Below are 144,179 nucleotides of genomic sequence, written 5' to 3' on the forward strand. Positions count from 1 at the left end.
AAGGACTGCTGGAGACACACAAGAGACAGCTGTGAGGTGCACATAATTCTTGTCCTAACTGGCGTGAGGTACCCTGGGATATTCGGAGCAATGACAATGCTGTGGTTTTGTCTGCATGTGTTAAAACTGGACCTAACCAACTGCTTAGTATATAAGTCAGCATCTCCAAGTAAAATGTGATCCTGGGACTGATTTTTAAATTTCTACGTAGAAAACCTTACATAATAATTAATCATATCTTTTATTTGTTGTATGACAATGTAGAAACTATAAACAAGACATTGCTTTTTCAGTAATATACATTGATTTTTGCCAAATTTATACATGAAAGAATTAAACTTTGGCAAGAGCTTATGCTAATTATGTATCTTTGAAAGACAACTCCTCCTACTGTAGAAGAAAGGATGTGTGTATTAATAGGAGAACCACTCCTATTTGATGTCATTGTGTGGCAAAGGTTAGTAACTAGTTTCTGCTGATTCATCATTGTGAGTGCAAAATTTAAGGCATAAAAGATTAAAACTAAGGAATCATTAAAAGCAAAAGTAAGCAGAAAAATATTGATATAAAAAGCATCAGGAACCCATTAATAGGGTGACCTTGTACTATAAGTTTGGGATTTCCAGTGTTTTTATAAGTGCCAGGAGGAAAGTGGTACATTCTCTAATATAAACAGGATCTTAGTCCATGGCCTCCTGAAAGCATCTTAGGTCTATGCCCAGAATCCTCAAAGCAGGTTTTAAAGGACAGGTGAAAGAGTGGGAAGGAACAAGGGGAAAAATTCCCTCTCAGACAATCACAGTTCACACTCACCATCATCAATAGAAAATATAGTCCTAGAATTGTTGCTGTGAAAAAAATACTGTGAACTCCAATAGCAAGGATCAGGGAACCAGTTGAATAAGACACCATCAAAATGGTAAGCATCGTTATGAAGAAAGCCTTCACCCCTGGTTTCAATCCTTTGAAAGAAAAGAAAGGGTCAGTCTACCTGCCTAGGTTCCCATGTATTTGACACTTTTGTGTGTGTATGTGTGTGTGTGTGTGTGTGTGTGTGTGTGTTTGTGTGTATATACACCCGTGCACAAATGACAGCATAATACTCCGAAAAATAATAGTATCAAGATGAAAAGTTGTCATCCAAGACCAAAATACCCAGGGACATTAATTGCATCGTTCACCACTGTATAACATTACCATACAGATTTATTACACTTTCTACCAAACCATTTTCCCATATAACACTGATGTTGCCCTATGTGTAATTTTGACCAATTCAGAATTGGTGAGGTGGACAGAGGCAACATATCTAGCCAAATTATACTGCCTTCTCCTATTAAAGAAAACACATCAACAGCACATCCATGTACCCAGACATCTCTACATTACTCACTGTCTGCTATAATGCATTTGTCAGAAAAAAAATCTGGGATCACAATTCTATATTTTTTATCTAACAATGGTTTTAATATATGGGAAGGAAAGAGAAAGAATCCATACGCTGAATACCCCTAGACACATCATACTACTCTGATTCAGATTGGAACCAAATGAAGTTTCTTCGACCACCTTATGAACTCTAATGAGTTAATGCTCACCTTACAATGTCTTACAATGTTGCAATTGCTGCAGAAACACCAATCAGGACTGTGGGGGAGGGGTTAGATTACATAATTAATTATTTATGAAACAACTTTTATTTCTAAACTGGAAGGTTTACACTTTCTCAGTGGTTCTTACTCTGCAGTGTATTGTCAAAAATAGATATTTCTGTGATGTGTGTATGTGTGCATGTGAGTGCATGAGAGAGAGAAAGAAATACATTTACATTCTTACAGCATGAGCCTTGGAAGAAGCCTGAGCATAATGCACGAATTAATGTGTCTATGGTCATTAAACAAGTATTCCTGTTAAATCCCTGTACTCAAAAGAAATCATCTTTCTTTAAATAGGGAAAAGGAGAGGGAGAATAAATATGTGTGTGTGTGTGTGTGTGTGTGTGTGCGCACGCATATGTGTATGTGTGTATATGGATTTTTTAGCTCTCTCTTTGTATCTCTAATACCTATTTATAGTTTTTCCATTTATATTTTATCTTTATGTAGAGGTATATGTACAGAGACACAGAGAAAAATTGAAAAGCAATAAATATCCCATTATCTCCAGCATAGTCTCAAATATGAAGGGATTCTTTCCATGTTTTTGTATGAATCACAGCATTTTACTGACATAAATTGTATTTATAGCTTTGAAAGTTCAGTTGAGTCCAGTACAGTGCCATACACCTGTTATCCCAGGAATTGGGTTGACCGAGAAAGGAGGAATCCAAGCTTAAGGCAAGCCTGAGCAAATTAGCAAAACCCTATCTCAAAATAGAAGTGTTAAAAAGGGCTGGAGATGTAACTCAATGGTAGACCACTTGTATAGCATGTGAGTGGCTCCAGGTTCAATCCTCAGTACTGCACACACACACAAGTAACAAATAAAAATAAAAGAATTTGTGTAGAACAGTATTGTCAACTGAACTACCATTTTAGAAAGTGAGGAATGAATACTTTCTCTACTGGCTTATGACTTGATCTTTCATTTTGGAAACCATAAATATGTTTACAAAGAGAAATTAGTTTCCTTTCATTTGTAAGACTATGGACACATCCTCTTTATCTTGTTACTTACCTAACATGAAGTATACTGTACAAGTTAATAGAATAATTGTTAACAAACTCCTGGGTAGAAAATCAGATAACAGTTTTCCAAAGAAGTAAGAAGACACTCTGTAGTATCCACTGATGTACTCTTGTCTGCAGAACAAAAACACATACCATACATCCCAGATTAGCCCAGGAAGGCACAGCCCAGAAGAGTCTCTGCTCTGCAGACTCCTGCTGCCACCAGGTCTGACACTGCAGATGTCCAAGGGTTGTAGGTGACCCCCACCTCCATGTCATTCTCCACTTCAGGTGCAGCCTCCCTGGAGCATCAGCCCCCCAAGGCTCTTGCTGGGATCCTCTCATGACAGCACTCCTCCTGTGCTGCCCACTCTGGCCCACATCACCCCTCCAGGGACAGAGTCTGCATCTCCTCACTTTCCTCAGAGGCTATATTTGTCCTCAGACCTGGGTTCTGCTTGAAGAGCAAAACATCAGGGGCTAATCTCAGTGATAACAAAGGCTTTTCTTCTCCCCACTTATGATTGTGACAAAGGTGGCTTTATTATTCTCCAAGGTCCTAGAAGCAGGTGCAGTTTCCTAAACTCCTTTTACTTTATTTATTTTTATTTTTATTTTTTTTAGTTGTAGTTGGACACATTACCTTTATTTTATTTATTCATTTTTATGTGGTGCTGAGGATGGAACCCAGGGCCTTGAATGTGCTAGGAGAGCGCTCTAGCGCTGAGCTACAATCCCAGCCCTCTCCTTTTACTTTTGCTACTCTCATGATTAAAAAGAAGAAAAAAGACTTCTTCCTTCAATGATCATGTCTTTCAACAATACCCCCTTTCAGATACTAAATCCTCATCTTTCCTCTTCTTCACATGGATTTCCTGTATTTTCAAACTCTTCCACCACTGTCTTCATTCCTTCCCTCTCTGATGATTGCTATCCTTGGTGCATATGTAAGCACAGGCAAATCTCCTTTATATTTGAAAATCTCAAGAGAAAAACTGAACCTTTTCTTTTTTTCCTTTGATTTATTCCATTCTTAAATCCACTGAAGGCTGCACACCTTCAATTCTTTGTCAGCTTTATTTACTACTGCTAATTTGCTGATTAACCCACCACTACAATTCTACCTAGCTCCTCAAAATGTTCTTGCTAGAGTCATCTTGATTTGTTATATTCTAGAAACAAAAAGATAATTTCAGCCCCTCTATTACTTGCTTTCTCTGAAGCACTGGAATTTGCTGACTACACCTCACCCCAAAACTCACTCTTCCTTTGGCAGGAGGCCCCATACACTTGACTTTCTACCCTGTTCATTTTTTTTTTTCAGTTAATACTGGTTATCTCTGCACATACTTTGAAAGCTCATACTGTACATAATAGGTATATAGGATTTGTATTCGTCCTTTAAACAAATCAACATATGAAAGAAAAGAAAAATACTGATATTCTCCCAATCAGATCCTTGATCCAATTATGGATATCACCAATTTAGTCAACAGACATCAAGCTCCTTCCTAAAATAGAGATCTACTCACATAAAGAGCTTCTTCTCAAGTGCAAAGGTCTTCTTTGTTGACAGGTTGGGTAAACACTGAAAGCCAATTAGCAGACAGAGTGTCCAGGTCCTGCCAGGACAGAACAAAAACAAAAGAACCATAGTTTTTTTCCATAAAAAAGAAAGAAAGGGAGAAGAAAAAATTACTATTCTGGTTAAAAGAGAGAGGAAGAATGACCCCATGAGGTCTCTCCTTGTGTAGGGTATAGAAATTCTGTGTGGGAAGACAAAAAAAAAAACATTCTGTGGTTGGATATTGGCTATAGTTGCACAATGATCAGGTGCTTGATGCACTAAACAGTAAATGTACATTCAAAAAGGGTTAAAAGGGTAAAATTTATGACGTATACAGTTCAACAATAAATAGATACAAATATATATGAAAAATAAAATTAGTTTTTTCACTCATTTTTCAATGCATGAACACATCCTACCCACAATGAATATAATGTTTACTCAATACTTATACTCAAAAAAATATGAAATGGATTTTTCCATGCTTGAAAAAAAACAGCATTGATTCAAATTTACTTACCTAATCTGGATTTCGGTGCAATCATTTTTTAGGTGAAGGAGAATAGAACTCATAACCAGTCCACCTATGATTGTGGTAATGATCTTTTTAAAAAAGTAAAATGAAAAAGATAAAGAAAATAGTTTTAATTAGAAGTGAAAAATGTACACCATTTATAATAAAATATACAGCTTCATAATCAGATTTCACCACTGAGATAAACAATTTACATGGCTTGGCCAAAGTCTCTGAGAGAATCAGAATACAGTGCACACTATTACACTACTTTCTAAATTAAATTGAACACTAACCTGTTTTTGTTGAATTGAGAGAATAACAGAGCAGATTGTTGGAATGGCCAAAGACTCCTCTCAGTGTCTACCAAGTATTCCCAGTTCAGGGCCCAGTTCAGGAGCGGGACTTATGAATGTCCTACAACATAGTAGCAAAGCAATGCAGGCACCTGGCAAAGTTGATCTGGGAACAAATTAAAGTCCACGAAGCTAAGAGGGATGACTTCAACTGAGCTCTCAACTCTTCTGCCAGGAAACATGCACATTTTCCACCTGCCCATTTTCCATAATCAGGATTGCAACCAGGATCTCACATATGCAAGGCAAATATGCTCATACTGAGCCACATCCCCAGCACTTTTTGTTTTGCATAGGGTCTTGCTACATTGCCCAGGTTTGTCTCTAACTTGTGATCCTCCTACCTCAGCCTCCTGAGTAGCTGGGAATACAGGTATGTATCAACATATTAGGCAACTATTTTATACTTTAAGAAGTTTCAAGTGAAAATTCTTACATTAGAAATAAGAAAAAGAAAAGAAAATACTCATAATTCTTAAGTAGACTGTATCAGAACCCAATTGCTCCCACATAAGAATCTCACAGTAAAATGAAAAGAATCTTTCAGATTACCCTCTCTATAGAGGTCCTGTAATTAGGCAGCAAGTTTTTGAATGAACGCCAGGAAATCCATCTGAGTTGGTGACAGAAGGAGGTGATGTAGGTGGTTTCCATGAAGGCTGGTCTCCTCTCCTTAAGACCACCTGAGTGTTCTTCTAATTCAGCTTTTGTGTCTTTGTACAGGGAGGAGTTAGCATAAAACTCAGCTAATGTTTTTGTAACTGTTTTTTTTCTCTCTTAGGAAGTTCTTCATTGTGGCTGACTTTAGAAGAAAAATAGATAAAGAAGGGAAATATTATTAGCAGACAAGAACTGACTTAACCCAATTTTCTGTGACTCATTTATGAGATAACAATTTTATTCTAAAGCTATCACGAGTGTTGTCATTGATGTAAACATTAGTAAACACAGCTAATTGGCCAGATTCTGCCATAATCATATGGATAGAAAAAACTCACTCAAACTTTCCCTAACAATTTGGATCTCAGTTCTTGAAATAGACTTCTTACCACAAAGAGTTATATTTCTTCGTATAAAAACTTGTCCTTATTTTCTACTAGGAGAAAATACATAAAGTACCAAATTTTTATTATAAAAGTACAATAAATAATAAGCAAATTTATTTTTAGTGAATTTTCCTCTTACAATAACAGCATCATATAATTGCTCATTCATAAATTGAATATAAAACACAGCACTCATTGACAATAAAGTCTATCTATTGGCTGGCATCAGAACATGGCATAAACATGAATTCACAAAGCTAAGTTTTAATGAGCCACCACATTGCTAAGCTTTGGTCAAACCAATTAGGGAAATATCTGTGAATCTAAAAGATTCACATACCTTCATGGTCTTCTTCCTCTCTGTTTAATATCACAGAGGAAATTCCATAAATGACATCCAGGAAGAAGTCAGCAGGGTCATTGTGGGGCTCACAGGAATAACCTGTAAAAGGAGATACCCCAAGAACTCAGTGTGATGGTCTTGGAATGTAAACAGGTCTCCTTTCCAGAGGGTGATGGAGGTGAGGCTAGGGAAGACAGAATCTTAAAGTTTTCTCCCTCCTCTTCTTGCTCTCTTCTCACCTCACAAACTTGTACTTTCTTTCATCCTATTCATTCATGCAGACTTTCAACAATATTCTATCTGCCAGCAATACATGTGTGAGTATCATAAATCATGAAACTCGAACAGCTATCAATATGCTCTGGTGCTTCCCAGTACTAAGCTTAGTACTTCCCAGTAAACTTAGTACTTCCCAGTACTAAACTTTAGTACTTCCAAGTACTAAAACTAGGTCCAGAAAAAAAGTATTAAAGGCCTGGGTACAGTATGTTTTTGAGTTCACGTAGGGACTGCTGAAACTTCCCTGTGCATGCAGCAATGACTGCTTCTCTGCCTACTGAATTTGGAGGTGCAAATGATCATCTCACATGCTGCCATATTCCAAATATGGAGCAGCATTCTTGAGAACATGACCAGCAGGTTATACCTGAACTGCCAACTCAGCTTCTTTTGGCACAATCATCTGAAGAGAGCCTGAAGTCTGACTCTCAAATTCATCTCCACTGGACTCTCCAGACTCATACATGCTTGGTTAGATTTATTCTATTTAATTTTTCAAATAGTTTGTTAGTTGTTGATGGACTTTTATTTATTTATTTACTTATTTACTTATGATGCTGAGAATTGAACTCCATGCCTAACACACTCTACCACTGAGCCACAACCTAAGCCCAGGTTATATTTAAATGACAGAGATTAAAATAAACAAATAAAAAATTAGCTAGTGAGTATTCACTACTGCATTTGGAGTCATGGAGAAACACGTATGATCATCTCCAAATGTCTTTAAATAGATTTTTGGAGCCATTTTTAAAAAACACATAATTCAATATGAAATAGAACCAGGCAGCTCAGAAACATTGGATCATTAAAAATGAATTTAGAACCACACATTCTATTGACTATTATTCACACCCATTCAAGTCATAAATCTTAAATATAATGTTTCTAGAAGGTGATATAGCATTTTCATGAGCCCTCATCAAGGCAGAGCAAGATCACTACCAAGTCAACATAGAAAAACCACAATTGGTTCTATGATCAAGAAGAAAGTAATACTGGTACTTTCCAAAAATATTGAAATGACAGAATAACTAGATGACAGTACAACCAGTTAAATAATGAACTTTCAGGAAAAGACCATTGTTAGGGTTTGAATCTGAAGTATTTCCTTCCCCAGATTCATATGTTTAGTACTTGGGCCCCAATGTAGCAATGTTGGGAGGTGGGACTTTTAGAAAATGATTGGCTCATGAGGACTATAATCTCCTTAGTGAATTAATACATGTGATTAATTAAAAATATGAATAAATTACTGGAAGATGGGACCTAGATGGAGGAAGTTGGTGAGTGGGGCCATCTCCTTAAAGGTTTTATGTTTCCCTTGCCCCCCCTCTCATTCTACTTCCTGGATGTCTTGAGCTAAGCAGCTTTCCTGTGCCATGTCCTTCTGCCATGAGGTTCTGCCTTATCACAGTCCCAAAGAAATGGAGCCACCTGAAGGTGAACTGAAACCTCTGGAATCATTAGTCAAAATAAATCTTTCCTCATCAAAGTTGATTTTCTCATGTATTTATCATAGTGATGAAAAGTCGACTATCAGAAAATATGTACCAAGAAGAGGAGTCATTGCTGTGACTGTGCCTACCCATGTGGTTAAGAAGCCTTTGGAAGTGATTTGCAGGAGAAATCTGAAAAGGTTTGGTGATGACAGCTACAGAAGCCTTAAGATATTTTAAACAGAGCTTATTGAACAATTCTGGTGGGAGGTCAAAAGACCAGAATGCCCATAGGAATGCAGACAGTAAAGATTACATTCATGAGTTTCAGATGGAAGTGAGGATTCTTTGGGGAACCGGACTGGAGGCCATTAGTAATACATCCTGGCAAAGAACATGTGTACACTTTTCCATGTCCTTAGGCTTTGTATGAAGTTGAATTTAAATGTGATGGACTAATTAATCTGGTGGAGGAAATTTCAGTGCAGCAAAGCATTTTGATCTGTTTGACTATCTTTATAATAAAAATCAGGACTAAATATCAGAGCAGAAAGATTTTGAAAATTTTGCAGTTTGGCCAGAATTTAGCATGACTAAAAGCAAAACAAGTACTTCTCATAGTGACAATAGGAGAGATGCCTTGAGGCATTCAGGAATTGACCAACCTGCATAACAGGCTCAAGTGTGTACAAATGAAAACATGTTGAAAGACTTTAAGAAGAGTCCTTAGCACAGGGGTGCCTAAGAAGGTCTTTCCCTAGGATTCCTTTCACCCTGTGGTATAGGTTGGATGTGAGGTGTCCCCCAAAGGCTCACATGTGAGATAATGCAAGAAGGTTCAGAGGAGAAATGTTGGGTTGTGAGAGTGTTAACTCAATCAGTGATTAATCCCCTGAAAGGAATTAACTGAGAGGTAAGTGAAGTGGTAGGGAGCTGCTGGAAGAGGTGGGAATTGGAGGCGTGGCTTTTCTATCTGGCACGTGAAGACCTCTATCTGCTTACTGATCATCTTGTGAACTGGTTCCCTCTGCCACACTCTTCTGATGTTCTGCCTCATCTTGAGCCCGGAGGAAAGGAGTCTGCTGTCTATCCATTGAGACCTATGAAACTGTGAGCCCAAAATAAACTTTTCCTCCTCTACAATTGTGCTGATTAGGTCTTTTGGTTGCAGTGGTGAAAAAGCTAACTAAAACACCCTGCTTAGCTGCGCATGCATTCAGAACTACTGCAACCATGGTTCAAGAGGTCCAGAATAGAGCTGTGCCTGGCTGTACAGTTTGCTATTATCCACATGAGGCTGGTTTTGCAGGAATGCAGGATGCTAGAGTTAGGGGAGTCTCTCAGACTTCAACAGAGAGTTCAAATGAAGGCCTGAGAACCAGATAGTGTGTTTCAGAGTTGGAATCCCTGAAGGTGAACCCTGAGAAGGCAAAGTGTGAAACTTTGAGAGTGAAGCAAATGATGCAGTGGAATTCCAGGGAATTAAGAGATCCCTAGAATGTAGAATTTCTCCCAAGGAAAGCTGCAGACTAGGAACAGAACCAGAAGAAGGAGCCATAGGGGTTACAACCAGTAAGGACAGAGGTGGAGGGGCTTCCCCAGCCCTAAGAGCCCAGATCTTGCTACCATTGTCTCAGAAGCTAAACGTGGACCTACAGAATTTAATATTTTCACTGCTTTGGTCCAATCCCTTCATTCTATGTCCTTATTTCTCCCTTTTAGAATGGAAGGTTTACTCTGGCATTATACGTTGGAAGCATAGAACTTATATATATATATATATATATATATATATATATATATATATATATATATATATATATATACATATATGTGTGTGTGTGTGTGTGTGTGTGTGTGTGTGTACAGCTAAGGTTTTGTCTTGAATCTCAGAGGAGACATTGAAATTAGACTTTTGAGACCTGGTAGAACTGTTAAGACTATGGGGATTCTTGGGACTGAATGCATTTTGCACTATGAGACAGGCATGAGTTTCTTGGGACCAGGGTAGAAATTTATGGTTGGCATATGAAGTGTCCCACAAAGATTCCTGTGTACAAGGCTTGGTCCTCAGTGGAAAAATGTCCAGAGGCGGGCTTTTAAGAAACAATTGGATATAAAAGTTCTAACTTCATGTGGATTAATCCATCTGATGTATTAATAATTCCAATTACTCCTATTGGGAGGTGGGACCTAGTTGGAGGAAATAGGTCACTGGTAGCATGCCATGGGAGGATCTGAAATTTCATTCCCTTCCCCTCCCCTCCCTATCTCTCCCCTCCTCTCTGGTCATCATTGTCCCTCCTCTTCCTCCTCCTCCTCCTCCTCCTCCTCTTCCTCCTCCTCCTCCTCCTCTTCCTCCTCCTCTCTTCTCTCTCCCTCTCCCTCTCCTTTTCTCTCTCCCTCTCCCTCTCCCTTTCTCTCTCTCCCTCTTTCTCACTCCCTTTCTGCTTCCTAGCAGCCATGAACTGAGCAACTTTCCTCTACCATATTCTTCCTCATGAGATTCTTCCTTGTCTCAGCTCAGGTCCAAAACAATGGAGCCAGCTGACCATGGACAGAAATCTCTGAAACTGTGAGCCAAAATAAATTATCTTTTTATAAGTTGTTTTTCTCAGGTGTCTTGTCACAACAATGGAAATCTGACTACCAATCAATGATCACTAAGAATCATAACAGACAGGTCCAGTAAAAATACTCAGATGCACACACACATGCATACTCAGATAGGAGAGGAAAAAGAAAGAGACCTAAAAATCAAGCAAGCACTGCCAAAATGAAGAAAAATTCTGGCACCAAAGTAACCAAAGATGTTTTAGGGAGGTGGAATCCCAGGTACCTCTATATTATCAAGCAGCACTCCTGTGGACTCCTCTGCTCTCTCCCAACATAGGATGAATGAAGGATCAAGTACATGCAAACAGTCTACTATACCTGCTGATGAGAAGTACTCCAAAGCCTGTGCAGGACCATTGTACATTAATTTTCCTGAAGCCGAGATGGTGAGGCTGTCAAACAGCTTGAAGATGAAATAGTGAGGTCTATGAATAGAGAAGATAACCGTTCGTCCCTGCTGAGAAATCCTAAGTTAAAAGGGAAAACAATGAATCATTAAGTATATGAATCCTGAATTTCTTGGTAAAATATTTTATTTTTGCTATTAGACCATTTGTTCCCAGTTCCACTTGATTTTCTCTTATGGAGTTCTCATCTCATTTTATATTATCTACATGATTACTGGGGAAATGAAATTCAATATTTTTATTAAAAACACTAGGACATGGGCTGGGGATGTGGCTCAAGCGGTAGCTCACCTGGCATGTGCGGGGTGCTGGGTTCGAACCTCAGCACCACATAAAAATAAAGATGTTGTGTCCACCGAAAACTAAAAAATAAATATTAAAAATTCTCTCTCTCTCTCTCTCTCTCTCTCAAAAAAAAAAAAAAAAAAAAAAACTGGACTTCTTAAAGGATTGTGAATCAACAGTCTGGAATCTACTATAAAGATTCCTAGATAGTCTTCCAAGATTTTGAATTAAGATCTCAGGGTGGGTACAGGGATTAATTTTTATTTTTTTATTTTTTTGTACCTGGGATTGAATCCAGGGGTGCTTAACCAGTTAGTCCACTTTTATTTTGTATTTAGAGACACAGTCTTATTAAGTTGTTTTGGGCCTTGTTAAGTTGCTGAGGCTGGTTTTGAATTGTTATCCTCCTGCTTCAGCCACCTGAGCTGCTGGGATTATAGGCATGGGCCACTGCACCTGGCAGGAGTCCATATTTTTAAGAAGCAGCCCAGGTAATCTGTAAGTACACTTGAGTTTGAGAACTAGTTATAGAGTAAATATTATTAAAGGTGTCATATGATAAATTCTCCTTGATCATTTATATCGTTTAGGTTTAATTTTCATTCTTCTAAACTGATAAAACAATTAACATTACTATGTGTTTGCTAAATGCTTTAGAAATAGCCAGGTTTTCATGTTCACAATATTGTTATAAGGCAGTTCTGATATAATTATTTTCTTCTTTTTACATTTCAGGCTTAACGTTCAAGCAGATGATCAAAGGGTCATCGAATGCTAGGGAAAAAACTTTGAATTTGATTTCTGGTTTAATTCTACAGTATAAGCAGTGCTAAACTTCCTTTACAAAGGAGTTATAGCTTATGGGTAGAAGACACAATGACAAAATCACTGTTAAAAAACTATATTTAAAATACTTTAGGGACCAGGCATAAAGGTACATGCTTTTAATCCTAGGTATTCAGGAGGGTAAGGAAGGAGGATTGCAAATTTGAGGCAAACCTGGGAAATTGAGTGAGACCCTGTCTTAAAAAAAAGAAAACAAAAATTAAAAGAACTGGAGATATATTTCAGTGGTAGAGCACCCCAAAGTTCAAACTTTAGTACTGAAAAAAATTATGAGAAGACAGCTTGAATATGCATACTTGAGAAGCACCTAGTATATGCTAAGTGTGTGTGGAAAGATGCTTTGCCTCAAAGATAATCAGGCCAGTAGGCCAATAATTTCAGTACAATGGGAAACAGAATTAGATGAGGGTTCCATTTAAGCAAAATAGGAGACTTACAACCCATTATGAAGATAATACTAGTAGAACATCAAAAGTCTCAACAGGAGTCATCTAAGAATAGAAGACAGCTCATTCTTGAAGAACAAAATAAACAAAGCATGGAATTTAAAAAAAACGCTTATTTTGGAAACTAAAAGAAGCTCTTTTTTATAAAGCAGGACTTATGTGTGTGTGTATGTGTGTATTTGTTTGTTAGTGAGATATTAGATGTTGGATGAAGAAAATAACTAAAGAGATCACAAAAAAAAAGGGGGAGGATTAAGTCTTCACTCAAAAAACACAACTGTAGCCAGCAGGTAATAGGGAGCTGGACTAGAAGCAGGAAGCATAATTGCATGACAGCCCTGCTTCCCAAAATGTTGTCTGAGGACCAGTGGCAACGTTATCAGAATCCCCTGTTTGATTATCCTGTGGAGAATCTTAGGCTCTATATCAGACTAAAGAAATAGAATATGCATTATAACTAGATCATTGATGATAAGAATACACATAAGTCATTTAGAATGACCAGTTAGAGCTCCCTGCAGTAGGCAGCATGCTTGTGTGCTATGTAGTGCAAAGCATAAAGAAAGCAGTTGTATATTTTGTATCAATCCATCATTTGCTAATAAACATCATTAACACATTTCTAAATAATAAAAATATCCTGGGTATACTCTGAAATGGTACCAGAATGCTAGACCCATAACTTGGCATCTTCACTTTTATGTGCACTTTACAATTCAAAATGAAGATGCTTAATTATCCATCTTTGCATCTTTCTGTTTCTTCTCTGCTAGCACAGAACCTTGCTTATGGGGGCATGGGCACCAGAGGAAGTGACCTAGTGATAGAGAGGGTGAGCCATGAAGGTGGTGTGTCTGGTAGCTTAATATATGAAGCAGAGGGGTTCCAGAGGTGGTAGACCAAATCAGTGGGAGACTGATTGCATTAAACAATTAAATTACTTAACTGAGAAAATAAGCAAATATATTGAGATAATGGGCCATATCTCTCACTGTTTAAAGTGACTTGCAAAGATTGAAAGGACAAAATTTAAAATAACACTGAAGGGGGCTAGGGCTGTAGCTCTGTGGCAGAGCACTTGCCCAGCATGAGTGAGGCACTGGGTGTGACCCTTAGAACCACATAAAAATAAACAAATAAAATAAAGGATAGCTGTCCATCTACAACTAAAAAATATTTTAAAACACACTGAATTGTTAGATTGGAATTAGGAATGTTATTATGAATTCATGGGATTTTAATGATAACATTAAATGCTAAAAGAAATATCAACATTTACAGATGTATGTTTATTTGTGACTATCAGAAATTCACATGTAGGTGTTGGTAATGTTGCTCAGTGGTAGATTGGGTACATACAATGTGCAAATCACACAGAGACTCATAAATGCACATGTAAGTATATTTATAATTATTATCTGAACAAATAAAATATAGAATCAAATTTCTACTTTATATGTGTGTATACACACACACTTAAACATGTATATTTCCTAGATTTGTCTACTAAAGGCAATGCTACTAGAAGCTAAGCCACTCCAATAGTAGTAAGTGCACTAAACAACCAGATCTTGGTTTCTAACCAAGGGCACCTTCTACAAATGGCTGATATAGTACAACATGAGCATGGAACATCATAATGACCACAAAGAAAAGAAATGCTGGACAAATTATTAGGGAGAAGTCAAAGGAACACAAAAGCCACATTGAATGAACTCTAAGAGGCCCAATCAGGATCAACTTGATCACTAAAACAGGGAGTAATAGAGATTCCGACTAAGTGAATCATATGGGAAATGAATAGGGAAGAAGAAAAACCTCTTTCTTAGATACGCTGTCAACAATTACATGTTAGGCAGCTACCACAAGAGCAGGAGATTTGGGTTCATCTAAAATTGGTGGGGGACATTTGATGAGGAACAGAATTTGGCATTAAATAGTTTATTTTATTTCCAAATAATATACTAATCAATTCCAGTGTGGGGAAAACAGTAATTTATCAGAAGAGAAGTCCAGCAGACACCAATGTGATCAGATGATGGAGGTGTACACCAGCTGTGGTGGGTGAAGCTCAGGTGTGTTATACTGGGAACTCAGCATGGTTTCATGCCTGAGTCAGCCTAAGCAACTGTAATAGACCATCAGAAGGTCATTCATGAAATGTCCTAATTCAACCACATGAGAGCCAGAGAAAGACTGAGCATCTTTTCCAGATTAGAGGATAAAAAAATGAAACATCCAGAAAATACGTGTTTCTTCAGAATCCTGAGAGAGGAAGAAAGCAAAGTGAGCTCATGACATCTGATTGGAGTAGAAGGACTCAATAATTGTGAAGCTGTCATTGTTAAGTTCCTCACTGGGAGGTTGATATGGTACAGTGTCTTTATATCTTGGAGTTTAAACTAAGGAGTATTCAGTAGTGATAGAGGATGATGTAAAGTAAAAAATCTATGTAATGGTGAGCAGAGACAGGGAGGGCAAGAAAATGCAGTAAAATGTAACAATTGGAGAGTCTAGGAGAGGAGAGTGGATTTTATTTGTAATATTCTTGGAGCCATCTTATAATTTTGAAATTATTTTTTATACTTTCAAATAAGTTTAAAAGTTAACTTTTGAAATGTTGTTTCCTATAAACTTTCCTGTCACAGTCTTGCATTTTTTTTTCTTTTTGTTATTGGGAATTGAACTCAAGGGCACTTAACCACTGAGCCACATCCCTAGTCCTTTTTTGTATTATATTTAGAGACAGGTCTCACTGAGTTACTTAGAGCCTCACTAAATTGCTGAGGTTGGCTTTGAACTCATGACCCTCCTGCCGCAGCATCCAAGATGCTGGGATTACAGACATATGCCACCATGCCCACAGTTCTCACTTCTTTTTTTAAGAGAGAAAGAGAGAGAGAGAGAGAGAGAGAGAGAGAGAGAATTTTAATATTTATTTTTTAGTTTTCGGTGGACACAACATCTTTGTTTTTATGTGGTGCTGAAGATTGAACCCGGGCCGCACGCATGCCAGGTGAGCACACTACTGCTTGAACCACATCCCCAGCCCCAGTTCTCACTTCTTAATAAAAGCTATTGTCATTTCTTTTGCTTCATTCTTCCTCTTAATCAGGACCCAAATCTCAGGCATCATTCTCTCAATTCTCAAAGCCCAGGTCCACTTCCCAAACTGATTGTTTTTTCCAGCCTCAAACAGATTCAGAACCTGTGCTCCTCACCACTGCAGCATGGGCACCTTAGTCCAGACCCCATCCTGCCTCAACAGTTCCTTCTTAGAGTCCTTCACTCATCCTATCCGAACTTCACAGCCTTCCCTATAGCCATTGCCCTGCTCTAATATGCTCAAAATGCTTCCATTAGTCTTTTGTGTTAAGTGCAAGGTAATCAAACTAGATTTAAATGGGTCTGTTTTCCAAAATCAGATTCTCAGTAACCAATCATAAGAGCTCTATATTACCTGAGTCGCATTACAAGGAAGGCCCTCTGTTTAACCCCTTAAGGAAAGTAACTTTCTAATAACCTATCTGCTATATATTCTCTTCTTTCTTCTGCCCTTTTCTTCCTATAAAGCCAACCCCCTTTGCTCAGTTCATTGAGCATTCATTGTTCCCAATTCTAGAATGGCAAATGAAAGCTTGTTGTATCTTTAATAAGACAAAAAATGACCCCATGTCCCCAGCAAAAAGAATAGAAAGCCATATATTTAACACTGGCCTAGGAGACCTAGGCCAGCCCAACGTCATCTCACATCATTTCTAACTGTGAATGGCTGAATTCTGGCTTTTCCAAAATTCACATATTAAAGTCCTAACCCCCTGTATCTCAGAATGTGGCTACTTTTAGAGATAAGAGTCTTCAAATTGGTCATTACGATTGCATGAGAACCTTGAAGGTCCTCATCTCATTGGTGTCCAGTTAAGAGGAGATTAGAAACAGGAACAGAGGGAGAAGATGGTCATCTACAAGCCAATAAGAGAGGCCTTGGAGGAAACAACCTTGTGGAACATCTTAATATCAACTTTCATCCTCCAGAGCTAGAAGAAAATTAATTTCTGTTGTTTGCCTCCAGTCTGTGGTATTTTGTTTTTACACCAAAATCACCCAGTTTCCTCTCCCCTTATCTACTAGGTTCTGTCTCTGTGGTCTCTCTGATATTCCACACACACCAGGAATGCTCTTGCTCAGGGCCACTGGCTGCTCCTTCCACCCAGAACTCTTTTCTGCAGATACATCACATCTCACTCCAGCTCACCTGTCACATGCTTGTGGTCTTCCCTGACCCTCCTGCTATTTAAAACAGCTTCCCAACCCCATTACCACTTTCCTTCCCTACACTCTTATTTCATCAATCTTGATAACATTTCTTTGTTTGTTTATAATTTCCCTCTAACAAAGAAGTAAGAAAGACTGCGATGTATTCTGATTTCCCTGAACCAAGAATATCTGGTAAACAGAAGTAATCATATATTGAATAAATGAAAGAACTTTACCTTTTCAGGAGCAAAAGAATGGCAGTTGTAGTGCTCAAATCTAAACCAGTTGTTGGTTTATCCAAGAACAAGATGGGAGGATCTGTGATAAGCTCCATTGCTATCCTGGTCCTTTTTCTTTCTCCCCTAGATAAAACCCAAAGCAAAGATTATTACATTATCAATAAGAATGGCACAGTCAGTATGATTGTTGAACAGTCCTGACAGAAATACTTTATCTCATTGTCCTAATTATTGTGAGCAACAAATAAATGAACATGGGGGAGAATAAAGAAGTTTATCTTAAAAGTGAATAAACTGAGGGTCAGAGCAGAGCTGCTAAGTAAGTGCCGAGACTGGCTGTGAAGCCCATGCTTTGAACAGTCCTGTATGTTTTTAAGTATATTTAGGTTTAAGATAGTCTATTAGAACATGAAAAGTCATTGCCCTGACATAGTGAAATTGTAGCCTAAAATGGGAGAGAAAGATAGGAGAGGAAAAGGGGAAAACTTTATGGTGATTTATTAGACTTCTAACAACTTCCCACACTGTTTTCACCAAAAGTCCCCAAGTGGACTTACCAAAAATAGGAACATTTAGAGCCAGGAAATGTTCACTATCTCCCATACCACACTGACACCTTTTCAGTTTCTACAAGGTTTTCCAGACTGACATTGTCCATGCCCTAACTGAATGCAGAATTTCTGCTTTACCTTTTCAGACTTAAAATAAGACAGGTTACTCAACAGGGCAATGGGCTCACACATTTGAATGAGTCAATGTCATTCTATGTGTGAGTAGAGAAGGAAGGTTTTAGGTAGGCAGAAAGTTAGAAGCAATTATGAAATTCAGAGTTCCCAAAGAGTCTTTTAACAGGATTCAAACAAGGGTGCTATTGACAATTGAACTATAAAAGACATATGGACACAATTTGGAAAATGAGTCCAAATTAACATGAACTCCATATAGATGATGATGTAAATACATTACTCATTGTGTTAGTTGATAATGGCATTAAAACAAGGAAGGTAATGTTCTGGTTTGTTTGAGATGCATAACAAGTACTCAGAGGTAAAATATTATATATATATATTATATAATATATTTCTATAAAATACTTCAGTAAGAAATATCTATAGTAACTAAGGAAGAAGATATTAACAACTGAGAAATCTAAGGGAATATAATTAGGAATTTACTCTTCTATTAATGATTCAACAATCACATTATAGTAACGAGACTATCTTTTCTGTTTTTTTAATTAACTTTTTAAAATTTTTATATGACAGCAGAATGCATTACAATTCTTCTTAAACATATAGAGCACAATTTTTCATATATCTGGTTGTATACAAAGTATATTCACACCAATTTGTGTCTTTATACATGTACTTTGGATAATAATGTTTATCACATTCCACCATCATTTCTAACCCCATTCCCCCTTCCTTCCCCTCCCACCCCTCTGCCCTATCTGAATTTTGTCTATCCCTCCCATGCTTCCCCTCCCTACCCCATTATGAATCAGCCTCCTTATATCATATAAAACATTTGGCTTTTGTTTTGAGGGGATTGGATAACTTCACTTAGCATTATCTTTGCCAAAAGTAAAAAAAAAAAAAAAAATTGAACTATGGAATTCAATTAGAATTTTTGAATATAGGCAGTCAGTGACTACCTCTGCATATTTTTCCAGCAAACATAAGCAAGAAATTTAAGGCTACGAGTGCTTAATGTTAAAGAATAGAGTAGAATCCCACAGAAGAAACTCAAAAGTCAAGTCAATAAACAGATGACAAGCAAAGACAACTCAATCACTAAGTACACAAAAAATAAATGGTAAATAGGGTCGTCCCAGGGTTATTCTTCCATAACAAATATATTTCACATGCAAGAATATCCACAATAATACAGGAAGCATCAGCCAGTAGAACCCCAACTTTCATTGCTTCTAAGTCGGGGAGTTCTTAAGGAGGTGAACCATTTACAGTCTAAGTAGCGCATTATCACACACAGCTTCAAATATCTGCTCAGCAATCCCTGCCTATAGACTGTTCAACTATTCAATAGTGTTAAGTTGTTGCATTCCACTCAAGTTTTCTCTCTGATGCCTAAGTAGGCATTAACTGTCACACTTCACTCTTTGTCACACTGTTCACAACTGTACCTCTCAAACCTAAAGAAGCCTGAAATACAGATCTGGAAATAGGACTGGCAAAGGAAAGGAAAGAAAGGAGAGAGTGAGGTAGGGATAAGAGAAAAACTGACAAAGAAAGGCTCCAAAAATTCTTGGTGACTATATGAATTAAAAGTAAATTATATTTTGACAAAATACAACTTTGAAAGAAAAATTAAACATACAAAGCAATAATCCTTGGATTCTTGTCATTTACTGATTCCAGAAATTCACCTCAAAAAAGTCATGGAACAAAGGTCCCAGGAGGAAGAGAAAGAAAACAGCAGTTAATAGCAGGAAGAGAAACAGGAAGAAGAAGGGTTAGTTCAAACACATCAAATGAGCCATGACTTAACAATGAGGGTGGAAAGGGTCCTGTGAGGAACACTCCCCACACCAGACCACACTCCATTCCTAGGATACAACCATTATTAAGAGTATTTTTCCACTTAATTCCCACCTTCATAGTATGTAAGTAGTCATTGTTCTCATCATTACAGAAAGCAGCCACTTTTGACCCCACACATTTTTGGGAACACACATTTAGGTCATAGCATCTACACAGGAGGTCATCTTTCATGGTTATGATACTATCAGGTTTTTTCACACTACCTTGGAATCTGCTACTTTATCCAGGTCTAAATCTTCAATGACTTTGTTGATCCTTTTATTTTTTTCATGATTTGTCATAGCCATTGGAAGCCAAAGAGCCACTGAGAACTGTAAGTTTTCTCTCACTGTCAGGGTGCCCATCACAATATCATCCTAAATGCAATTTTTTTTTAATTTTTGAAATCAGGAATCAACATTTTCCCTTTACCAAAAAATGTTTTATTTTTACTTTCCATTAGGAAATTGCCAAATATATTCAAAAATAGACAGAATAATATAATAAACTCCACATCTTCAAAATTGAATTTCAGTAATTATAAATGCATGATCAGTGTTGTCTCATCTATAATTTGAAGAAAATTCCAGACATCATAGTACATAGTTCTATATGTATATAAAACGTAACCACAATATGATTATCATACCTAAAATTTGTTAGTGATAATATTTAATATCATTAGATTTCCATTCAGTTTTCCCTATTTCATACTTGTTTCTTTACTCTGTAATGATTTTATATGCTTAATCATAAATCTGCTCCAGGCTGGACTGACTTCTCTCTGGGACTTTTTTTCACTAATTTTCTAAGTTGAGTGTAATTTTCCCTGTACATGTGTCTTCTTCTGTCTCATTTTAATTTCCTCAGTCATATTTCAGTATATGTAACTTAATCCATGATCTATAAAAATAACATAACCAAGGTAAAGTTCAAGATAATAGTAAACTTTCAACTATACCAATTGCAGTGACCCACATAAAGATAGCTGCAGAGTCCAAGGAAGTCATTTTCATCCTCAAGCTGCAAGCCAGGTTTGAGCCCAGGTAATCATGCCCACTACAGCCAGGTTGCTTTGTACAAGGATTTGCAAACACATCTTCTAGGGAAAGGAAAAAAAATGCTAGAAGGGTAAAAAGGACAACTGTGGACACTTGTAAATTATACACAAGCCAGAATTGATAACATTGTCCAACAGGGTCATTTTCCAAGTCCTCATTGTTTTTTCATTTAACTGTTGAGATGGAAGATTATGAAAGCTGGTGGAATGAATATTGGTTATGTGAGCATGACACATAAACAACTAGAAGCATAATAAGCTGTAAGTAAAGAGTATGCTCATACAGATGAAACAAAAAAGGCAAATCTACGAATTCTTACCTGAACCACATAATCCAAATTACATTTGAAATTATCAGATTGAGGTGCTCCATTGATCAAAACATCTCCAGATAATCCAGATGCATCTCTCCTTGCAGCTAAGATATTTAGCAACCTATAAAAGGACATATACAATACAGATTTCTCTCCTCCATTATAGGCCATATCTCTCATATTCTACTAAACTTAGAAAATTTACTACTCCAGAAATCTGAGGTTTAACTAAAATTATTTATATGTGCATGTGTATGTTTAAATTATCATCATCTTTTTGTTGTTGTTGTTGTTACAAGAAAACCCAAAGGTATATAAGCAAAGCCATGTTGGCTGATCCAGCACAGTCTTCCCAAATGAGTTTCTAGCTGTCTGAATTTGGTGGATCCAGCTCAGGCAATGTACTTCTTTACCAAAATAAAGAATTCTAGTCTTCAATTATTCTTTCAGCTCCATCCTCCCACTTTTATCATTATTCCCTTTCTCCCCTCTCCATTAACTTCTAATATGGCCAACATCACCATATCAATTGTTTAGTTATGCCCTAGTAAACTTTAAAAAGTCATCTTTAAAAATCACACAACAACTACACAGAAGTGGTTGAGACATATTTTCTGTTATACTCACAAAGATTTCCCTTGACTTTGGTGTGCCAGAATAGCATTGAGACCAGGTTTCATGATTCCACTGTAAACACAAAAGCGTGATGATTTATCGTTCTACTTTAGATGCAGTACTATTTATTTAGACTCTGCAATGATACACTCAAGGAAGACTGAAAAAATTGCAGACAGAAAACAAGCACCAAATCAAAGAAAAAAGACTTATTGGTTAACAGAAGTCTAGTCTATGAAGGATGTTATTATTAGTCAATATTTAGAAGAAAGATGGATCAGGTCCCTCTAAATTCCTTTCAATTATTCTTTAAACCATGATCCTTTTTGGACAACTATTCCATTTATAATAACCTCAAAAATAAAATAAAGTACTGGGAATTAAATTAACCAAGGAGGGGAAAGACCTCTACAATGATAACTACACGATGTTGAATAAAGAAACCCAAGAACTTAGAAAATAGAAAGACATCCCATATTCTTGGATAGGCAGAATTAATATTGTCCAAATGGCTATACTACCAAATGCAATAGACATGTTCAATGTGTGTAGGTACCTGCATACATACACTCCCTAGGTCTGTCCATTTAGAAGGCACAGGAGCAATGACACCTGAATAGCAATGAGTGTTCAAATCACCCAGATCATGTTTTCTCAATACCATTCTCCAAAAATAAACACTGGAGGATTCCAGGACTGGGAAGGCAAGTATACAATAAATTTGAAACTTCTTGCTATGCCAAAGAATTAAGAGTGGTGGGATGAGTTAAAAAAAATAACCTATCTTGAAAAATTTCCTACTGACTAAATCAGCAGCAATAGGAGTATGAAGATAAATAATACTAATGAAGCATTACAATTGGGTGTTATTATATAGAATACAAATCCATACTAGACACTGTGGTGCACTATTGTAATCCAAAGACTCCTTATGCAGATGCAGGAGGATTGCAAGTTCGAAGCCAGCCTGGAAAATTTAGCAAGATACTGTCTCAAATCAAAATATAAAAGGACTGGGGAAGTAGCTTAGTGGTATAGTAACTCTTAGTTTAGTCCCCAGTAAAGGAAATTTTAAAAAAAATACAATCCATGAGTCTATACAGTAACCAAAAGGAGAAATGATGAATAAAGATTTTTCCTATAATTGAAATGCAAATTATGAGACAATGAAAATATGAACTCAACCTTTATCAACAATCAGTGGTTGCTGATCCACACAGGAGTCACCACAGTGGAATGAAACTCAAGTTTAATAAACAACAAGATTCTGGAGTAACATCAGAGTATCACCATTCATATTAATCAAGTACAAAGAGGAAAATGGTGATCTGATGGTGAAGTTTGACGGACAGCAAAATAACCAGGTGATCAGTTTTAACATCACCTGCAGTGGGATGGGACTAGAAAGTACCAGGATGGACAAGACTGCAGAGACACAATGTGGTGGTTAGTCACTTATGTGAGGAACACAGTGAAGAGTGATCCTCAGGACCTCTCCTGCCTTCACTCTGAGGATACATCATTTCTTGGTTGCTTCCAGAAAACAATTGAGTAATCATACAGGACAGGAATCATCTTTCTAGAAAGTAGTATTAAAAGTACTAGGGATAAAGGTGTATCATGTGGATAGTGTGCTCTCAAGTGATTCACAAAAAACAGTAGTAACAATGGACACAAATGAGACACAGTGATGGGAGCTAACAGTGCAGTGTGGACAGTTAAGAAATCTGGTGAAAGGGTTATGCACATGCAGGTTTACATCTCAAATTATTTCAAAATAGATAACTAAACCAATCTCTCAAACAGGGTGAAGAATTTTCCTCACAATTATATTGTATTTGAAAATTAATTGCATTTGAATATTGAATTTTCACTTAATATCATAATATCTAGTTATTTCAGCCCTTTGGATCTCCTCACACCCAAATTCTCAAAGATTCATATAGAATAAAAGACTAATGAACCACAACTACTATGAACACAATGAACTACAACTACTATAGTCACTAACAAGAAGTCAGGAGCAATCACCTTAATTATTAGATTTGTAGAACTTCTCTAGGGATGATAGATTATTGTAGTGTTTTTCTTCCTAGGTATGAAGCTCATCCCATGGAAAATCAATGTTTAAGAGATGGTTTTATTCAGGGTTCAAGAAATGAAGAAGGGGAATATTTACTCATAAATCAGTTTCTCGACTTTAGAGGTTACAAATATAGGATACAAATAATGAGGAAGGAGGACAGGTTACTAAAAATGAGGAATATCCATATATTTTCTGAGAATAGGAAAGATCTTCAACAAACTCAAATCCCACCTCTTTTCACTCTTTTTATGAAGCCCCCAGGGAAAGTCATTGTTAGAGATCAAGGCCATCTATGGAGCCAAAATTCCTCTCGATGTCTTTGGTCACTTGTTCTTTGTGATCATCCTGGAAAGATTTCAGAGGAGTTGCTCAGAGTAGCTCAGGCATGAGTTTATTAGAAGAGACAGGAAAAAAAGGAGACAATGGATCTTCTCAAAGAAGAGAGGGAAGGTGCAGCCCTCCTGACCTCTAGTTTTATTGGGGATCCAGGGAAGTTTCTAGAGTCACACCAGGTCCACCTCTTGACTTCTCACTGATAGAAGGATTGCATTAGACTATCAAGTTACCACTGCAAATGGTCTTTTGCCATGAGGGGACATTTTAATAATATAACAATACGTTAAAAATCCAAAGCAACTCTGAGTCACTTTGGCCCATTTTTGACCAGTTTTAATTAGAACTGTTCTTACAAATTTTATTGATAGTGTGCTTTGCTTTTAATTTTTCTGCCTCTTTTTTTAAAGAAGTATCATTTAAGATCACATTTTCTTGTTTAAATTTATTTGTTCTTTTTATATAAATATAACAAAGAATGTACTTTGGCATATCATACATACAGGGACTATAACTTATTCTAATTAGTATCCTATTCTTGAGGTTGAACATGATGTGGAGTTACCGTGATTGTGTATTCAAATAAAAGGCTAAGAAAGTATGTCTCATTAATTCTATTGTCCTTGATATTTCCCTCCCTACTCCCTTCCCTTCATTTTCCATTGTCTAATCAATGGATTTCTATTCTTCCCTTCCCTGTTCTCCCTTGTTTTGGATTAACATCCACATATTAGAGAGAATGTTTGGCCTTGGGTTTGGGGAGACTGGCTTATTTAACTTAGTATGATATTCTCCAGTTCCATCCATTTACCTGCAAATGCCAAAATTTCATTCTTCTTTATTGCTGTGTAATATTCCATTATTCTGTCTCATTGAGTCCTGGAATCTACCATGTATAAATGTCACAAAATCCCTCCTTCAGAGAACTTGTGTTCTTTTTAGTAACAGGAAGGAGTCTTTGGCCCTGCATTTCTCCAGCAGATAAAATGTTGTTTACTGATGAATCTTAGGCCAGACAGAGCTTCAGGTAAATTGCTTTTAAAAAGAAAGCACATGGGGGTTAGCACAGTTTATAGAATTGCCCCCTGAACCCCATGTTTCCACCACTCACATCTGTTGTCCATCTTCATCACCCTTTCTCTTTTCCTTTCCCAAGGTTGGCCTCATCAATCTGGCACTGTAACAACATGACCAACAGCCTAGAGGGGTGATTGGTGATTAAAAATTTGTAGAATCAGGAGATCCAAGGGGAAAACAAGAGGAATAGGCTAAGATCAAGCTGAGTGCTTGAGATAGAATTTACCAGAAGCTTTACATCACTGGATCTAAAACCTAGTCCGTCTAAAACAGAGAGCTCCTGAATTTCACATGAGAAAAAAACTCACACAGGCTGAAGATAGATGTCAAGATAATTAAAACTGACATAGTCTCTGGTTAAACACAGCCTAGTTATACTTATATCACTTACCTATCTTTTCTATAAATGTTAACCTCTTTTGGCACCAGCAGAAAAGCAATATAGCTACTTCTCCACAGTTTGATCAAAGTGCATAAAATGCATTTTTTCTTTTTACATCACTTGCCTTTTATAAAAGAGTAAGCAGCCTAATCTGGTCTGCAAGGATTATGTGTGTCTCATTATGTATGTACGACTAGAATTGCTAGTATCAATAACATCACTGCTCTTATGACTAAAATAAATATGGATTTAAATTTTAACTGAGTTCATTTATCACTGTGTATTCAGTCAGCAGATACTGAAATTAAAACTAAAATAGAGGTAGTATCCCAAATGTTTTGGATATTAAGGGGTATATTGAGCATGCAAAAAGCATGGGAGACAAAAACTATTGCCTAAAACCTTTATTTTTGGAATGAGGATGGAGACTCACAGACTTGCCCCAATATGACAGAGAAGGAGTAGATATCATAATTCATTTGAGAATATTTTAAACATCTCAAGAACAGGATGTTTTTTATATCTTCCCTTCACATACAGGCAATTATTAGTCAGGATGAAGTTTAATCAAGCTACTAAGTTAATAAAATGTTCTGGGCTTCTTACCAGTGACAAATAAACAGCTCATGTGTACACTGATTGTTTTGTAAACACTTACAAGTCATCATTTGAGATAAGCTGGGAACTTTTAAAAATTCCAAAGTGCTAGCAAATTGATCTCTTTACCCTTAAAAGGCTGAATCCAAATTGCCAACTACAATCAGGTCCTATATAGTGGATAAAATTTAAGGTAATACCAGCCAGACAGAGCTTCAGGTAAATTGCCTTCAAAAAGAAAGCACGTGGGGGTCAACACAGTTTATAGAATTGCCCCCTGACCCCCATGTTTCTACCACTCACATATGTTATCCGTGATCATCACTCTTTCTCTTTTCCTTTCCCAAGGATGGCCTCACCAATCTGGCACTGTGACAAGATGACCAACAGCAGAGAGGGGTGATATACTTAGTAGTCACAAATCTATTACACACAAATGTCACAGGGCAAGTCTGAAAGAAGAGGTTTTGGTGGCAAAAGCCGATGCAATGTGAACAGCAAATCGAATAAAGGTAATACTGGATTACAACCCATATAACAAAATAAACACCCATGAGTCAATACTAATATAAATTTGAATAAAAGAAGGAAAGGGGAAATTTTTCCTTACAGGAAAATATAAAATTGTAGAAGAAATGAACCATTTTTAAAAAACCCATCCTGAGATTGACATAATATCATTTACAACATGTTCCAAAAGTAGATGCCAAAATTCATCAGTGGAAGTTTGAGAACAAACAGGATATTTACATAACACAAGTTTTTCTCCCAAGATATGTCTTCATTACAAGGGGAATATGATGACTCCTGGCAAACATCACCTCCACCAAGGCTGACATCATTAGCAATGAGAGGCACCAACATCACACACCCCTGATATGATGCCTGGGAAGGCCATTCACTGCTGTGGTGTTTCTCAGAAGGCAGGACCTCGAGGTGATCATGAGAAAACATCAAACAAATAAAATGTGGTGAATTCTACCCATACACTAATTGGCATCTTCAACAGTATCAAGATCTTAGGGGAAAAAAAGCTGAAAAATTATTATAGGGAGGAGAAAACTAGATCTATAGCAGTGAACTATAATGTGAAAAACTGGATTGGATCCTGAAGGCAAAAAGGATAGTATAAAGACAATAAATCTTGGAATAAAGTATGTAACTAATGTATTACAAATAATTTAATTAGTAATATGAGTCTAATTAATAATACTATAGTAGTCTGCAATGGATATTTATTAGTTTTGATGATTGTACTCTAATTATGCAAGATGTTATGGAGATTTTCCACTTTTTTAAACTTTTCATTAAGTCAAAAATTATTTCAAAATTAAATAAACTCGGCCACATAGTGAGGCTCTGAGTAACTTAATGAGACTCTGTTTTTAAAAAAGGAAATAAAATGGTTGACCCAGCTATCCCTCTCCTTGGTCTCTACCCCCAAAGTCTTTAAAAACATCATGCTATAGGGACACAGTTACATCAATGTTTATAGCAGCACAATTCACAATAGCTAAATATGGAACCAACTTAGATGCCCTTCAACAGATGAATGGATGAAAAAATATGTGGCTTATATACACAATGGAATATTACTCAGCAATAAAAGAGAATAAAATCATGGCATTTGCAGGTAAATGGATAGAGTTAGAGAAGTAATGCTAAGTGAAGTTAGTCAATTCCAAAAAAAACAAATGCTGAATATTTTCTTTGGTATAAGAGGATGATTTACAGTGGGATAGGGAGAAAAAGCATTGGAGGAATAGACGAACTCTAGATAGGGTAGAGGGGTTGGAGGGGAAGGGATGGGGCATGGAGTTATTAATGATGGTGGAATGTGATAATTATTATTATCCAAAGTACAGGTATGCAGACACGAATTGGTGTGAATATACTGGGCATACAACCAGAGATGTGAAAAATTGTGCTCTATATGTGTAATAAGAATTGTAATGCATTCTGCTGTCATACATAAATTTTTTTAAAGTAAATAAAATGGGCTGGGTATGTGGCTCAGTGATTAGCTTTCCTGAGTTCAATCTCTGGTACCACCTCCTTAATAAAATAAAATTAAATATAAAACAAGCAACATTTTTTAATATTTGTATTAGAAGTGTAGTATTGGACTTAATCTACCATCATTGTTCCTGAAGTTTTCCTTATCAAAATCTATACAGCCCAATCAAAGCTTATTCTATGAAACATTGTTTTGTGAAGAATGGCATAGAAAAAATTTCCCTTCCTGGTTAATATGGCATATTTATAACTAACTTATATTCAAATGACATGAACAACAAGATTCCTCTAGAAATCAGGCTTGTGAAGATGTCTCTGGCACACTGAGAAAAGACACAGAGCAGGAAGCTTATAGTTTCCTACTCCTTGTTGGCCTTCAACATGAGCTGCTCTATGAACAACTAGGAGAGATATAAACTCACTACCAGGTTAGGTGAAGGGAAGAAGAGAAGGAAGGAAGAAAATAAAAGAGGGTTATAGGAACAAGGTGAGACACGGAGGAATAAAGACATAGAGATGGACAGACAAACATGGTGCACATTAACAAAGTTCAGTAGTATTTTGTTACCAATGAACTCTCACCTTCCTTATCTATTAATACTGCACCATAATACCTACCTGGAAAAGCTTTGCCCAAGCTCTATGTGTGTGTGGGAGAGAGGGGGTACACACACACATGCACACACGCAATGTAGGGACACAACCAGGGCAACGTATATACTGAGCATGTGTTCTACCACTGAGCTCTGCCTTTATCTCCTCACTTGTCCCAGTTTTGAGTGACCCTAGGAATTCTCAAATTCCTCCTATACATATGTGATGACTAAAACTCCTACCTGGAAGCTAAGAGTGAACATGAGAATGATTATAAATGACAAATGCACACAGTAGCATTCGGTTGCTCATTAATGGCCACTTCCTTCTATTATGCAAAAGACTTAAAGAATTTTTTTGAAAAAATTTCACATTTTTATTGGTACATTATAGTAATACATAATGGTGGGGTTTTGTTTTGTATCCATACATGAAAACAATATAACAATATTATTTGGCCAATATAATATCTAAAGATCTTAAGCCATCTCAAACTCATGGAAAGGGTGAGGTAAAGTATGTTTTCTTCTTCCTTCTCAGTATTCTGCCATCCCTTCTCCCCACCCTAAAGTACAAGCAAGGTGGGCATGATTGAGGTAGTGCTATTGGAAAAGGGAAGCAGAAGGAATTGACCTCTAGCTGAAGATAAGATAAGTTTGGGTACCTCTCAGACTGTCTTCCTATATTTCCTCATTTTTTTTTTCTACTGGGAATTGAAACCAAGGACTCACAAATGCTAGGCTCTCCCACCATTTGTTTTTATTTTGAGACAGAGTCTTACTAAATTGCTCAGGCTGTCCTTGAATTTGAAATCAGGCTGCTTCTATCTTGAATAGCTAGGATTACCAGTATGCACACCAGGCCTGAGTAGTCCTTTCTCTTTCTTTGTAAGTCACTCACTTCCAATGGACCTAGAGGGAGATTCACAGCCTTATAAACTTTCTAGACACTTCTGGCATTAACTTTTGAAGACATCTTGTGTGTGTCACATGGGAACATAAAGTAGACTGAGTAACTATAATGGGAACATCCTTGGTGCTATCCTATAATGAATAAAACACTGAATGATCTAAGTGAGCTTCTTAAGTCAGTTTATTGTAGTTGCAATTTTTCTTGTCCTAAGTGTTGTTACCAGAATCCTAAATCTGACAACTGACTGACTTTGTGTCCCAACCAATCAGGTCTGGGTGCTTGCCTCAAAAACCAAACAGAAAAAGTAATGGTGAAAAGCAGGTATTAGACAGGAATTCAGGGACACCAAGATTATGGAGGCAGGGTATAAGAAAAATGCCACTGGAGGACAATACAGGGATATGAGGCATCTTGTCCCTATTTATAAGTACAATTATCATGCCATCTCCCACCATGGATGTCTTATGGCCATGAAAACTTATGTCACAGGATTGGTCTTCTAAAACAACCAATGGGAGTAAGGTGGACAGTACTCTAATTAGGTTTTCTAAAGTAATATTGAACACTATTCTAATCAGGGCTTATAAAATAACCAATAGAAGCAAATGGGGTAAGGAAAACAATGCCCCACAGCTCAGTATGTAAGACACTAATTTTTACTCACTTGGGTCTTGAGCTTCCCTCTTTTGCTGTGCCCACTCCACTCTACCTTACAGAGTGCCATTTCCACCTTCACCTCAATAAATCTGTGCTTTGCCTGCTACTCCTGTGTGTGTTGCTCAGTTCTTTGTTCAGGACATGAAGAACTTGGACCCCAACTGGACTACACTGTTTAAAGTTATACCTCAATCAGTATAGCTATACCAGGAAACAAAGAGACCGCATTTCAGCATTGTCTTTGGGTGTATTAACTATGAGCCTTCAGATCACATCTATACAAAGGGGGACCAGGAGTCCTGAGAAAGCTGTGGTCTGGGGGATCATTATGTCAGAATTTATCAGGGGGAGGTCTTTTGTCAGATTAGAAAATTAGGGGATGCTTATTTATACTTTTAGAAATTTAGAACCTGAATATTTGCCTTATTTTTTCTGTATTATTTCTGTTTTTTAGTACTGATATAAATGTGCATTGTAATAGGCTGGTTAATTTTTAAAGTTAGTTATTAAAACTCAATATTCACAATTCACAGAAAAATTGCAAACAGGAGCTGAATAACTCTTCAGCAAATCATCCAAACTTGTGGACAAACTTTGTGTCTTGGGAATAAGTAAAAGACAGAATACATTTGTCAATACTTTTCAAATAATGTTAACAAATTTCTCTTCCATCCATAGTAATGCCCATGCTCAGTAAGGTTTTGTCCATCCAATATCAACCCTATGTTTGGACACAGGTAAGGTTTTACCTGAACCAAGACACACCTAACACATGACAAGACCCAGAGTCAGTTGCACCACCACATCATTTTCTGAAAAGGCATCCCACAAACCTTTAATTGTCAGTTTGTATTTCATGCTTACTTTCAACTGAAACTGGCAGGGGTTACAAATGTAACAAGGACCCAGACTTAACTGGAACCTACAAATACCCCAAGGGTAACTAAACATAGGATTTTTAAAAAATGGATTCTCTCCCTCCTTTTTTCATCTTTCTCCTTTGTTCTGAGTCAACTTGGATTCTAGGACCAACATGTCTGATGGATAAACATCTTGTAGAGAATAAGAACTGCCACCCAGGCAACAGCAACTTTACTGTCTCCAACAAGACTCCACTCAATCAGTCCTGACCTAATGATCATTCAGGCCACATTTGGATCAAGACAGATGAACTATGCTTTTTTCTGATCTACTTGTCTATAGATCCTAGAAGTTCTTGTCAGTACCCTGAAGACAATGCTAGAGACACTGGTCCCCTTTGTCTTTATCATACAGCTGCACTGATTAACGTTCCTTTCCTGCTTTTAATCATTAATTTTTCCATTTGATTTTGGGGGCAAGTAATCAGACTTCATTTGTTGAGACTCCCAGAGTTGAAGCTCTGCTCTAGGACTCTAGCAATACAAACTCACTCATCTCATTCTAGCTGTGTGCTATTGTCTCACAAAAAGGGCACATAATATCCATCTTCCTTTCCTGCCACACAAATTTGCTCACTTGACTTAATAGTGGTTCAGTTAACCTGTAAGGGTAAAATTTCTAAGCTGATTAAGGGTAAAATTTCTAAGCTGATTCTAAACTGCAAAGCCTGAGTTAAAGTGTAAAAGACCGGGCATTGTAAAGTTTCCAAGCTGCAGGGCCTGAGTTAAAAAGTGAAAGACTAGGTATTGTTAAACTTCCTCTGTTACCCCCAGAACCTGTAATCCCTGTAGCTGTTAGGACAATATTGGAACTGCCCAGTAAATATTTCCACCATTTCCACTGGTTGTCTAATAACCTGGGACTCTGTGTAGTTTGTCATGTAGTTATGTAGGCCCTAAAACCAATCAGTTTGAATATGTACCCCGCTTAGAAGTGACCAATCACCCCTGCCCAGCCTGTTCCTGCCAATAAATGTACTAATCATGTCTCAGAGTTGTTGTTCAATTTTCCCACGCCTCATGATGATTTGTTCTGATGTATGCAAAGCCCCCCGCCCTCCCCCAAAAGTGTACTTAAGCTCTGCTTGACCTCTGCTCTGGGCTCTGGGCTGCTCTATCTTCCTGAGTGAGCCTTGAGCCTCAGCATACTGAATCAATAAATCCCCTTTTGCCAATTGTATGAAGCCAGTCTCTTGTGTGGTCTCTTCCTCCGACACTTCGCTGGACCCTTACAAACCAAGAGCTTAGGTCTCAGGATGGGTGTGCTCAGAAACAGATCATCAACAGTCTTTAAATAAACTTTCAAAGGAGTAAGCTGGACCTTCCAAACAGACCCAAAGAAGTAGTTTCTTGTCAGCAATGATGTCAAGCATCTGTGTTGTGCAATTCCTCAAGGGCTTTCCCCAAATATCATTGGCTCCCTTCCAGGCCCATGAAAAAACACACCCCCTTAAGACTGAAAGAGTAGGAGCTATGAGAGGGGAAATGAGACAGTCAGACCCAACCCCAGCCCTCCACCCCAGCTAGAGGAAAGGCTCTCCCAGGACCTTAACTTACAGCCTGTCTGCCATTAAATGTATGATGTGTGTTCTTCCCTGCTGCTCACCCTCTCAAGCAATCTTATGGAACTCAAAACCCAAATACATCATTAAAGCCTGGATGCCTTCTCCTAATATCTCTGAGGATAAACTAGATAAAGAATGAAACTGTTAGGGAATCTCTGCAAAGGGTAAAGGCAAATTCCCAGGGCCTTTAACTTGTTACTGTACATGATTTGTACTTTCCCCATCTTTGTGTTCTCTTAACAACTGCCAGGACTCCTCCTATCACAAGGCAAGGATTTCTTACAAGATAGCACCAATACAAGGAGCAAACATGCTCCTGGGCTCCAAACTGACAGTCTACTAGTCCAGGCAGAAGTGTTTGCATACAAAAACAGCACTCATGCTTTGAAAATGTACACCCAACAGATGAAAATTCCTGCACTCTAGCCCATGCCTACAACAGGTACATGTGAAAAAGAACCAGTCCCTGTCTTTTTTCAAGCAACCAGCCAACCTAACAGGGTCAGAGCTGGGCCTCCTTTCTGGCCACAAAAGAAGTCCAGTACAGCTTCCCATGTATCACTAGATTGACTTTCGTTTTGCCAACAAAGACAGAAATTCCTGTCTTACAATCCCTTAGTGGTGTCCTGCGGGGCTGCCCTTCCGTCCTGAGTTCTGGGGACATGTGCAGTCTGTGGACCCAGGAACACAGCCAACAGCTGCCGCAGAGACCCTTCCAGATCAAGGACCAGATGACTCCACCAGGGCCCTGACCTGGGGGCCAGACACTCACCGCAAGAAGCTGCCTGGGAAGTTGAGAAGCTTCGCCATTCAGGACTGCAGGGGGCTAGGAAGCAGCGTGGAGGCTGCAAGGAGGCCGCTGGACAGGCATGGATGCGGCTTTGCCACATGGGGCATGGGTCCCAGGCCAGGGCACGGGTCGCCTCTCTCTGTTTTGCCAAGGGACAGAAAGAGGAAGGCACAGAACCCCCTGCCAGTCAGCAATAAACATCCAGGAACCTGACAGCCAGATTCAAGAAGAGTGCCCAACCCAAAACTTTTTTTTTCTTTTTTTCTTTTTCTTTTCTCTCCACCTCCCCTTTTCCCTCCCCCTCCTCCTACTGCCTCCCCCTCCTTCTCTCTCCTTCCCCTCCTCCTCTCTCCTCCTCCTCCTCCTCCTCCTTCTCCTCCCTTTTACAAACAGAAAATGGGTATATGATTAAAATAGAGATGGACACAGAGTGTGTCTATGTTGTAATGGAGGATAAGACCCAAGGATGCCAGGATAGGGCCACCTTGTTTCATATAATTTGCTTTATATAGCAGATAGTGAACAACTAAGAAATAACTCATTTGAGCTTGGTGTGGTGGTGCAGGCCAGTAATCCCAGCTACTGAGGAGGCTTTCAAATTTGCCTTTCAAATATGAGGTGAGCCAGGACAAGTTAGGAGACCCTATCTGATAATATGAAATAAAATGAAATGGGCTGTAACTCAGTAATAGAATGGTTTCCTAGTATGTGCCAGGACCTGGGTTCAATCCTTCGCAGTGCTAAATAAACAAAAATAATTCATTTGGTTATCAGATTAACAGATAGCTACATCCAGTGAATACATTGAGAAAAACAAATACTGATGTTGGTAATTAACTTGGAGAGTCAGATAATACAGCAGCAGATATAACAATAGTCTCTGCTTCATAGGCTGAAATGTTAAATGTGCTGTGGATTGAACCCAGGGACTTACTAATACACTAACTCTATTACTGAGATACAGCCACATCCTGTGAGGATTCAAATAACTTTCTTCATTTTTTTGTTGATTCTGCAGTCTTTCCTCCGTCCCTCACATAGGTCCTCACCAAAGTCACTGAGGATCTCTTCATTCCCAAATTCTCTGGGCTTTTTTCAGCTTCTCTGGCATTTGATCCCATGCCATTTGATAGTCAAGAAATTTTCCTTTTTGGATTCTCTCTCACTCTTCCTGGGTTTCTCCTTGCCATATTCACTTTCTTAATTTTCTTTCTTAAATTTGTTTAGACAATGTATTTTCCATGACTAGGTCCTTAGCTTTCTCTTAGATGATCTTTCCAATAGGAAAGCTTCAACTAGTACTGGTATGTGATGACTCCCAAGTTTTCACCTCTTTCATGAGCTGGACACCTTGTGCCAGATTCTACCTGACATCCTGATGGGATGTCTCACAGGCATCTTATCCCTAATAGTCCTAAACCTGTCTCATCATCCCCCCCATCCAAACATGACTCAGTCACAATCTCTACCTGAATGAATGTTACCATCACCTGCCTGAACACCTTATCTCAAACCTGAGTGGCATCTGAGAAGTCTTCCCTTATCCTTCTTAAAATATCCTTCTACTTCCTTATCACTTCTCACTTCTGAGAGGTCTTCTGTTATATGGTATTCTTATTAGTAGTTAAGCCCTCATCTTCTCTTTCCTGAGTTACTCTTTTTTTTTTCACTAATTTGATTGTTTAGGAACAATTAGTTGTGAATGTATTCAGGCTTGGCCCTTAAGTGTAGTGGGTGATATGAAAGAAATGGAGGGGCATAATGCCTTCTTCCTTTGACTTCCCTTTCTTCACATTTTCTCAGCAATTGTAATACACACACTTGATTCTGTAACAACATTTCCTGGCCAAGCAAGGAAAAGAAACATATTCTATTTCTCAGTAAATTCAGACAAAAAAATGGTAATAAACTAGGGTATCCCTTCAAAGGGAGACTTTGGGGGAGACTGAAGCCGGTCTATACGATCTTTAAGTTGAGATGTCACTGATGTTTATGCTCAATATAGGTCATGATCATTTTACCATGTCATACTGAAAATGTCACCACTGTATGGACAGGTTGGCATATATAACCAGGAATCTGATTTTACTGGCAGTAGTAGTAGATCAGATTAGTTCAGCAATAAATATGTGAAACCTTTTGAAGGAAAAAAAAGAGAAAGAATATGACTGGGGAAGAGGGTTCCCCTATAGGGAAAAGGCTTTGAAACCTGAAGCAAGAATGGGAACCATTCAGAGGAGGATAGAACTGCAGGAATGAATGTTCTAAGGCAGAAATACCTTCAGAATATTCCAGAAGTTGAGTGAAGCCAGTTATTGGACAGTGCGAGCAGATGAAAATGGAAAGGTGATGGGGGCTAGATCCTGTAAGTCCTGTGAACTTTGATAAGGGGCTTTATGATGGGAAGCTGGGGTTTAAGTATGGTGTGATACAATTTATTAAAATGTTAAGACTCTGAAAACCATGGGAACCACAGTTTGGATGGGAGCCATTCCCCTTTGTAGTTCAGCATCCTCATGTGTGTCTCCAGCACTACTGCTTCTGACAGCTGATTAATGCAGGTTGTTCTTCCAGCTGACATGCTGTAGTCACCTCACCTTGAAGAGGAAACCTAGATAACAGACTAGAATTTCACTATATGGTCTTTGTTTACTTCTTCAGAACTGCTAACCCCAATAAATGCTTGGTACTTCAACCTCATCAATTTTGATCCTCAAAAAGGTCTCCAGGCATACTACTACATTCCTGTTTGTTTGTTTAGTTCCTATTGATAAAGAAAAAAATATTCAGCAATACGTTTTAAGACCCCATAAGGTACACTTTACTCAGGACCATGGTGATATGTATGGGGACAGTGCAACAGGATCTTACAGTGGACAGAGAGACTGGGCTGGACTCTGAATGCAGCATGAGCATTCAGAGAATGGGAAATTATAGTCAAGAATTAAGGTGGAATCAGTGGATGGAAAGTTACTAAGAGGAAACATCAGGGGTATTAGCCAGGGGGATTCTGGCTAATCCTACCTGACAGGATTCTTGTTGAAGATAGACCAGAGTGATCAAACATCACCTGAGTGATGTCACTCAGGTAAGGAATCTGAACAAACAGTCATCTTAATAAAGTGACTTAGCCAAGTTCTTTGTTAAAGCTGGACTTTACAAGGAAGTGCACAGATGGGCCTAAGAGCAGCTTCAGGAGGCTGACTACAGTAAAGAATCTTTGTCACCTGTCATTCTTAAAGATCAGTTCAGGACCAGATCCAGGGAGAAGCTTTATTGCTGTGTAAATGAAGCAGCCCCTTCTGAGGTTTGCTGATGTTCTGGGCATGTTATGCATCCTCAGGCGGGATTGTCATACTGGTCCATGCACCCATCACCTTCACAGGGAGGGAGGAAAGGACTCCATCATGCACATGGCAGTGTTGGCACATGGAGCTTCTCACTTATGGTTGGCAACATTGCCCCTTTCCCTCTTGTTCACCAGTATTTATCTTTCACTGGTGCACAGAGCTTTCCTTGAGGTTAATGACAAGTAAATCAATTCCAGGCTAATAATTATTTGGTTTATATATGTCACTTCTATTTTTTGTAATCTCTTCAAATATATGTTCTTTTTTACTTTCTTTCTATTTTTTTTTCTGGTACTGAAGATTGGACATGCTAGGCAAATGCTCTATCAATTGAGTAACATTCCCAGCCCCATCTCCCCTTTTTTTGATACAGGTCTCATAAAGTTTCTCAGGCTGACTCAAACTTGCAATACCCTGCCTCAGTCTCCTGAATAGCTGGCTTACAGGTGTGAACCATTATGCCCAATCCATATGCCCTTATTTCATCTCTATGATAGCATTGTAAGAATACAGTGTGATATAGAACTAGCAAAGTATTTAGGTTCCCTATGAAAGTGGCAGCTTCATGTTGTGGCATTTGGCCTGGAATCTGGGACCAAAGAAGACCTCTTGGTTCTACTCTCTTTATATCTGATATGGTTATATTTTTTATGGCACTTTGATATCGTCTTTGAAAATAAATAAATTTGTTAAGTAGCTTAACTATTTTATGTTATGCTTGTTTATCCTTCTGTTAATTAGTTTTCAGAATTAATGGCTTATGAAATGTTGCCTGTGTTTAGATTGTTCATGATTTGTTTCTTGTTTACTCTTAGGGGGAGAGATTTCTTACATTGTTTTAGAGCTTGGAGCAATATATGTTTATTTTATAAGAATTCTGGAGCTAGAAGTCCAAAATCAAAGTGTGGGAGGGCTGTGCTAACTCTGAAAATGTGGGGATCTTTCCTTGCTTCTTCTAATCTCTGGTGGTTGCAGAAGCTCTTGCCCTCCTTGGTGTAGCTATATTATTCTAATCCTCTGTCCTCACGTGGTGTCCTTACTCTGTCTCTCTGTCTATAAGGACACATAAATGACAAGTCCTTTATAAGGACACCTGCCCCATTAATTTTTCATTTTACATATTTGCTGATGGGACAACATAGAGGGAGAAGGAAAGGAAAAGGGGAAACACTGGTGTAAATATAGGCCAAATTACATTATTATATTGCATGTATTTATGAATATATGATGACAAATCGTTATGTAAGGCTGTAATGTACCAACAAAAATTTATGGGAACAATTTGAACAAAAATAATATTTTAGTACAACTATATTTCTGTTGTGAACTTTGCTAAAACGTGGAAGAGAAAAGGCCTCAAAACCATAGAATGTATGCAGCTACTTTGCTAGAATTTCTATGAAGAGTTAAGATAAATGTTAGGTATTATATTTTTCTTATCATTTTCTCATAATTAATGTCTATGAGAATAGCTGTGTAGCTTCATTTTCATATTATTTTAGCTCTCTAAATTAACTGAGAAAACCAACAGAGTTCAATTATAAGATAAAATGGTGTCTATAAACAAAAACATTGGAAGAAACCTTAAAAATGTCACTTTTTCAAAATCTTGTTTAATATAAAAAGTACTCCATTTATTTTCTTTCCCATGTGTCTCAATTAATTTGCAACTGAATTTAATTTTATACTAATAAAATAGAACCGATTTACTTTTTAATATGTAATAAAAGTTTTAATTCAGCAAATATTAATTGTAAGCAAGATTTTAAAGAAGTTTCATAAGCCATTATAAAACTAAAGTTGTGGTTTTACACTGTTTAAAAAATATAATTCTCTTCTGAGAAGTGTCTGTTCAGTTCTTTGGCCCATTTATTGGTTGGGTTATTTGTTTTTTTTATGATAAGGTTTTTGAATGTTTTATGTATCCTAGAGATTAGTGCTTTATTTGATGTGCTTGTGGTAAAGATTTGCTCCCATTCTGTAACCTCACAGATTGTTTATTTTGCTGAGAAGAAGCTTATTAATTTGAATCCATTCCTTTATTGATTCCTGGTTTTAATTCTTGTTGTATTAGAAAGTTGGGGACTAATCCAACATGATGGAGATTTGGGCCTGCTTTTTCTTCCATTAGATGCAAGGTCTCTGGCTTAATTCCTAAATCCTTTATCCACTTTGAGGTGAAAAGACACTTCTCAGAAGATATACAATCAATCAACAAACATAGGAGAAAATGTCCAACATCTTTAGCAATAAGAGAAATGCAAATCAAACTACTCTAAGATTTCATCTCACTCCAGTCAGAATGGCAGCTATCAAGAATACAAACAATAAGTGTTGGTGAGGATGTGGGGGAAAAGGCGCACTCATGCATTGCTCGTGGGACTGCAAATTGGTACAGCCAATCTGGAAAGCAGTGTGGAGATTCCTTGGAAAACTTGGAATGGACCCACCACTTGACCCAGCTATCCCACTCCTCGGTTTATACCCAAAGGGATTAAAAACAGCATACTACAGGGACACAGCCATGTCAATGTTTATAGCAGCTCAATTCACAATAGCTAAATGCCCTTCAGTAGATGAATGGATAGGGAAACTTTGATATATACACACATAATGGAACATTATTCAGCATCAAAAGAGAATGAAATCATGGTATTTGCAGGTAAATGGATGAAGTTAGAGAATATAATGCTAAGTGAAACAAGCCAATTCCAAAAAAACAAAGGCCAAATGTTTTCTTTGATATGAGGATACTGACTGATAAGGGAGATGAGGAGGATGGAGCGTGGGAGCAATGGAGGAACTTTAGATAGGGCAAAGGGGAGGGAGGGAAAAGGAGTGGGTATGGGGGTAGGAATGATGGTGGAATGAGTTAAATATCATTACTCTAAGTACATGTATGAAGGCAAGAATGGTAGTGAAAATACTTTGTGTACAATCAGTGACTTGAAAAATTGTGCTCTATATGTGTAATATGAAATGAATTGCATTCTGTGATTATGTACAACAGATAAGAATAAATAAATAATTTAATAAAAAGATAAGCAAAACAATATAGTTCTCAAATACTGCTGATCTTTTATTCAAAACTAGACTTTATTATCCATTTGAAGTTTAATTTAATTAAAAGGAGTCTATAGTTTGAAAGTTCATGCATTATCAGTAAATATCAGCCAAATTTTGAGTTACCAGGTATTTTTCCAATAGGAGAGTGTGTCCCCCAATTTACATGGGGAAATTTATTTCTCAATAAAAGATAAAACCATTATTTTTCAATAATGTTCAGTAATGTGACATTTAGAAAGTGAACATGACAAATAGGATACAGTGTTTTTTTCTTAAATTATTTATTTTGAGGTTGGGATTGTGGCTCAGTGGTAGAGTGCTCATCTAGCTTCTGCAAGGCCCTGGGTTCGATCCTCAGTACCACATAAAAATAAATACATAACATATAGGTATTGTGTTCAACTACAACTAAAAAAATCAAAAATTTTTAAAAATTTATTTATTTACTTATTTATTTGTCCTAATTGTACAGTTTGTATTATCAACTCACTTCATATTATATCATGAATCTACCATGGCATCCTGATTTTTGTTCATGGCTATAGAACATTAATATATATTAAATAAATATGATGTCTAGATATAAAATAATGATAAGCTTTAAACTTATGATTCATATGAAATTACTGAAAAATATCAATGTCATCCCTGGCATTGGATATTTAAATGGTTCCAGATTTCATTATTATATATAATGCTATCAATAATAAACATCAATATTTCTTTTATATTTTTGGCTATTCAAATTGAAGAGGCAAATAACAGGGACTGATATTACCAGATAATAAAAACTGACTTAGAATTTCTTTACACAATTCTTTATAAATATGTGTGGAAATTTACTAATTAGGTCAGTAAGTGTCAACTCATGGTTTAGATGCCACTTGCCAAACAATTTTCCAAAATGTTTATACCCATTCATAAAGGAAAAAAAAATCACATGGTTCCTATCTGCCCACCTGCAAATATAGCAGACGTTTAGAAAATTATTTATTTGTGTTTTAATTTAAATAAAATATTATACATGAATAGGAATAAATTTCAGAACCTCTGCCTCACAAAATACAGAATTCCCTAAAACCTCTTCCAGAATTTAAAAAGAAAGGGACATATTTAAAATTTTAAGGCAGGGATTTCTTTTTAGTGAATAAAAATTTTCCAGAGAATAAAACACAATCAATAGTTTTTTTAAAAAATCACAGTCCACCACCGATATCTAAAAGGGGGAAAGAAACTTCTCTAAATAAAAAGAATATTTTTCATCAGTGAATATGCCAAAATGGCATCAAATTTACAATTCCTTAAGGTTTTGGATTTTTACATGCAAATAATTTATATTTTTGTCTTTTATGAACTGTTGATTCTACTGACTCTAGAAAATATTTAATACTTTTGGGGAAAAGGTAGACCTAAGGTGTGATTAAAACACTAACTTTTATCACAAAAATCTCTGTGAAGACAAGGGAAATTTTCATTGAAATCGTGCTATTAGCCACTTGAGCCATAGTTCACCCAGAGGATGGAAAAATTGACTGTATAGCTCCTTTCACTATGAAACTGCCAAAGAGAGCAATCACTGGATATCTGTTCACCCAAGAAAATGGAAGGATCATGGCAAGAGCTGTCTTGAAAATAAAGCTCCCTGGCAGAGCGTCACTGAGTTCAATCTCCAGTATCACCAAAAATAAAAGAATATAAAACTACAAAGACAATTATAAAACAAAAGGGAGATGAAGACAGTAGTATATATTCTTATTAAATTCATATTTTAAAAGTAGAAATGGATTAAAAATGTGGCATATATAAACAATGGAATATTATTCAGCAATAAAAGAGAATAAAATCATAGCATTTGCAGGTAAATGAATGGAGTAGGAGAGGATAATGATAAGTGAAGTCAGCCAATCCCCAAAAACTAATGCTGAATGTTTTCTCTGATATAAGGTGGCTGACTCATAGTGGGGTAGGAAAGGAAAGCATGGGGGTAATAGATGAACTCTAGATAGGGCAGAGGTGTGGGAGGGGAAGAGAGGGGGTAGGAGATTAGCAAGGATGGCGGAATGTGATGGACATCATTGTCCAAAGTACATGTATGAAGACATGAATTGGTGTGAACATACTTTATATAGAGAGATATGAAAAATTGTGCTCTATATGTGTAATAAGAATTGTAATGCATTCCACTGTCATCTATTTAAAAAATAAAGTTAATTTTTAAAAAGTGTAGGTATTGTACTTTTGACTGTTTTGCTTGTTCTGGTTCGCCTAGTGTGAGAGTAAGGTATACGTGTACGTAATGTGGAAGCATGTACACAATGAGGAAGGCACAGGTAGAACAGTATAAAACAGAGGAAAAATTTATTCACCTTGACATTCACATAATAACCAGGAAACTACATTATAAGTTTTGAGATGAAGGCTTAGTCAAATCATAAGAAGAAAAAATTTTTTCTTTAAATTTAAATATAAAAATACAAATCTTTGTCTTCAGACACATGTTGCAACAACATGACAGGCAGCATAGATGGGCTAAATGATATAACAGGATGACCAGTAACTAGGGATCTCTGCTCACTATGTCCCAAATTGCTTGATTCCTATAAGTATTTTGCTTTTAGGAAGGGTAGCTGGATGGACTATGACCTCCTGAACTGCAGCCTGGAACAGTGAAACAATGATGGTAGAAAAGTGGTGAAATCTGAACAGTGTGCAGTTGAATCAACAGCAATGTCTTGATGTTAATTCTTAGTCTGACACTGTGACTTGTTTTATAGGAACATATAAAATATTAACACTAAATGAATCTGGGCATGGGCACATGAGAACTTCCTACACTATCTTTTCAACTTTACTATAAATCTAAATTATTTGAAAATTAAAAGTTTACTGATTGTGGGAAGGAGATTTAACTATGTAGCTGTGCACACAAGAGCACAAACCTGAGCTGTAGTGATGTTCTGATGACAGCAACAGAGATGATTGCACACGTGTCATTTCAAAAACAACCCATGAAGAAAAGAGGAAGTAGTGGTTGGGAGAGGGGCACCTGGGCCTCCCAGTGCTGGTCATGTTTTACTTCTTAGCCTGAACTGGAGGTTGCACACATGTCTTTATTTTTTTGGTAATTCACTGAACTGCACTTTTGGTTAATTACCCTTCAGTAAAAGAAAGGATTTAAAATACTTCAGTGTTACTGGTAAATACTTTCCCATTCCTGGTAAAGGTGAGAATGATCACAGTATATGGAAATAAAAAAGGTGTACAAGTAGGGGGATCCTGTGTGGACCGAGATCCAACAGTCATTAGACTATAAATCTAAAGCTTTTAGAGCTAATGGACCTTGTACATGGCCAAATCCAGTCCTGGCAAGTTCTTCAAGGAGGCAGGTTTGCAGGTGCTGCTGTGGTGGGATGGACAGGGCCAGACACAGATATGCCACTGAGACATCTGGGGAGTAAAGTGACTTCAGAGGCGGAATGTGCCCAAAATGCACAAGAACTATATTCACAGATCCCTGGCCCTCTACTAAATCTCAAAGCCCACAGCCAACACTACCGAAACTTTATAATTCCAATAGAGAACTACAGTAAGTTCCACAATCTTAATAGACTTATCATAAACATGCTTTTCTATCATCATTATTTTTTTCTTTTTTTATTTATTTCTTACAAACATGACAACAGTGGCGTGCATTACATTCATAATTATCCATTCACAGCACAATTTTTTGTAACTCTATATATAAAGTATGCTCACACCAAATTATGCCATTATACATGAGCTCTCTTTTTTGCATACAATTCTTATTATTCTTATTATAAAGGTGTATTAAGAATTATATAATTTTTTTACCCTGGATATATCTCTGTTTTTTCAGCCTATAATAGATTTCATTCTACCATTATAGCATTAATATATTAACATATGTTATTTATTAAGTAATAGCAAATCTATTAAAACTGAAGGGCTACTAATCAACATATTAATTTTGAAAATGAGAAAACTGATTCCAGAGATATTAGTAACTAGACAAGAATATCCAGAATTCAATTTTTTTTTCTGAACAATAAATTCAACTGGATTTCTTCCCCACAATTACTGTCTAATGACAATATACAATAGTTTTTGGCTTAGATTCTTTCCTGTGTAATTCCATTAGTTGTGTTTTTTTCTGAAAATATTTTCTATTGAAAATAATTTGACAGTATGTTTGGCAATCATGCACAAGAAAACAAAAATCTTCATTGGATACTTAAAATAAATTAAGGTCCTTCTTATTAATGTAAGAGTAACTCATAGTATATTAAAGGGGAGCTTAATGACTTCTTTTGAGAAATAATAATTTTAGGTAGACAATTATGAGAAAGCAAAAGCCACATGATTCTTCCATAAACTCCAAGGTGAGAGATTCATGCCCTGGTTTGTCAAGGGTTCTTCACCAGTACATCTGAAATTCAACACAAAAATATATGACTATATTGTAAGAATCATTCAAATTTTACTCAATGTAGTTGCTATTCCTAAAGAAGTCTATAGGCCACCTAAATCATCAGTAGTTGCCATTTCATGTATAATAGGTGACAGTTATTGAATATTTAACATTTGGCTAGATATACTAAGCATCTTGTACCTGACAGCTTAGTTAATTCCTAAAACAATCTAAAGAAATATAAATATTATACACATTTCAAAAAAGAAGTGATGCAGGCTTAACTTACTTGGCCAAGTTTACACAGTCATACTGTGAACCAATTTCCTAGGCTCCTCAGATTCACTTGTTTTCAAATCTATGATGCTGCTCTCCTCAAAGGAAATACTGATGGAGTAACTTCATTTACACCTGGTGAGGAAATCTCAGTTTACTTGATGTCACCTGTAGCTCCTGTCCATATGATCAAAGCTCCTTATAGTTCTGCTTACACACAAGACAGTCAATCCAAAAAAAGGCTAAGAATTCTAAAACCAGGATCAGAGGGGAGAAAGGGCTTCTGAACAAAATCATGTTCTATCAGCTCTTGCACCAAGCCTGTAATGAGCTTTGCAGATAGTCAGTTATGGGAAGATACCAGAAGGCCCAGGATCAGGCTCGAACCTTAGGTAGCAGCTGGAGCACAGCAGGATAGAGTGAGTATCCCTGTTACAGGTCATAAAAGCACCTGAGTAGGGCTCATAAGTATCCAATAATCCACAGGTTCAAAGACTGTAAACCCTTGCAAATCCATTAAAACAGTCTATTGCAAATTCAAATGTTCTGAAAAAGAACTCATTTTTTCACATTAGACAATATTTTACTGTTAAGAAAACAAGAATCACACAGCATGATCACATACATTAGTGTACAACACTCACTTTACAAGTGAGAAAACATAGGCTCAGAAAAGCTTATTGACTGTGAGAGGATAATTACCAGCTCTAAGCCCAGGGATCTTTCCACATCATACTATGATAGTAAGCAAATCTAATGTGACACTGAATGCAAACTTAACATCACATAGTTGGAACAGCTACTGCTTTCTGTTGTATTGAGGTCTGGACACTAGTTTCATCCCCAAAATTCATTGTGCTGAATAGCCTAAAACACAAGGGGGAGCAGGACAAGATAAATACTTCCAAGGGATTATCACAAGGGGGCGAGGTAAATAGTGTCAAGGGATTATCACAATTATGTCCTCAGGTTTAATCTTTATTATTATTATTTCTAAAAATATTCTCTTTCCCTTTAATGTCTTTGCTACACCAAAGTAATTAAAATTATTTTTCCTGGAATTCAAGTGGCCTAGGGTTGTGATGTTGCTTTCCATTGGTTGAGAAAGGAGAACTCTAGATAGATTAGACTGTGGTTACTTTCTGCTCTCCAATTTTATAACTCAAACATTATAATTAAAATGATACAATGGAGCACAATAATATTGCTGATTTACAGTAACAATATTTTCTTGTTGTTTTTTCAAATCTAGTTGTAATTATGGGAGCTGGAAACAGTCATACTGTATTGACACAGGTTACTCTGGTGTAGAGTAGTTCACTAAAGCCAATATGGTTCTTTGTTTCACTTCTAACTTTCCTTTTGATATCAACTATAAATATAATTATATGGTTGTTTCTCTTCTAATTTTCATATTGGTATCAACTATAAATATAATTATATGGTCTTTGCTTCTCTTCTAATTTTCCTTTTGATATTAACTCTAAATTCTAATCCCCCATCCTCTCATTTATTTCCTTACTTAATTAAATCACAACATGCTTATCATCATTAGTTAGTCTTTCCATGTTACTATAATATTTCTCAACCACTTTCCTCTTCCTCAAACAATAGGTGACTGGGGAAAACCCCCCATGACTCCAGGAACATGTGCTAACTGACATTAACAGTAGAGTTTCATTCATTGCTCTTGAAAGGAGAGTCCCAAATGGGGGACATTCACAGATCATGGCTGGGGAAATGAGCCAGTCAGGTTTTATTTTGATTTTGTCACAGATTGGGAACCCACTTACTGTAACAAATGAAGACAGCCTACCATATACCCATCATGAAGGATACTGATGTACTCAAGCCATAAGAGCCAAGGCAGAATAGGAATGGAATTCAGTAACATAATACATAAACCCTACAAAAAGCAAAAATACATGAATCAAAATCCAAAAAGTGATTTTAAGATGATTTCTAGATAATGCCCTTTTCAAGAACCCTACAACTTTCTAAACATTTCTGCTAGGAACAATTCTCTTCAAATTCCTTCCAGTTACTCTAAACAATAATCTTCATTCTTTGAATATGTATACCTCTGAATATCTGATGTTGTTTGTGGTATGGAAGGAAGGACCACATACCTATATCTATATTATATTTTTTAATTATTTAGAAGATTCCAAATGATTAAGACCATGTCCTCAACATTCTCTATTACTGCACACAATGGAAGTTTAAGAAGTAGTAATCTGTTAGTATGCAAGGGGCATTGGTTGCAGAACCCCAGGCCATAGATACAAAATCTGAAGTTACTCAAGTCCCTTTTTTAAATGGTATAGTATTTACACAAATGTAACTCATGTACTTCCTTTTTACTTTAAAATCATATCCTGTATATTTCAAATCATTTCTCTACTTCTTAACAATACTTACTACAATGTAAATGCTATATAAATAGTTTATATTGTATACTTTATGGCATAATGACTAAAAAAAGACATTAAGAATAAGTAAGAGTTCAAAATGCAGGCTTTAGATGACCTAAAGTCTAGAACTGATAAACAGAATAATATGATGAATTATAGGAGAAAATGTGGTTAATCCTCCCAATTCAAGCTACTAGAAATAAGTATCACAATGGAGATGCCAGGAAGGACTTCTCAGAACACAAGGGACAGCTAAATGGTACAGTCTTAAGTGATACCAAGTGCACTAGGATAACAAAACAATGACAATGTTATGTGTCTGCACACATTTAGTCTTGACCTAACCAAGTCAAGCCTAAAACATAACCATCTCTGAGTAAAATGTGGTTTCATGACTGTGGTTTTAAGAAAGAAACCCTTACATAAAAATCAGCCTAAGCATCCAATAAATCAAAGAAATCATCTGTATTTATTAAAAGATATTTTATTTATTAGATGAAATATAAACAAGGACATCACTTTCCCAATGCAATACATTGTAGTTGAGAAAGTCAGAAATGCAAGAATTAAACTATGACAAGAGCTTATGCTAATTATGTATCACTGAAAGACATTTATTATACCAGAGATGGCATGTGCATTGATTGCCTAAGCATTCCTGTTTAGTCCACGTCATGGGACAAAAATGAGGGAACTCGTTCTGCTCATCTGTTGATTCACCATGTATGTACAAACATTAGGGCCTTGTGAGATTAGAATTAAGTAACCATTATAAAGAAAAGATAAGCAGAAATATTTGATATAAGAGATTCTTAGGAACACAGAAAGGAAGTGACCTAGTACTACGGACTTTGGAATTTTACAGTATACTTAAAAAAACTGCTTTTCAAAATACACGGAAGACCCAGATGAGACGCTCCCTCTCCATGCCATACACTATAACACTTCTCAAGGAAACTCATGTTTACCTTGGAGAGCAATGAATCCAATTGTTAAATAGCTGGCAGTTCTATATAACACCAGCATGAAAAGTAGGCAGAAAAACTACTGTTCTTGTTACATGGGTTTTAAGGTTCAAAATTTTATTCAATATTATCAAGAAGTGTCTTTTAAAAATTCATTAGTAAAGAAATCTATACTAACTACATTAGAATAGTGGCAAAATAAGGTTGGATAAAGTTGAGAAGGTAAGCTGGAATATTCTCTAGACTGTATCAATCTATGTCCTCATGGAGTATCCAAATCCCATGTTTAGAATCCTCAAAGTATGTTTTAAATGACAGGAAAAGGTGCAGGAAGAACAAGGGGAAATTTCCCTCTCAGAGAAGCACAGTTCTTATTCACCAGTATTAACAGATAATAGGGCTCCATAATTTCTGCTATGGACAAATGTTCATGTGCTCCTATATCTAGTATCAGGAAACTAGTTGAATAGCATACCATCAAAACAGTAAGCATCGTGATGGAGAAAGCTCTTGACTCCAGGTTATATCCATAAAAAGAAAAGAATGGTTCAGCCCTGCTGCTAGGTAAATATGGAATCAGGATCATTTACCATGCAAATATTAATAATTCAGAGAAATTAATACCTGAATGAAAAAAGTTATCCATATCCAACTATCATAGGCCAGCAATTTCAATGTTCACCTGTATATAACTGCATAGAGTTATCATACAGATTTTTTTGGTACACTTAAATACCAAATCACTTTTCCATATAGCACCTGTGTTTCCCTATGTGGAATTATGATTAACTTCAGAACTGCTTAGATGGAGAGATACAGGCAACATAATTGGCCAAATATACTGCTTTTTCCTGTACTCAGACACATTGCTCATGGTTTGTTGTCACTGCATTAGTGAAGAAACAGGGATTAGGTTCCACAACCTCAGTGGATTAATACCTGGGGGAAGGAAAGGTATCTCCATAACCTAAGTCTCCCAGACAAACCACTATATGGCTCTGTGATAGAGAATGGAATAAGATAAGCATCACAAACTACTTTAAAAACTGTAATGAGCTAACACTATGGGTCATACAGTCTAATGATTTTGGAACAGCTGCATGAACAAGAGTCGGGGGTATATATTCCATGACCAATTCTTTATAATATACCTCTTATTTACAAAATGGAAACTTTACACTTTATAAGTGGTTCTTGTCCTATAGTGTGTTTTCATAAATAGATTTTTCTGGTGCATGTAAAAGAGAGAGAAACATAAAAATTCAGAAACAATGACCCTGTGGAGAAGGCTGAGAATAATGTAGCAATTATCTATGAAATCAATAAACCCCAAAGTCACCATCTTCCTCTCATTAATAAGGAGAGAGGGAAAGGATACAAGTGTACACTGATTCCTTATCTTTCTATATATCTCTATAGATGTTATTGATAATTCATACCAATCTAATTTTATCTGTATAGAGAAATATCTGTTGAGAGATAACAGAAAAAAATGTCAATAGATAGGAAATAAATATCACAGCTCCTCCAGCATAGTCTCAAAGTGTTTTATAAATTCTTTCCATGTTTGAATATGATACATGGCATCTCATTAAAACATAGTTTTATAATATTGAAAGTTCTGTTTATCAGGGCACAGGGCACATGTGTGCAGCCCCAGTTATTGGTGGGATAAGGCAAGATGATTTAAAACCAGCCTGAGAAGCTTAGAAAGACCCTTCTGAAGATAAAATCTAAAAAATAAAACTGCTGGGGTTATAGCACAAGGGTAGAGCTTTTTTATTTTCCTTCTATCATCCATTATACCCAGCACAGCATCAAAAACGAAAACAAAAATCTTCACTTGGAAAAGTCTTGCCAATAAAGCTCAGATGAATGGCTATTTTAAAGAGTGCATAATGGATACACACTTTCCTAGATGAGAGAAAGCTCAAATGCTGGGTATGAAGAAAAACTAAGTATGATAGAATTATTTGAAGGTAGAAAAAATTCTTGAATTTTTATGGTCAACCTTTGTTTTATGTTTTTCTTATTCAATGAACAGAAAAGCAAAAATCAAAGGAGAATAAAAATGGTTTGAAATGTTGTCACTATTTTCAATGATGGTAGGTTATCAAACACAAATCAAATATATAATGAGAGAACTCTTCACAAACCAGAGACTGTTTGAAACCAACAGACAAGAGAAAATTTGGAAACACTTCAGCCAGAAAAATGATTACCTTTTCATGAATACCTAAACCAGAAATGTAAGTAACCAAGAAAACCAATCCTTGCTGTCTTTTAAAGTAAAAAAAAAAATAAAAAATAAAAAATAAAAAATTTAAAAAATTAAAGAACTTCAATACTTACTGCATTTTATAAGGCTAACAAAGCATAAAACAATGGCCTTCTCCTTTGCTGAGATGCACACCACTGAGTCATAGGCTCAATGTAAAGTCTTGAGTAGAGGAAACAGTATATTGAGTCTGGAGTCTACTAGATGCAAAAGATAAGCAAGTGGGATTAGGAGCATAGCTCAGTGGCAGAATAATGGCCCAGTGTGCATAAAGCCCTGGATTTGATCTGTAATACACATTGGAAAAAAAAGAATGAGAGAAAGAGAGAGGAGGAGGGTGAGTTAAACAATAAGGACACAGTACATATACATTCCCCATTCCCACAGTATACTTGTATATCTATTCAACATGCATGTGGTCAAATCACATTATTTCTACACAACTTCTTGTCAGCAATTCATGAATCAGTTTTACTGATGGAATAATTTTTGTCCTAGTTTAGTCAAAAAGAATGAAAGTAGGTGTCAATACATCAGCACAAAGACTGAAACACAAATGCTCACAGAAACTTACTGGTAATAGGCAAAGTCTGTGAATCCTGTGATAGGTCATTAAAGTGGTCTTTTAAAAAGTTCATATACATACTTGATATTTGATAGTAATTTTTTCTCAACTGTTTTCTGCCCAATTAGAAAGCCACTCTTCACTTTTTCCTGATATCAGAGGTTATGGAAACTTAACACAGCCCCTTCATGAAATGTCTTCAGGTCACTGGAGATCATCTCAGGGAGGTCAGTGGTATTTCTTTGTAAAAATGGGATAAAGTCCTGGTCATTATTGGAAAATATCTTGACATATTCTACCTTTATGTATTGGGGGAAACAGTAGTAAGTTGATAGTCCTTATAAATGTGATTGTAAACACTTAAAAATGCATTTAAATCAAGTCTGTTTAAAACTGTGCTGCAGTAGATTCTTTTCTAATGATCAGCTCACATCACTGTGATGAGAACACTTAGATCTTATAATTAGAGGAGAGACAACTTTGAATTCTTGTGCTCAAATTAGATGCCAAATAATTTCCTAATAATTAAAGAGTATACAAAATACTTGAATCTCATAAAGGAGGAAAAAGGCAGGGGAGCCTTAGACTTGCCTGGTGTAGTACTTGAAGTATAGTATGACACAACTTAAGTTTAGGGGTGGACTACAGGATCATCACAATCATGTGCCACCTTTTTTACTTTTCTCTTTTTTTTAGAGAGTATAACATTGTTGTTACAAATACAAGCTTAGTCAAGCAGTCAAGCACATAAAAATTTCTCTAAACTTATAATTTTAGACTTTATATTTCTGGTTGTTATGCACTTTTAGTCAGTTGAGAAAGTAAACTCCAACATAATTTTTCACAATGGCAAATCACTTCCTTAATGGCCATTTAAATTCAGCAAAATTTTAAATTACCTATGAAAATTATTAAGTAAATCAAGCCAATAGTTAAGAAGCTCCATCCTTTAAAGCAAAAACTGAATATTACATTCACAAAGTAGATTTAAAACATTTCACTAAATAATTTGCAAAAGGCCAATTAAAATATTTAATTGGAGTAAGACATTAATATGAACTGATCTTGTGCAAGAGGTTTGAAATGTTACCTGCAACAAACCTAGCTTTGTTTTTGAAAAGCCAATGTCATCCATGAAGAAATTTCTCTCTGCCCTTTTTTTCAAAAATAACAAAATGCTAAAAAATAAATGAGTAGGAAAGTGAGGTAGTACACTCAGTCCTCAAGACTATGGGGTCAGCAAACATCAGGAAACACAGACTGAGAAAAGCAAAATTATAAAGCTAACTATCAGTGATGCACAGGCATACATATTAATATTGTACTTTCCTCTAACACAGTGCTAAGGCTTATAGAGGATAAAGGCATGTGGAAACTAGTTACTAGAATAAACCATGATAACCTTTACTTTACTAGCACGTTAAAATTATATCACAGAACAGAAACCTAATATGATAATGAGACAGGTATCCCATGAAGACTACTTCTTCTATGATGAAAAGAGGCCAAGTGGACTCTACATGTGATGACATCAATGAGTGTCTGGGTGCCATGAACAGGAGGTGAGCACAAAGGAGCTTAGAATGACCCTTACCCTTGAGCAATGGAGATATGCCACCAGCTCCTGCTTGCAGCGCAGGAGGAGTGGACCCAACCTCTGCTCCACAGGGAAATTACAGCTCTGGGAGTGGGTGTCACCCAATGAGATTGGACTACACCTCCATGAAACCCCATCCCTTGCCTTATTTAGATGGAACTTTATGGAGGGCCTTCCCCTTAATAAATAGGGCTTCAGGGGTGCTCTCTTTTTTGTCTGCCTCTCTTGCTTCTTTTGTGGGAGCTGGGGCCAAGGAGCCATCACTGAACCCCAAGAAAAAGGTATTTTCTCTGTCTCTGTGTGATTATTTTGTGCCAACACAATTCACTAGAGTGACTCTGACTGATTTGGTCAAAGAATGGAGAAGGGAAATATTTACTCACAAATCAGTTTCTCAACTCCCAGGGAGTTGAGAGGTTACAAATGTAGGTTACAAATAAAGAGGAAGGAAGACAGTTTATTAAAAAGGAGTAATATCCATGTCTTTATTTTTATGGGAATAGGTAGAGATCTTCAACAAACTCAAGTGCTCCCCATTTTTTACTCCTTTTATGAAAACCTCAGGGAAAGGCATTGTTAGAGATCAAGGCCATCTGTGGAGTCAAAGCCACCTTAGATGCCCTTGGTCACTGTTTTTTTTTTTTTTTTTTTTTTTTTTTGTGTGTGTGTGTGTGTGTGATCATTCTCTCGGAAGATTTCAGATGAGGTTCTCAGAATAGCTCAGGCATGAGTTTAATAGAAGCAACAGGAAAAAGGAAGACTCTCAAAGGAGACAATGGATTCTCTCAAAGAAGAGAGAGAGGGTGCAGCCCTCCTGACCTCTAAGTTTATTTGGGATCCCAGGGAAGTTTTCAGAGAGTCATACAAGGTCCACCTCTTGACTTTTCACTGATAGAAGGATTGCATTAGACTTTCAAGTCACCACTGCACAGGGTCTTTCCCCATGAGGAGAGATTTCAATATTATAATGACACATTAAAAATTCAAAGCAACTCTGGATCACCTTGGCCCATGCTGATCACTTCTAAATAGAACTTGTTCTATAGATTTTATTGGTAGTATACTTTGCTTTTAATTACTCTGTCTCATTGGTTTTTGGAATCTGGCCTAAATGGAGGTCACAAAAGTCCTCCTTCAGAGAACTTGTGTTCTTCTTACCAACAGGAAGGAGTCTTTGGCCCTACATTTCTCCTGCAGATAACAGGTTGTTTGCTGAGGAATCTTATTAGATTTAAGCCAGATGGAGTTTCAGGTAAATTGCTTTTAAAAACAAAGCATGTGTGGGTCAGCACAGTTTATAGAATTGCCCCCTAAACCCTATGTTTCCACCAATTACATCTATTATCTATCACCATCGCCCTTTCTCTTCTCCTTTTCCAAGACTGGCCTCAACAAGCTGGCACAATGACCAGATGACCAACAGCAGAGAGGAGTTGTTACACAATTTTAGAATCTGGAGATCCAAGGGGAAAACAAAAGGAACAGGCTAAGGTCAATCTGAGTGCTTGAGTTAGAATTTGCCAGTAGCTTTACAGCATAGGACCTAAAACCCAGTCCTTCTGAAACAGAGAACTCCTGAATTTCACATGAGAACAAAAACTTTCACAGGCTGAAGATAGATGTCAAGGAAACTAAGACTGACAGATTCTCTGGCTAATTACAGCCTAGGTATATGGACATATGTATATTGCTTACCTCTCTTTTCTATAAATTGTATCCCTTTTGTGGTACCAGCAGAAAAGCAAGCAATCTAGCTCCTTCTCCCCAGTTTTGTGAGTTTTTCAACTCCAGGGGAGGTGAGAAGTACAAATATAGTATACAAATATTGAGGAAGTGAAGTAGGATAATAAGGCAATATCACAACAGACACTACAGAAATACAGAAGATAATTAGAAATTATTTTGAAACCTATATTCCAATAAAATAGAAGATAGTGAAAATATCAATAAATTTCTTAAGTCACATGATTTGCCCAGATTCAGTCAGGAAGATACACACAATTTAAACAGACCAATAACAAAGGAGGAAATAGAAGAAGCCATCAAAAGACTAGGACCGGATGGGTATACAGCGGAGTTTTACAAAACCTTTAAAGAAGAATTAATACCAATACGTTTCAAGTTATTTCAGGAAGTAGAAAAAAAGGGAGCTCTTCCAAATTCATTCTATGAGGCCAACATCACCCTGATCCCGAAACCAGACAAAGACACTTCAAAGAAAGAAAACTATAGACCAATATCTCTAATGAACCTAGATGCAAAAATCCTCAATAAAATTTTGTCAAATCGGATACAAAAGCATATCAAAAAAATTGTGCACCATGATCAAGTAGGATTCATTCCTGGGATGCAAGAATGGTTCAATATATGGAAATCAATAAATGTTATTCACCACATCAATAGACTTAAAGATAAGAACCACATGATCATCTAGATAGATGCAGAAAAAGCATTTAACAAAGTACAGCATCCCTTTATGTTCAAAACACTAGAAAAACTAGGGATAACAGGATCTTACCTCAACATTGTAAAAGCTATCTATGCTAAGCCTCAGGCTAGCATCATTCTAAATGGAGAAAAACTGAAGGTATTCCCTCTAAAATCTGGAACAAGACAGGGATGCCCTCTCTCACCACTTCTATTCAATTTATTTCTTAAAATACTGGCCAGAGCAATTAGACAGACAAAAAAATTAAAGGCATAAAAATAGGAAAAGAAGAACTTAAATTATCACTATTTGCGGATGATATGACTCTATACCTAACAGATCTAAAAGGGTCTACAAAGAAACTACTAGAGCTAAAAAATGAATTCAGCAAAGTAGCAGGATATAAAATCAACACACATAAATTAAAGGCATTCCTGTATATCAGTGACAAATCTTCTGAAATGGAAATGAGGACAACCAGCCCATTCACAATATCCTCAAAAAAAAATAATAATTGGGAATCAACCTAACAAAAGAGGTGAAAGATTTATACAATGAAAACTACAGAACCCTAAAGAGAGAAATACAAGAAGATCTTAGAAGATGGCAAAATATACCCTGTTCATGGATAGGCAGAACTAACATCATCAAAATGGCGATATTACCAAAAGTTCTCTATAGGTTTAATGCAATGCCAATCAAGATCCCAATGGCATTTCTTGTAGAAATAGATAAAGCAATCATGAAATTCATATGGAAAAATAAAAGACCCAGAATAGCAAAAGCAATTCTAAGCAGGAAGTGTGAATCAGGCGGTATAGTGATACCAGACTTCAAACTATACTTCAGAGCAATAGTAACAAAAACAGCATGGTACTGGTACCAAAACAGGCAGGTGGACCAATGGTACAGAATAGAGGACATAGAGACCAATCCACAATATTACAACTATCTTATATTTGATAAAGGGGATAAAAGCATGCAATGGAGGAATGATAGCATCTTCAACAAATGGTGCTGGGAAAACTGGAAATCCATATACAACAAAATGAAACTGAATCCCCTTCTCTCGCCATGCACAAAAGTTAACTCAAAATGGATCAAAGAGCTTGATATCAAATCAGAGACCCTGCGTCTGATAGAAGAAAAAGTTGGCTCCGATTTACATATTGTGAGGCTGGGCTCCAAATTCCTTAATAGGACACCCATAGCATAAGAGTTAATAACAAGAATCAACAAATGGGACTTACTTAAACTAAAAAGTTTTTTTTCTCAGCAAGAGAAACAATAAGAGAGGTAAATAGGGAGCCTACATCCTGGGAACAAATTTTTACTCCTCACACCTCAGAGAGAGCCCTAATATCCAGAGTATATTAAGAACTCAAAAAATTAGACAATAAGATAACAAATAACCCAATCAACAAATGAGCCAAGGACCTCAACAGACACTTCTCAGAGGAGGACATACAATCAATCAACAAGTACATGAAAAAATGCTCACCATCTCTAGCAGTCAGAGAAATGCAAATCAAAATCACCCTAAGATACCATCTCACTCCAATAAGATTGGCAGCCTTTATGAAGTCAAACAACAAGTGCTGGCAAGGATGTGGGGAAAAGGGTAAACTTGTTCATTGCTGGTGGGACTGCAAATTGGTGTGGCCAATGTGGAAATCAGTATGGAGATTCCTTGGAAAGCTGGGAATGGAACCACCATTTGACCCAGCTATTCCCCTTCTTGAACTATTCCCTAAAGACCTTAAAAGAACATACTATAGGGATACTGCTACATCGGTGTTCCCAGCAGCACAATTCACAATAGCTAGACTGTGGAACCAACCCCGATGCCCCTCAATAGATGAATGGATAAAAAAAATGTGGCATTTATACACAATGGAGTACTATGCAGCACTAAAAAATGACAAAATCATGGCATTTGCAGGGAAATGGATGGCACTAGAGCAGATTATGCTAACTGAAGCTAGCCAATCCCTAAAAAATAATTGCCAAATGTCATTTTTGATATAAGAAGAGCAACTAAGAACAGAGCAGGGAGGAAGAGCATGAGAAGAAGATTAACATTAAACAGGGATGAGAGGTGGGAGGGAAAGGGAGAGAGAAGGGAAATTGCATGGAAATGGAAGGAGACCCTCATCGTTATACAAAATTACATATGAGATGAGGTGAAGGGAAAGCGGGGAAAAAACAAGGGATAGAAATGAATTACAGTAGATGGGGTAGAGAGAGAAAATGGGAAGGGAGGGGTGGGAGGGGGATAGGAGAGGATAGGAAAGACAACAGAATACAACAGACAATAGTATGGCAGTATGTAAAAATGTGGATGTGTAACCGATGTGATTTTGCAATCTGTATACGGGGAAAAATGGGAGTTCATAACCCACTTGAGGCAAATGTATGAAATATGATATGTCAAGAGCTATGTAATGTTTTGAACAACTAATAAAAAAAGAAATAGGATAATAAAAAGGAGGACTATCCATGTCTCTCTCTCTCTCTCTCTCTCTCTCTCTCTCTCTCTCTCTCTCTCTCTGTCTTTCTTTTTATGGGAATAGGCAGTGATCTTCAACAAACTCAAGCAACCCTCATTTTTTATTACTTTCATAAAAATCCCAGGGAAGTCATTTTTAGAGACTACAATCAGGAGATCCAAGGGGAAAACAAGAGATTCAGGCTAGGGTACATAAAATTCATTTTTTCATCATCACCTTTTATGTGGGTAAGCAGCCTAATCTGTTCAGTAGGGATCCAGATAAAACCCCAGTATTGACTGATTGGTAACATTTCTGCACATGTCTCCACATTAAGGTCAACATTCCTGTTTCCTTCCAGTTTATAATTCAATCCTCATCATAACAACCACTTATTGTGAACAGAAACTCAGGAGAGAACACCAGCACTATTTCTCAAAATTCTGAGGAGACCTGTGGTAACAAATGTATTTTAGCTGAGGGCAGTGATGCACAACTATGAGCCCAGGTGCTTAGGAATGTGAGGCAGGAAGCCAGCCTCAGGGATTTAACAAGACCAATACTCAACATAAAATTTGGCCAAAAAAAGTTTCAGTTGACAAAATAGCTAACATTATTTATTTCTCAAAATATATGAAACCAGTCTCTTCAATTTAGCAAGATCCAGACTCAAAATTGAAAATAATAATTTGGAAAAAAAGAGTGTAGGTAGAACTCAGTGGTAGAGTTGTTTCCTAACATGAATGACATCCTGGATTGAATCCCTAGCACCAGAAAATATTGAAATAATGAAGGAATTCCCATTATAACCCAGTAAACAAAACTACAAAAGTGTGCATGCACATGTTTTCTGTGTCTGTGTGTATCTATGTGTACATGTGCATAAACTCCGGAAAACCACAGATTGGTCTAAATTATTATATAAGACCCTATGAGCAGTGGCATTGTCTCCAATCAAATGATGTCTCAGTATGCATGCTGGTCTATAGAATTGCTAGCATCACTAACATCAATGTATTATGCCTAAAATAAACATGAATTTAACCTTAAAAGACTGAATGTAAATTGCTAATTACAATCAGGTCGTCTCTAGGATATGAAATTTGAGGTAATACCAGTCTTTGTAGAAATATACTGATTATGTTACAAATCTATTACACACAAATGTCACATGACACAGTCTGAAAAAAAGAGATTTTAGTGGAACAATGTGAACAGTGAATCAGATGAGATTAATAATTGATTGTATTCCATATAATAAAATAACCTTCCATGAATCAATACTAATATAACAGTTGAATAAATGAAGAAAAAGGGGAACATTTTTCTTCCTGGAAAATTTAAAAGTGCATAAGAAATTAACCATTTTTTAAACACCCATCCTTAGATTGACATAACACCAATTACAACATGTTCCAAAAGTGGATGCCAAAATTCATCAATACAAATTTAAGAACAAACAGGATATTTGCATAACCCAAGTTTGTCTCCCAAGATATGTCTTAATTACAAAGGGAAAATGATAACTCTACATTGACATCCTGGCAAATATCACCTCCACCAAGGCTGATATCATTAGGAATGAGATGCACCAACATCACACACCCCTGATGCACTGAAAAGGCCCTTTACTGCTGTGGTATTTTTGTCAGAAGGCAGGACCTCAATGTAATCAGGAGAAAACATCAAACAAATAAAATGAGATGCATTCTACAAATAAACTGCTTGGTATCTTCAATGGTGTCAAGATCATGAGAAAAAAAGGTCAATAAAAATATTACAGGAAGGAGGAAACTAGATATACAGCAGTGAATTGCAATGTGAGAACCTAGATTGGACCTGAACAGAAAAAATGTAGTGAAAAACTATAAATCTTGGAATAAAGTAGATAACTAATAGTATTTCAAATAATTTAATTAGTAATATTAATCTAATTAATAATAGTATAGTAGTCTCTAATGTGTTTTATTAGTTTTGATGGTTGTACTCTAGTTATGCAAGATATTATGTAGACTCTTAACTTTTTTTTTAACTTTTCATTAAGTCAACAATTGTTTTGAAACTAAATAAACTTAGTATCTTAGCAAAGCTCTGAGCAACTTAGTGGGACCCTGTTTCAAAATAAAAAAATAAAAGGGCTGGGGATGTGACTCAGTGGTTAAGCACCCTTGGGTTCAGTCTCTGACACTACTCTCCAAATACAATTAAATTAAATATTAAACTAGCAACATTTTTTAAATGTTTATAATAGAAATGTAGTGTTGGACTTAACCAACCATCATTGTTCCTGATGTTTTCCTTATCAAAATCCATACATCCCAGTCATAACTTGTTCTATAAAGCATTGTTTTGTGAAGGGTGGCATACCAGAAACCTCTGTTCCTAGCCAGTCTGTCATATTTATGATTAACTGATATTTGAATGACATGAGCCATAAGATCCTTCTAGAAATCAGGTTTGTGGAGATGTCTCTGGCACACTGAGGGAGGAGTTGGAGCAGGAAGCTTATACTTTTGTAAACTATTCAGAAGTGTTTGTACCTCTTCCTTTTTAGTTGGAAAGAGTGGAAGAATTGCTTTTTGCGAGGCACTTGAATTATCTCTTTGTATGAATCATCTATTGCTGTGAGGCATACATGATTCCTAGAGATAGTTATTGAGGAGACTACACTTCCACAAGTGGCATTCTGTGAGGCAAATGAAGCACATATTCTTAAGGGAAGGCAGATTTATATCTATGTATAAAATCAAGACACAACAACTGATTTGTAAGCTCAGGGAAATTACTTAGTAGCAAAACTAAAACTATTCAGGACCAACTGCAATTGGTCCACAGTCCCAAGGTGATGGCTTATCTCTGGGTATTAATTGACACTGCACATGTCAGATGCATTTTATTCCTAGCTTTGATTTGAGGATGGAAATGGGTAAGTGCTTTGGCATGAGTAAAATATTACCATTAGGCCTAGGTATGACTGACATGATATCACTATATTTTCAACTAAAGTTTAGTTTCTGAAGTACACTTATGTTTTTGTTGTTTTTGTTTGGTGTTTGGTCTTTTTGTGATGCTGGGGATTGAACCCAGGGTACTGTGCAAGGAAGGCAAGCACTCTACCACCTGAGTTATATCACCAGCCCCATACTTATGTTTTACTTGAGTAACTGTCATAGGGAGTATATTAGACAGATACCACACATAATCGTTTCACTGCTGCTAAACTTTCACAGCACAGAACATATCTGTGACTGCATATTGAGGGAGGTTCCCACACACACTAAGCAAATCTCCAATGGACCAAGATAGATATCCAGTAACTTAAGTGAAAGCATTAGATATCACAAGTTAAGGGCTCTGTCTCACAAGGCTGGCCCCCAGTTCAGATAAAACTCCCAATAGTAGGTTGACATCTGTATTTCTGATTGACTAGATGTACATCATGGTTCCTATGATCTCCTGCTCAGGTTGGACAAATTTGCTAGAATGGCTCACAAAGCTGGTATGATGAAGGATACTAAAAAGGATACCAGTGGATAGCCAGAAGGCAAAATGCTCAGGGTGAAGTTAGGAAGGGTCCACAGTAAGAAAGTTTCTGTCCCTGAAGAATTGGGAGATGCCCCTTCCCTGCACATAGATGGAAACACTAAGCAAGAAGCTCATCAAATCTTACTGTTCAAGAGGTTTTAATGAGCTTAACCTCCAGCCCTCAGGTTCCCTTCCCAGAGGTGCATAGATGTGGCTAAAAGTTCCAATCCTATAACACTTTCTTCAGACTAGCTCAACATAAAGCTATCAAGGATTACCACCCTCAACCACCTCACTAGCATAAATTCAGGTGTAAATAACTGGCCTCTTTGATGTTGGGGGTATAGCTAAATGATAGGCCTTGTATGCAGAGACACTGGGACTGGCCTCATTAGAAATTATAAAAGACACTCCTATGAATCAGGAGACTCCCAGGGCTTCAGGAACTCTGGGAAAGGGATAAGAATGAAGACCATGCACATTTTTTTTAAATCCCTTATTTTATGAAACAGAATAAAAGGAACATAAAGATTACAAGTTCAAGTCAGGTTGGCATAACCAAGAGTTGGTTTCCTTAGACATTCCTAACACAATAAGCATGCAGGAAAATAATGGACAAGTCTTACTTCCTAGATTTTTACAATTGTATGACTCTTCATCTATTAAGCACAATTGGATATTATAAAAAAGTTATTAGTTATTAAAAACAAGAGACAATTCTACAAATATATTATCTTCAGGATAAAAAAGGCATCAACCCAGTTAATTTCTACAAGTGTTATCAATTAATCTGCACTGTCTATAATGGCAGCCTGTGAGCCACAAATGGCTATTAAGCACTGGAAATATAGAGTCTTAAATTGAGATATGCTGTGCATATGACATACACACCAGATTTTGAAGAATTACTATGAAAAAAAGTAATATAAATTATCTGAATAATTTTTTACTGAAAAGTGAACTTATATTATCTTTAAAATACTATTTTATATATTTTAGTGTGCAGATAGACACTCACTTTACAGTTTCCCAACAATATTGCTGTATTGTCTCCTTTGACCTTTACAGCCATGAGGTTAGCTGAACAAGAGAGGCGATGAGCTAGTTATTGACATGCCAGCACCAGATCCTAGGGCCTTAGACTCTTACCAGATCATGACTCCACAGGCTGAACACTTAACAACAACTGGAACAGAGAAGCATTATCCTAGTGAAGGGTCAGGTAAGAAAAATAAATATTCTCAGCCCACTTCACACCATACTACTTTCCTGAGATTTTTAATTAGCCCGTAACTTACTTCTGGGCTCCTTAAATAAAATATGGATGATTCCTGACAAACTCATAGGGTCCCTGGTCCCAGAAGGAAGTTGTCATTCAAGATGAAGTGATTTATCAGAGGTAGAATATCAAGGAGTGGTACAGTTTACAGCCAATTAGATAGGTCAGGATCACCCTGCTCCCTATTCAACTCATACACAATTTCCTCTTCCCTGCTGGCCTTAATTATGAGCTGTTCTGTGAACAAGTAGGAGAGATATAAACTCACTATGAGGTTGGGAGAGGGAAGAAGAGAAGGAAGGAAGAATATAAAGGAAGGTGATAGGAAGACAGGGAGGAATAAAAGAAGGAAAGAGAGATGGACAAACATGGTGAACATCAATAAAACAGCAGACTATTGTGACCTGTGAACTCTCACCTTCCTTATGTATAAATACTGGACCAAAACACCTACTTGGAAAACAGTACCCAAGGAGTGTGTGTGTGTGTGTGTGTGTGTGTGTGTGTGTGTGTGTGAGTATATGCATACACACATGTGTGTGTGGGAATGCAGATGCACATATGTACACATGCAAGCTAGGAACAGAACCAGAGCCTTGTATACACAGAGCATGTACTCTACCACTGAGCTACACCCTGAACCCCTACTTTGTCCCAGCTTCCAGTGACTCTTGGAATTCTCAAATTCCTCCAATACATACATGATGACTAAAATTCTTACCTGGAAGCTTAAAGTGAGCATGAGAATGGTTATAAGATCCACTTGTGCATAGTAAACATTCAATTGCACATTAATGGCCACTTCCTTCTATTATTCTAAGGATATAAAGAATTGTTTTGAAATGTTTTCCATGTTTTTATTGGTGTATTATTATAGTAAATAATGATGGCATTTGTTGTTATATATCCATACATGCACACATTATTTGGCCAGTATAGGATCTAAAGATCATAAGCCATCTAAAACTAATGGAAAAGGTGAAATAAAGTATAATGTTTTCTTTTTCCTTCTCAGTATTCTGCTGTCCCTTGTTACTTTTCTATCCCTTCTCTCCACCATAAAGTACAATCAAGGTGGGCCTGATTGAGGCAGTGCTGATGGTCATGGGAAGCTGAAGGAATTGACCTCTAGATGAAGGTGTGATAAGGTTGGGTACCTCTCAAACTGTCTTTCTTGTATTTCCTCTTTTTTCCCCCCTGAGGATTGAACTCACACATGCTAGGCTCTCCAGCCATTTGTTTCAATTTTGAGACAGGGTCTTAGTAAGTTGCCCAGGCTGGCCTTGAACTTCAGATCCCACTGTGTCAATCTCTTGACTAGTGAGGATTATCAGCATGCACCACCAGGCCTGGATAGTTCTTTCTCTTTCTTTGTAAGTCATTCATTTCCAATGGATTCAGAGGGAGATTCAAAGGCTTATTAACTTTCTAGACACTTCTGGAATTAACTTTTGAGGACATCTTGTATGTGAGTGTGTCACCTGGAATATAGAGGAGATTGAGTAATGGCAATGGGAGCATCCTAAGTGCTATCCTATAATGCATAACACAGTGAATGATCTATGTGAGCTTCTTAAGATGGTTTTTGCAGTTGTAAATGTTCTTGTCCTAAGTGTTGTTACCAGAATTCTAGACCTGATAACTGATTCTGAATCCCAATCAATCAGGTCTGGGCACTTGCCTCAAAAACCAAACATAAAAAGTAATAGTGAAAAGCAGGTATTATGTAGGAATTCAGGGACACCAGATGGTAGAGGCAGGGTACAAGAAAAATACCACTGGAAGACAAGAGAGGAGATGAAACATCCTTTCCCTATTTATGATAAGTCCCATCATGTTGACAACTCCCACCACTGAAGTCTTATGGCCCATGGTAAATTCTGTCACAGGTCTGATGATCTATAATGAAAAAGGGTAAGGAGAACAGTATTCTAATTAGATTTTCTAAAGTAACCAATGGGGGAAATTGAACACTATTCTAATCAGGTATTATAAAGTAACCAATGGAAGCAAATGGGGTAAGGTTGTCAATCATGTATATTTAGAGAAAAGAATGTCTTACAGCTCAGTATATAAAACACTAATTTCCAGCCACTAGGCTCTTGAGCCTCTCTCTTTTGCTTGGCCCACTCTGTTCTACCTTAAGTAGTGCTACTTCCACCTTCACTTTTAACTATTCTGTGCTTTGCCTGCTACTCTGGTGTGCCTTACTCAGTTCTTTGTTTAGGACGTGAAGAACCTTGACCTCAATTGGACTATACTGGTTAAAGTTATGCCTTAATCAGTGTAGCTATAACAGGAAACAAAGGGGACCAGTGTTTCCAGCATTGTCTTTGGGTGAACTAACTATGAGGTTTCAGATCATGCAGACAAGGAGGAATAGTAGTCCTGGGAAAGCTGTGGTCTAGGTGATCACATGTCAGGATTTATCAGATGGAGCCTTTTCTCAGATTAGAAAGCTGGGGGTGCATATATTTATAATTAACTGAGAAATTTAGAACCTGAATTTCTGATCGTATATTTTTCTCTATGGTTTGAATTTTTTTTAGTATTATTTTCAATATGCATTGTAACAAGCTGGTTAATTTTTAGTGTTATTAAAACTCAGCTAATCACAGGAAAATGACAAATAATAAGCAAATCAATAAGCAATTCTCCCAAACTTTTGGACAAACTTTACATCCTTGGAATAAGAAAAAAAAAAAATATATATATATATATATATATATACCCTGAAGACAATGCTGGGAATGCTGGTCCCCTTTGTCTTTCTCATGTAGCTGTACTGATTAAACAAAGTTCCTTTCTTACTTTTAGCCATTAACTTTTTCATTTGATTTTTGGGGCAAGTGACCAGACTTCATTTGTTGGGACCCCCAGAAATGGATCTCTCGACTAGGACTCTAGCAACAAAAACTCAGCCTTCTCATTCTAGCTATATGTTTTTCCTAAGAAAATGGGTATATAATACCCACCTTCCTTTCCTGCCACACAAATTTGCTCGCTCAGTAGTGGTTCAGGCAACCAACGGCTTAGGTCTCAGGATGGGAGTGCTCAGAAAGAGAGCATCAACAGTCTTTATTTTTTTTTATTGGTTGTTCACAACATTACAAAGCTCTTAACATCTCATATTTCATACATTAGAATCAAGTGGGTTATGAACTCCCATTTTTACCCCAAATACAGATTGCAGAATCACATCAGTTACACATCCACATTTACATTTTTACATACTGCCATATTAGTGGCTGTTGTATTCTGCTACCTTTCCTATCCTCTACTATCCCCCCTCCCCCCCATCTTCTCTCTCTACCCCATCTACTGTAATTCATTTCCCTCCATGTTTTTTATCCCATTCCCCTCACAACCTCTTATATGTAATTTTGTATAACAATGAGGGTCTCCCTCCATTTCCATGCAATTTCCCTTTTTTTTCTCCCTTTCCCTCTCACCTCATGTCTCTGTTTAATGTTAATCTTTTCTTCCTGCTCTTCCTCCCTGTTCTGTTCTTAGTTGCTCTCATTATATCAAAGAAGACATTTGGTATTTGTTTTTTAGGGATTGGTTAGCTTCACTGAGGATAATCTGCTCTAGTGCCATCCATTTCCCTGCAAATTCCGTGATTTTGTCATTTTTTAGTGCTTCGTAATACTCCATGGTGTATAAATGCCACATTTTTTTTTATCCATTCATCTATTGAAGGGCATCTGGGTTGATTCCACAGTCTAGCAATTGTGAATTGTTCTGCTATGAACATCGATGTGGCAGTATCCCTGTAGTGTGCTCTTTTAAGGTCTTCAGGGAATAGTCCGAGAAGGGCAATAGCTGGGTCAAATGGTGGTTCCATTCCCAGCTTTCCCAGGAATCTCCAAACTGCTTTCCAAATTGGCTGCACCCATTTGCAGTCCCACCAGCAGTGTACAAGAGTACCCTTTTCCCCACATCCTCGCCAGCACTTGTTGTTGTTTGACTTCATCATGGCTGCCTGTTCATGGATAGGCAGATCTAACATTATCAAAATGGTGATATTACCAAAAGTTCTCCATAGGTTTAACGCAATGCCAATCAAAATCCCAATGGCATTCCTTGTAGAAATAGATAAAGCAATCATGAAATTCATATGGAAAAATAAAAGACCCAGAATAGCAAAAACAATTCTAAGCAGGAAGTGTGAATCAGGTGGTATAGCGATACCAGATTTCAAACTATATTACAGAGCAATAGTAATAAAAACAGCATGGTACTGGTACCAAAACAGGTGGGTGGACCAATGGTATAGAATAGAGGACACAGAGACTAATCCACAAAGCTACAACTATCTTATATTTGATAAAGGAGCTAAGAACATGCAATGGAGGAATGATAGCATCTTCAACAAATGGTGTTGGGAAAACTGGAAATCCATATGCAACAAAATGAAACTGAATCCCCTCCTTTCGCCATGCACAAAAGTCAACTCAAAGTGGATCAAGGAGCTAGATATCAAATCAGAAACTCTGCGTCTGATAGAAGAAAAAGTTGGCTCCGATCTACATATTGTGGGGTTGGGCTCCAAATTCCTTAATAGGACACCCATAGCACAAGAGTTAATAACAAGAATCAACAAATGGGACTTACTTAAACTGAAAAGTTTTTTCTCAGCAAGAGAAACAATAAGAGAGGTAAATAGGGAGCCTACATCCTGGGAACAAATTTTTACTCCTCACACTTCAGATAGAGCCCTAATATCCAGAGTATACAAAGAACTCAAAAAATTAGACAATAAGACAACAAATAACCCAATCAACAAATGGGCCAAGGACATGAACAAACACTTCACAGAGGAGGACATACAGTCAATCAACAAGTACATGAAAAAATGCTCACCATCTCTAGCAGTCAAAGAAATGCAAATCAAAACCACCCTGAGATACCACCTCACCCCAGTAAGATTGGCAGCCATGACGAAGTCAAACAACAGTCTTTAAATAAACTTTCAAAGGAGTAAGCTGGACCTTCCAAACAGACCCAAAGAAGGAGCTTCCTCTCTGCAATGATGTCAAGGATCTGTTCTGTGCAATTCCTAAAGAGCTTTCCCCAAATACTCCTGGATCCTTTCCAGGCTTCCTCCTTCCAGTGTGTCCCTGAGACTGTAGGGACTCCCTATGAAAAACACACCCCCTTAAGATTAAGAGAGTAGGAACTATGGGAGGAGAAATGAGACAGTCAGACCCAACCCCAGTTCTCCATCCCAGCTAAAGGAAAGATACTTCCAGGACCTTAACTTATAGCCTGTCTGCCATTAATAGTATGGTGGGTGTTCTTCCCTGCTATCATTGTGCATGATTTGTACTTTCTTCTACCCTTATCTTTGTGTTCTCTTCACAGCTGCCAAAACTCCTCCTAAACACAGGGTTAGGATTTTATAGAAAATGCAGCACCAATACAAGGAGTGAACATGTTCCTAGGTTCCAAAAAATCGGCAGTTCATTTTTCCAGGTAGAAGTGTTTGCAAACAAAAACAGCAATCATCCTTTGAAAACATACACCAAACCAATGAAAATTCCTGCACTCCAGCCCATGCCTGCAACAGGTACACGTGAAAAAAGAACCAGTCCCTTTGTATTTTCAAGCAACCAGTCTAACCGTGTCAGAGCTGGGCCTCCTTTCAGTCTGCAGAAGAACCCCAATATAGCTTCCCTGTGTATCACTAGAAGCACTTTCGGTTTCACCATCAAAAGAAATTCCCATTTCAGGTACCAGCCCTCAGTGTTTGTGTGAGGGTGTTCCCCTTTCCTCCTGTGTTCTGGCGACGTGGTCTGTACAGACCCAGGGCTCACAATAGCAGAGGAGTCCTTCCTGGGACTGTGACCCTGAGGACTCCATCTCTTCCCTACCCTGGGGCAGGGCACTCACAGCGGGTGGCTTCCTGGAAAGGTGCAGGGCGGCCAGGCTCAGTGCTGCCAGAGGCTAGAAGGTGGTGAGGAGGTGGCGAGGAGCTGCTGTGGGCAGCGGGGATGGGGCTTCCCCAGGCGAGGATCCTGCTGCCTGCAGGGCTAGGCCTCTCCCTGGCTGGCCTGATTGCCTAGTGATGGATGAGAGAGGAAGGAGGAAGGCGCAGGGCCACTTGCCAGGCAGCACTAAGCATCCTGGGACCTGAGAGCCAGATTTAAAGAGTGACTAACACAACACTACCTTTCATTTTTCTTTTCTTTTCTCTTCTCCCTCTTTTTTTCTTTTTCTCTTCTTTTCTTTCTTTCTTTCTTTCTTTTTTTAACAAATAGAGTAAACAGAAAGTGGGTGTATGATTAAAATAGAGAGAGATAGCACGGAGTGTGTCTGTATTGGATAGGGGTGAGGGTTAAGAGCCCAGATGCTAGGATAGAAACACCTGGGTTCATATACAGCAGATAGTGAACAATTAAGAAATAATTCATTTGAGCTTGTTGTGGTGGTGAGGGCCAGTAATCTCAGCTAGTGAGGAGGCTGAGGCACAAGAAGCTCAAATTCAAGGCCAGATAGGACAAATTATGAGATCCTGTCATAATATTCAAAATAAAATAAAGTGGGTTTGTAACTCAGGGTTAGAGTACTTTCCTAGGTCTGGCCCTGGGTTTAATCTCTAGAAATGCCAAATAAATAAAAATAATTCATCTGCAGTCAAGGATTTCTTGACCTGTCTCCAGAATAGGATGTACAGATACTTACCAGAAATGGGAGGTTGTGTACTCTCAGTACACACCTGGCTGTGCTACTATTGGTTTTGAACACTGAAAACTCATTAAAAGTTGCCCAGGTTTCTAGTTCTAGTCAGATATTTTTCCTGTGCCCAGCAATCTGGGAGGCTTTGTCCTCTCTGATTCTTGACAATCTAAGTGATAGTCCCATCAACTCTCAGTTTGAATTATGCCCCAGTGGCTACTCCCATTGGAGTCCTTTTCACTATTATAGATGCAACTAATAAAAACAAAACAAACAAAAACAAGAACAGATAAAGTCAGTGGAATACCTGTGGCAATTACAAACAGAATCCATTCTTGGCAAGATGAAATATATAATAGATCATTCTTATCCAGTTGATAAACATGCTTTGCATCACATTTCATAAATATTTCCTTATCGAATTCTCATCTGTTTTTAGTCCCCACTTTGAACAAGCATCCTGAAACTAAATGAAGTCAATTTAGTCCCCAAGGTTTAATGGCAGAGCTGCCTGTCCACAGAGCCTCGCCATCAGCCTGAGTTCCCCTGGCTACCTTCCCTGGTAAATGTCTGAACTCAGGGACTGCATGATTTCAGAGCCACAGTGAAAAATGCAGCTAAAAGTGAACAAGTCCTCCGGGTGCCCCACTGTTTAGCCCCTTTCTTCCATATAAAAGGAGCACAATACTTATCTTAGAGGTGTTCTGTGAAGGAGATATGAGACAACGCAGCTATGAACAGGGGCTGGCAAACAGAAGTGAATAAGTAAATATCTCCTTTTTTAAAATTTTTTATTTGTTTTAATTAGTTATACATGACAATAGAATGCACTTATATACTTTTATATATATCATACATACATAGGATATAATTTCTCATTTTTCTGAGTATACATTTTATAGAATCACATTGGTCATATAGTCACATACATACATAAATAAATAATGTCTGTTTCATTCTACTATCTTTCTTATCCCCACATCCCTCTTCCCCTCCTTTCACTTCCCTAATATAAGGTAATGCTATTCTTTTTTTTTTTGCATTACAATTATTCCAATATAAGTATATATACCACTATTTTTGTATCTCTGTTTGTGTAAAGTATCTTGACACACAATTCAAGTCTTCATACATGTATTTTGTATAATAATGTCCATTACACTCCACCATCCTTGCTAATCCCTTTCCCCTTCCCTTTCCCTCCCACCCCTCTTCTCTATCTAGAATTCATCTATTCCACCCTCTCAATCCTGCTATGACTCAACCTCCTTATATCAGAGAAAACATTCAGTATTTGTTTTTTGAGGGGATTGGCTGACTTCACTTAGCATTATCTTCTCTAACGCCAACCATTTACCTGCAAATGCCATGATTTTTTCTTTTTTAATACCGAGTAAAATTTCATTGTGTACATATGGCACATTTTTTATCCATTCATCTACTGAAGGATATCTAAGTTGGCTCCACTGTTTAGCTATTGTGAATTGTGCTGCTGTAAACATTGATGTGGCTGTGTCCCTGAAGTATGGTGTTTTTAAGTCCTTTGGGTATAGTCCAAGGAGAAAAATAGCTGGGCCAAATGGTGGTTCCATATCCGTTTTCCAAAGAATCTCCATACTGCTTTCCAAATTGGCTGCACCAATTTGCAGTCTCACCAGTAATTTATGAGTGTACCTTTTTCCGCACACCCTTTCCAACACTTATAGTTGTTTGCATTCATAATAGCTGCCATTCTGACTGGAGTGAGATGATATCTTAGAGTGGTTTTGATTTGCATTTCTCTGATTGCTAGAGATGATGAGCATTTTTTCATATATTTATTGATTGATTGTATATCTTCTTCTGAGAAGTGTCTACTGAGGTCCTTGGCCCATATGTTGTTTGGGTTATTTCTTCCCTTGTCTTTTCATGTTGCTTGTGTTTCTTTTTTTCCAGTTCTATTAGACTGGTGAGTTATTGTTTTTACCCTGTAGATTTGTAGTGCTCTTATATGGTTCCAAGATCCCTCCTTTGTGGGGAAGGACAATGTTAACAGATCCTAATATCAACAGTACATCATCTATGAACAAATTATTGTTATTAAGACGTTTATAGTAGTCTAATGTCCAGAAATGTTAGATTCAACTATTATTTAAAATATAATCAGTAGTTTCATAAAAGGTGTATAGTGTCTGTGGCAGACAATGAAATTGGGGTCAGGCATAGGACTATACGCTAAGAGGGAAAGATGTGAGGGTATGGGGTTAATATACTTTAGGAAATTTGAAGGAGAACTCCAATGAAGAGGGTTAGAAGCAAAGGAATAGACAGGAGGTAATTTAGGGTAGACAAGTACTTGGAAGGACTGTAGAGTACATAAAAATAGACACATATATCTATTTAGAAAATTACAGGCTGTTAAAATAATATAATTTGGAGGGTACAAAAAGAGGAAAAAGGAAAAAAGGAAAGAAAGAAAGATAGAAAGAAAGAAAAAAAGGGAGAGAAGAAAGAGAAAAAAGAAAAGAGAATTAAAAAAGAGGGGCCTTACGCAATTCATCTATATTATATTATTCATGTGACTCAGTTCTCATAGTTCTATTTCAAGTAAAGTTCTTGGTTTCACATACGTTGGGGTTATGAGGACCAGAGGATAGAAGGGTAGAGGAGGAAGAATAAGAAGGAAAACAACAACAAAAACAAAAACAAAAGCTCTTAGAATTCCATTATTTATTTATTTATTGATTGATTGATTGATTGCTTCCAGTAGGTGGAGTTGTCTTAACCAGGGTGAGAGGACTTGAGGCCCCAGTATCCTCTCCCTCTCCTGCCTGGAGCTTCCCAATCCTGGTCTCTCTGATTTGCTCTGGGTTTTTCCCTTTTTTCACTAAACCCTCCCCTCCTTTGATCATCAGGTCCAAACTTTGGGACCCCTCACCCTCAGGCTCCTGCCTGGGGGAGAGATCCCTGTACCCAGGGTTTCAGGGGAAAGCTCAAAAGGGCACACTGGATAGAGGGGTCTCCCAACTCCAACAGAGAGAATCCCCTCTACCTTGCGTGTAGCGGGGAGCTCCCCACCGAACCCAGGAAAGAGGGGACTCTGCCCTCCAGCGGGGAGTCCCCTCTACCATGGGTGTCAGGGGAAGCATTGTATACCAATGCACCCAGGATAGAGAGGACTCCCTCCTCCAGGGGGGAGACCCCTCCAACGTGACAGGGAGAGCTTCTGCTTACCACCACACCGAGGATAGGGGTGATTCCACCCCCCAGAGGGCACCCCTCTAACCTGGGTGCGGGTGGAGCTTCATATACCAACGGACCCTGGGTAGAGGGGACCCGCCCTCCAGGGGAGAAACCCATCCAACCTGGTTTCGAATCGAGGGGCTCCTTATACCACCTCATCCAGGGTAGAGGGGACTCTGCCCTCCAGGCAGGACACCCCTCCAACCTGGATGCTGGGGAAACTCCATATAACACAGCACCCAGGGTAGAGAGTGGACTCTACCATCCACGCGGGAGACCCTTCCAACCTGATGGTGGGGGAGCCCCATATACAACCGCACCCAGGGTAGAGGACACTCCCCATCCAGGGAGGAGACCCCTCCAACCTGGGTGCTGGGGGAGCCCTGTATATCACCACACCCAGGGTGGAGGGGACTCCCCCCTACAAAGGGGAGACCCCTCCAACCTAGGTGCGGGAGGAGCCCCATATACCACCGCACCCAGAGTAGAGGAGACTCCCACCTCGAGGAAGGAGACCCCTCCAACCTGGGTATCGAGGAGCTCTGTATACCATTGCACCCAGGGTAGAGGGGAGTCCCCATTCCAGGGGGAGACCCCTCCAACCTGTGGGTAAGGGGGAGCTCCGAATACCACCACACCCAGGGTAGAGGGGACTCCCCTTCCAGAAAGGAGACCCTCCAGTCTGGGTATCAGGGGGAGCTCCGTATACCATCGCACCCAGGGTAGAGGGGAGTTCCTCCTCCAGGGGGGGTCCCCTCCAACCTGTGTGTATGGGGAACTCCATATACCATCGCACCCAGGGTAGAGGGGACTCCCCCCAACAGGGCGGAGACCCCTCCAACCTGGGTGTCAGGTGGAACACCATATATCATAGCACCCAGGTGGAGTGGATTCCCCCCTCCAGGGGTAGACTCTGCCAACCTGGGTGTCTAAGGGAGCTCTGTATATCATCGCACCAAGGGTAAAGTGGATTTCCTATTCCAGGGGAGAGATCCCTCTACCCTGGTTTTCCGGGGAACTGCCCACCACACCAAGGGTAGAGGGGACACTCAGCTTCTGGGTGGAGGCCCCTCTATCCTGTGTCAGTGTGTTAGGGGGAGCTCCCCACTGCACCCAGGGTAGAGTGGACTCTGCTCTCTAGGTGGAGACCCCTCAAACCTGGGAGCCAGGGGAGCTCCATGTACCACCACACCCAGAGTAGAGGTGAATCCCTGCTCCAGGAGGGAGACCCCTCCAACTTGGGAGCTGGGGGAGGGGGGCTGGAGGAAGGTGATCTCAGAATTTCACTGAACCCAGGGTAGAAGGAACTCCCCACTTTAGGGAGGAGAACCATGCAACCTGAGTGCAGGGTGGGGTGGCTCTGAATACCACGGCAAAAAACTGGAGAGGGAACTCCCCCCCCCCTCCAGGGGGAAGACACCTCTAACCACCCCAGTGTTGGAGGAGCTCTGTATACCACCGCACCCAGGGTGGGGAGCCTCCGTCCTCCAGGGGAAGACCCCTCTAACCTGGGTATCAGGGCGAGCTCCATATACCATCGCACCTAGGGTAGAAGGCAGTCCCCCCTCCAGGGGGAAGACTCCTCCATCTAGTGTGTAAGGGGGAGCTCCATATACCATTGCACCCAGAGTAGAGGGGACTCCCCTATAAAGTGGGGAGACCCCTCCAGCCTGGTTGTCTAGGGGAGCTCCATATACCATTGCACCCAGGGTAGAGGGAGACTTTCTCTTCCAGGGGAGAGATCCCTCTACCCTGAGTCTGGGGGGTGGGGAAGCTCCCACAACAACAAGGGTAGAGGGGACTCTGCCTTCCACGGGGAGACCTCTCCAAACTGGGGACAGGAAAAGCTCCTTATACCACCATACCCAGAATAGAAAAGACTCCCCCCTCCAGGGTGGAGACCCCTCCAACCTGGGTTCCAGTGGGGTCTCCTCATGCTGCCAAAGCCAGGGTCCAGGGCAATCCCCCTCCAGGGGGGAGACCCTCAACCCTGGGAATGGGGAGGGGGAGTTCCAAACTCCACAGCAGCCAGGGTGTAGGGCACTCCCTTCTCCAGAGGCGAGTCCCCTAAAATCTGGGTGCCTGAGGAGCTCCCAAAGCCAGAGCAGCCAGGGTGGAGGGCACTCCCTTCTCCATGGGCAAGAACCCCCCAACCTGGGTGCTGGGAGGGCGGGCAGCTCCACAAGCCTCAGTAGCTAAATGTCAAGGGCACTTCCACTCCAGGGGGGAGAGCCCTCCAACCTGGTGTCAGGGTGAGCTCTGCACTTCAGCTCAGCCAGGGTCAAAGGCACTTTCCCCTCTAGGGGAGAGACCCCTCCAACCTGGGCTCCCAGAGAAGCTCTGAAAGCCACTGCACCCAGGGTCCAGGGCACTCCCCCCTCCAGGGTCCAGACTCCTCCACCATGGGTGCTGGGAGAAGCTCCTTACTCCTCCCCAGCCAGGGTTGAGGGCACTCCCCCCTCCAGAGGCGAGACCCATCCATCCTGGGTGCCTAGGGGAGCTCTGCACACTGCCCCACCCAGGCTCAAGGGGACTCCCCCCTCCTCCAGGCACAAGACCACTCCATCCTGAGTGCCAGGGGGAGCTCCACATGCTGATGCAGCAAGTGTACAGGGTACTTCCTTCTCCAGGGGCAAGACACCTCCAACTTCCATGCCATCTGGAGTTCCTGCACACTGCAGCAGGCAAACTCTAGGGGACTCCCATTACCAGGGACAAGACCCCTCCACCCTGGGTGCCTGGGGGAGCTCTGCACACTGCTGCAGTCAGGGTCCAGGGCACTCCCTTCTCCAGGGGCGAGACCTTTCCAACTTGGGTGCCTGGGGGAGCTAAAAGCCCCTGCAGCCAGGGTCTAGGGCACTTCCCACTCCAGGGCTGATATCCCCCAACTCTGGGTGCCAGGGGGAGCTCCTCACACCCTCCACTCAGGATAGAGGAGACTCCCCACTCAAGGGGCGACACCCTTCCACCCTGGGTGCCAGGGGGAACTCCTCACCTGGTTGCAGCCAGGGTAGAGGGCACTCCCCCCTCCAAGGGCAAGACCTCTCCACCCTGGGTGCTTGGGAGAGCTCCACAGGCCTCTGCACCCAGGATAGAGGAGACTCCCCACTTAAGGGGGACACTCCTCCACCCTAGGTCCCAGGGGAGCTCCACAAGCCACTGAAGCCAGGGTGAGGGGACTCCTCTGTCCAGGTGCCAGTCCCCTCCACCCTGGGTGCCAGGGTTTGCTCTGCATACCCCTGCATCCAGGGTTGAGGAGACTGCCCCATCCAGGAGCGAGACCCCTCCACCCTGGGTGCCTGGAGGAGCTCCTTACTTTGCCCCAGAAAGGGTCAAGGGCACTGTCCCCTCCAAGGGTGTGACCCCTCCACCCTGGGTGCAGGTGGTAGCTCTGCATGCCACCACACCCAGTCTGAAGGAAACTCCCCCCTCCAGATGAGAGACTCCTCCACCCTGGGTGCCAGGGTGAGCTCCACATGCTGCTGCAGCCAGGTTTGAGGGAACTCCCCATTCTAGGGGTGAAACCCCTCCAATCTGGGTGCCTGTGGGAACTCTGGACACCTCTGCAAACAGGGTGGAGGCACTCCCCTCTCCAGAGGGGAGACCCCTGGAAAATGGGTTTTGGGGAGCTCTGCATGCCGCCCTCAAGGGGGAAGACCCCTCCAACCTGGGTGCGGGGGGTGGGGGCTCCTCAGGTAGTTGCAGCCAGGGTAGAGGGCACTCCTCCCTTCCAGAGGGGAGACCCATGTGACCTTGGTGTGCAGGGGGAGCTCCCCACATCACTGCAGCCAAGGTGGAGAGCACTCCCCTCTCCAGGAAGGAGACCCCTGGAACCCGGTGCCTGGGAGAACTCTGCACCCCACCCTCCAGGGGAGGAGACCCCTCCAAATTGGGTTCTGGGGAGGGCTCCGCATGCCACCTCAGCCAGGGTCCAGGGCACTCCCCCCTCCAGGGAGGAGACCCCTCAACCCTGGGTGTCCAGGGGAGCTCCAAACTTCACTGCAGCCAGGGTCGAGGGCACTCCCTTCTCCAGAGATGTGACCCCTAAAACCTGGGTGCCTGTGGGGGGCTCCGAACCCCAGAGCAGCCAGGGTGGAGGTCACTCCCTTCTCCATGGGCAAGAACCCTCCAACCTGGGTGCAGGTGGCAGCTCCACAAGCCGCCACAGACAAGGTCGAGGGCACTTCCCTTCCAAGGGGGAGACCCCTCCAACCTGGTGCCAGGGTGAGCTCTACACTTCACCTCAGTCAGGGCCAAAGACACTTTTCCCTCCATGGGGGAGACCCCCTCCAACCTGGGTTCCCAGGGGAGCTCTCCAAGTCACTGCACCCAGGGTCCAGGGCACTAATCCCTCCAGGGTCCAGACTCCTCCCCACACTGGAGAGAAGCTCCTTACTCTGCCTCAGCCAGGGTTGAGGACACTCCCTCCTCCAGAGGCCAGATCCATCCATCCTGGGTGCCAGGGGGAGCTCCGCACACTGCTGCACCCAGGCTCAAGGGGACTCCCCCCTCCTCCAGGCGCGAGATCACTCCACCCTGAATGCCAGGGGGAGCTCCACATGCTGCTGCAGCAAGGGTACAGGGCACACCCTTCTCCAGGGGCAAGATGCCTCCAACTCCCATGTAATCTGGAGTTCCCCACACTGCAGGAGGCAGACTGTAGGGGACTCCTATTACCAGGGGAGAGATCCCTCCACCCTGGGTGCCGGGGGTGGGGGGAGCTCCTCACCCCACTGCACCCAGGTTTGAGGGGAATCCCACCTCCAGGGGCAAGACCCCTCCATCCTGGATGCCTGGGGGAGTCCAAATGCCACAGCACCCAGGCTCCAAAGGCCTCCCCCCTCCAAGGGCGAAACCCCTCCACCTTGGTGCTGGGCGGACCTCAGCATGATGTTTCACCCAGGGTCAAGGGGACTCCACCCTCCAGGGCGAAAACCCTCCAACCTGGTATCCAGGGGGAGCTCAGCATGCCAGCAGCCAGGGTGCATGACACTCCCCCCTACAGGGTGGAGACCCCTCCAACCTAATTACCAGGGGGAGCTCCCCACGACCTTGCAGCCAGGGTCGAGGGCACTCCCCACTCCAGGGGCGAGACCCCTCCACCCTGGGTGCCTGGGGGAGCATGGAGCTCAGTGATGTGTGGACATCACTGAAGCCAGGGTCAAAGGGACTGCCCCCTCTAGGGGCGAGACTCCTCCACACTGGGTGCCAGGAGGAGCCCCATACTTCACACCAACCAGGGTCTAGGGCACTCCCTCCTCCAGGGGCTAGACCCCTCCACCCTGGGAGGTGGGAGAAGCTTCTTACTTGGCCCCAGCCAAAGTAGAGGGCACTTTCTCTTTTAGGGATGGGACCCCTCCCTCCTGAGTGCCAGGGAGAGCTCTGCACAGGACCAGACCCAGTCTAGAGGAGACTTCCTTTTCCAGGAACAGGAACCTGCCAACCTGGGTGCCTGGAGAGCCCACAGGATGCTTCACCCAGGCTCGAGGGGGACTCCCCACTCCATGGGTGAGACCCCTCCACCCTGGGTGTCATGGGTAGCTCAGCACACCTCAGCAGCCATGGTCAAGGGCACTCCCCCCTCCAGGGGCAAGACTCCTCCACCCTGGGTGCCTGGGGGAGCTCCACACACCACTGAAGCCAGGGTCAAGGGGACTGCCCCTTCTAGAGGCCCCTTCACACTGGGTGGCAGGAGGAGCTCCATACTCCACCCCAGCCAGGGTCGAGGGCACTCCCTCTTCCAGGGGAGAGACCCCTCCACCCTGGGTGCCAGGGGTAGCTCAGCACACCACTGCAGTCAGGGTTGAGGGGACTCCTTCATCCAGGGGCGAGACCCCTCAACCCTGGGTGCTGAAAGGAGCTCCATACTCCACCCCAGCCAGGGTCGAAGGTACTCCCTCTTCCAGGGGAGAGACCCCTCCACCTTGAGAGCCAGAGGTAGCTCCACACAGGACTGCAACCAGGGTCGAGGGGAGTCCCCCTTCCAAGGGCAAGACCTCTCCACCCTGGGTGTCAGGAGGAGTTCCTTACTCTGCCCCAGCCAATGTCAAGGGCACTCCCTTCACCAAGTGCAAGACCCCTCCACCCTGGGTGCCTGGGGGAGCTCCAAACACCACTGCAGCTAGGGTCAAGGGGATTCCCTCCTCCAAGGGCGAGACCCTTCCACCCTGAAAGCCACCACTGCCAGGGTCGAGGGGAATCCCCCTTTCAGGGGCCGGACCCCTCCACTCTAAGTGCCAGGGGAAGTTCTATATGACTCTGCAGTCAGGTCCAGGGGACTCCCCCATCCAGGGGCATTACCCCTCCACATTGGGTGCCTTGAGGAGCTCCTTACTCTGCCCCAACCAGGGTTGAGGGCACTCCGCCATCCAAGAGCGAGATCCCTCCACCCTGGGACCTGGAGGTTGCTCCACAAGCTGCTACAGCCAGGGTCCAGGGGACTCCCCTCTCCAGGGGTGGGACCTCTCCACCCTAGGTGCCAGGAAGCTCTGCAAGCCTCTGCACCCAGGCTTGAGGGGACTTGCGCTCCAGGCGCAAGACCCCTCCACCCTGGCAGCCAAAGGAACTCTGTATGCTGCTGCAGCCAGGTTGGAGGGCACTGCCCCCTCCAGGGGCGAGACCTCTCCACCCTGGGTGCTGGGGGTGGCTCCACATGCTGCTGCAGCCAGGGTCGAGGGGACTCCCCCCTCCATGGGTGGGACCCCTCCAACCTAGGTGCCAGGGCAAGGTCTGCAAGCTGCTACAACCAGGCTCCAAGGCACTACCCCCTCTAGGCTTGAGACCCCTCCACCCTGAGTATCGGGGGGAGGGGGGAGCTCCGCAGGCCTAATCATCCAGGCTCTAGGATACTCCCCGCTCAAGGGGCGAAACCCCTCCACCGTGGGTGCCAGGGGGAGCACTGTTCCCAGCCCCAGCCAGGGTGGAGGGCACTTTCTCCTCCAGGGGTGGTACCCCTCCACTCTAGGGGCAGGGGGAGCTCTTCAAGCAGCTGCAGCAAGATTCCAGGGGACTCCCTTCTCAAGGGGCAGGACCCCTCCACCCTGGGTGCCTGAAGGAGCTCCAAACACCACTGCAGCCAGGGTTGAGGGCACTTTTCCCTCCAGGTAGACCTCTCCACCCTGGGTGTCTGGGAGCTCCTCATGCAGCTGCAGGCTTGGTTGAAGGGACTCCTCCCTCCAGGGGCCAGACACCTCCACCCTAGGTGCAGGGGGTGCTCTGCATGCTGCTGCAGCCAGACTCAAGGAGACACCCTTCTCTAGGGACAAGACCCCTCCACCCTGGGTGCAGGAAGGAGCTCTGCCTGCTGCTGCAGCCAGGGTCCAGGGCACTCTGCCCTCAAAGGGAGAGGCCTCTCCAACCTGGGTGCCAAGGGGAGCTCCACATGCCACAGCAGCCAGGGTTGAGGGTACTTTCCCCTCCAGGAGTGAGACCTCTAGACCTGGGTGCCCAGGGAGCTAAGCAAGCCACTGCAGCCAGGGTCGAGGAGATTCTCCCCTCCAGGGGCAAGACCCCTCCACCCTTGCTGCCAAAGGGAGCTCCACAAGCCCCTGCAGCCAGGGTCGAGGGGACTCGCCCCTCCAGGGGCTATACCCCTCCACACTGGGTGCCTGGAGGAGCTCCTTACTCCACCTCAGCCAAGGTCGAGGGCACTCCCTTCTCCATTGGCGAGACCCCTCCATGTTGGCGCCAGGAGGAGCTCTGCAAGCCTCTACAGCCAGTGTCCAGTGCACTCCTCCCTCCAGGAGGAAGACCCCTTTACCCTGGGTGACAGGGGGAGCTCCACAGGTAGCCTCAGCTAGAGTGGACTCCCCTCTCCAGGGGCAAGACTTTTCCACCCTAGGTGCTGGAGTTGCTCCACAGGCCACTGCAGCCAGGGTCAAGGGGACTTCCCCCTACAGGGGCTAGATCCCTCCACCCTAGAAGCCATGGGGAGCACTGCAAGCCACTGCAGCCAGGGTCCAGGGCTCTCAACCCTCCAGGGGCGAGACCTCTCCACCTTGGGTGCCAGGGGTAGCTCTGCACACCGCTGCAGCCAAGGTAAGTCAAGGGGACTTTCCCTTCCAGAGGCTAGATTCTTCCAACCTGGGTGCCAGGAGAAGCTCCTTAATCCACCCCAGCCAGAGTCCAGGGCACTCCCTTCTCCAGTTGGGGAGACCTCTCCACCCTTGGTGCCCTGGAGCTCTGCACATGCCTCCACAGCCAGGGTCTGGTGCACTTCGCCCTCCACAGGGGAGACCTGGGTGACAGAGGGAGCTTCACATGTAGCCTCAGCTAGGGTCCACGGGACTCCCCTCTCCAGGGGCGAGACCTTTCCTCCCTGGGTGCAGGAGGTCGCTCCACACGCCACTGCAGCCAGAGTCAAGAGGACTTCCACATACAGAGGAGAGATCCCTCCACCCTAGATGCTGTTGGGAGCACCGCATGCCAATGCAGCCAGGGTCCAGGGCACTCCCTGCTCCATGTTCCACACCTCTGCACCCTGGGTTCCAGGGGGATCTCTTCAAGCCACGCAGCCAGGGTTGAGGGCATTCTGCCCTCCAGGGGCGATACCCCTCCACCCTGGGTGATGGGGGAGCTCCACAAGCATGTAGCCATCACATCCAGGCTCCAGGGGAGTCTCTCCTCCAGAGGCGGGACCCCTCTACCCTGGGGTCTTGGGGTCGCTCAGCATGCCACTGCAACCAGGATGGAGGGGACTCTCCCCTCCAGGGGCTAGATCTTTCCACCCTGGGTCCAGGGGATCCCGAAACGCCACAGCAGCCAGGGTCCAGGGCACTCCCCGCTCCAGGGGCAAGACCCCTCCACCCTGGGTGCCAGGGTGAGCTCTGCACTCCACTGAAGCCAGGGTTGAGGGGACTTCCCACTCCAGAGACCAGACCCCTCCACCCTGGTTACCTGGGGGAGTTCCCCCATGCCACTGCAGCCAGGGTCGAGGGGACTCCTTCCTCCAGGTGCAAGAGCCCTCCACCATGGTGCCAGGGGTAGCTCCACACACTGCTGCAGCCAGGGTCGAGGGGACTCCCCACTCCAGGGGCGAGACTCCTCCACCCAGGTGCTGGTGGTCGCTCTGCATGCCACTTCAGCCAGGGTCCAGGGGACTTCCCCCTCCAGGGCAGGACCCTATCCAACCTAGGTGCCAGCACAAGCTCTGCAAGGGCACTCCCCCCTCCAGGCTTGAGACCCCTCCACCCTGAATGCCTGGAGCCGCTCAGCAGCCATTTCAGCAGGGTCAAGGGGACTCCCTTCTCCAGGGGCAGGCCTCCCCACCCTGGATGCCAAGGGGGTGCTCAACAGGCCAAGGCATCCAAGCTAGAGGAGACTCCTCCCTCAACGGGGGAAAGCCCTCCATCCTTGCTGGGGGGAGCTCCGTTTGTCGCCCCAGCCAGGGTGGAGGGCACTCTCTCCTCCAGGGTCGGATCCCTCCTCTCTAGTTGCAGGGGGGAGCTCTGGAGGACCCCTCCACCCTGGTTGCCTGAAGGAGCTCTGCATGCTGCTGCAGCCAAGATCGAGGGCACTCCCCCCTCTAGTGGGGAGAACCCTCCAACCTGGGTACCAGGGTGAGCTCCACACCACTGCAGCCAGGGTTGAGGGCACTTTACCCTTCAGGGGTTAGACCCCTGCACCTTGGGTGTTGGGGGGAGCTCTGCATGCAGCAGCACCCAGGCTCCAAGGGACTCTCCCCTTCAGGAAGGAGACCCCTCCAACCTGGGTGTCAGGGGGAGCTCCCCATGCTGCTGCAGCCAGGTTCAAAGGGACTGTCCCATCCAGGGCCTGACACCCCCATTCTGGGTTCCAGGAGGAGCCCCTTACTCTGCCCAAGCCAGATTCCAGGGTACTCCCCGCCCCCGCCCTGAGACTGCTCCACCTTGGGTTCCAGGGGTAGCTCTGCACACTGCACACCACACACCTCTGTAGCCAGGGTGGAGGGGACTACCCCATCTAGGTGCAAGACCCCTCCACCCTGCATGCTGAGGGGAGCTCCTTACTCTGCCTTAGCCTCGGTCAAGGGCACTCCCCAATCCAGGGGTGAGACTCCTCCCCCCTGGGTGCCTGGGGTAGCTCCACACACCACTGCAGCCAGAGTCCAGGGGACTTCCCCATTCAGGAGGTAGACTCATCCAGCCTGTGTGCCCAGAGGAACTCCTTACTCCACCCCAGTCAGGGTCAAGGGCACTCCCTCCTCCAGGGGCAAGACCCCCTCTACCCTTGGTGCCAGAGGTAGGGAGCTCCACAACTTGCTGCAGCCAGAGTGGAAGGGACTCCCCTCTCCAGGAGGGAGACCCCTCCACCCTGGGAGAAGGAGGGAGCTACTCATGCTGATGCAGCCAGGGTCTAGGGCACTCCCTTCTCCAGGGGCAAGAAGACTCCAATCTGTGTGCCAGGGGAAGCTCCTCAGGCCTCTGCAGCCAGCCTCAAGGGGATTCCCATCTCCAGGGGTGGGATCACTTCACCCTGGGTGCCAAGGGGAGCTCTGCATGCTGCTGCAGCCAGGGTCCAGGGGACTCCCCCCACCAGGAACGAGAACCCTCCACCCTGGGTGAGGTGGAAGCTCCACACTCCACTGCACCCAGTCAAGAAAACTCCCCATCAAGGGGCGAGATCCCTCCACCCTGGGTGCCAGGAGTACTTCCACACACCACTGCACCCAGGTAGAGGGGACTCTCCCCTCCAGGGGATAAACCCCTCCACCCTGAATGCAGGGGGAAGCTATGCATACTGCTGCAGCCAGGGTCCAGGGCACTCCCTTCTCCAGGGGCCAGAAGACTCCAACCTGTGTGCCAGGGGAAGCTCCTCAAGCCTCTGCAGACAGACTCAAGGGGACTCCCATCTCCAGGGACAGGACCACTCCACCCTGAGTGCCAGGGGTAGCTCTGCATGCTGCTGCACTCAGGGTTGAGGGCACTCCCCTCTCCAGGGGACACCCCTCTACCCTGGGTGCCTGGTGGAGCTCCACACACCGCTGCAGCCAGGGTTGAGGAGACTTCCCCATCTAGGGGTGAAACCCCTCAACCCTGGGTACAGGGGAGATCTCCACAGCTGCTGAACCCTGGCTGGAGGGGACTGCCTTCTCCAAAAATGGGACCCCGCCACCCTGGGTGCCAGTGGGGGGAGCTCCACATGATGCTTCACCCAGGCTCCAGGGGACTCCCCCCTCCAAGAGCTAGACCCCTTCACCCTGGTTGCCTGGTGGAGCTCCGCAGGCAGCGCAGCCAGGCTGAGGGAACATTCTCATCCAGCAGTGAAACCCCTCCATCCTGGGTGGCAGGGTGCGCTACACAGGCCACTGCACACAGGCTCTAGAAGATTCCCCCATCAAGGGGCGAGACCCCTCCACTCTGGGTTCGAGGGGAGCTCCGCATGCTGCTGCTGCCAGGGTTATGGGGACTCCCCCTCCAGTGGCAAGACCCCTCCAACTTCGGTGCCTGGGGATCGCTCCGCATGTCAATGCAGCCAGGGTCCAGTGGACTCCCCCATCCAGGGGCGAGACCTCTCAACCCTGAGTAATGAGAGAGCCGTGCACGCCATTGCAGCCAGGGTCCAGGGCACTCCGGGCACCAGGGGCAAGATCCCTTCACCCGGTGCCCTAGGGAGCCCCGCACATGCTGAACTAGGCTCCAGGGGACTCTCCCTTCCATGGGCGACACCTCTCCACCTTGGGGGCCAGGGGGAGCTCTGCATGCTGCTGCAGCCAGACTCCAGGGGACACCCTTCTCCAGGGGCAGGACTCCTCCACCCAGGGTGCCAGGGTAAGCTCAGCATGCTGCTGAAGCCAGGGTCAAGGGCACTCTCTTCTCTAGGTTCGAGACCCCTCTCACCTGGGTCCCAGGGGGAGGTCCACACACCACAGAAACCAGGGTGCAGGGTACTTCTCCCTCCAGGGGCTGGTCCCCTCCACCCTGGGTGCAGGAAGGAGCTCCACATGCTGCAGTAGCCAGGGTCAAGGGGATTCCCTCCTCCAGTTGACAAACCCCTCTAACCTGGGCGCCAGGGAGAGCTTCCACATGCCCCTGCTTCCAGGCTCCAGGGGACTCCCTGTTCCAGGAGTGAGACCCCTCCACTCTGGTTGCCTGAGGGAGCTTCTTACATCATCCAAGCCAGGATGGAGTGAACACCGGAGTCCAAGGACAAGACCCCTTCACACTGGGAGCCAGGGGAGCTCTGCATGCTGCAGCCAGGGTCCATGGCACTTCCCCTTCCAGGGGAGAGACCCCTTCACCCTGGGTGCCAGGGGGAGCTCAGCACGTTGCTGCAGCCAGGGTCCATGGCACTTCCCACTCCAGGCACGGGACCCCTCCAACCTATGTGCCTAGGGAATCTGTGCATGCTGCCTAGCCAGACTGGAGAAGACTCTCTTCTCCAGGGGCAGGACCCCTCCACCCTGGGTGCCAGAGGGGAGTCCCATAAGATTCTGCACCCAGGCTCAGTGGACTTCCCCCATCCAGGGGCGAGACCCCTGAACCCTGGGTGCTGGGGGTTGCTCTGCACGCTGCTGCAGCCAGGGCCGAGGGCCCTCCCTACTCTAGGGGAGATACCCCTCCACCTTGGGTGCAGGGGAAAGCTCCTCAGGCTGCTGCACCCAGGCTCCAGGGGAATCCCCCATCCAAGGGTGAGAATCCTCCACCCTGGGTGCAGGAGGAGCTCCATAGGCAGATGCATCCAGGGTCTCCAATCACTGGAGTCCTAGGTCTCCTCCTCCAATCACTGGACCCCTCCACCCTAGGTGCAATGGGGAGCTCTGCAAGCTGCTGCAGCCAGACTCCAGGGGATTCCCTTCTCCAGGGGCAGGACTCCTTCACCCTGGGTGCCAAGGGGAGTTCATGCCGCTGCTCCCAGACTCAAGGGTACTCCCACCTCCATAGATGAAACCTCTCTGCCCTGGGTGCTGGGGCAGGAGCTCTGCATACTGCTGCAGCCAGATTCCAGGGGTCACTCCTCTCCAGGGGCAGGACTCCTCCACCCTGGGTGCAGGAAGGAGCTCCACATGCTGCAGTAGCCAGGGTCAAGGGGACTCCCTCCTCCAGGTGAGAAACCCTTCTAACCTGGGTGCCAGGGAGAGCTTCCGCATGCCACTGCACCCAGGCTCAAGGGGACTCCCTGTTCCATAGGCGAGACCCCTCCACCTTGGTTGCCTGAGGGAGCTTATTATGTTATCCCAGCAATGGTGGAGTTTACAGCCCAGTCCAGGAGCAAGACCCCTTCACCCTGGGAGCCAGGGGAGCTCTTCATGCTGCAGCCAGGATCCATGGCACTTCCCCCTCCAGGGGCGAGCCCCCTCCACCCTGAATGCCTAGTGAGGTATGCAGGTTACTGCACCCAGGGTCCAGGACACTCTCTTCTCCAGGTGTGAGATCCCTACACCCTGGGTGCCTGGGGGAGCTCCAAACACCACTGCAGCCAGGGTAGAAGGGACTCCCATCTCCAGGGGGGAGACTCCTCCAACCTGAGTGCCAGGGGGAGCCCCACACTCTGCTGCAGCCAGGGTCGAGGGGATGCTCCCCCTCAGGGGCGGGACCCTACCAACCTAGGTGCCAGGGCAAGCTCTGCATGCTGCCACAACCAGGCTCCAGGGGACTCCCCCTCCAGGATCCAGGCCCCTGTGGGAAGCCATTCTCACACCTGACTAAATACCACCCTGATTGGGTGTGAGGCGCTCAGACCAGCTGCAACAGAGCTTTCACCACCCTTTCCAGGTGAGAGGGCTTGTCCATGTGGGGGTGTGGCTGACCATTGACCTGGAAACCAATCACTGACCCTGACTTTGGAATGCCGTCTCCCTCCACCTTCATTGGATGGAATTTTCTCCTGAATATTTTGTTCCCCAATAAAAGCCCACTTTCTGGTGTGCTTCTTCCTCTCCCCTGCTGGTCTCTTGTGTAAACCTTGCTACAGCCAGGTGGCTCCAGGCATGAGCCAGGAAAAGCCATCTCTGAGCTGGGCAAGAAAAAGCTAAATTGAGTTTTATGTGTCTTTATTTTGATCTCACTAGTTAACTTCTATGTTTGGAACCTCTAGTAGGAAGGTAGCTGCTGGTTGCACAGCAGAGCCCCTCCACGCTGGGTGCCTGGGATCCCTCTACAGCCACTTCAGCCAGAGTTGAGGGGACTCCATTCTCCAGTGGCAGGACCAATCCACCCTGGTTAGGGGGCTGAGGGAGCTCCGCATGCCATCGGGTACCCAGGCTCTGAGACTCCCCTCTCAAGGTGCAAAACCCCTCCAACTTGGGAGCGGGGGGGGGGATTCATTCGCTGCCCCAGCCAGGGTGGAGGGCACTTTCTCCTCCAGGGGCCGGACCCCTCCACCCTGGGTGCCTGAAGAAGCTCTGCACACTGCTGCGGTAAGGATCCAGGATACTTCCCTTCCAGGGGAAAGACCCCTCCAACCTGGGTGCAAGGGGGAGCTTCACACACCGTTGCAGCCAGGATTGAGGGCACTTTCCCCTCCAGGAGGTAGACCCCTCCACCCTGGGTGCCTGGGATCACTCAGTATGCTGCCACTGCACCCAGAGTCCAGGGGAATGCCCCCTCCCAGGAAGGGACCTCTCCACCCTAGGTGCCTGGAAGAGCTCCCCACACAGCTGCAACCAGGCTTGAGAGGACTCCCTTCTCCAGACTTGAGACCCCTCCACCCTGGGTGAAGGGGGGAGCTCCACACACAGCTTCACCAAGGCTTCAGGGGACTTCCTCCTCCTAGGGCTAGATCCCTCCACCCTGGGCGCCTGGGGTCGCTCCACAGCCACTTCATCCAGGATCCAGTGGACTCTCCCATCTAGGGGCGAAACCCCTTCACCCTAGGCGCCTTGGAGAGCTCTGCATGTTGCCACAGCCAGACTTAAGGGGACTCCCTCTACAAGTGCGGGACCCCTCCACCCTGGGTGTCAGGGGGAGCTCCGCATGCTGCCCTAGCCAGGGTTGAGGGCATTCCCTCTCCTGGGGCAAGGCCCCTTCACCCTGGGGGCCAGGGGGAGCTTTGTACACCGCCCTGCCAGGATGAAGGGCACTTTCTCCTCCAAGAACTAAACCCCTCCACCCTGGGTGCAGGGGAGAACTCCACACACTGTCACAGCCAAAGTCGAGGGCACTACCCCCTCCAGGGGCAAGACTCCTACACCCTGGGTGCCTGGGGTCACTCCGCAGCGGCTTCAGTAAGAATTGAGTGGAGTCCCCCCTCCATGGGTGAGATTCCTCCAACCTGGGTGTCAGGGGAAGTTCCCTATGCTGCCCCAGCCTGGGTGGAGGGCACTCCCGCCTCCAGGGCAAGACCCTTCCACCCTGGGTGCAGGAGGGAACTCCATACACCTCCCCAGCCAGGGTGGAGGGCACTCCCCCCTCCAGAGGCAAGACCCCTCTACCATGGGAGCCAGGGGAGCTCTACATGCTGCAGCCAGAGTGGAGTCCAGGGCACTCCCCTTTCAGGGCGACACCCCTCCACCATGGGTGCTGGGGGAGCTCCGCATGCCTCTGGACCCAGACTCCAGAAGACTCCCACTTTCAGGAGTGAGACCCGTCCACGCTGGGTGCAGGGGGGAATCTCTGAACGCCACTGCACCCAGGCTCCAGGAGACTTCCCACTCCAGGGGCGAGACCCTCCATCCTGGGTGCCAAGGGGAGCTCAGCATGCCACTGCAGCGAGGGTTGAGAGCACTTTCCCCTCTATGGATGAGACCCCTCCAACCTGTGTGCCCAGAAAAGCTGTGCATGCGGCCACACCCAGGGTCGAAGGGACTCCCCGCTCCAGGGGGATATCCCCCCACCCTGGATGCTGTGGGGGGAAGGTCCATATGCCATGGGAGCCAGGGTCCAGGGAACTCCCTCCTCCAGGACCGGGACCCCTCCACCCTGGGAGCTGGGGGAAGCACCCCATGCTTCTGCAGCCAAGGTCCAGGGCACTCCCCTCTACAGGGCAAGACCCCCTCCACCCTAGGTGCCTGGGGGAGCTCCACACACCGCGGCAGCCAGGGTCAAGGGGACACCCCCACCGGGGGCGAGACCCTCCAACTTGAGTGCCAAGGGGAACTCAGCGTGCCACTGCAGCCAGGGTTGAGAGCATTTTCCCCTCCAGAGGGCAGACTCCTCCAAACTGGGTGCTGGGGTTGGCTCTGCGCTTCAGCTAGGATCAAAAGGAATCCCCCTTCCATTGGCGGGACCCCTTTTCCCTAGCTGCCTGGGGAGCTCCATGAGCTGCTGATCCCAGGCTCCATGGGATTCCCCCCTCTAGGCTTGACACCTCTTCACCCTGGAAGCCTAGGGAGCTCTGCATGGTGCTGCAGCCTGGTTGGAGGGCACTCCACCCTCTAGGGGCGAGACCCCTCAACCCTGTGTGCCCAAGAAAGCTCTGCAGCCATCAAACCCAGGGTCGAGGGCACTCCCCCCTCCAGTGGAGAGACCCTTCAACCCTGGCAGCCAGGGGGAGCACTCCTCTCTGCTGCAGCCAGGGTCGAGGGCACACCCCTCTACAGGGGCGAGACTTCTCCACCCTAGGTGCCTGGGGGAGCTCCATACACCATGGCAGCCAGGATCCAGGGGACTCTTCCCCCCAGCGGGGAGACCCCTCCACCCTGGGTGCCTGGAGGAGCTCCTTATTCCACCTCAGCCAGGGTCATCGAGGGCACTCCCTCATCCATTGGCGAGACCCCTCCACCCTTGATGCCAGGGGGAGCTCCACAGTCCTCCATAGTCAGGGTCCACTGCACTCCCCCCCCCTGCAAAGGGGAGACCACTCCACCCTGGGTGACAGGGGGAGCTCTCCACACTTAGCCTCAGCCAGGGTCCATGGGACTCCCCCCGCCCCACAGGGGCGAGACATTTCCATCATAGGTGCTGGGGGTCGCTCTGCCTGCCACTGAAGCCAGGGTCAAGGGAACTTCCCCCTACAGGGGCGAGACCCCTCCACCCTAGAAGCCTGGGGGAGCACCACAGGCCACTGCAGCCAGGGTCCAGGAGACTCCCCCCTTCAGCGGGGGAGACCCTCCCACCCTGGGTGCAGGAAGGAGCTCTGCATGCTACTGCAGCCTTGTCTAGGGCACTCCCCCCTCAAAGGGAGAGGCCCTTTCAACTTGGGGGAGCTCTGCAAGCCCCTCAAGGGGGAGACCCCTAGACCTAGGTGCTGGGGGAGTTCCCGAGCCTTGCAGCCATGGTCTAGGAGACTGCCCCCTCCAGGGTTGAGACCCCTCCACCCTTGGTGCTGGAGGGAGCTCCGCCCTCCCTGCAGCCAGGGTCCAGGGGACTCCACTCCAGGGGCAATACCCCTCCACAATGGGTGCCTGCAGGAGCTCCTTACTCTGCTCCAGCCAGGGTTGAGGACACTCCCCCCCTCCAAGTGAGAGATCCCTCCACCCTGGGTGCTGGGGGTCACTCAGAAAGCCTCTGTAGCCTTGGTCGAGAGGACTGCTCCCCTCCAGGAGGGTGACCCCTCCATCCTTGGGTCCTGGGGGAGCTTCATATACTGCTGCATCCAGGGTCGAGGGGACTCCCCCATCCAGGGGTGCCTGGAGGAGCTCCTTACTCTGCCCTAGCCAGGGTCAAGGGCACCCCCTTCTCCAGGTACAGGACCACTCCACCCTGGGTGCCTAGGGGAGCTCCAAACACCACTGCAGCCAGGGTGGAGGGGACTCCCATTTCTACCTAGAAGACTCCCCCCTCAAGGGGCGAGACCCCTCCACCCTGGTGCCAGGGGAGCTCCTCACGAAGCTGCACCAGGTTTGAGGGGATTTTCCCCTCCAGGGGGGAGACCCCTCCAACCTGTGTTATGGGGGGAGCTCATCACGCCTGCATGTTGTAGCAGCCAGACTCCAGGGGACTTCCTTCTAGAGGTGCGGGACCCCACCACCTTGAGTGCCAGGGGGAGCTCTGCAGGCTGCTGTACCCAGGCCCGAAGAGACTCCCGCCTAAAGCGGGGAGATACCTCCACCCTGGGTGCAGGGGAGGAGCCCCTTACTCTGCCCAAGCCATGATCAAGGGTACTACCCGCTCCAGAGGCGACACTCCTCCACCTTGGGTGCCCTGGGGAGATCCGCATGCCGCCCCAGCCAAGCTTGATGGGACTCCGCCCTCCAGAAGCGAGACCCCTCCAACCTGGGTGCCAGGATGAGATCCACAGGGTGCTGCACCCCGGCTCCAGGAGATTCCCCCCTCAAGGGGCTAGAACCCTCCACCCTGGGTGCCAGGGGAGCTCCTCATGCTGCTGCAGCCAGGGTTGAGGAGACTTTCCCCTCCAGGGGCAAGACCCCTCTGACCTGGGTTGCGGGGGGAGCTCAGCACGCCTGCAGCCATGATGGATAGGACTCCTGCATCCAGGGTGGAGACCTCTCCAACCTTGGTGGTGCTGGAAGGAGCTCTGCAAGCTGCTGCTGCCAGGGTCCAGGGCACTCCCTTCTCCAGGAGCGAGACCCCTCCAACCTGGGTACCTGAGGAGCCTCATAAACCACTGAAGCAAGGGTCGAGTGGTCTTCCCCCTCCATGGGCGAGAACCCTCCACCCTGGGTGTTGGGGGAGCTCAGCACACAGCTGCAGCCAGGCCAGAGGGAACTCACCCCTCCAGGGGCGAGACCCCTCCATCCTGGATGCCTGGGGTCTCTCCACATGACACTGCAGCCAGGGTCGAGGGGAATCCCCCCATCAAGGGCGAAATCCCTCCACTAGGAGCCTGGAGGAGCTCCCCACTCTGCTGCACCACCCAGGCTCGAGGGAACTCCCCCTCAGGCATGAGACCCCTCTACCCTGGGTGCCTGAGGTCACTCTTCATGCCACTGCAGCCAGGGTCAAGAGGAATCACAGCTCCAGCGGCAGGACCTCTCCACCCTAGATACCTGGGGGAGCTCCTCATGCTGTTGCACCCAGGTTCCAAGGAATTCCCCCTTCCAGGCATGAGACTCCTCCATCTAGGGTGCCAGGCGGGGGAAGGGGGGAGCTCCGCATGCCACTGCACCTAGGCTTGACTGGACTCCACCCTCCAGGGGTGAGACCCCTCCACTCTGGCTGCCTGGGGTTGCTTCCCAGCTGCTCAACCACATTCCAGTGGACTCCTCCCTCTAGGGTGGGTACCCCTCCACATTAGGTGCCCTGGAGAGCAGAGCTCTGCATCCTGCTGCAGCCAAACTCGAGGGGACTCCCTTCTAGAGATGCGGGACCCCACCACCCTGGGTGCTGGGGGAGCTCTGCAGGCCTTGGCTTCCAGGATCAAGGACACTCCCTACTCCAGGGGTGAGACCCCTCCACCTTGGGTGTCAGGGGGAGCTTCCCACGCTGCTGTAGCCAGGTTCAAGGGGACTTCCCACTCCAGGGGTAAGATCCCTTTTCCCTGGGTGCCATGGGGAGCTCTGCATACCTCCGAAACCCGACTCCAGGGGACTCCCATCTCCAGGGGCGGGACCCCTACACCCTGGGTGCCTGAAGGAAGTCCTCACTCCACCCCAGCCAGAGTGGAGGGCACTCCCTTCTCCAGGGGAGAGACCCCTCCACCCTGGGTGCCCAGAGGAGCTTCTTACTCTGCCCCAGCCAGGGTCGAGGGCAGTCCCCCCTCCAGGGGCAAGAACTCTGTTGGGGGATCTCTGCATGCAGCCGCAGCCAGGGTCCAGAGGACTCCCTCCTCCAGGTGCAAGACTCCTCCCCACTGGGTGCAGGGAGGAGCTCCTTACTCCGACCAAGCCAGGGTCCAGGGCAATTCCCCTTATATGGGCGAGACCCTATCACCCTGTGTGCTAGGGAGAGCTACCACGGTGGAGGGGTCTCAGGATGGTATACCCAGGCTCCAGGGGACTCCCTTCTCCAAGAAAGGAACCCTGCCACCCTGGGTACCAGAGGGAGCCCCTCAGGATGCTTCACCCAAATTACAGAGGACTCCCCTCTCCAGGGGCATGAACCCTCCACCCTTGATGCCAGGGGGAGCTCTGCATGGCGCTTCAGCCTGACTCCAGGAGACTCCTTTCCCCGGTAAGGGGACCCTGTCACCCTGGGTGTCAGGGGAAGCTCCGCATGATGCAGCACCCAGGCTCAAGGAAACTCCCCCCTCCAGGTGCAAGACCCCTCCACCCAGGGCACCCAGGAGGGGAGAGCTCAGCATGCCGCTGCAGCTAGACTCCAGTGGACTCCTCCCTCCAGGGGCGAGACCCCTCCACCCTGGGTGCTGGGGTGAACTCCTCAGGCCACTGCACCCAGGCTCCAGGAGACTCCCGCCCCAAAGGGGCCTGACTCCTCCACCCTGGGGACCAGTGGGAGCGCCACAAGCTGCTGTGACTCCCAAATCCTGGGGCGTGACCCCTACAATTTGGGTGCCTGGGGGAGCTCTGCACACCAAGGCAGCCGGGCTCAAGGGGATTCCCCCCTCCAGGAGTGAGACTACTCCAACCTGTGTTCCTTGGGAGCTCAGCACACCTTCAACCAGATGGAGGGCATCCCCCTCCAGGAGCCACTGCATATGCATTCTCAAGGAGAATCTCAATTCTCAAGGAGAATCCCCCCTCCAGGGGCGAGATCCCTCCACCCTGGGTGCCTGGGGGAGTTCTGCATGATGCCACAGTCAGACTTGAGGGGACTCCCTTCTACAGGGGCAGGACTTCTCCACTCTGGATGCCAGGGTGGAGCTCAGCAGACCTTGGCACCCAGCCTCGAAGAGACTTCCCCTTCAAGGGGTGAGACTCCTCCACCCTTGGTGTTAGGGGGAGCTCCGCACGCAGCTGCAGCCAGAGTTGAGGGGACTCCTCCCTTCGGGGCAAGACCCTTCCACCCTGGGTTCCGGGGAGCCCGAATGCCACAGCAGCCAGGGTCAATGGGATTCCCCGCTCCAGATACCAGACTCCTCCACCCTGGTTGCTTGGGATAGCTCCACATGCAGCCAGGGTTCAGGGGACTCCTCCCTCCAGGGGTGGGACCCCTCCACCCTAGGTGCAGGGGTGAGCTTTTCACACTGGTGCAGCCAGACTCACAGGGACTCCCTTCTCCAGGGGCGGGACTCTTCCACCCTGGGTGCCAGAAGGAGCTCCACTGGCTTCTGCAGCCAGAATCTAGGGCACTCCGGGGAAAACGCTTCCAACTTGCATGCCAGCGGGAGCTCTGCAGCCAGGGTCGAGGGCACTTTACCCTCCAGGGTTTTGATTGCTCCACCCTTAATGCGGGGGGGGGGGGAGCTGCGCATGCAGCTGCAGCTAGAGTCCAGGGGACTCCTCCCTCCAGGGGCGGGACCCCTCCACCCTAGGTGCCTGGGGGATCTCTCCATGCTGCCCATCCAGGGGCGAGACCCATGCCACCTAGGTGCCTGAGGTAGCTCTGCATGCTGCCGCAGCCATACTGTAGAAGGCTCCCTTCTTCAGGGGCGGGACCCCTCCACCCTGGGTGCCAGTGGGGAGCTCTGCACCCAGGCTCAAGTGGACTACCCCTCCAAGGACGAGACCCCTGCACCCTGGGTGACTGGGGTAGCTCTGCAGACAACCACACCCAGGCTCCAGGAGACTTTCCCATTCCAGGGGCGAGGCTCCTATACCCTGTGTGCCAGGGGGAGCTCTGCACACTGCCGCAGCCAGGGTTGATGGGACTCCTCCCCGCCGCAGCGGGACCCCAACACCCTAGGTGCAGGGGGAAGCTCTTCAACCTGCTGCATCCGGACTCCAGAGGACTCCCTTCTCTTGGGGTGGGATCCCTTCACCCTAGGTGCCCTGGGGAGCTCTGTATGCTGCCGCAGCCAGACTCCCTTTTACAGGTGCGGGACCCCTTCACCCTGGGTGCCAGAGGGGAGATCCACAGGCTGCTGCTCCCAGGCTCCAGGAGACTCCCCCCTCAAGGGCCGAGTCCCCTCCATCCTGGGTGTCAGGGTGATCTCCGCATGACACTGCAGCCAGGCTTTAGGAAACTCCTGCCTCCAGAGGCAAGACCCCTCGACCCTGAGTGCCAGGGGGAGCTCCTTATGCCGCCCCAGCCAGGGTGGAAGGCACTTTCTCCTCCAGGTGCTAGACCCCTCCACCCTGGGTTTTAAGGATAGCTCCCTCCAGGGCGGGACCCCTTCACCCTAGGTGTGAAGGAGAGCTCTGCACAATGCTGATGCCAGATTCAAGGGGACTCCCATCTCAAGGGGCGGGACCATTTCACCTTGAGTGGTGAGGGGGGGTGCTCCGCAGGCAGCAGCACCCAGGCTCTATGAGACTCCCCTTTCAAGGTGCGAAATCCCTCCACCCTGGGTGCTGGCAGGGAGGGGGGCAGAGCTCTACACGCAGACACAGACAGGGTCTAGGGGTCTCTATCCTTCAATGGCAGGATCCCTCCAACCTAGGTGCCAGGGGGAGGTCAGCACGCTGCTGCAGTCAGGGTGGAGGGTACTCCCTCTCCAGGGGCGAGACCCTTCCACCCTAGGTGCCCAAGGGAGCTCTGCATGCTGCTACAGCCAGACTGGAGGAGAATCCTTTCTCCAGGGGCGGGACCCCTCCACCCTGGCTGCAGGGGGGAGCTACTCAAGATGCTGCACCCAGGCTCAAGTGAACTCCACCCTTCAGGGACGTGACCCCTCCACACTGGGTGACTGGGGAAGCTCCGCAGGATACAATACCCATGCTCCTGGAGACTTCCCCACTCCGGGATGAGGCCCCTGTACCTTGGGTGCTCCGCATGCTGCTGCAGGCAGGCTTGAAGAGACTCCCCCCTCCAGGGACAAGACCCCTCCACCCTAGGTGCGGGGGAGCTGCATCCCTGCTGCAGCCAGTTTCGAGGGGACTCCTCCATCCAGGTGCAAGACCCCTCCACCCTAGGTGCGGGGGGGGGGGGAACTCTTCACGAAGTCTCAGCCAGACTTGAGGGGATTCCCATCTCCAGGGGCCAGACCCCTTCACCCTGGGTGCGGGAGGGAGGGGAACTCCGCAAGCCTTCACAGCCAGGGTCGATGGGACTCCCCCCTCCATGGGCAAGAACCCTCCACCCTGGGTTCTGTGAGTAACTCTGCACAACCCTGAAGCCAGGGTATAGGAGACTCAGGCCTCCAGGGGTGATACCTCTCCACTCTGGGTGCCAGGAGGAGCTCCTTATTCTGCCCTAGCCAGGGTCCAGTGCATTCCTCTCTCCAGGGGCAAGACTCCTCCACCCTGCCTGCCAGAGGGAGCTCCTTATACTGCTGCAGCCAGGGTCGTGGGGATTTTCCCTCCAATGACAGGACCCCTCCACCCTAGGTGCAGGGGGAAGCTCTGCAGGCTGCTGCAGCCAGACTCCAGGGAACTCCCTTCTCCAGGGGCGGGACCCTCCACCCTGGGTGCCAGGGGGAGCTCCACAGCCATTACAGCCAGGGCCAAGGGTACTCCACATTCTAGGAGCATGACACCTCAACCCTGGGTTCCAGAGGGAGCTCCATATACAGCCCCAGCCAGGTTCCAGGGCACTCCCCCCTCCAGGGGCGAGACCCCTCCACCCTGGGAGACAGGAGGAGTTCAGCATGCTGCTGCAGCCAGGGTTGAGGACACTCCCCTCCTCCAGAGGAGAGAGAACTCCAACCTGGTTTCCTGTGGGAGTTCCACAAGCCACTGCAGCCAGGGTTGAGGGCACTTTCCCCTCCGGGCGGGAGACCCTTCCAACCTAGGTGCCAGGGGAGCTCCACAAGCTGCAACCAGGGTATACAGGACTCCGCCCTCAAGGGGCAAGACCCCTCCACCCTTGGTGTCTGAGGGAGCTCAGCAAGCAGCCACAGCCAGGGTTGAGGAGACTTTCACCTCCAGGCTGGAGACCCCTCCACCATGGGTGCTGGGAAAGCTCTACAAGCCACTGCAGCCAGGGTCCAGAGCAGTCCCCTTTCCAGAAGGGAGACCTGTCTAACCTGGAAACCAGGGGTGGGGGGAGATCTCCATGCTGCTGCAGCCAGGCTGGAGGGGACTCCCCCCTCCAGGGGCAAGACTCCTCCCTTTTTGTGCCTGAGGGAGCTATGAACACCAAGGCAGCCAAGGTCAAGTGCACTCCCTTCTCCATGGGCAAGACCCCTCCAATCTAGGTGACAGAAGCAGCTCCACAAGCTCCCAAGCCAGGGTGGAGGGCACATCCCCCTCTAGAAGCGAGACCCCTTCAACCTGGGTGCCAGAGGGAGCTCCAAACGCTGCAGCAGCCAGGCTTGAGGGCATTCCCCACTCCAAGTAGGAGACCCCTCCAATCTGGATGGGGGGTGCTCCGCAGGACAATGCACCCAGGCTTCAGAGGACTACCCCTCCAGAGGTGAGACTTCTCCACTCTGGGTCCCAGAGAGCCCCTCATGCCGCTGCAGCCAGAGTTCAGCTGACTCCTTCCTCCAGGGGTGAGAACCCTCCACCCTGGGTGCCAGGGGGAGCTCCATATGCCGCCCCAGCCAGGACCCAGGGCACTACCCCTCTAGGACGAGACCCTTCATCCTGGGAGCCTGGCGGAGCTCTGCATGCTGCTGCAGCCAGGGTCAAGAGCACTCCCCACTTTAGGGGCCAAAGACACCTCCACCCTGGGAGCCAGGGGGAGCTCAAAACACTGCTGCAGCCAGGGTCCAGGGCATGCCCTGCTGCATGGGGGAGACCTTTCCACCCTAGGTGCCTGAGGTAGCTTAGCATGCCACTGCAGCCAGGGTAGAGAGTACTTACCCCTCCAAGGGCGAGATCCCTCTGCTGTGGTAGCCAGGGGAGCTCTGCATGCTGTAGCCAGGGTCAATGGCACTCCACCCCCAGCCAGGGGCAGAACCCCTACACCCTAGGGGCAGGGGGGAGCTCAGCATGCTGCTGCAGCCAGTCTCCAGAAGACTCCCTTTTCCAGGGGCAGGACCCATCCACCCTGGGTTCCAGAAGGAGCTGCACACTCTGCTGCAGTCAGGGTTGAGCGCACTTTGCCCTCCAGGGAAGAGACCCCTCTAACCTGGGTGCCTGGGGGAGCTCCTAAACCGCTGCACCCAGTGTCTAGGGCACTCCCCACTCCAGGGCCGAGACCCCTTCACCCTGAGTGCCAGGCGGAGCTCTGAACTCTGCTGCAGCCAGAGTCTAGGGTACTCTTCCATCCAAGGGTGGGACCCCTCCACCCTAGGTGCAGGAAGGAGCACTATATGCTGCTTTAGCCAGACTCCACAAGACTCCCTTCTCCAAGGGCAAGACCCCTTCACCCTGGGTGCCAGGGGGAGCTCTGCACTCCGCTGCACCCAGGGTCCAGGGGACTACCCCCTCCATGGGCGAAACCTCTCCATCCTGGGTGCTGAGGGGAGCTCTGCATGCTGCTACAGCCAGACTCCAGGGTATACTCTTCTTCAGGGGAGGGACTCCTCCACCTGGGTGCCAGGGGAAGCTCAGCATGCTGCTGAAGCCAAGGTCGAGGGCACTCCCTTCTCCAGGGGCGAGACCCCTCCAACCTGGGTCCCAGGGGGAGATCCATAAGCCATAGAAGCCAGGTTCCAGGGTACTCCTCTCTCCAGGGGCATCCCCTCCTGCCTGGGTGCAGCAAGGAGCTCCACTGGCTGCAGCATCCAGGGTCAAGGGACTCCCCACTCCAGGTGAGATACCCCTCCAATCTGGGTGTCTGGGAGAGCTCCGCATGCCACTGCCCCAGGCTCAAGGGGACTCCCTCTTCCAGGGGCTAGACCCCTCCACCCTGTGTGCCTGAGGGAGCTTCTTAAACCGCCCCACCAGGGTGGAGTGCACTCTCCCCTCCAGGAGGGAGACCCCTTCACCCTAGAAGCTCTGCATGTTGCAACCAGGGTCGATGGCACTTCCTCCCACAAGGGGCAAGACCCCTCCACCCTGAATACCAGGTGAGGACTGCAGGCTGCTACACCCAGGGTCAAGGGCACTCCCCACCTCCAGGGGCGAGACCTCTCGACCCTGGGTGCCAGGGGTAGCTCAGCACTCTGCTGCAGCCAGGGCCAAAGGGACTTCCCCCTCAAGGGGTGGGATCCCTTCATCCTAGGTGCCAGGGGGAGCTCTGCATGCTGCTGCAGCCAGACTCCAGGAGATTCCCTTCTACAGGGGCAGGACTTCTCCACCCTGGGTGTCAGGGGGAGCTCCTTAAGACATGATACACAGGCTCTAGGAGATACTTCCCTCAAGGGATGAGATCCCTTCACCCTGGGTGTCAGGGGAAGCTCCAAACTCCTATGAATCCAGGGTTGAGTGGACTCCTGCCTCCAGAGGCGAGACCCCTCCAACCTGGGTGCCAGGGGGAGCTCCACATGCCGCTGCAGCCAAGGGTGAGGGGACTTCACCCTCCAAGCGTGGTACCCCTTCAACCTAAGTGTCCAGGAAATCTGTGCATGATGCCCTAGCCAGACTGGAGGAGACTCCCTTCTCCAGGGGCAGAACCCTTCCACCCTGGGTGAGTGGGGGAGCTTCTAGGACACTGCACCCAGCCTCCAGGAGACTGCCCTACTCCAGGGGGGAGGCCCCTATACCCTGGATGCCAGGGTGAGCTCCACATGCTGCTGCAGACAGGCTCGAAGGGACTTTTTCCTCCAGGGGCAGACCCTTCCACCCTGGGTGCCAGGCAGAGCTCTACATGCTGCTGCAGTCCTGGTCTAGGGAACTTCTCCACCAAGGGGTAGGACCCCTCCACCCTAGGTGCAGGGAGGAGCTCTGTATGCTGCTGCAGCAGCCAGACTCCAGGGGACTCCCTTCTCAAGGGGCGGGACCCTGCCACTCTGCCAGAAGGAGCTCTGCAACACGCCGCTGCAGCCAGGATCTAGGGCATTCCCAAATCCAGGGGGGGAGACCCCTAAAGCCTAGGTGACAGGGGGAGCTCCACAGGCCACTGCAGGCATGGTTGAATGCACTTTCCCCTCCAGGGGGAGACACCCCCACTCTGGGTGTAGGGGGTGCTCCGCACTCAGCGCAGCCAGGATACAGAGGACTCCCCCCTCCAGGGGCGAGACCCCTCCACCCTAGGTGGTGGGGGAGCCCTGCACGCCACAGCAGCCAGTCTTGAGGGCACTTCCCACTCCAGGAGCCAGAACCCTTCACCCTGGGTGCCAGGGGGATCTCCGCAAGCCGCTGCACCCAGGTTCGACTGGACTCCCCCCTCCATGGGTGAAACCTCTTGATATTGGGTGCTGGGGGAAGCTCTACATGCTGCTGCAGCCAGACTCCAGGGGACACCCTTCTCCAGGGGCGGGGCTCCTCTACCTGGGTGACAGGGAGAGCTCAGGACTCTGCTGAAGCCAGGGTCAGGTTGAGGGCACTCCCTTCTCCAGGGGCGAGACCCCCTCAACCTGGGTCCCAGGAAGAGGTCTACAAGCCACAGAAGCCAGGGTCCAGGGTACTCCTCTCTCCAAGGGGGGTCCCCTCCATCCTAGGTGCAGGAAGGAGCTCCACATGCTGCAGTAGCCAGGGTCAAGGGGACTCCCCCCTCCAGATGAGATAACCCTCCAACCTGGGTGCCAGGGAGAGCTCCACATGCTGCTGCATCCAGGCACAAGGGGATTCCCTCTTCCAGGTGTGAAACCCCTCCACCCTGGGTGCCTGAGGGAGGTTATTATGCTGCCCCAGCCAGGGTGGAGTGCAATCCCCTCTCCAGGGGCTAGACTCCTCCACCCTGAATGCCAAGTGAGGTCTGCAGGCTGATGCACCCAGTGTCCAGGTCACTTCCCCCTCCAGGGGCGAGGCCCCTCCACCATGGGTGCCAGGGGGAGCTCAGCATGCTGCCTCAGCCAGGGTGGAAGGGTCTTCTCCTCCAGGGGTGGACCCCTTCACCCTAGGTGCCCTGGGGAACTCTGCATGCTGCAGCAGCCAGACTCCAGGAGACTACCTTCTACAGGGGTGGGACCCCTCCACCCTGGGTGGCAGGGGGAGTTCCTCAGGCTGTGGCACACAGGCTCGAGGAGACTCCTCCCTCAAGGGGCGAGATCCCTTCACCCCATGTATCAGGGGAAGCTCCAAATGCCACTGCAGCCAGGGTTGAGGAGACTCCTGCCTCTAGGAGTGAGACCCCTCCAACCTGGGTGCCAGAGGGAGCTCCGCACACTGCTGCAGCCATGTCAAGGGGACATCCTCCTCCAGGTGTGGGTCCCCTCCAACATAAGTGCCTAGGGAATCTCTCCATGCTGCCCTAACCAGACTGGAGGAGACTCTGTCCTCCAGGGATGGGACCCCTCCACCCTGGGTGCCAGGGGAGAGTTCTGCATGATTCTGCACCCTGGCTCAGTGGACTCCCCCCTCCACAGATGACAGCCCTCACCCTGGGTGACTGAGGGAGCTCCACAGGCCACTGCACCCAGCCTCCAGGAGACTTCCCCACTCCAGGCGCGAGGCCCCTATACCCTGGGTGCCAGGGCTAGCTCCTCATCCTGCTGCAGCCAGACTCCATGGGACGCCTTTCTCCAGGGGCAGGACTCCTCCACCCTGAGTGTCAGGGGGAGCTCAGCCCACTGCTGAAGCCAGAGTCAAGGGCACTCCCTTCTCCAGGGGCGAGACCCCTCCAACCTGGGTCCCAGGGGGAGTTCCACAGGCCACAGAATCCAGGGTCCAGTGTACTCCTCCCTCCTGGGTCGGGTCCTCTCCACCCTGGGTGCATCAGGGTCGATGGCACTTCCTCCTCCAGTGGTGAGACCCCTTCACCCTGAATGCCAGGTAAGGTCTGCATGCTGTTGCTCCCAGGATAGAGGGCAATCCACCCTTCATGGGTGAGACCTGTACATACCCAGAGAATCTGTGCATGCTGGGGTAGCCAGACTGGAGGAAACTCCCTTCTCCAGGGGCGAGACCCCTCCATCCTGGGTGCCGGGGGATGGGGGGAGAGTTATGCATGATTCTGCACCCAGGCTCAGTGGACTCCCCCCTCCAGGGATGAGACCCCTCCAACCTGGGTGATTGGGGGAGCTCCACAGGCCACTGCACCCAGCCTCCAGGAGACTTCCCCACTCCAGGAGGGAGGCCCCTAAACCCTGGGTGCCAGGGCGAGCTCTGCTTGCTGCTTCAGACAGGCTCCAGGGAACTTTCCCCTCTAGGGGCGAGGGGTTGCCAGGGTGATGTCCACATGCTGCTGCAGCCTGTTTCAAGGGTACTCCCCTCTCCAGGTGGGAGGCCTTTCCACCCTGGGTTTCAGGGGTAGCTCCCTCCAGGGTGGGACCCCTCTACCCTAGGTGCGGGGGTGAGGGAGCTCCACTTGCTGCTGCAGGCAAGGTCTAGGGGACTCCCCCTTCAATGGCAGGACCCCCTCCAACCTGGGTGCCAGGGGAAGCACAGCATGTTGCTGCAACCAGACTCCAGGGGACTGCCTTCTCCAGAGGTAGGACCCCTTCATGCTGGGTGCCAGGGGTAGCACACCACGCTGCCACAGCCAGGCTCAAGGGCACTCCCTTCTCAGGGGTGAGACTCCCCCTATCTGGGTGACCAGGGGTGCTCCACATGCAGCTAAAGCCAGGGCCAAGTATACTCCACCCTCTAGGAGAGTGACACCTCAATCTGGGTTCCAGAGGGAGCTCCCCAAGCTGCTGAGCCAGGCTCAGTGTGCTACTCCCTCCAAAATGGAGACCCCTCCAACCTGGGTGCCAGGGTGTGCTCAGCAGGCCACCTCCACCGCACCCAGGCTTGAGGGGACTCCCCCCTCCAAGGGGAGACCCCTCCATCCAGGGTCCCTGTGGGAGCTCCGCAAACCACTGCTGCCAATGTCGAGGTGATTCCTTCCTCCAGGGGCGAGACCCCTCCACCCTGGGTGCCAGGGGGAGCTCCTCATGCTGCTGCAGCCAGGGTTGAGTGAACTCCCCCTACAGGAGTGGGACTCCTTTACCCTGTGTACCTGGGGAGCTCTGCACGCCACACCGCAGGCAGGGTTGAGGGGTCTCCTCCCTCCAGGGGCCAGACCCCTCCACCCTGGGTGCTCACCCTGCTGCAGCCAGGGTCGAGAGGACTCCCCCCTCCAGGGCGGGAAGCCTCCATCCTGGTTGCCAGGGAGAGGTCCATATGCTGCCCCAGGCAGGGTGGAGGATACTCCCTCTCCAGGGGAGAGATCCCTCCAACCTGTGTGTCTGAGGGAGCTCTGCACACATCCTCACAAGGATGCAGGGGACTCCTCCCTACAGGCACGAGCCCCCCACCCCCACCCCAGGCACCTTGGGTGCCAGTGGGAACTCTGCACACCTGAACACCGCTGCAACCACATTCCAGGGGATTCCCCGCTCCAGGGGCGAGACCCCTCCAACCTGGGTGCCTGAGGCAGCTCTGCAAGCCGCCTCAGCCAGGGTCCAGGGCACTTCCCATTCCATGGGCGAGATCCCTTTAACCTGGGTGCCAGGGGGAGCTCAACACACCTCTTCAGCAAGGGTCGATCTGAACTCCCTTCTCCAGGGGCAATACCCCTCTAACCTGGGTGCCTGAGACAGCTCTGCAAGCCGCCTCAGCCAGGGTCCAGGGCACTCCCCACTCCATGGGCGAGATCCCTTTAACCTGGGTGTCAGGGGGGAGCTCCGCACACCACTGCAGCCAGGATCCAGGGCACTCCCCCTCCCAGTGGGGAGACTCCTAATCTGGGTGCCAGGGGAGCTCCGCACATGGCTTCACTCAGGCTCCAGGAAACTCCTTCCTCCAGGGAGGAGACCCAACAACACTGGGTGCCAGGGGGAACTCCACAGGCCGCTGCAGCCAGTGTGGAGGGCAATTCCCACGCTAGGGGGGAGATCCCTCCAACCTGGGTGCCTGAGGGAGCTTCACAAGCTACCGCAGCCAGGGTGAAGGGCACTCTCCCATCCAGGGGTGACCCCTGCAACCTGGGTGCAGGTGGGAGCTCTGCACACCACCACAGCCAAAGTCGAGGGTACTCCCCACTGCAGGGGGAAGACTCCTCCAACCTGGTGGCCCATGGGATCTCCATAAGCCTCCACAGCCAGGGTGGAGGAGACTCCCCGCTCCAGGGTTGAGATCACTCCACTTTGGGTGCCAGGAGGAGCTCCTTATGCCACCCCAGCCAGGGCTGAGGACATTCCCCCTCAAGGGGAGAGACCCCTCCACCCTGGGTGCCAGGGAGAGCTACACACACCACCGCTGCCCGATCAAGGACGCTCCCTTCTCCAGGAGGGAGACCCCTAAAACCTGGGTGCCAGGGCAGCTCTGCACACCCCCCTCCCGCAACCAGGGTCAAGGGGGCTCCTTTCTCCAGTGGCTGGCCCCTCCACCCTGTGTGCTGGTGGGGGAGCTCCAGAAGAAGATGCATTTAGGCTCCAGGGGACTCCCACCTTCAGAGATGAAACCCCTGCACCTTGGGTGATTGGGAGAGCTCCAATGCTGCTGCAACCAGGGTCCAGAGGACTCCCCCCTCCAGGGGTGGGACCTCTCCACCCTGGGTGCAGGGGGAGAGCTCAGCATACCACTGCAGACAGGTTGGATCGGCACTCCATTCTCCAGGGGCAAGACCCCTCCAACCTGGGTGCCTGGGGCAGCTCTGCAAGCCGCCTCAGCAGGGTCAAGGGCACTCCCCACTCCATGGTTGAGATCCCTTTAACCTGGGTCCCAGGGGGGTGCTCTGCAAGCCTCTGCAGCCAGGGTTAAGGGCACACCTCCTCCAGGAAGGAAACCACTCCAAATGGGGTGCCTGGGGAGCTCCACATGCTGCTTCAGCCAGGGTCCAGGGGCCTCCATCCTCCAGGGGTGAGACCCCTCCAACCTGGGTGCCTGGGGTGGGGGGGGGGGAAGCTCCACCTGCCACTGCAGCCAGGGTAGAAGGCACTCCCTGATCCAGGATAGAGAACCCTCCAACCTGGGTGCCAGATGGAGCTCCATGCGAAGATGGACCCAGGCTCCAGGGGACTCCCGCCTCCAGGGGTGAAACCTCTCAACCCTGGGTGACTGGGAGAGCTCCAATGCTGCTGCAGCCAGGGTCAAGTGCACTCCCCCTTCCAGAGACCAGTACCCTCCACCCTGTGTGCTGCGAGGAGCTCCTTATGCCAGCCCAGGCAGGGTCCAGGACATTCCCCCCCTCCAGCGGTGAGACCCCTTTAACTGGTGTGCGGGATGGGGGGTGGGAGGGGAGCTCTGCATGCCGCTGCAGCCAGGGGGAAGCCCCCTCCAACCTGGGAACTAGGGGAGCTCCACACTCCAAATCAGCCAGTTGGAGGGCACTCCACCATCCTGGGTGGGAAACCCTTCCAACCTGGGTGCTATGGGGAGCTCAGGAAGCCGCTGCAGCCAGGGTCCAGTGCATTCCCCCTCCAGGGGGGAGAACCCTCCAACCTGGGCTCCTGGGAAATATCCACAGGCCATAGCAGCCAAGGTGGAGGGCACTCCCTTCTCCAAGGGGGGCACTCCCCTCCACAGGGGCGAGACCCCTCCAACCTGGGTGCCAAAAGAGAGCTCCACAAGCCTCCCGTGCCAGGGTTGAGGGCACTCCCCGCTCCAAGGCAGAGACCAAGCTCTACCCTGGGAACCAGGGTAGCTTGCAAGCCTATGCACACAGGCTCCAGGAAACTCCTTCTTCCAGGGACGAGATCCCTCAACCCTGGGTGCCAAGAGAAGCTCTGCACACCTCCGCAACCAGGGTCGAGGGGACTTCCCCTTCAGGGGCGAGACCCCACCACCCTGGGTGCCTGTGGGAGCTCCGCATGCAGCCTCACCCAAGCTCATGAAGACTCCCACCCTCCAAGGGGTGAGACCCCTCCACCCTGGGTGCCAGGGGGAACTCTGCACACCACCTCAGCAGCCAGGCCCGAGGGGTCTCCCCCCTCCACCCTGGGTGCGAATGCTGCTGCAGCCAGGTTCCAGAGGACTCCGTGCTCCAGGGCGGGAACCTTCCACCCTGGGTTCCAGGGGGAGGTCCATATACTACCCCAGGCAAGGGTCGAGGACACACCCTCTTCAGGGGAGAGACCTCTCCAACCTGGGTGCCTGAGGGAGCTCTGCACATAAGGATGGAGGGGACTCCTCCCTACAGGCGAGAGCCCCCTCCACCTTGGGTGCCAGTGGGAGCTCCTCAAACCGCTTCCAACACTTTCCAAGGGATTCCCCCCTCCAAGGGCAAGAAGCTTCCACCCTGGGTGGAGCTCAGCACACCTCTTCAGCCAGGGTAAATCTGCACTCTCTTCTTCTGGGTCAAGACCCCTCCAACCTGGGTGCCTGAGGCAGGTTTGCAAGCAACCTCAGCCAGAGTGGAGGACACTTCCCACTCTATGGGCCAGATCCCTTTAACCTGCTGCAGCCAGGGTCAAGGGCACTCCCTTCTCCAGGGGCCAGAAGCCTCTAACCTGGGTGCCAGGGGGAGATCCAATCTGCATGCCACTGGAGCCAGACTCCAGGGGACTCCTATCTCCAGGGGTGAGACCCCTTCACCCTGGGTGCCAAGAGCAGCTCCGCACACTGCTGCATCCATAGTCTAGGGGAATCCCTTCTCCAGGGTCGAAACCCCTCCACCCTGGGTGCTGGGGAGATCTCCGCATGCCACAGAAGCCAGGGTCGGGGTATTCTCCCCTCCAGGGATGAGACCCCTGAACCTAGTTGCCAGGGGTAAGTCTGCAAGCTGCTGAAGACTGGGCGACGGGACTCCCCCCTCCAGTGGTCAGACCCCTCTAACCTGATTCCAGGTGAGCTTCACATGCCACCACAGCTGGGCTCCAGGCGACAGCCCCCTACAGGGGCGAGACCCCTCCACCCTGGGTTTCGGGGGAGCCCTGCAAGCTGCTGCAGCAAGGGTCTAGGGGACTCACCCCCTCCAGGGGTGAGACCCCTCCACCCTAGGTGCCAGGGGAGCTCCGCATGCCTCCTCAGCCAGGGTAGAGGTCACTTCCTTCTCCAGTGGCAAGACCCCTCCCACCTGGGTGCCTGGGGCAGCTCAGCAAGCAGCTGTAGCCAGGGTCAAGCATTCTTCCCTCTTCAGGGGGGACATCCCTCCATCTAGGTGTCAGGGAGAGCTCCACAAGCCGCTACACTCAGGTTCAAGGGGACTCCCCCTTCCAGGGGCCAGACCCCTCCACCCTGAGTGTCAGGGGGAGCTCCACAGGCCATGGCATCCAGGGTGAAGGAGAGTCCCCCCAAGGGGCGAGACCCCTCCATCCTGTGTGACAGGAGGAGCTCTGCATGTCACTGCAGCCAGGGTGGAGGGGACTCCCCACTCCAGTGTTAGACCCCTCCATCCTGGGTGTTGGTGCAGCTCCTCATGACACTGGAGGAAACTCTCTTTTCAGGGGCAGGACCCCTCCAACCTGGGTGCATGGGGGAGCTTTGTATGATGTTGCAGGCAGGGTCAAGGGCACTCCTCTCTCCAGCGGGGAGACCCCTCCAACCTTGGTGGTGGAGGGAGCTCCACACTGCTGCAGTAGCCAGGGTCTAGAGTACTCCCCCCTCTAGATGCTATACCCCTCCACCCTGGATGCTGGGAGGAGCTCCTTACTCTGCCCCAGCCAGGATCCAGATCACTTCCCCTTACAGTGGGGGGGGGGGAACCCCTCCAACCTGGGTGCGCTGAGGAGCTAAGCACACCACTGCAGCCAGGGTCGAGGGCACTCCCCCCTCCATGGGCGAGACCCATCCAACCTAGGTGTTGGGGGGAGCTCCAAATACCACCGCAGCAAGGCTTGAGGGGACTCCCCCCTCCAGGTGCCAGACCCCTCCACCCTGGGTTCCGGGGGTAACTCTGCACACAGTTGCAGCCTGGGTGTCTGGAGGAGCTCCTTACTCTGACCCATCCAGGGCTGAGGGCACTCCCAGCTCCAGGGGCAAGACACCTCCACCCTGGGTGCAGGAGCGAGCTCTGCAAGCCCCTGAAGCCAGGCTCAGGTGGACTCCCTCCTCCAAAGGTGAGACCCCTCCACCCTAGGTGCTGGGGGGAGCTCTTCAAGCTGCTGCAGCCAGGGTAAAAGACACTCCCTTCTCCAGGGGCAGGAGACCTCCAATGCGAATGCAGAGGGAGCTCCACTGCAGCCAGCTTAGTGGGTACTCCCTGCTCCAGGGGCAAGACCCCTCCACCCTGTGTGTCTTTGAAGGCATTTCAGTCTTGTTAGCTTTGGAATGATAGAAGCTAACAGGCCACAGATTACTGCACAGATTACTAACTCATTATTAACATATTACTACTGATTTCACAAGTTTTTCTATGAAAAAATTATTTTTATATGTTTATTTGTATAATCCCTATATTCTAAAGCTTGAGTAAAAAAAAATTCACATGGATGGAGAAGACAATCATGTGTCTCTCCTCCGAAATCTTAAGGTTAAAAGGAAAATAATGAATCATTAAACATCTGAACCTGTAATTCTTGGTGAAATACTTATTCCTGCCAGGACCTCTCTCAGTTCAAGTTGATTTTCTCTTACAAACTTCTCATTTCAACTCATTACATATTTGATAGCTGAGGAAAATAAAATTCAATGATTTTATTAAAAGTCTAGAGATTCTTAAAATTTGATGCATCAGAAGTCTAGAATTGGCTAGAATTTGAATCAAAATGCAGATGCCTAGAGACAGTGAATTTGGGGAAATTGGTATACAATCTTTGGGGGTTGGTATAGGGAGCCCATATTATTAATAAGTATCTCATAAAATCTCTAGTACACGCCCTTTGAGAGCTAGGTATCAACTAAGTATTAAAAGAGTGGTCAAATAACATATTTTCATTGATCATTTAAGTAATCATACTCTTTAGTAATTGGTTTTCATCCTACCTTAGTAATACATTAATATTATTAAGCACTTAGAATGTCATTTAGCACTTACCTAAATGTTTTAGAGATAAATAGAGTTTTCACAATGCTATTAAGATATTAGTATTTCCTTATTTTGACATATAAGGCTTAAATGTCAGTAACTGATCAAGGGCTCACAGTTACTAAGGAGCAAGGGTAGAATTTGAGTTCTAGTCTTATTTTATGGTAGAAACAGTTCTAACCTATGTTTTATAGGATTTATTACTTATGAATATAAGAAGCAAAGGCAAAAATCACTTTCCCAAATTATTTTTTAAATATCTTATGAGAAGAATCACTTCAATTTAATAAATTGATAAGCACCTAGTATATCTAGTATATCCAAGCATGATCTTCCTCAAAGAGAAACAGGAGATAAGATCTATAATTTCGATATGAGGTGGATTAGAAGTAGTTGATGGCTCTTTTTAAACAAAAAAGCAGAGTGATAACCCATTCTGAAGGTGATATATGTAGAAAATCCAAATTACCAACAACAGTAAGCTAAGAAAAGAGATACTCACAGTGAAAGAACAAGGTGATCAAAGTGTGAAATGAATAGGCAAAATCTCAAAACTATAAGAAGTAGTTCTGTGTAACACAACAATCAGTGTTTATGAATGTGCTGTGTTGGCGTTGTTTTGGATGAAGAAGATAACTACAAGTTAGGGCCAAACAGGACCATGGTGAATCCTTCATGAAGAAAATGGAAATTAAGTCAATTGACAATAGGGAGCTTGGAAAGAACTGGAAGATAGATGTGGGAATCCTAAGAGCTCTGCAACCAAAGTGTATTCTGAGGACTAACAGCATTAGTATCAGTAATTCTTCAAATCTCCTGTGGAGAACTGTGATGCCTTCCTGAGACCTAAGAAACAGAATCTGTATTTTAACCAGTCCCCAGGTGATGAATGTGCACAAAGGTGCTTGAGAAGGACTGAGCAGAGAGAGCTCTCTGCATGAGGAAGGATGCCTATGTGCTAAGCAGAGGAAACCTCAAAGAAAATGTCTATGAATCAAAATACTCTACATATGTTGTGTAATGGGGCCTGAACTCCAGACCCATAATTTGACAACTTTACTTATATGTGCAAGTGACATTGTAAACTTAAGAGGTATAAACCATGGATATATCCCCTTCTTGCTGTTTCCTCTTGTAGCATAGAGACCTGCTCATAAGATCATGGGCATCAGATGAAGCATGGTTGTGGCAGAGAGGGGAAGCCATGAAGGTAATATGACCTGCAACTTAAAACAATGGGGCAGAGGAGATTCTAGAGGTGGTAGACCAAGGGAAACAAGATCTACTTAGAGACTGGTTTCATTAAGCAGTTAAATTATGTCACTGAGCAAGTAAGTGACATATATACTTTGATATAATGAAAGCCAAACCTCTCCCTCTCTAATGTCACTTAAAAACATGAAAATGTCAAAGACTGAAAATAAGACAGAGCTGTTAGATTGGAGTCAGAAATATTATTATGAGTTCATGGGTTTTTCAATGTTTACACAATAACAGAAATAGTAATAGTTATAGATCTATGTTCATTCATGTATTTTTATAGGAAACAAATATGTATACATATATATGTACCACAATTAGATGATAAAGGCTGACACCACCTGTGCAGGTTGCATTCCCAGGTGTGTTGCATTGAGAACTCAGCATTCTTTCATGCCTGAGTCACTCACGCAACACTCACTGGGATGGACCTTGCAAGGGGTTACCCATTAACTGTTCCAGATTAGAAGAAGACAGGGAAAATGTGTTTCTGCAGAGGATCCTGAGCAGACAGCAAACAGAGACAGTAGGGAGCACTCCAGAAATCTCAGAAGTTCTGATTGGATGTTGGCAAAGCCATGCTTATTGATTGGGGATTGAAGATGATGGCATGTCCTCCCTGATTGGAGTTTACAGCAGGAAGTATTTGGTGTGAAACGGGGAGGATGACAGAAAAAACTAAGGACCAACAGTGAGGGAAGGAGGGGCTGCATATAGAGTGAAATGTCACAGAGGGAAATCCAGGTGAGAAGAGTAGGATTTCATCTGTATCGTTCTTGGATCCTTTCTCTCCAGTTTGAAATATGTTCCTTTATTTTTAAAGATGATGTCTAAATCTCAACTATTGAAAAATTTCCTACAAATATCCCTTCACATTTTTTTTATAAAGGAAATGCCATTTCTTTAATTTCCTTCTTCCACTTCTTCAAGCTCGAAATCTCAGCAGTCATTTTCTCAATCCTCCCATCACAGGTGGAAATCCTGAGCTAATCCTGTTGGTTCCTTTGAAAACAGACCCAGAATCCATCCTTTGCTGGTTGAAGCTCCATCATCCTTCAGCAACTCCTTCACTGGGTCTTCCCTTACCCTTGCCTAACTGCCATTGCTGTGCTCCAAAACTCTCAAAAACCTTCCCATTTCCCCTAGTGACAGGAAAAGCTATACTTCTTACATGACCTATGAGGTCTATGTGATCTGCCACCCGCCCAATTCCACCTCATGTCCCAGTCGACCTGTGATGGATTCAACTTCGTTCTCCTCAAACTCAGATGTTAAAACCCTATCCCCCAAGGCCTCCAAATGTGGCCATAATGGACATGGTACTTTAAAAGATGTTTTTAAGGTTAAATGAGGTCATTGAGGGTCCTCATTTGCCTATGTCCAGTTAGAAGGTGATTAGGACACAGACATACAAAGGGAGAAGATGACCATCTGCAGCCAATGAGAGGCTGATGAAGAAATAATCCAGAAGACACATTGGTTTCAACTTTCTGGCTTCAGATCCATAAGAAAAATTTTGTTGTTGAGCCCTCAATCTGTGGTATGGTTGTGACAGTTCATGAGGCAACCTCCATTCACCTTAGTCTCTGGGTCTGTCCCTCTGGACTTGCTGATGTTCCACACACATCAGACATGCTCTGCCTTAGGGCCAATGGCTGTGTCTTCCAACCAAACTCTTCTAATTTACAGCACATCTCACTCCCTCTCTCCCAGCTCAGGTGTCACATGATTGTGGTCTTCTCTGACCTTCCTATTGAAAACAGCATGGCCTTTCTTCTGTATGTTCTCATTTCATCTTTCTTGAACCACTTGTTTTTTGTTAATTCTAACCTGCTAATAAAGAAGGAACTTTTTTTTTAGCTGCTGCAACAGAAATACCAGTAAAAAGAAGTAATTGGACAGTAAATGAATGAAAAACAATGTTGTCATAGCATTTCTTTTTTAGGAGTCTCATGACATCATTAGCTGTTCTCCCATCTAAGCCAGTTGTGAGCTTACACAGAAAGAAGATGAGAGGATCAAGGATCCCCTCCATTTCTATACTAGTCCTTTTTCTTTCTACTTTAGATTCCACCTAAAACACAAACTATTATAATCTTCAAGAATTTCCATGGTCACTGTCATTTGGTGAATTCACCAGTAGAAGTCCTGCTAGAGACATTTTACCTCATTTTCTTCATTATTCTGAATAGGAAGTAAATGAAACCTGGGAGAAGGAGGAGACTTTTTGCTCTTACCACAGCTGAGCCCAGTGCAAATTTCTCAAGTGATTGCACCTGATATAAAGCTCATTCATTTAATAGACCTGCACATTCCTCACCAGTCAAATAGTTTTAAGAGAGTAATTTAAAACACTAAAAATAAAACAACAACAACAACAAAAACTATGACAGGGAAATAACTCTTAAAATAGGAGAAGAACCAGGTGCAGTGGGCATGCCTATAATCCCAGTGCTAGGGTTAGTCAGGCAGAAGGATCACAACTACAAAGCCAGTCTCAACAATTTAGTGATGCCCTAAGCAACTTAGTGAGACTCTGTCTCTAAATAAAATATAAAAAAGGGCTAGAGATGTGGCTCAATGTTTAAGCACCCTTGGGTTCAATACCTGGTACAAAAAAAAGGGGGGGGGGAGAAAAGGAAACAACCTATATTGATCTTTTAATATACTGTAACCACCACCTCCAAACCCTACATCTCCACAAAAAGATCCCAACTGGATTGAAGAGAGTTACCTCAGCTCCAGGAACACATACTTTATATCATACTATACTCGTATCATTTTTATTTCATTTTTTTCCCAACGTGATTCTTTCTACATCTTAACTTACTGTGGAATTGCTCATTTATCTTTTTAGAAAAATCTAGAAGAGGGGATATTTCACAGGGTGAGCGGCCTAATCGATGCAAGCAGTAAGTGTGTGTAGAGGGGATAAAAAAGCTTTGGGGGAGGGAAGAAGTAGGAAACACATCTGGAATTTGTGTAATCAAATCACAATCAAATGTTCTTCATTTCCCTTGATTGGTTTCTACCAACAACTGAACTATTAAAAGACATTTGGGTACCTAATTCAAAGTACTATGTGCATGTACAAATATACCACAATGGAGTATATTATTCTGTATAATTATTATAACCAGTAAAAAAAGCTTTGAGAGACGATTAGGGAAATGTGAAAGATGTCAATATAAACACAAAATAGCTGAGAATACAGAGACCTTGTTCATTTGTTCACTGATAATGGTATTGGTAAGGTAAGGAAATGTGCTTATTTCCTTATGTAATTATGGGAGAAGAGGGAAACAAATGACCAATTGCAGGGAATAGTATTATTACTAATACAGTGGCATTAATTCTTTAGTTGTTAGGTAGTTGTTCTTATCATTTGAGTAATCAGACAATTTTTCTACATTTCTGTCATGTTCAAATATCATAAAGAGCTAAAAAACAAATTATTTGAATCAATGAGATTTTATGCTTCTAAGAAGCCAACAATTGCCTTTTTACATTTCCCTTGGAAATCCAAGCAAGCAACTCATGGAAGTGCCTTCTTGGAACTAAATAAGAGAATAAAGAAAGTGTCTTCCTAGAAAGACAAATCACTTTTAATAAAAAAAAGCAGCCCCAAATCCAACATAACTCAATCACTCAACAAAAACAACAACAATAACAACAACAAAAATGTGGTGAAAGGTTGACTCATGTGCCAATATAATTAAGGGGAGATCCACCAACAAAAAAAAAAAAATGATGTTCATCTGCTACAGGTCCAAACCCCTCTGAAATCCAAACCAAGATTCAACAAGACTTTTCTTCATATTGGCTTTTTTTTTTACTATAAATAACTCTAACCTCAATTTTGATAATATATGTAACTTTTAACATAAATGAGAGTAGTGACCCCAAAAGCCAACATTGTACCTTCAACCCATTTGAATGTATTTCATTTAATGGTTTAAAGTATTAATTGGCATCAATCTTCCTAAGTTTGTTTTGTATCTCTGATTTATACCTGTTCCTCTTACCCTCAATTCATCCTCTTGCATTATCTGCTACTACCTTACATAACCACCATCCATCTGTTTTGCCTTTGAAACTTTGTATGAATTATCTTTTATACCTCTTCTCTCTCTCTCTCTTTCTTTCTGTCTCTCTTTTCCTTCTCCTTTTTGGCCTATCTCCCCACTCCTCATCCCTCATTTAAGGTGATACTAATTATGATAAATTTAAGAACTATTTGTTTTTAGTTATTCCAGTACTTTATTTACAGGTTTATATGGGGAACAGTGGAGAAAAATAGCAACAAATTTGTATTTCTTATAAGGTTGGATAGTATGGGGCTTGGCTCTGAACTGATTATAGCAAATAGGGTTAAGTGGCATCCTTGAAACTGGTGTTGATATTGGGATCAGCAGAGGTGACACACTGAAAAAAAAATCAACATCTGGATATATGATAAACCCAGGGCTCTTAAGAGAAAGAAACTCATGAATAGTCCCGCTCTTGATAAAGAAGTGATAACTGTAGCAATAGATGAGTAAACACAGAAAAGGCAAGAGAACAAATCATTCCTAAAGCACATAATGCTTCAACAAGTGACTCCATGTACACTACCATGGAGGATATGTCAGAGAAAGAATTTGGAAATTTCATAGATAAAATGTTCAGTAACCCATAAAGTTGTAGAAAGCAAAACTGGAGAGAAAATACAGGATATAAAAGATCATATCAGTAAAGATAAAGAAATTCTAGAAAGGAACCACATGGAAATACTAAAAGTGAAAAACTCAGAAACCAAACTAAAAGTTCAGTGGAAGCATCACCAAAAGATTAGATCACTTTGAAGGTAGATTTTCAGGCCTTGAAAACCAAATATATATATATATATATATATATATATATATATATATATATATATATATTCTTGAAAATATAGTTTTCCATAAAGAAAATATATTAAGAGACAATGAATAGATATTCAAGAAACTTGGGATATCATTAAACCATCAAATTTAAGATTCATTGGGATAGACAAAGGCTTGAAATAAAAGCTAAAGGGAGGCATAATCTTCTCAAAAAATAATATTAGAAAATTTTCAAACCCTTAAGAATTAAAGAGAAATTCAAATCAAAGAGACATGTAAGCATCAAATTATAAAATAATCACAATTGATCCACACAGAGAAACATTATAATGAAAATGCCTAGTTTACAGAAAAAGGATAGAATTATAAAAGCTCCAAGAAAAAAAGGGCTGGTCAGATTTAGAACTAAACCAATCCAGATTTCAATTGATTTCTCAAGCCAGACCCTAAAGCCAGGAAGACTTGTAGTAATATTTACAAAAGTCTGAAAGAAAATGGATGTCAATCATGAATTTCTATACTCAGCATAATTAAGTTTCAGAATTGAAGATAAAATAAAAACATTTCATTATAAACAGGAAGCATATGAGTTAATAATAGGAATCGTGCACTATAAGACACACTCAATGAAATTTTTCATAAAGAAGAAATGAAGAAAGGAAATGAAAAGCAGCATAGAAATGAATTTCACTATGAGAATAGTTAATTAAAGGGGTATCAAATCTGCTTTAAATATTTGAAACAAATCAAATGTCTGCAAATATAAACCCTATCTCAATAACAACATTGCAAGTAAATAATTTAAAATCTTCAATAAAATGACATAGGTTGACCAACTGTATTAAGAAACAATATCTAACAAGAATTTATTTGGAAGAGACTCATCACACAGGCAAATGCATCCATAGACAGAAGGTAAAATGATGGGATAAGATATACCATTCAAGTGGGACTCATGAACAATCAACCTTAGCAATTCCTACATCAGATAAAGTAGATTTCAAGCTAAATTAATCAGAAGAGACAAGGAAAGTTACTTCATACTGCTAAAAGGAATTGTATATCCACAAGATAATGATGGTAGAGATTAATGCCTCAACCAACAGAGCATCTATGTACATGAAACAAACCCTTATCAATATTAAGAATCCATAATACAATGACACTGGGTGACTTTAAATTTCCTCTCTCATTACTGAATGGATCAATCAAACAAAAACTAAGTAAAGATTCTTAAAAAAAAAAAACTAAAAAATACAATTAATATATGGATCTAAGAGACATCTATAGAATATTTCATCCCTCCATGACTAAATTCACTTTCCTCTCAACAACATATGGGAACATGTTATGAAGTAAACCATATTTTCTGCCACAGGCAAATCATGGCAAATACAAAAAAAAAAAAAACAGAGATAATATCTTAAATTTTATCATAACATACAGGAATAAAATTGGAAATCAACAATAAGATAAAAAACAAAGACCACTCTGACACCAGCATATTGAACAATTCACTTTTGAAGATGAAAGTGCAAAGAATTAAACAGTCTTGAAAAATGAGGATTCCAACATGGCGGCGGGCACAGAGAGATCAAGTCTCTGACCTCTTCAGCTGTGCGGGTATAGGGAGTCGTAAACAATCTAAATTCTGTTTGCTCAGGATCACTAGGCAATGCTGAGCTGACATGGATCTGGGGCGATCGTTCTGGACCTCTCAGAACACACACTGAGCCCAGATCGGCTGAATTCAAGCTCCCGTTCGCCTGCTTCCCGCAGACAAACAGCTGTGACTCAGCACTAATCCATCCAGCTGAAACAACTGGTCAGCCCTTCTGATCCTACGGAGGTAAATGCCAACCGAGCCTTCATAGGTAGTGGCCACAGGTTTGAAACGGGGCTTGGGAGAGACAGTAAGGACCCACCCGTTGCATTGGTCACCCGGCAAAGGGAAACGTACTGTCGCCATTTGCAAGAGATACCACCATGGCAGTGAACTGACGTCACCAGACTGCGGTGGAGGAGATAACTTCATTGAAACCTGCGGCTACAGGTGTGTAATCCCATAGCCTTCCCTCTCCACACATCGGGGAAACCTTAAGGGTCCCTCCCAGCTCTCCCGTGAGCGCTAGCCAGACCAAGGGAATTAGACGTGGCATGGGACCCACAGCTCGGAACTCCCGGCTACCGATCCCACCAGGGGGGACAACTGAGGTCTCTTGCACCAGCTACTGGGGGCGTGGCTACTGGAGGGCAAGTAAAATGCGCTGAGGATTCTCAGCCCCAAGCTCTACAAACTTAGGGTCTGAGGGAATGGCAAACAGGGAGAGTGTGCCCAGTTGTTCATGAAAACAGGGCTCCCAGGAGCAGCAGACCTGGCGTGTAGCCAGTATTGTGGTGAGCGTCCCCAGTGAGAGGGGTCTGGCTAGAGGAAAAGTGGGGAAGGGACTAGACACAAGAGGAGGCCCTAGGCACTCAGGATTGGAGACTCGCCCAGTCTGGGAGGAGGAGCTGCTGCACAGTGATTGGTCCCTGCATATTGACAGGAGAAACTTGGCTTGGTGGGCACAGCGCCACCTACTGGAAGAGAAGTTAATCAAACTCTAAGACTGCATTTACTAGTTTTTTTTTTTCCTCTTTTTTTTTGATTTGGGTTTTTTCTTTCATTTTTATTTTTCTTTCTTGTTGTTTTTAAAATTTTATTTTCAATTTTTTCAAATTTTTTTCTTCGAATTTTTATTTTATTTATTTATTTATTTTTTTAATTCCTTTTTTTCTTCTTTTGTCTTTTCTTTTCTTTTCAATTTTCTTATTCCCCCTTCATTGAATTCTACCTGCTTATTCTCATTCTCTTTAGTGTCTTCTTCCCTTCCCTTCTAATACCTTTCCTCCCAAGCATCAAATAAATTTATAGGAGTAAACAGTAACTTAGCAGTCAAACAGAACAAGAAGTAACATGAGCAGTTTGAAAAAGCAAGGAAGAAAAGGAGTACAAACAATGCAGGACAGCCTAAATATTCAGGAGGACCTAGAGTCATCAGAAAAATGGTCATATAAAGAACTCAAGGAACACCTTAGACAGATGGAATGGAACCTTAAAGAGGATACGAGACATCAAATTCAAGCAGCAAAAGAACACATTGAGAGAGAATTACATAAACAGATAAAATAAGAAGTTAAGCATCTTTATCAGGAGATAGAGATTATAAAAAATAATCAAACAATAATTCTAGAAATGAAGGAAACAATAAACCAAATTAAAAACTCAATTGAGAGTATCACATAGTGGAGCAAGTAGAAGCCAGAACGTCAGATAATGAAGACAAAATATATCATCTTGAAAAGAGTCTAGCCAACTCAGAAAGGCTGGTAAAAAAATCACGAGAAAAACATCCAAGAGTTATGGGATAACATAAAAAAACCAAATTTATGAGTCATCAGGATAGAAGAAGGTACAGAGATTCAAACCAAAGGAATGAGTATCCCGCTGAATGAAATAATTACAGAAAACTTTCCAGAAATAAAAAAGGAAACAGATATACAAATTGAAGATGCATACAGGACACCGAGCACACAAAATCACAGTAGACCAACGCCAAGACACATTGTTATGAAGATATCCAATATACAGAACAAAGAGAAAATATTAAAAGCCACAAGAGAAAGGAGGTAGATTACATTCAGGGGTAAACCAATAAGGTTAACAACAGATTTATCATAACAGACGCTGAAAGCAAGAAGGTCATGGAACAATGTATTTCAAACACTGAAAGACAATGGATGCCAACCAAGAATTCTGTATCCAGCAAAATTAAGATTCAGGTATGAAACGAAATAAAAATCTTTCATGATAAACAAAAGTTAAAAGAATTTGCAGCCAGAAAACCAGCATTGCAAAGCATTTGAGCAAAACACTACACGAGGAAGAAATGAAAAACAATAACCGAAACCATCAGTGGGAAATGCCTCGGTAAAGACAGGGGGCGAGGGGAAAGATAATCATGGAGAAACAAACTAAATTTTTTTAAAAAGGATAAATAATTGAGTGCCTGCAAGCTAGGCGAACCTGCAACCCACAGGCTGGCGGGTCAGGCCCAGCAACCAGCCAAGTGACAGAGCAGCTACACGCGCCTGCGGGGAACGTGGACCGGACCCACTAGGACAGGTCTGGCGGACGGCTGAGGGCTAGGCCCGTCCCATCCCCCAGTGTCTGCAAGGTAGGCGGGACTGTGAACACCAGCAGAGCGGGCCCAAAGCCTGCTGAGGGGCGGAACCGGCCCCTCCCCCAGTGCCTGCAAGCTAGGCGAACCTGCAACCCATCGGGAGGTTAGGCCTAGCAACCTACAGAGTGACACAGATGCCCCTGGCGCCTGCTGGGTAGGCGGACCTTTGACCGACCAGCAGAGCAGACCTAGGGCCTGCCAGCATGGTAGATGGATCACACTAATTGGAGGAGGATCACAGCCACTACTTGCCCTACAAGGGTGATTTTTCAACTATACAAGAGCAATATAAATAAATAGAGGGAAAATATCAAAGACACAACAATTTCACCAAGCAGAAAGAAACGCCAGCAGTATGAAACGACAAGGAAAGAAAGGACCACAGGCAATGCAGGTCAACTCAACTTTAGAAGAGGTAATAGCTACAACAGATGGAATGTCAGATAGAGAGCTCAGGACATACATGCTTCAGATGATCTGGAGTCTCAAGGAAGACATGAGACAGCAAAATCAGACAATGAAAGATCACATTGACAAACAAATCCAGGAAGTAAAAGATCAATTTCACAGGGAGATAGAGATAATACAAAACAAACAAATAGAAATCCTAGAAATGCAGGAAACAATAAACCAACTTAAAAACTCAATTGAGAATACTGCCAGCAGAGTGGATCTCTTAGAAGATAGAACATCAGACAATGAAGACAGAGTATTTCAACTTGAAAAGAACATAGATAGCTCAGCAAGTCTACTAAGAAACCATGAGCAGAACATTCAAGAACTATGGGATAATATCAAAAGACCAAACTTAAGAGTCATTGGGATACAGGAAGGCACAGAGCTCCAAACCAAAGGATTAAGCAATCTATTCAGTGAAATAATACAAGAAAACTTCCCAGACTTAAAGAATGGGACAGAATCCCAAATCCTAGAAGCCTACAGGACGCCGAATGTGCAAAATCATAAGAGATCCACACCTAGACACATTATAATGAAGATGTCCAACATACAGAATAAGGAGAGAATTTTAAAAACTACAAGGGAAAGGAAGCAGATTACATTTAGGGGTAAACCAATCAGGATAACAGCTGTTCTCTCAACACAGACTCTAAAAGCTAGAAGATCCTGGAATAACATATTTCGAACGCTAAAAGAAAATGGTTTCCGACCAAGAATCGTGTATCCCGCGAAATTAAGCTTCAGGATGGAAGATGAAATTAAAACATTCCACGACAAACAAAAGTTAAAAGAATTTGCAGCTAGAAAACCATCTCTTCAAAAAATCCTTGGCAAAACACTACAGGAAGAGGAAATGGAAAACAACAATGAAAACCAACAGTGGGAGGTAGGACAGTAAAGGGGGGAAAATAATCAAAGAGGAAAACAAATCAGGTTTAATAACATAAATAAACAAACTATGGCTGGAAGAACAAACCATATCTCAATAATAACCCTAAATGTTAATGGCTTAAACTCACCAATTAAGAGACACAGGCTAGTTGAATGGATCACAAAACAAGACCCAACAATATGCTGCCTGCAGGAGACACATTTGATAGGAAAAGATATACATAGACTGAAGGTGAAAGGTTGGGAAAAATCATATCACTCATATGGACTGCGGAAATAAGCAGGAGTGTCCATACTCATATCAAATAAAATAGATTTCAAGACAAAGTTAATCAAAAGGGATAAAGAGGGACACTACATACTGCTCAAGGGAACCATACACCAACAAGACATAACAATCATAAATATATATGCCCCAAACAACGGGGCTGCTATGTTCATCAAGCAAACTCTTCTCAAGTTCAAGAATATAATAGACCACCATACAATAATCATGGGAGACTTTAACACACCTCTCTCACCACTGGACAGATCTTCCAAACAAAAGCTGAATAAGGAAACTATAGAACTCAATAATACAATTAACAACCTAGACTTAATCGACACATATAGAATATACCACCCAACATCAAGCAGCTACACTTTTTTCTCAGCAGCACATGGATCCTCCTCAAAAATAGATCATATATTATGTCACAGGGAAACTCTTAGTCAATATAAAGGAGTAGAGATAATACCATGCATCTTATCTGATCACAATGGAATGAAACTGAAAATCAACGATAAAAGAAGGAAGGAAAAATCATGCATCACTTGGAGAATGAACAATAGGTTACTGAATGATCAATGGGTTTTAGAAGACATCAAGGAGGAAATTAAAAAATTCTTAGAGTTAAATGAAAACACAGACACAACATATCAGAATCTATGGGACACATTGAAAGCAGTTCTAAGAGGAAATTCATTGCTTGGAGTGCATTCCTTAAAAAAAGAAAAAACCAACAAATAAATGATCTCATACTTCATCTCAAAATCGTAGAAAAAGAAGAGCAAAACAACAGCAAAAGAAGTAGAAGGCAAGAAATAATTAAAATCAGAGCTGAAATTAATGAAATCGAAACAAAGAAACAATTGAAAAAATTGACAAAACTAAAAGTTGGTTCTTTGAAAAAATAAATAAAATTGACAGACCCTTAGCCATGCTAACGAAGAGAAGGAGAGAACTCAAATTACCAGCATACGGGATGAAAGAGGCAATATCACAACAGACACTTCAGAAATACAGAAGATAATCAGAAATTATTTTGAATCCTTATACTCCAATAAAATAGAAGATAGTGAAGGCATCGATAAATTTCTTAAGTCATATAATCTGCCCAGATTGAGTCAGGAGAATATAGACAACCTAAACAGACCAATATCAATTGAGGAAATAGAAGAAACAATCAAAAGATTACCATCTAAGAAAAGCCCAGGACCGGACGGGTATACAGCAGAGTTTTACAAAACCTTTAAAGAGGAACTAATACCAATACTTTTCAAGCTATTTCAGGAAATAGAAAAAGAGGGAGAACTACCAAATTCATTCTACGAGGCTAACATCACCCTGATTCCGAAACCAGACAAAGACACTTCAAAGAAAGAACACTACAGACCAATATCTCTAATGAACCTAGACGCAAAAATCCTCAATAAAATTCTGGCGAATCGGATACAAAAACATATCAAAAAAATTCTGCACCATGATCAAGTAGAATTCATCCCTGGTATGCAAGGTTGGTTCAATATATGGAAATCAATAAATGTTATTCACCACATCAATAGACTTAAAAATAAGAACCATATGATCATCTCGATAGATGCGGAAAAAGCATTCTACAAAGTACAGCATCCCTTTATGTTCAAAACTCTTGAAAAACTAGGGATAACAGGAACATACCTCAACATTGTAAAAGCAATTTATGCTAAGCCTCAGGCTAGCATCATTCTGAATGGAGAAAAATTGAAGGCATTCCCTCTAAGATCTGGAACAAGACAGGGATGCCCTCTTTCACCACTTCTGTTCAACATAGTTCTCGAAACACTGGCCAGAGCAATTAGACAGACGAAAGAAATTAAAGGCATAAAAATAGGAAAAGAAGAACTTAAATTATCACTATTTGCAGATGACATGATTCTATACCTAGCAGACCCAAAAGGGTCTACAAAGAAACTATTAGAGATAATAAATGAATTCAGCAAAATGGCAGGTTATAAAATCAACACGCATAAATCAAAGGCATTCCTGTATATCAGCGACAAATCCTCTGAAATGGAAACGAGGACAACCACGCCGTTCACAATATCCTCAAAAGAAAAATAAAATAATTGGGAATCAACCTAACAAAAGATGTGAAAGATTTATTCAATGAAAACTACAGAACCCTAAAGAGAGAAATAGAAGAATCTTATAATATGGAAAAATATACCCTATTCATGGATAGGCAGAACTAACATCATCAAAATGGCGATATTACCAAAAGTTCTCTATAGGTTCAATGCAATGCCAATCAAAATCCCAATGGCATTTCTTGTAGAAATGGAGAAAGCAATCATGAAATTCATATGGAAGAATAAAAGACCCAGAATAGCAAAAACAATACTAAGCAGGAAGTGTGAATCAGGTGGTATAGCGATTCCAGATCTCAAACTATACTACAGAGCAATAGTAACAAAAACAGCATGGTACTGGTACCAAAACGGGCGGGTGGACCAATGGTATAGAATAGAGGACACAGAAACCAACCCACAAAACCACAACTTTCTTATATTTGATAAAGGGGTAAAAGCATGCAATGGAAGAAGGATAGCATCTTCAACAAATGGTGCTGGGAAAACTGGAAATCCATATGCAACAAAATGAAACTGAATCCCTTTCTCTCACCAAGCACAAAAGTTAACTCAAAATGGATTAAGGACCTTGATATCAAATCAGAGACATGGCATCTGATAGAAGAAAAAGTTGGCTACGACCTACATGCTGTGGGGTCGGGCTCCAAATTCCTCAATAGGACACCCATAGCACAAGAGTTAACATCTAGAATCAACAAATGGGACTTACTTAAACTAAAAAGTTTTTTCTCAGCAAAAGAAACAATAAGAGAGGTAAATAGGGAGCCTACATCATGGGAACAAATCTTTACTCCTCACACTTCAGATAGAGCCCTAATATCCAGTATATATAAAGAACTCAGAAAATTAGACAATAAGATAACAAATAACCCAATCAAAAAATGGGCCAAGGACTTGAGTAGACACTTCTCAGAGGAGGACATACAATCAATCAATAAGTACATGAAAAAATGCTCACCATCTCTAGCAGTCAGAGAAATGCAAATCAAAACCACCCTAAGATACCATCTCACTCCAGTAAGATTGGCAGCCATTATGAAGTGGAACAACAATAAGTGCTGGCGAGGTTGTGGGGAAAAGGGTACACTTGTACATTGTTGGTGGGACTGCAAATTGGTGCAGCCAATTTGGAAAGCGGTATGGAGATTTCTTGGAAAGCTGGGAATGGAACCACCATTTGACCCAGCCATTCCCCTTCTCGGTCTATTCCCTAAAGACCTAAAAAGAGCATGCTACAGGGACACTGCTACATCGATGTTCATAGCAGCACAATTCACAATAGCAAGACTGTGGAATCAACCTAGATGCCCTTCAATAGACGAATGGATAAAAAAAATGTGGCATTTATACACAATGGAGTATTACTCTGCAGTTAAAAATGACAAAATCATAGAATTTGGTGGGAAATGGATGGCATTAGAGCAGATTATGCTAAGTGAAGCTAGCCAAGCCCTAAAAAACAAATGCTAAATGTCTCCTTTGATATAAGGAGAGTAACTAAGAACAGACTAGGGAAGAAGAGCACCAGAAGAAGACCAACATTAAACAAGGATGAGAGGTGGGAGGGAAAGGGAGAGAGAAGGGAAATTGCATGGAAATGGAAGGAGACCCTCAGGGTTATACAAAATTACATACAAGAGGAAGTGGGGGGAAAGGGAAAAACAGTACAAGGGGGAGGAATGAATTACAGTAGTGGGGGTAGAGAGAGAAGAGGGGAGGGGAGGGGAGGGGGGATAGTAGAGGATAGGAAAGGTAGCAGAATACAACAGACATGAGTTTATCAATATGTAAAGCAATGAAGTGTAACTGATGTGATTCTGCAAGCTGTATACGGGGTAAAATGGGAGTTCATAACCCGCTTGAATCAAAATGTGAAATATGATATATCAAGAACTATGTAATGTTTTGAACAACCAACATTAAAAAAATAAATTAAAAAAAATAAAAATAAAAATAAATAAAAAAAATAAAAAGGAAAAAAGGATAAATAATGAAACATGGCTGGAAGTACAAACCATATATCAATAGTAACTCTGAATGTTAACGGCTTAAACTCTCCAATAAAGCGACATAGGCTGGTATCATGGATTAAAAAAACAAATCCAACAATATGCTGCCTCCAGGAGACACATCTGATTGGAAAAGACATACACAGTCTGAAGGTGAAAGGATGGGAAAAAATATAGCACGCACATGGTCCTCGTAAGCAAGCAGGGGTGGCCATCCTCTTATCGAATAAACTCGACTTCAAGACTAAGTTAATCAAAAGGGATAAGGAAGGACATTATATACTGTTAAAAGGAACCATTCACCAACACGACATAACAATTATCAATATTTATGCACCAAATATTGGTGCTGCGACATTCATAAAACAAATTCTCCTCAAGTTCAAGAATCAAATAGACCACAACACAATAATTATGGGTGACTTCAACACACCTCTCTCACCATTGGACAGATCCTCCAAACAAAAGTTGAATAAAGAAACTATAGAACTCAATACCACAATCAATAACCTAGACTTAACTGACATATATAGAATATATCAACCATCATCAAATGGATATACTTTTTCTCAGCAGCACATGGATCCTTCTCAAAAATAGACCATATATTATGCCATAGGGCAACATGCAGTAAATATAAAGGGGTGGAGATAATACCATGCATTTTATCTGATCATAATGGAATGCAACTGGAAATCAATAATAAAAGAAGGAAGGAAAAATCCTACATCACATGGAAAAGGAACAATATGTTACTGAGTGATCAATGAATTACAGAAGACATAAAGGAGGAAATAAAAAACTTCTTAGAGATAAATTAAAATACAGACACAACATATCGGAATCTATGGGACACAATGAAAGCAGTTTTAAGAGGGAAATTCATCGCCTGGAGGTCATTCCTCAAAAAAAGAAAAAACCAACAAATAAATGAGCTCACACTTCATCTCAAAGCCCTAGAAAAGGAAGAGCAAAACTACAGCAAATGTAGCAGAAGGCAATAAATAATTAAAATCAGAGCAGAAATCAATGAAATTGAAACAAAAGAAACTATTGAAAAAATTAATAAAACTAAAAGTTGGTTCTTTGAAAAAATAAATAAGATCTACAGACCTTTAGCCATGCTAACAAAGAGAAGGAGAGAACTCAAATTACTAACATAGGGGATGAAAAAGGCAATATCACAACAGATGCTACAGAAATACAGAAGAAAATTAGAAATTATTTTGAAACCTATATTCCAATAAAATAGAAGATAGTGAAGACATTGATAAATTTCTTAAGTCATATGATTTGCCCAGACTGAGTCAGGAGGACACACACAATTTGAACAGACCAATATCAATGGATGAAATTGAAGAAGCAATCAAAAGACTACCAAACAAGAAAAGCCCAGGACCGAATGGGTATACAGCGGAGTTTTACAAAACTTTTAAAGAAGAATTAATATCAATACTTTTCAAGTTATTTCAGGAAATAGAAAAAGAGGGAACTCTTCCAAATTCATTCTATGAGGCCAAGATCACCCTGATTCCGAAACCAGACAAACACACCTCAAAGAAAGAAAAATACAGACAAATATCTCTAATGAACTTAGATGCAAAAATCCTCAATAAAATCCTGGCGAATCGAATATAAAAGCATATAAAAAAAATTGTGCACCATGATCAAGTAGGATTCATCCCTGGGATGCAAGGATGGTTCAATATACGGAAATCAATAAATGTTATTCACCACATCAATAGACTTAAAGATAAGAACCATATGATCATCTCAATAGATGCAGAGAAAGCATTCAACAAAGTACAGCATACCTTTATGTTAAAAACATTAGAAAAACTAGGGATAACAGGAAATTACCTTGACATTATAAAAGCTATCCATGCTAAGCCTCAGGCTAGCATCATTCTGAATGGAGAAAAGTTGAAGGCATTCCCTCTAAAATCTGGAACAAGACAGGGATGCCTTCTATCCACTTCTACTCAATATAGTTCTCGAAACACTGGCCAGAGCAATTAGACAGACGAAAGAAATTAAAGGCATAAAAATAGGAAAAGAAGAACTTAAATGATCACCATTTGTAGACCCCCAAAAGGGTCTACAAAGAAACTACTAGAACTAATAAATGAATTCAGCAAAGTGGCAGGATATAAAATCAACACGCATAAATCTAAGGCATTCCTGTATATCAGAGACAAATCTTCTGAGCTGGAAATGAGGAAAACCACCCCATTCACAATATCCTCAAAAGAAAAATAAAATAATTGGGAATCAACCTAACAAAAGATGTGAAAGATTTATTCAATGAAAACTACAGAACCCTAAAGAGAGAAATAGAAGAATCTTATAATATGGAAAAATATACCCTATTCATGGATAGGCAGAACTAACATCATCAAAATGGCGATATTACCAAAAGTTCTCTATAGGTTCAATGCAATGCCAATCAAAATCCCAATGGCATTTCTTGTAGAAATAGATAAAGCAATCATGAAATTCATATGGAAAAATAAAAGACCCAGAATAGCAAAAGCAATTCTAAGCAGGAAGTGTGAATCAGGAGGTGTAGCGATACCAGATATCAAACAGTACTACAAAGCAATAGTAACAAAAACAGCATGGTACTGGTACCAAAACGGGCGGGTGGACCAATGGTATAGAATAGAGGACACAGAAACCAATCCACAAAATTACGACTATCTTATATTCGATAAAGGGGATAAGAAACATGCAATGGAGGAAGGATAGCATCTTCAACAAATGGTGCTGGGAAAACTGGAAATCCATATGCAACAAAATGAAACTGAATCCCCTTCTCTCAACATGCACAAAAGTTAATTCAAAATGGATTAAGGACCTTGATATCAAATCAGAGACTCTGCATCTGATAGAAGAAAAAGTTGGCTCCGATCCACATATTGTGGGGTTGGGTTCCAAATTCCTTAATAGGACACCCATAGCACAAGAGTTCATAACAAGAATCAACAAATGGGACTTACTTTAACTAAAAAGTTTTTTTTCTCAGCAAGAGAAACAATAAGAGAGGTAAATAGGGAGCCTACATCCTGGGAACAAATTTTTACTCCTCACACTTCAGATAGAGCCCTAATATCCAGAGTATACAAAGAACTCAAAAAATTAGACAATAAGAAAACAAATAACCCAATCAAAAAATGGGCCAAGGACCTGAACAGACACTTCTCAGAGGAGGATATACAATCAATCAACAAGTACATGAAAAAATGCTCACCATCGCTAGCAGTCAGAGAAATGCAAATCAAAACCACCCTAAGATACCATCTCACTCCAGTAAGATTGGCAGCCACTATGAAATCAAACAACAAGTGCTGGAGAGGATGTGGAGAAAAGGGTACACTTGTACAATGCTGGTGGGACTGCAAATTGGTGTGGCCAATTTGGAAAGCAGTATGGAGATTCCTGGGAAAGCTGGGAATGGAACCACCATTTGACCCTGCTATTGCCCTTCTCGGACTATTCCCTGAAGACCTTAAAAGAGCATACTACAGGGATACTGCCACATAGATGTTCGTAGCAGCACAATTCATAATAGCTAGACTGTGGAACCAACTCCAATGCCCCTCAATAGATGAATGGGTAAAAAAAAAAAAATGTGGCATTTATACACAATGGAGTACTATGCAGCACTAAGAAATGACAAAATCATGGAATTTGCAGGGAAATGGATGGCATTAGAGCAGATTATGCTAAGTGAAGCTAGCCTATACCTAAAAAACAAATGCCAAATGTCTTCTTTGATATAATGAGAGCCACTAAGAACAGAGCAGGGAGGAAGAGCGGGAGGCAAAGATTAACATTAAACAGAGTCATGAGGTGGGAGAGAAAGGGAGAGAAAAGGGAAATTGCATGGAAATGAAGTGAGACCCTCATTGCTATACAAAATTACATATAAGAGGTTGTGAGGGGAATGGGAAAATAAACAAGGAGAGAAATGAATTACAGTAGGTGGGGTAGAGAGAGAAGATGTGAGGGAAGGGGAGAGGGAATAGTAGGGAATAGAAAAGGTAGCAGAATACAACAATTACTAATAGGGCATTATGTAAAATTGTGGATGTGTAACTGACGTGTTTCTGCAATCTGCATTTGGGGTAAAATTAGGAGTTCATAACACACTTCAATCTCTTGTATGAAATATGATATGTCAAGAGCTTTGTAATGTTGTGAACAACCAATAAAAAATAATAAATAAATAATAAATAAAAAAGAGATATAAACTAATTTGGCTTATTTGATGCATTAAATTATAAGTGAAGCATTGTCACCTAGTATGTATTGCTAACATTTCTTTGAATTATATTTGTAAGGAGATGTTATTAAAAAAAAAAAAAAAAGAAGAATGAGGATGGGAGGACCACAGAAAAGGCCATATGAGGCCTACTCCATCTCCAAGACTAGACCACAGTTAAGATTGTTTCTCTGCATAATTTCCCTCTTCATAGTATATAAATAGTCACTTTTCTCATCACTACAGAAAACAGCCAGTTTTTCTTTGCTTTTTTAAAATAAATTTTTAATTGACTTTTTAAAAATAAATGCCAGCAGAATTCATTACAATTATTATTATACACAATAGCACAATTTTTCATATCTACTTTCATAAAGTATGTTCATACCAATTCCTTTCTTCATTCTTGTACTTTGGATAATGATGTCCATCACATTGCACCACCCTTGCTAATCCCCTACCATCTCCCTTCCCCTCCCATCCCTCTATCCTATCTAGAGTTTGTCTATTCCTCCCATGCTCCCCCTCCCTACCCCACTAGCAATCAGCCTCCTTATATCAAAGAAAACTTTCGGCATTTGTTTTTGGGGGATTGGCTAACTTCACTTAGCATTATCTTCTCCATCGCCATCCATTTACCTGCAAATGACATGATTTTATTCTCTTTTATTGTTTAATAATATTCCACTGTGCATATATGCCATATTTTTTATCCATTCATTTACCAAAGGGCATCTAGTTGGCTCCACAGTTTAGCTATGGTGAATTGTGCTGTTATAAACATTGATGTGGCTGGGTCCCTGTAGTATGCTGTTTTTAAGTCCTTTGAGTATAGACCAAGGAGAGGGATAGCTGGGTCAAATGGTGGTTCCATTCAGAGTTTTCCAAGGAATCTTCATAGGCAGAAGGCAGCAACAAACACTTGAGAAACTTCTGATTAAGGTCATATTGCTCACACAGGGAGCTCTTCTTTCCTGGTTATGTATGACTCTATGTATCAGGTTTCTCACATTACCATAGAATCTGCCCTTCCTCCAGATCTAACTCTTTAATGGCCTTGTTGATCTTTTCATTTTTTTCCTGGTTTTCCTAGTTGGAGTAAGCCAAAGAGCTGCTGAAAATCATATGTTTTTTCTAACCATCAGTGTGTCCATCACAACATCATCCTGAAGGCAAATGTGATTTCACTGAGAAACACTGAATCTTTTCTAAGACCATCAATTCAGTGTATGTAATTTAATATATGAAAATAACAAACTCAAAGGAAAGTTCTAGTTATTGTGAGTGTTCAACTTTAAGAATTTAAGAAACTTCATACAGCTTCAGAGCCCAAGGGAATCATTTTCACTCTACATCTGCACACCTACATGTAGCACACATGATTATGATGACTTTTAGACACTTAAGGAATGCTTTGAATGAGGACTTTTAAAAAAGTCATTTTTTAGGAGAAAAAGAGAAGTGGATAAAGGGCAAAAGGGACAACAGTAGATCCTGTTGGAAATGACACAAAAGCTAGAAATGCCTTAAAGTTTATTTCTGGATTCTTTCTGCCTCTCCTTTTGACTCCTCCCTCAATCCTAATGGAGACTATGTAAATGTAGTAGAGAGAAAGATGGTTTCTTGAGCATGTTCAATTGGAAACATGATAAACTATAAGCCCAGGCTCTTGCCCATACAGAAACAGGAGACACCTAAAAGGCAAACCCTCTAATACTTACCTGTACCACATACCCTGAATTACATTGGAAATTGGCATCCTCAGGTACCTCTGGCATCTCCAGATAAACCACCTTGGTCTTTTCTTGCAGCTAAGACATCTAACAAACTATAAAAGGACAGATTTGTTGTGAGATTATTCCTTCCTTTAAAGGACACATCTTTCACCTACTTAGAATCCAAATTCTTTTTGTTAATAAATGAACTAGTCAAAACATCCTAAGGTTTAATATGTGTGTGTTAAACACACACACAAGAAATTCTTACTTACCTTTTCATCAGAAGCTATAAGAAATCTCAAACTTTTTTTTAAATCTCTGATGCATGTCCTCACTTCAGCTCTTTCTCTCCACATTTTATAGTATTCCCTTATCTTCCTTCCTCATTAGCTCATAAAATGGCCAATTGCTTTTGGTTAATCACTTTATCATGATGTGTTATTAAAGCTGAGTTTAACAACACTTGCTTATCCTAGGATTAAAAACCAAAAACTAATCTAAATGCAAGGTGTTCTGTTGAGAGCCACAGCTGAGTCGGAATGGCTCCTTGTATTTTGCCAGAAGTAGTGGTTGAGAGGTGACGCCAGGGAGCCATTAAGATGATGACTTTTCCACAAATAGTGATAATTTAAGTTCTTCTTTTCCTATCTTAATGCCTTTAATTTCTTTTGTCTGTCTAATTGCTCTGGCCAGTATTTGGAGAACTATATTGAATAGAAGCGGTGAGAGATGGCATCACTGTCTTGTTCCAGATTTTAGAGGGAATGCCTTCAGTTTTTTTTCCATTTAGAATGATGCTAGCCTGAGGCTTTGCATATATAGCTTTTACAATTTTGAGGTAAGTTCCTGTTTTCCCTAGTTTTTCTAACTTTTTGAACATAAAGGGATGCTGTACTTTGTTGAAAGCTTTTCCTGCATCTATGGAGATGATCATATGGTTCTTATCTTTAAGTCTATTGATGTGGTGAATAACGTTTATTGATTTCCGTATATTGAACCAGCCTTGCATCCCAGGGATGAATCCTACTTGATTATGCTGCATGATAATTTTGATATGTTTTTGTATACAATTTTCCAGAATTTTATTGAGGATTTTTGCATCTAAATTCATTAGGGATATTGGTCTGTAGTTTTCTTTCTTTGAGGTGTCCTTATCTGGTTTGGGAATCAGGGTTTGCAGATGATATGATCCTATACCTAGAAGACACAAAAGAGTCTACAAAGAAACTACTAGAGCTAATAAATGAATTCAGCAAAGTGGCAGGATATAAAATCAACAAGCATAAATCTAAGGCATTCCTGTATATCAGCGACAAATCTTCTGAACTGGAAATGAAGAAAACCACCCCATTCACAATATCCTCAAAAAAAAAAAAAAAACTGGGAATCAACCTAACAAAAGAGGTGAAAGATTTATACAATGAAAGCTACAGAACCCTAAAGAGAGAAATAGAAGAAGATCTTAGAAGATGGAAAAATATACCCTATTCATGGATAGGCAGAACTAACATCATCAAAATGGCGATATTACCAAAAGTTCTCTATAGGTTCAATGCAATGCCAATCAAAATCCCAATGGCATTTCTTGTAGAAATAGATAAAGCAATCATGAAATTCATATGGAAAAATAAAAGACCCAGAATAGCAAAAGCAATTCTAAGCAGGAAGAGTGAATCAGGAGGTGTAGCGATACCAGATTTCAAACTGTACTACAAAGCAATAGTAACAAAAACAGCATGGTACTGGTACCAAAACGGGCAGGTGGACCAATGGTATAGAATAGAGGACACAGAAACCAATCCACAATATTACAACTATCATATATTCGATAAAGGGGCTAAAAGCATGCAATGGAGGAATGATAGCATCTTCAACAAATGGTGCTGGGAAAACTGGAAATCCATATGCAACAAAATGAAACTGAATCCCCTCCTCTCAACATGCACAAAAGTCAACTCAAAATGGATTAAGGACCTTGATATCAAATCAGAGACTATGTGTCTGATAGAAGAAAAGGTTGGCTCTGATCTACATATTGTGGGGTTGGGCTCCAAATTCCTTAATAGTACACCCATAGCACAAGAGTTCATAACAAGAATCAACAAATGGGACTTACTTTAACTAAAAAGTTTTTTTCTCAGCAAAAGAAACAATAAGAGAGGTAAACAGGGAGCCTACATCATAGGAACAAATTTCTACTCCTCACACTTCAGATAGAGCCCTAATATCCAGAGTATACAAAGAACTCAAAAAATTAAACAATAAGAAAACAAATAACCCAATCAAAAAATGGGCCAAAGACCTGAACAGGCACTTCTCAGAGGAGGACATAAAATCAATCAACAAGTACATGAAAAAATGCTCACCATCTCTAGCAGTCAGAGAAATGCAAATCAAAACCACCCTAAGATACCATCTCACTCCAGTAAGATTGGCAGCCACTATGAAATCAAACAACAACAAGTGCTGGAGAGGATGTGGGGAAAAGGGTACTCTTGTACATTGCTGGTGGGACTGCAAATTGGTGTGGCCAATATGGAAAGCAGTATGGAGATTCCTGGGAAAGTTGGGAATGGAACCATCATTTGACCCAGCTATTGCCCTTCTAGGACTATTCCCTGAAGACCTTAAAAGAGCATACTACAGAGATATTGCCACATCGATGTTCATAGCAGCACAATTCACAATGGCTAGACTGTGGAACCAACCCCGATGCCCCTCAATTGATGAATGGGTAAAAAAAAAAAATGTGGCATTTATACACAATGGAGTACTATGCAGCACTAAGAAATGACAAAATCATAGAATTTGCAGGGAAATGGATGGCATTAGAGCAGATTATGCTAAGTGAAGCTAGCCAATCCCTAAAAAACAAATGTCAAATGTCTTCTTTGATATAATGAGAGCAACTAAGAACAGAGCAGGTTGGAAGAGCAGGAGGAAAAGATTAACATTAAACAGAGTCATGAGGTGGGAGGGAAAAGGAGAGAAAAGGGAAATTGCATGGAAATGGAAGGAGACCCTCATTGTTATACAAAATTACATATAAGAGGTTGTGAGGGGAATGGGGAAAATTAAGGAGAGAAATGAATTACAGTAGATGGGGTAGAGAGAGAAGATGGGAGGGGAGGGGAGAGGGGATAGTAGAGGATAGGAAAGGTAGCAGAATACAACAGTTACTATTATGGCATTATGTAAAAATGTGGATGTGTAACCCATGTGATTCTGCAATCTTTGTAATGTTTTGAATAACCAATTAAAAAAAAAAAAAGATGATGACTTTTGAGTCTCGCGGAGTTTCCATTGAGTTCTGGTTGAGCCTTTGCAGGGATTCCTGAAGAGTTCGCATTGGTTCGTGGAGTTCCGGTGGCGGGAGTTCCGGTTGGTGTGTGGTCACTGGAAGGACCTTGTGGGTGGCGTTCGGGGGAGTTCGGAAATAAAGTTTGTGCCTGCTTGAGTGGCTCATGATTTGTGCCTGGCCAGACTGCGGCAGTATTCATATTTGTTAGCTGCAGGGCAGGCTGAACAAATGTTAGCTGCAGGGTGGGCTGAACACTCAACCCTCACCCTCACCCTTCTGTTTCCTTATCACTGGTTTGCCTCAAGTCTGAGCACTCAACCCCACTCAAGGTTGAACATTCAACCCCACTCAAGGCTGAACACTCACCCCTCACCTGTCTGGTGCAATGGAAACTCACATCTAGCCCCTGCCTGGTCTGCCTGAAGGCAAAAGATGACACCTTAGCAACTACTGTGTGATCCAACCACTCTGTGCCAATAAGGCAGCTTGCAGACCCAGAGACCCTGTTTGACTTAAGCAACACAGCAAAAGGGATATAAGATCTTCTCCTATTGTTACTTTCTCTCTCACTTTCACTCTCTCTCTCTTGATTTGCTCTTACTGCTCTGTTTCTCTTTCTTCTCACCCCCTCTCACTTTGCTCTCTCCCTATCTCTCTCTCTTTCTTCTCTCTTTCCCCACTCTCTCTCTCTCTATGGCTTTCTCTCTTTCTCTCTCTCTTTTTCTCCCTTTTCCCTGTTAATTAGATACCCCCACAATAAAGATCTCTTGGTCATTCTGTTATGCTCGAATTAGGGACCCCCAAAAGTCCACCAGAGACCAAGATTTATACAGACAGCAAAGAGGTGATTATTGTGAGCTAGCTTGGTCCTCCGCATTCACACCGCAACTGGTGATGCTGAGAGGCCCTGAGCCCAGGGTTTGAGCAGTTTTATACACTCTTTGGAAAAGGCAGGGACTTCACATACATCAAAGCATCTCTTAGCAAATCATAACACACCATGAGAAAATCAAACAACAACTCTTAACATTGATTAGCACATTCACTGGCAGGAACAAGTTGGGTAGGGATGATTGGTTAGTACAAGAGGGGGGTTAGTTTGAACTGATTGGTTTAAGTCATGAGGAGAGTAGTGCTGAACTACAGGGTTTCCCAACATGTTATCAACCACCATAAACTACTGGGAGGGTCATCTGGCATCCCAGGTATTTTCCCTGTCTCATGCTTATTGGTGGCTGCTAGGGGGTTGCTATGGATCCTCACTTAGCCTGACTGAGTCAGGGACACCTGGCTGGAAGATCTCTCCTGTTATTTGTAGATAAACAACTTAGCAGGGTGGGTATGTGCCTAGGAGTGCTCTGTGGGTCTTTCCAAGGACAAGGGTCATGCCCCCTTCCTTAGACAGGCTTTGCTTTGAGGTAGAGGCTGGTTTCTCAGGTATATGCCAAAGGTTGAGGTCACTTTTTTTTTCAGTAGTACCTAGGACCACACAGGGAATGCACAACAAATGAATGCAATTTTTTAAAAAATATTTTTTTAGTTGCCAATAAACCTTTATTTAATTAATTAACTAACTCTGATTATTTATGCACCACAACTCTGGTATGTATGCCAGTCTCTCTTTGGAATTGAACCCAGTGCTTCACACATGCTAGGCCAGCACTCTACCACTGATCCACATCCCAGCCATTAATGTGATTTTTAAAATCACACTGAAACAGCACAAAAAGGTTTAGTTACACTTTCTTTGTATTCACAAAGTTTGCCTGCACCTGAGAGTCCCATGGTGGCATTAAGGCCAGGTTTCTTGATCCCACTGTAAACACAAAAATATACTGATTTAATATTTCACTTTTTAAAGAGTTCTATAGGTTTAGGGGCTATGCTGAATATGTTCAGTTAAGGCTGATGAAATTGCAGGCTGATAACAACCACCAAATCTTAAAGAAAATAACTCATTGATTAAGAGAAGTCGAGCACATATAGGATATCATCCACTACTCAGGACCTATAAAAAAACTACCTGAGATTCCTGAAATATCTTGAAACCACTAATCCTTTTTGGGAAATGACACATTTAATGCTTGCAGACCACAAAATATGTAGCAAATTCTCATGAATCATATCCATAACTCTTACTCCTCTTGAAATAGTTTTTGAGTAGTGTTTGATGATCAGCCTCTTCAAATCCCCTTCACCTGCTTCTCAGTAAAGTCAGACACAGTGAATAAACCACACTGATTTGGAGATTAATCAGCAGTAGTGTTCTCACTTTTAAAATATAATCAGAACAAAAATTAATGTATCAGTAGAAATCAAAGAGTGAAACAAAGCAGTCCAGAGTATAAGAAACCATCACCCATTCTTCAAACTCCAGAAAAACATCTTACCAATTAAAAAACCAGGATAGAAGATTTATTGCTTTGTTAAGTGACTGATAAATCGGCTGGAAAATGCTTGGTTTAGTATTGAGAGACATCTCTCTAGCATGGATGTCTTTTCAACATGCACAACCAGAAAACAGATGAAAGTATGCTTCAATCAAATTAAATATATGTGCAAAACTAGTGAACAATCAGATGGAGTAGAGGTGGTTATGGCACCATTGACTCTGCTAAGACCCAAGAAGTCAAATAGCTAAATATTGTCCTAAATATAAGAATTGATACTACTGAGAAAATGAAATGGAGGAGGAGACCTAAGGGCAGGACTACTGCAAGTGCAGAAGAGTGAACTCAGCCATCTGACTTCACCCATTCAGAACTCTGGTATCTATGCCAGTCTCTCTTTAGAATTTTGAGGTACATCCAGATGTATTCTCATTGGAATTGATATCTGTTCCAAGTGCAAGATCAAAGGTCACAGCTATGCATCCTCACATATTGATATCCAGGGAGGTCAATCCTATGAGTGCATGGCTGTTGTGAGTGATGAAAGTCCCAGCACAACTGCCCCACAACATTCAGATCCACAAGGACCTCATCATTCATAGCCTGTGGCACCTGACCTATCACAATGAAAATAGGGCTTCTAGGGACTGAGGTGAAAATTACCATTCACTTTGCTCATTCACTGAGGAGACTCCAAACACAGGACTATTATAATGAGAGTGTGGTAAAACAAGAGCCAGCTGTGACTCAGAAAACTCTTAATTCATTTGATATCCTTCCTTCCCCAGTGTAAAGACCCAGAAATGACTGGGTGTCTGGGGGTGTGGGTCAGTGCTAGCATGAGGGTTTAGCTTGCATGAAGTCTTGGATTCAATTATTATCAATTACCCAAATTCAAAATGTCTGGGTAAATTCTCAAAGTACATTTCTTTACAGTTCTTAATACATCTCCCTTATTAATATCTACCCAGTAACTACTTCTAAAATGATCACAAACATCCTTCTTGTTCCCTAAGTCCTCAATGCCTGGAAAACTTCCAAAGTTTTAAGATACTTTCTCAAGGAATGAGCAAACCATCCTGAATGATCCAACCAGAAAACAAATGTGAATATGTTAAGGCAAAGCATTCCACAGGTTCCACTGTTTCGCTTTCTCTGAAGTTAAACCCCAGTGTTACTCAAAACAGCAGTGCTATAGAATGACAAATGCCACAGTTCCTATGTGGAACACCGGCTAGTTCCACATTCATTCAGGCAACATAATTATGACATGTCTACTATTATGTATATACAACATACTATTCTAGGAGATGGGACAGAGCTGAGAACAAATCAAGTAGATGAACAAATGGAAATAAAAATTCCTAGTGCCCTGGCATTCACATTCTAGTCCAGGGATAAGCATCCTACAGCTGGTCACTTATTTTCTATTTTCACAAACACTGTGATTGGACAGAGCCATGCCCATTGATTTAAGTAGGGTATAGAGCTACTTTAATGCCACAAAGGCAGCAAAGTCCATCGACTATGGTCCACTATTTCCTGATCTCCCCACCCTCCCTCCATCCTTCTCTAGCCCCTCTCAAGCCATTCTCCCATTATTTTCTGCTTTAGAGTCTGTGCCTACAGAGCTCCTCCCTCCTCATACTGTGAAACTTTGACAAGAAGACTGTGTCTTACTGTAACTGCTTCTCCTTCCTGCCCTTCCCCATCATGCACAGCACTCTGTATTCCTAGTACTACATACACAAGATGAAAGGCACCTGAAGGGTTTCTGTTGGTTCTATTATACTTTACTAGACAATCATCCACACTCTGGTCTTGTTTGTTGGCAAAGAAGTTAAATGCCATTCTTGGGGCATGGTCAACCACCCCACCCACACACACACACACACTTTTCACCTTTTCAATCTCTGTGCACCTGGCCCTTCAATACAGGGTAAAGAGTTTCTGTTCTGTTTTTGAATACTTTCATCAATCACAGCAAACAGTACAGGGAAACTGCTCTAGTTTTCTGATCCTTCATCCAAATAAAAGGTTTCTATGAATAGAGGGCATATCTCTGTCACTAGCATGTGGGAAAACACAAGGCTCCTACTAGGTACCCATATTTCATTGTATAAGTGAATCTCCACCTTTTTGTAATGAGTCCCTAGTAGGCTAGCTGGAAAGGATGAGTGAGTTAAATGAATCCCAACATAATTTGTGCTTTCTATATATTCAACATGCACATATTCAAAGCATGGTACCTTCTACCTCTTTTCATCACAAAATATGTTGGTACCATCATTTCTTAATTATTGTGTTTCACAAATGCCTTTTCAGCTTTTTGTTAGTTGAGTCTATCTAATCATGTTGCCAAAGATCAAAGCCTCCCATCCATTTTTCGTCTTCTTTCTCTACTAGCCAGGATTTTTAACCAACACAGGAGTAAGACAAGAAGTTGGTAAGAGAGCAGGTATTGCTGCAAGGACTGTGTTTGAATTTACACAGTAGCTCTGGCTTCAGCCCAGTAGCCCTCAGATCTTCACTATTTCTCTCTCACCAATGTCTCAATGTTTTCTATGCTATCTTGTCACTTCTTTTCTTTCTATAGGGAGTTGTCTGACTTGAGGCCAATTTGTAAAGCAGTATGGAGATTGCTGGGAAAGCTGGGAATGGATCCTCTATTTGACCCATCTATTGCCCTTCTCGGACTATTCCCTGAGGACCTTAAAAGAGCGTACTATAGGGATACGGCCACATCAATGATTATAGCGGCACAATTCACAATAGCTAGACTGTGGAACCAACCTAGATGCCCTTCAATAGATGAATGGATAAAAAAATGTGGCATCTATACACAATGGAGTATTATGCAGCACTAAGAAATGACAAAATCATAGATTTTGCAGGGAAATGGATGGCATTAGAGCAGATTATGCTAAATGAAGCTAGCCAAGCCCTAAAAAACAAATGCCAAATGTCTTCTTTGATATAAAGAGAGCAACTAAGAACAGAACAGGAAGGAAGAGCATGAGGAGAAGACTAACAGTAAACAAATACGAATGGGGGGAGAGAAAGGGAGAGAGAAGTTAAAGCATATGGAAATGGTAGGAGACCTTCAATGATGGGCAAGGGGGAGGGAAAAAAGGGAGAGAATTGAACAACAGCAGAGGAGGTAGAGAGGGAAGATGGGAGGGGAGGGGAGGGGAGGTGGGATAGTAGGGGATAGGAATGGTAGCAGAATACAACAGTCACTAATATGACATTATGTAAAAATGTGAGTATGTAACAGATGTGATTCTGCAATCTGTATTTGGGGAAAAATGGGAGTTCAAAACCCAATTGAGTCAAATGTATGAAAGATGATATATCATGAGCTCTGTAATGTTTTGAACAATCAATAAAAAATAATTAAAAAATAAAAAAGAATTTAAAAAGTGTATAATCACATAAAAATATCAAGAAAATAGAAAAAACCTCTACTTCATATAGGTCTGCACACTGAGTCAAAAGATTCTTTTATAACCACTCTCCAGGCTTGAGCAATCCTGAAAGAGTGCTTGCTTTGACTGGGAATGATTATTTTCCTTATTAAAGAAACAAAACTCATAGGCCATGGTATGTGAGCAAAGCCAATTATATCCTGACACTATAGAAGGAAAGCAAATGTTCATAAACATCAAGGAAACATTGACATTCCCAATGGCCATCATCTGTGAACTCATGAAGGTATCTCGTAGTGATGGTTTCAATAGAAACACTTATCTCTCTCCCATACTAGGTCTCACTTCAACATCACACTTTGAATTCTGAATTTGTTGCTGGATGAAAAGAATAAAAATAAAATCACAGTTATTAGACATTTTAAATATTACATAATCTTCTATTTAAATTGTAGAAATCTTCTACTTAAATATGTTTTACCTGTCTTTATTAGAATAAGCAATGTTATGGAATGCGAACTACTATAAATAGAAAATTCACTTAAAACAGGTCTATTTGAAAAGAAAAGACTTTCACAATATAGTATGATTTCAACCACAATGCTTATAGAACACAAAGGACATACCGTGCAAAAGTACCTAAAACTAATGTCTCAGAAAGCATGTTCCAGTAGTGAAATAGAAACACATTCACTTCTGATTTTGAAAAGATTAGAGTTACAATTACATACCCACAATCAAAAAGCAATAAAATAGCCTGATGCAGTGCCACATGCCTGCATTTTCATTGGATCAGGGATGAGGCTGGAGCATCCTGAGTTGAAGGTCAGGTTCAGCAACTTAGTGAGGACGTAAGCAATTCAGGGAAAATAAAAAAGGGCTGAGCTGGATATGTGGTTCATTAGTTAAGCACCAAGGGTTCAATTCCCAGTTTTTTAAAAAAAGCAATAAACTATACCAGTAGGCCTAATTCCACAAAATATGTGGATTATACATGAAAAACTAAATGGCACATTAATTGTTCAGTTTCTCAAACAAAGTTTAATGCACATGGTAGAGTCACTTTAATAAAAGTTTCTTTTAAAGCTAAACATACACTTCAGAGATCCAATCATTTCACTCCTAGTTTAGCCAAAAGAAATAAAGACATTTTTCAAGGTGTCTAAATAAAGATTTTAACACAAATATTCATAGAGTTTATTGGTAATAGCCAAAACCTGAAGTTCATTGTAGGTCAATAAAGTGATCCTTTAAAAGGTTTATGCACATACTTGATATCTTATAGTTTCTTTTTCTCAGTTATTTTCCAATTAAATAGAAAGCCTCTCTTCTCTTTTACATGATAACAGATGTTGTGAAAACTTAAGTCTTCTTAAATAGATTTGGAGTAAGACCTGGTATTGAACTGAGGTTGTCAAATTTAAGTTTGAAATGCTAATGGCAATAATTGTAGTTTTCATTTTTGAAAGCCAAAATCATCCATGAAAAACTTTCTCTCTGCCTGTTGCAGACTAGCTACTCCTGAGAACAACTACAGAAGGAGACAGTACATGACATGGAGTATTGAAGAGTTCTCTGATGAAATCAACCAAGCCACAGGGACTACAGGAACAAAAATCCCAACAAGGAAGGAACAGCACTGGGCAATGCCAGCACTCCATGCCTTTTCTGTTCCAGGTATTTGCAAATCCAAACTTTATACACAAGGGACAACACTTGGGATCCAGGCAGGAAGATGCTGCTAGAGGCATCTTCTAGAAGCCTAGCTATATCTGAGCAAATATCTCAGCAGTTTTTTATCTGGGGAGACAAAATTGGATATCTGTGGCACCAAAGGCAAGGATTCCTGGAAACCCAATCTTTTTTTTTTTAATTAGTTACTCAAGACAATACAATGATCTTGACATATCATACATTTTATTCAAATAGGGTATGAATTCTCATTTTTCCACGTGTACAAATTGTAGGATCCAATTGGTTATACATCCATGTGTATACATACAGCAATTCTAGTGTTAGTTGTACTCTGCTGCCCTCCCTATCCCCCCTCCCCTTCCCTCCTCTACCATCACTATTCTCTACCAATTCTACTGTGACACTTCTCTCTCTCTCTTTTTTTTTCTTCCCTTCCCCCTCATACCATCGTATATGTATTTTGTGAACCCATGAGGGTCTCCTTCAGTCTTCCGTGCAATTCCCTTTCTCCCTCCCTTTTCCTCCCACCTCTTTTCCTTGTTTCATGGTAATCTTATTCCCATGCTCTTCCTTTCTACTCTGTTTTGAGACACCTCCCTTATATCACAGAAGACATTCAGCATTTGTTTTTAGGGATTGGCTAACTTTGCTTAGCATAATCTGCTCTAGTGCCATCCATTTCCCTGCAAATGTCATGATTTTGTTACTTTTTAGTGCTGAGTAATATTCCATTGTGTATAAATGCCACATTTTTTATCCATTTAACCTGTTGAAGGGCTTATGGGTTGGTTCCACAGTCTAGCTATTGTGAATTTTGCTGCTGTGAACATTGATGTAGCTGTGTCCCTGTAGTATGCTCTTTTCAGGTCTTTTGAGTATAGTCTGAAAAGGGGAATAGCTGGGTCAAATGGTGGTTCCATTCCCAGCTTTCCAAGGAATCTCATACTGCCCTCCAAATTGGCTGCACCAATTTGCAGTTCCACCAGCAATGTACAAGTGTACCTTTTTTCCCATATCCTCGCTAGCACTTGTTATTGTTTGATGTCATAATGGCTGCCATTCTTATTGGAGTGAGATGGTATCTTAGAGTGGTTTTAATTTGCATTTCTCTGATTGCTAGAGATGGTGAGCATTTTTTCCTGTACTTGTTGATTGATTGTATATCCTCCTCTGTGAAGTGTCTGTTTAGATCTTTGGCCCATTTGTTGATTGGGTTATTAGGTTTTTTTGTTGGGAAACCCAATCTTTTGAGATTCCAGAAACATTATGGCCTGGGAATACTGGAAAACCTAAAAGACACCATTTTCTGTTTAATCAAGGTCATCTGCTCAGAAATTTCTAGAAGAAAGTTAAATCATTTGTCAAAAAGAGATATCACCAACCAGGTGTTCTGGCAGTACACACTTGTAATTACAGCCACCCAGGAGGCTGAGGCATGAGTGTTACAAGTTTAAAGTCAGGAACATAGGGAGATGCTGTCTTGAAATAAAATAATGATAAAAAAGTGTACCTTGATGTGGTTCACTGGATAAGGACCCTGGATTCCATATCTGGTTAAAAAATCCAAATTTTCAATCTAAAATTACCAGGCATGCCATAATATAGGAGCTAAAGTTCCAAATCAGAACATAACAGAAGACCCACAGGTAAAACACAATGGAGTTATCAAACACTGACATTAAAACCATTGATTAGTATGTTTAGAAAACATAGATTACCACCAAATAACCAGATCTTTAAAAAGAAAAAGAACAAATAGAACTCAAGTTAGACTTGATGGTGCAAATCACTATAATCAGCAACTCAGGAGACTGAGGAAGGAAAGGTGGTGAGGAATGTGCTCTCCAATGAGGCTGTTGAGCGGTCACAGAGGGAGGCCATCTGGAGGAACAGCACTAGTTTGAGCAATAATGTAAGAAAGCAGCAAAAGGCCAGAGTGCCTAAAGTGTGAGAGGGCCAAGAAGAGAGGAGATAGGGTCAGTAAAAAGTCACCTCAGGAAAACCCAACATTGACCACCATAAGTAGTCTGACTTGGACTAGAAATGAGACTGAGAGATACCAGAAAGTCCTGGGTGAAGGAATGGCATGATGTAACTATGTTTATAAGGACCACTCTTATCAGGGAAAGAGATGGAGCAAGGAGATCATATAAAAGACTACTGTAACAACCCAAGCGCCAACATGGGAACACTGTTCTGAACCCCTCCTCTATCATAAGGTCTTAGAAGAATTTTTTATCTTTGTCTGTACTGCCCCTGTACAGCACCACTCAGGAACTCCAAGAACAGATGCAGCACAACACCAGGTTTATCAGACATACCACCTGCTGCAGTATCTCCTTTTCCAGTGGAAAATGGGGTACAGGTGGGGAAGGTACAGAAATTCAGGAGGACAACCTCATACACACAGCAAGGGCACAACCAAACAGGATTCCTAAGGATTCTTTATGAATATGTTTCAAACCATCCCAGTGCCCTGCCTCACCCAACCCATGACAATCAGGTGAATAAAAAGAGTGCTATACATAATAGTGGTTGACTTTATGACCCTTGGAAACTAGAGAAGAACTCATGTAAATTTAAAAAAGATCCTATTGAGAAATTCCAGTAAATTAGAATAAAAGAAGTATGTAAAATGGGGAGGGGTGTCTGTGGGTGTCAGGAGGACAAAATTGGCAGATGCCCTGGGAAATCCTCACCTTTTGTCTTCTCCCAGCATCAAGCTCACCCACCCCACTGACCCCTATTTAGACCTTCTGTGAGAGAGTAGATAAACTTAGCACCACTCAGTCAGTCCTTCCCCTTTCTTTGTAAAACTCACCTCCAGTGGCTTCAGTGGAAGAGCACAAGATTTGTTACATTCTAGAAACTTCTATTTCACCTTTTGGATAAAATGAAGTAGATTACCTAATGCTATCTGGGCCTAAAAACGAAATTCCTCCCAGACCCTGCTGTACCTAGCAGCAAGGTCTTTCTAGTCACAAACCCAAGAGATTGAGGTATTGATTAATAAAGTAGAGGAACACTTACTTGATCATTGGTGTCTCCTCCCAAGCCAAGACATCTTTTCTTTCTTGTGAAAACAAACTTATTCATAGACACCAGGATGGGAGATGAAGGTAGAATAGCAATTTTTCTCCATACTTCTTACCCATTTCTGGCTCAAACAACTGCTACACTACTAACTTTAAATATTATCCACTGAATATTTTCTTTCTGTAAATAAATTGAATGTGTATTTCACAATCATGTTGGTACCCACTATTCTCAGTCTCATAGTGAGGGGGAAAAATGAGTACTCATCAGTATGGGTTTTGTGGGATTTTGATGCATAGCTGACTTTGAATATATATTAATATCAATATATATTAATAACCA

General features: G+C 43.6%; 2 pseudogenes; both read right to left on the reverse strand.

Annotated features, from left to right (window-relative positions):
- Positions 1-2,835: 2,835 nt before the first annotated feature.
- Positions 2,836-17,967, reverse strand: LOC144257158 (broad substrate specificity ATP-binding cassette transporter ABCG2-like; annotated as a pseudogene).
- Positions 17,968-20,064: 2,097 nt separating this feature from the next.
- On the reverse strand, positions 20,065-102,647 carry LOC144257159 (broad substrate specificity ATP-binding cassette transporter ABCG2-like; annotated as a pseudogene).
- Positions 102,648-144,179: the final 41,532 nt, after the last annotated feature.

This window comes from Urocitellus parryii, chromosome 10, assembly GCF_045843805.1.
Source record: "Urocitellus parryii isolate mUroPar1 chromosome 10, mUroPar1.hap1, whole genome shotgun sequence".
NCBI lineage: Eukaryota > Metazoa > Chordata > Mammalia > Rodentia > Sciuridae > Urocitellus > Urocitellus parryii.